Consider the following 144,179-nt stretch of genomic DNA (forward strand, 5'->3'; position numbering starts at 1 on the left):
AAAAATGAAAAATATTTGATATCAGAAAGACATTCTTCGTATTCAGAATGCAATTCGATATGTGCTCTCATTTCGGCTAATTAATTATGCTAATTAGCTAATTAATATTCATAATATTCCCGCGAAATCAAAAACATACGGCAGGAATTTCTCAGTGGCTGCACCAAGACTTTGGAACCGGCTTCCTCTTGCCATTCGCAATTCGCAGACAACAACTCAATTCAAATCGCGTTTAAAAACACACCTTTTTAACGAAGCATTTAACAACTGAGCGTTCTCATGTTCCGTTTCTGTACATTTGCTCATCGGAATTTTAAACTGTTTTATCTGACATTGATTGCTTATACTATTTTGTCAATTTTACCTTGTATGATATGTAGTTGTATAATAGGGTCTTTTTAGCTTGTGTTCATTTCATATTTTGCTTTTGCAGGCTTGCTGTATGGTTTTTAATGTATGAATGTGCTTATATGTAATTTGTAAGTTATAAGATGTTGTTAATGTCATTTAGATTTTAATGTGTAAAGCGCATTGATGCCATGCTTTATGCGCTATATAAATTCTTGTTATTATTATTATTATTATTATAATTTTTGTACAGATTAGATTTCATCATAGTATAAAGTTAATGTGATTGGCAATAACAAAATAAGTCAATCTCTGGGATACCACCGGGGGTGAAGTGACGGTATATGTATATAGGCCCCCTTTTTTGAAGTCGCATTATATATTACCCCATTTTTAAAAGTCATACCCAATTACCCCCTTTTTTTTCAAACCCCCTTTTGCTAAAATTCTATATCAAAACAAAATAATGCGGAAACTTTCAAATTCTCTTACTTCAGCACATTTATCGGCAATGGGATATTTGTACATGTAACAAGAAATTGAATTTTGCTCAGTTTTTTCAAAAATTTCTACCCGATTACCCTTTTTTGAAATTTTCACAATATTATATACCCAATGACTCCCTTTTTCATTTTGTTTGTACTCTATGTCCCCCCGCCCTTTTTTTTATTTAAAAAAAACCAACGTTTTGTACGGATATACGTCGCGACACCCGTCACTTCTAAGTTGAACTTGGCCGCTCCATCAGAGGGCCGGATTTATCTTTTTGGAGGCCCTGATGGGCCCCAAACTCACCGTGAGGAAGGCATGTACACTCGAAGTTTGTTTAATTAGCCTATAAGCAAAGTATGGGATACGAGCAGAGGCCTTTTGCGCAAAGCGCTTAAAAATACTAAATTTAGACTAATTTAATAATAATATAATAATAATAAAGAGAGATTTAATATAGCGCCCAACGCAAATAGCCTCTGGGCGCTTTACAAACATGAAACCTAGGGAACAAAATTTTAAAAACAATATTTATTTTAGCCTAACTTAATCCCAAATGAAGATGAATTTTGCTGTACAAAGAGTCAGTGCCGGGGGGGGGGTTCTTCCTAGTTGAAAGTATACGGGGATGTGCCACGGTTTGGTACCTTTTCAGCGATTTTGGTATATCGATGGGTGGGTTTTCAGTGGATACCAATGCGCCCAATTGGGCGCATTTGGGCAAAAATGCCATTAAAGCGCCCAATTATGGCAAATTTGGGTGCTTTTTGGGTGCTTTTTCTTGAAAATTGGTATACTGATGGGTAGCAAAAACAGCAAAAAGTAGGTATAGAGAAAGTCAGCATCCGAAAGTCTGCGTGGCACACCCCCGTACAAATTTTTTCGAATAGCCCCCCTGGGGTCACGGTGCGCGCGAAGCGCGCAAAATTGTGCAATTTTACCCTAAGTTGGCTCAAAACAAGGCCCATCTGGCCCAATGGTAAATCCGGCCTGGGCCGCTTTTAGTTTACCGGGGGGTGCTAAATTTTGCCGCCCCCGTGCAGCAACACTGCCCGAAAAGGTTGACCCAATATTTTTTCCAGCCAGGATGGCGCTCGAGAATCTAAAAAGTGGTGTGTGTATGTGTGTGGGGGGGGGACTATGGAAAACTAATGTAGGTTAAATTTGTTAAACTCCCCAGACACACTATTGATTAAAAAGCATAATTCATCCCAAATAGGGGTAACCTTAACACATTCACAAAATAAGTGTTTCAGGCTACGGTTGCAAAAATAACAGTTTGGCGAATCAGCTCTACCGATATGAAGAAATTTGTTAGTACAGATTGCCCTATGAAATAATTTAAAACAAAAGGACCTCAACTGAGTTTCAATAGTGCAATTAAAATTAGCACTCTGAATATCATTCCATTCCACTTCATCCAACTCCAAAATATCCAAAAAATCCACCCATTTATTTTCAACCACCTGTGCAGCACATTTCCTCATAATACTACTATTATGTTTGGGAACTTTGGCCTCACCCACAAGACCAGCAGAGATTTAGTAAAAACATCTTCCTGAATATTCTTGGAATTCTGAAACCAGTTCAAATAAATCCCATTCATGAAAGCGGAAAGCCGATTTAAATTTAATCCCCGGCGGGGATCGATACATGACATTCACTTGAAGGATACCGTTATATTCACGGCGGGGATTTCCCAGTACATGATACAGCGATTGCTACCAGCTGTTTAGTAAAAAGAACTGGCAACCCTTTCATTGTCATAATAAAAACACCAGAAATAAATCATTTGGTAGCTGCGCCGGTGTGTGTCTCTGTATCACAGGAAACTGTAAAGAATAGTGGTTTTTGGTTAAATTTCCCCTTTTATTCCATTCAAATGCATTCCAATTTGTTATTCATTGTATCAATGAGCAACTCACGATGATCAAATCGAAGAAAAAATGTGCCGAAACGAAACAGTAAGGATTTAGAAGAAGAGGAGGAAAAACGGAACAGCTATCTGGATAAACGCAGTCAAATTATCAACCCAGGAGTGGGTCACCGGCTAAATCAGTGGAAATGGATATTGAACAAGTCCCGGAGCCACCGACCCGGAAAGAGTCCAGGGCCCCCCCGGATCCGGGCGAATAGTAATCCGGACCAGACTCATGCAGCAGGGCGAGTTGTGGAGGAAGAAGAATCGGATCATATTGGAATTAGAAAATTATCTGAGGTAAGCTTTCAAATTTATTTCAAGTTTAAAATTCGGCATTCCTTTCCTTTAGGCCTTAGGTTTTTATGTTTACATGTAATATCTGCCTTCTGGGCGGGTTAGGGTTAGGGATATAACACTGTACTTCCACAAGGCAGCTATAACATGTAAGAATAAAAACCCCTAAAGTAAAGAAATGCCTAAAATTCAGCCTAAAATTTTAAGGTGGGTCGGAGCCTCGGATGACTGGAGATGACTATGTTTTCCAAGGTTCCTTTGACAGCGTTAACCATCGCGTATACGTGCGCGACGTCAAGCGTGTGCATTGGACCTTGTGCAAAATAATACACGCTGGACGGGTAGCAGTACGCTTAATTTGTAATTGGAAATCTCAATAACAGTAACACAGTATTTATGCAAGTCAAGTGTCTTTGTGACAAAAAGCTCAAAATTTACACACCTGCACCAAATATGTTACTTTTATTTATAAAATATAAGTCTTAGGCCAAATAAAAAGATAAACATGTTTCACATCCCCTCCCGCTTCATTTTTTGAGGTTTCTTCAATTTTATGTTTATTTTTTGAAATTCAATTAAAATATGTCTAAGAAGTAGAGATGCTCTCTATAGCCTTGATAATAATTATACAAGAAACATGTTTATAAGGTTTTGTGATAGTTAGAGGGGCCTATCTCTCAGAACAACAAATAAAAAGAGGCCTCCTCCTTTTTCCAGGCATTATTGTATACACTAAACATGCTAAAACAGCTCTAATATATATAGGCCTATGTGAAACATGAAACGTGAAACATGTTTTTTATTTTACTTGGCCTTATCTTCATAGGAACTAGGAATGGTAGACCGTTAAGTGGTATTTTTGTGAATAAGTTGTATTTTACATGTACGTGTACCCTAGGCCTGGTGGACAGGACTAAGGCAAAAATAGGGGGAAATTTGCCAATGATCTCTCGGCCGGACCGGTGCAGTGTCAACTCAAGGTGCTGAAAATCGAAACTCAGGAGATGGGTGCCATCAAACAGGTACACAGGAAAACGTGCTGGTCACCCAGGCTGGTGTGGATGCTGTGCTGCTATGATGCTGGGTGGTGGACGCATCTCCCTAAGAACTGGGAGTGCTGCCGACCGGTTAACTGCAACTGACGGAAGTCTGTTCCAGATTCAGACTGGGTGTCCGTGGATAAAAGGTGTGACTACATTTGAACTTGGTTGTTGGTATTTGAAGTTGTGTTTATTACGGCTTGAAAAAGTTGAAAGTTGGAGATATGGCGGAAGGGGATGCTCTTCCACTAGGAATGCTTCAGTCCACCAGTTCACTAGGCAGTGGCAGCAACCAGCAATGTGGAGTTTAATTGGTCGACGGGCGACAGCTCCTTCACTATTGAATATTTGGCATCTTGGTACTACATGTACCTCTTCCTGCAGTTGAGGAAGAAGCTTGGTGTCGATTTTCCTTGAGATGATGTCATTGGACCATAAAAGGTCTATGACTTGACTATAGTATTTTGTAAGGTCCTTCAGCGGTGTCTTACTGCACTACCTGATTATCGCATATAAAGAAAATAGGCCGTGCGCTTCTGTGCAGCTTGATTGGAGAATGAGGTGCCAATCTGGTGATAACGTTATTCAATTAGCCAATCAGAGCCCCACTGCTGTGTTTATGCTGTACATGTAAATAGTGCCAAATCGGCAGACCGCTGAAGACCCTTGCTGAAAACTAAAAGTGTTTTAATGTAGGAGGGGAGTATGTTGAAAATAATTTATGTGTTTGATTTTCTAAAGTGACTGACTCCTTCTGGCGATATACCAATAGGTCCTTGGTAAAACCTCTTGGCTCAGCGCTTGGCTCGCACCATCTCATACCAGTTACCAAGTTCTTGTCATATAAATTGCACTTGTAAGCACACGCACAAAGCCATGAAAGACTAACTCTGGCCAGCCCTCGAATTAACCCATGGCACCCATGGCATTTTGCCGTGGGTGCCCAACCCCACTGCCGTAATGCCCTCAAAATATGTCCTTTACCCAAGGCAGTCACTTGCCGTGCCCTCTAATGAAGTTGCTGTCGGTGCCCCAGCCCTGCCCCTTCATTATAAAATCATATCTATGTTTGTGTGTGTTTTTCTTCAATTTTGAGAAATTGCCTTGGTGCCCATCTCAAATTTTCAACAGTTGCCATAATGCCCTCTTGAAATATTACAAACTGCTGTGCTGCCTTGCCTTTTCAGTGAAAATTCAAGGCAATTATCAACTTGCCCTAAAAAAGTTGCTGTGCCCCTTCAGATCCTTAATTCGAGGGCTGACTCCGGCAATCAAGGATTAGACCATCTAACAAGACACATGTATCTGTTGCAAGTTTTTTGCTTACTCTGGTCTGGATGTAGGCTTGCAAGTGTGTGTCCTCGAGATGTTAAAAACCAGGGTACACACATATCCCCCAGACTACCAGACAAAATACAATGGATTACCCCACACCAGCCATGATCAGGAATCAGGATTTATCCCCCAGTCCCCACACCCCAACACCATGCATACATCAACCCACCTATAGGTAAGGCATAACAAAATGATGAAGTCTCAGGAAGAATGCAACACAGGGACATATGTTGGAAATTGTGGATCCCTTCCTTTTTTTGGAGGGGACAGTGGCATAGAGCAAGGGGAGAAAGTTTCCCCTCCCTGTGTGAAATAGGCCTATTGCTTTTTCTCCCCATGGGTTGCTGGTCATCCTGAAGATTTTGGGGCTTTTTGGTTCTTTTCAGGGTCAGAATTTCTGCGAGAATCAATTCTCCCAAAGATTCTCATAAACAGATTTGCGTGAATCCTACATGTAGTTGATTCTCGCCAACTTTTGTAATTTATATAGAAGTTGATTTGCAAGAATCAAATGATTCCCGCAAATTTATGCTGCATGAATCAAGATTGATTCTCGAATAAAGATTGATTCTCGCACTGCAAAACAAAATTTTTACCCTGCTTTTTAGCCTACCGGTATGTTTGATCAATTTCAATAAAGTTATTGCTCCCCTTTCTCCCTTACCCCATTCCCCCTGGAAAAGTCTGGAAAAGTCCTGTCTATACCATTGGGGAGGACCTGGACCACCCCCCTGTGGATAAAGTTGCACAGCATAATAATGATCATAATCTCATCTCCAGTCAAAACAACCATTTTACTCGACTTGGCTGCCTATAATTGGGAATACCCCTTTTGTATTGGTGACTTATTTAATATGGGTGATCAAACATGAATCAATACTAACAGGCTGGGCCTTGATGAAGTCTTTGTTCAATTTTGCTGTGTCAGTAGTGTCACACAGACCATGTGCAAACTCAACTTCAAATCCATTGTATTCTAATGGCAACCATTGTTGTGTGTGTGCATTTGGCAGTCAAAATAAACTCAGTGTAAAGGTTAATATTTTGCTTGTTACCAACATAAATTAGGGTGAAATACAATATTGTGCATTATACTTAGTGCAATTAATGCCATTTCATTTCAACTTTCAACCAATATTTTAACTCTTCCCATCTAGAGTTTTGCCTTAATTACTAGCAATTAAAAGGGCATTTTGTGATCCACAGCCTCATGATCTCATCCCCCCACTTTTCTCAAAAAAAGTTAAAATTTTTATACCACTGGAAACCTCTGGCTACATAATGTTTATGTACCAAAACTTTCTTGCAGATTAATTCGTTTAGCAAAAATATCGTCAAATTTGAATTTCGTATACCAGAACGAAATTACAACAGTGGCTTATGGAGCAGTGTAATACACATAATCATGCATAACTCGCAAACGCAAAATCGGAAGCAACTGAAATTTTGGGAATAAGCTTTTTTCGTGGATATCTACTGAAAAATATCATAAAAAGAGGATGCTAGGATCACGAAATACTCCTTTAATTATTTGCTGAAGATGTAACTCCTGTAATTGATCCCGGACTATAAGGCGCGTGAAAGTCGATTACAAGTTTATCGTCCCCGCCCGCGTCACTTTTTAGAAACCAAAAATATTTTTTTCAAAAATGCCAAAATAATTCATTATTTTCAAAGTACATGTATCAGTATTTTCACCAGTTTTAGCAACTGGAAACATATATTTTTGTTTGTAACACAAAAATTCATAGCTTGGAAGCAAAACCAGGCTCTTTTCTTTAGAACCTTTGTAGTCCCTACCCGTATAAAAAACATGTTTACAAATGAGTTTGGCTTTAAATCAACACGCATTTTAGGTCAATAATGAAATCTGAAGAAATAATGAAAAATGAAAAAGTCACCTCACCAACCTGGAAAAAAAAGTGATGATAAACTCGGAATTGACTTTCATGGGCCTAAAAGCACCCTATCCGCTAGATTACGAAGAGGTGTGTGAAACCTTTAAAATTAGGTTGCAATAACAGTGCACCGTACCATATATTTTTTTTTACCATAAATGCTATAAAAATAGAGCTGACCTAGGGTGGCATGTCACAGTTAGATGATTTCACAGAGTGAGGGAAAATGCATTTTGCATTGGATTTTATAGCATTCACAACCTTTAATATGTGCATTTTTTGCCTTATTTCAGTGATCTCATCATCAGATTTGAACTGAGTGTGGCACCAAAACCATTGAACAGAAACCAGTGACAGTGTGTTGTCTATAATATTATAATACTCTTTGTAGTTTGCATTTCCAAGTTGCTGTTGGGCTGTTTACTGAACTTGTGTAAAATGTACATGGCTTTTAACAACAACAATAAAATGAACTCTACACAGACATTCAAACATTTCACAGAATTTTAAAAAGTTTTGCTTACTTTTTAATGGAGACTTTAATTGATCGTGCCGGAGAAAAGCAGGCAGTGGCAGGAACATCAAGGTTGACCGAAATTGCCCATATTTGGTGTAGTAGGGGTGTTTGATGAAACATTCTCACTGAAACTTTTTCAGGATTCTGACCCCTCTTGTTAAGGGTTTATAGCCCTTATTTGTTTTGGTACAATCTATCCCCTTAAAAATTGATGAATTTTTCCTGAATTTAGGACAATTTTGTATTCTCATTTTTTCACAAGTGGTTGAAGTTATTTAGGTAAATTAAGTATGTGTAGGAAACAGCTACCCCGGGCATTACAGGGAACAATTTACATTCAACCAACCCCTATCATTTGGCTCTGGGGGGTGTCTAAACATACCCCCCTCAAAATGTCTTAAAAAATTGAAATTTTAGTCGATGAATTCAAATGCAAATATAAAAAATATACATCAAAATTTTGAATTTTTTTGTGTGTCATTAGAGTGACCCAACATGTGGCTGTGGGAAACAAATTAGAATATCTTGGGGCGGTGTTGCATTTTTCAGAAAATACAGTGTTTCTATATGGTATTTAACCAATATTACAAAGCTGAAAATATTGTAATATTAATGCAATACGTGATTATTTCAACTACATACTTTATTTAGAGCTGGTTATTAAGTTGAGTAAGGTTTTAAACTTTAATAACATAGATAACAAAAGCAAAATGTTACTAAGATTTAAGTGTTTCTAGATTTTATTCGACCTAAAATGAGAAAAACCTAAAATACTTGGTCAAACACTCAGGAATTTTAAGGTTTTTAAAGAACAGTTTGATTGAACAAACCGCTTATGAACAGATTCAAACAAAAGTAATAAATCAACAATTATTTGGTAAGCAGCACTCCTTGGGATTTAAATCATGATCATACAACATTATTTAGCATTAACATATAAATATGAGTTATTATAGACCTAGCAATTCAGTTGTTTATTAGTGCATAATCATGATAACACTTTGCATCTTACCGTTCTTTTCAACGCCTAATTGTACTAGCTGAGGACAGGCAAGTGTCAAAATGATATTCAAGCTTACACATAAGAAATTGTATGGAACTGAAAGTGCAATGTTTACATTGCTTTGAGGAATCACTACAATAAGATCCATTTTTTTCACACTGCTTTTGGAAATTTTCATAACGATCAGAGCCTTCTCAAATTGTCACAACGTATACCATGCCCTTATTTGCTTTGTTTTGAACGATTGTAATATACAATATAATTGTAATACAAAAAGTATTACCTCATTATACCTCATACATTCTAGTGAACATTATAGTTAACAAATAATAGTTCAAGCAACCCCTATCATTTGTCCTCCCTCAGAACTTCTTTAAAATTTTCATTAAATTAAGGGATCTAAAATGGCGTTTATTGCGTTTCGACAGTATTTTTGTGGGACATGAGAGCACCTCAGACCTATCGAATTGCATTCTGAATACTGAAGCATGTCTTTCTGATATCAAATAATTTTCATTTTTGAAAATCACAATATAATAAAAATTTTATGACAAATTATACAAATTTGATATTTTTCAAATTTTTGATATATAACAGTCCTCGAAGTAAATTATATAAATCTAATGACATATTCTGAAAGTGTATGTAGCATGGAGGAAAAGCCGACGGTCAATTGAAAATTTTGACCTTTCGTATTGAAGATATGGATTTTTTTCCAAAAAGACCTAATTTTTTTTGGTGTTTTGGGGAAAAAATCCATATCTTCAATCTGAAAAGGTCAAAATTTTCAATTGATCGTCGGCTTTTCATCCCACCTACATACACTTTAAGTATAAATCATCAGATTTATAAAGTTTACTTCAAGTACTGTTAAATATCAAAAATATCAATTTTAATCATTTGCCATAAAATGTGTATTAAATTGCGAATTTCAAAAATCAAAATTATTTGATATCAGAATGACATTCTTCGTATTCAGAATGCAATTGATATGTCTGATGTGCTCTAATGTCCCACAATAAATACTGTCCAAACGTTCATACCCCAGCCCTTAATTCACAAGCATATAGAATATGCATCCAAATTTTGTTTTGTTTTCATCTTCCTCCAAATGAACCAACCTTACGCTGTAAGCCTAGACTGTGGGAAACAAATCAGATTATCTTTGGACAGTGTTGCTTGGTTTAATTCAGTGTTTCTATACACGAAACTGAAAATCTCCGTTAAAGAAGCATGTGTCTTTTAAGGCATTTCTTCATTATAAAGTTGACTAAACTTACCTAGCTGATAATAAATGGAAAAATACTAAACTTTAAAATGGAGATATTTCTATATCTTATTCCCTCCAAAATGAGTAAAACAAAATTATTGTATTTTAATCAAATACTGAAGACTATTAAAGAACATTTGATTAAACCATCAAAAAGCTGAAATATATCGTGTGTCTTTCATGCATAATGCCATGTTGCACGTATACTAAAATCAAATGAGCATGTATGCAAGAATAGTATCATAAGAAAAATATTCTTATGTAGATTGTGAGGTTCATTTGCTTCAGCAACAAGTGTCAACATTATTTTCAAGTTGACTTGACATCTGAAGATCTTGTTTGGAGTTGAAAGTGTAAAGTTACATTCCTCTAAGCCATCTACAAATTGTCACACCCTAGGGTGGATGTGCCCTTATTTACTTTGTTTTAAAATATCACAATCAGCCTATAGATAATATAGCAGGATAAAGCAGGATACTCGCAATATTTGGGTATCTCAAATGGAAATCTGTCACTTTTTCAAAAATTCGGACGTGAAACATGTTTTTTATTTTACTTGGCCTTAATGAACCCGACTATGTAAAGTACCGGCAATAGTATGATAGGCGCTAGCAGAAATGCAGAGAATAACGGGTTTAACTAACAAGAGATGTACCATGTTTCTTCCCGGGTCCGCATTCATTGGTATCAATTAAAAATAACAACAATTGAATAAAAATCCTGGTTTGATTTAGTGAATACTTCAGTATTTATAAGGCAGTTGCAGTTCAAGCATGCAGTATAGCATGAAATTGAAGATCATAATTTAGCTAGGCCTACTGGAGCCACATCTTATGGCTACGATTCTTGGGCACTTGCAGCATAGTGTTTCTAGAATAATTATTTGTGAATGTAAACTGTGATCCAATTTATTTGTACTGATTAACTTACTCCTTTATAAAACTCCTTGTGATTTATGTTAGTTATTAGCTAGTAGCCAACTAATATCCTAGTTCCAGTGGCGTGCGCAAGGGGGGGCAGGGGGCCACGGTCTCCCACTTTTGTTGGTGATTCGGGGAAATCAGTAATTTCCCGAAATGACTGATTTCACCCACCTTACACTCCTAATTCATTTGGGGAACTGAACAACCTCCCCCTCCATTTTCAATGTGCAATTTCTTACTCATAACATTGAGGGCTTTTAGGCATAATTTTTATTAATATATAAAAACAATATATATGATATCATTTAAAAAATGCAGACACAATAGGCCTACATAATGGACCTACATTTATATTGATATTTTGTTCATCATGGTTTATCACACTTTTACAAGGTAGTCTTGTATTCAGTATTTCTGTTTTATGTTTTACTCGGATAGCTAAATATGAATTATTTTGTGTTTAGAAACACTTCTGCAGACTTGACCTGATTCTGTATAGAAAATTCTAAAACAATGTCACCATATGAAAACATTTTAGGCATTTTAAGACTTAAAATAGAATTGTCACATTCAGTTTCCTCCAATGTTTATACTCACAATATCATTTTCAAGAAATTTATTAGGCGAAAATACTGTCTAGAAACACCAATTTTATGCAAATTTGTTACACCGCCCAAATCTACCATTTATTGTTTGGAGTAGACAAATATAGCCTCAAAATGTAGAAAAAAAAAAAAATCAATATTTAAGATGTATATTTTTATAAAAGGGCTTTAAAAACTGCCCTTTTTTTAAATTTTTTAAAAATGCTAAAGAGGGGTAACATTGATGACCCCCTCCTGAAAACCCAAGACCCCAATCATTGCAATTTCAAGTTCTATATTACAAATAAACTATGCTCTTGACAAATATTTCAAAATAAAATCCAATCGAGAAGTTGCTGATAGAAAAATAACTTCATAAACTTTGCCATTTTTCCACTGTTGTCACAGCAATTTTCGTGTGTCAAAAGCCCCAAATTAGGGGGTACCCATATCTCCCTACCCAGGGGGGTCAGGTGGGTCTAGTCTGGCATGTGAAAATATGTCATCCAGTACATCAATCTTACAAAGTATGAACCGATTTGGCCAACCTTCATGTTCCCAGATTTTGTCATATTGCCTGCATCTCTCTGGCATGGACAATAGTTAGTATCTTTGAATAGTTTTTAGTTTTGCAATAATTTATTTTTAAAACTGTTCAGTGTATCTTTAATACAACAAGGTCTCATTTTCATCAAATCGATCTTGAAAGTACCAATCATATCCTCTTCACATGTCAGAAATTAAATCACATAAGAAACAAAGAATATAATAAACTTAAAAATGAACTGAGCACGAACAACTTTTCTTCTTTCTGGCAATGGTTCTACTTTCAAAGTACGGTAATGATAATTACGATGTTAAATATTTTCTAATGATGGAAATATATATTATTGATAGAACGTTAGGTTACATTGTACATTTTTGATAAATTCAGTAAAAGTTATATCAAGTGTGCTTGGAAATTAAGAACAGAAATAATTAACTCAAGCAAGTAATCTCTATGAAGTTGACACTTATTCATGAATGGCCTAAATGTACATAAATATGACATGTTTTATTTAATATCTGTAAATATATTTCTTATGTTTTTGATGGAGACTTTGTACGGTACTTCCATTTAGTTTGTGATGGTTATTATCTTTTATATGTTTAAACTTTTTATGTACTAGAAGTAAAAAGATTAAAACTTTCAACTGCACTCACCAGGTTATTTTCCCAAATATTTCAGAACCAACTGGTTCCTTCCTCAGTGGGTGATGGTGTGTGAGATGTTGCTGAAATCAGTGTTTCTAGAAGATCTTCTACTAGAGTTGCCAGTTAGTTTCACTGATTTCAGCAAGCTGTTGTAAACTGGAGATAGTTCATACCCCTGCGAGGTGTTGATTTTGATTTTTTATGTACTGTAATATTGATGTGGACGCACCATCGGGTACAGATGAGTGCCACTGTTGTAAAAGTGAAGATTCCCAATAAATCTATCTATTGATATAATTTTGGTGTTAGTTTTCAGAAAATCCACATGAAGCTTTGAGATATTGACAATTTCAAATGTGGAAGTGGAGGTGAAACCACTGTGTTGCTAGGTTTTACAGTGTAGCCAAAATTAGTTAAAGTTTAAAAGGTGAAATCAATTTGTTAATTTTATTTTCAGCATTTATATTTGTGATTCATGCTCATTTAGTTTTGGTTTCTATGATCATAAAATGTGCAGCATTTGACAGTGATTTGCCTGACTCATATTATATTCATAAGCATTCATGTGTTTAGCAACACAGAGAAATAATTATTTTCAAAATCTGACATAAAAAAAAAGGTTTCTAGCAATGAACTCAAATTTAAAAACTACATATGTTCAAATTTACACTAATACATGTACTGTAGTTGAAGTCCTAAGTGGCACTTCCCTGGTTTGTGGGAGACTTCATTGAGAATTATGATGATATGTTAAAATTGTTAGTTGACCTGACAAACACAAGCAAATTTGACTGAAGTTGGGACATATTTTGATGATGCCAAAATATCAGGTTTGAAAAATGGATTTAAGGTGAAGAGCTGTGAAGGATAGTCATTAGAATTGTCATTGGGTTTTTTTTCAAAAGAAAAATATTGGCAAAAGGAGGAAAATGACAGTGTTGATTTTCTGATTTTGCAAAACTTTGAGAGCTGTCTATAAACTGTGTATGGTATTCAACCTAATTAGCACCCCTCCCCTAATAAGTAAGGACTGTCAATATATCAATAATAATCATCCAATGATATCGATATTGTGGAGATCACTTTCTGAAGAAAGGCGATGAAAAAAGTATTGAAAAATCTGGAAAAAAGGACTAAAGGGCTATTTCATTATAAATGACAACATTGAGTCCCAAAAGGGGTCAAAATTCAAACTCATTTATTTCATGCAAATTCATTATCATTTCAAAGTTCAGATGGTGTGTCAATAATTCTCAAAATATTAGAGCGTCAAACCCTCAGGAACCATTAAAAAGTTAAATTGAATTTTGCTGTGTAAAACATAGCTGCCGTCTGGAGGGACATTTTTTAAACAATTTAATACACAACTTTGAAAGAGTATATGTAACCAACATTGGGTTCATACTTATTCATATTTAGTCTGTAATAATTGTTGTATGTTCCTTTACACTTCAGTGTCTTAAATATGCCAGTTTCAATATAAAACAATTAGTAAATTGATACTAATCCAGATAAATGGTGCAAAATTACTACATATTTTAAGGATAAACTTTATCTTCACATGAAAAATTCATGAAATAGTCATTTTGTCCTGCCCAATAGCTACACTGATGCATAAGTGAGTATTCTGCGTCAATCTGTTGTACTAGTCATGGAAAACCTAAAATAAAAGACCCCTCCTGTGTCATTTGTTCTGGATAGGACACATTTTTTAACACATAATAAAGCATACTTTAACTTTAGAAATAGCTGCATCAATATTATTGCATCAATATTATTGCATAAAAGATCCCCAGCATTTAAAATCCACTACAAACAGGGTTAATATTCTGGTTAAATTAGGAATATTGCAATTTTTAGCTAACCGAAGTTCAATGCAGAATAATATCATATATGTGTTCTCAACAACTGGACAATAATTTGAACACTAAAGTGGTTTGTAAGCATAATTTGCAATAAAATGCAAAAATTTCTTGTGGGTTTGGCTCTTTGAAATTTTTATTTTTAGTTTGTTTACCAATTCATGGAAATGACATAATTGTGCTGGAGAGGACATTTGTTAAATTGCAAACAGAATCGTGGATACAGGCTTGCAAAATGCAACAAATACCAAATCATGTGCCACCTTGGTAGAAGGAAGACCACTCTTCCTCTACAAATTTCACATTCTATGATATAATCCTTCTTATTTCAACAATTAGTAATTAACTTCAGTTCTGGAGAGGACAAATTTTTAACGCGGAACTGTGGTATCAAGAACAAGTGGTCTACTGTATGTAAAATAAATGAATTCCTCAATCAGTGCCCTGTCCCATCAATTGGTAATATAACACAGATTATACAGGTAGGGTAAGGGTTTATATTTCCTCTTTAATGTTAACAAAATGGAGGCATGAATTGGAGAGGACACTCATTTTTTTATTTAACATAAAATGCCAATTTTGCAAGAATCTACGGAATTTTAACATTTTTGCACCAATTTTCACCATTCAACTTGCATGATGTTCCACACATATCATATTTTCATTGCAACAAGCACATTGCCATAGAATGTACCTAATTTTTCAAAGAATTAATTCAGAATACATGGGCAAAATGAAATGGGACTCCAAAATTGGGTTAAAATGTACCTTTTGGCAATTTTTTATACAAAAAATAGACAGAATTCTGTAAAAATGCTCATGTAGCTTGTAGTTTGTGGCATACTTAGAATTAAGTTAATAACACTGCATTATCACCCTAATTATATCAACCAGATATGATACAAGCCATTTTTGTGAACGTGTCATTTATAATGAAATAGCCCTAAAATTGAGCAATTGTCCTAGATCATGTGATGATATCATACTACTACTGGGCCGGTCCTAAGGATAAAGGTTTTCCATGCCAGCAACAAACGGAAAGATGAACTAATAGCAGATGGTTATCATGTATGGATGAATGTAGAAGATACTTGAGTAAAATTGGGAGGAAAATCGATTTATCAATTTTTATCGATATTGAGTGGCAGTATATCAATTTTTTTAAATCCTGACATTGACAGTCCTTACTAATAAGTACCTCTACATAATTTTTCAAGTGTACTCCAAGCACCTGTGCAACTAAATTCAATTGAATAGATCTAAATGAAATTAGCATCTAAACCTTTCTGAAATGTGGTAAAATTGCAACCAAAAGCAAAAAGTGTACAGCTAACAGTAACAATAGTTGTCTTTAGCTTTTTAAAAAAGTAAATTCAAAATAAAGTCTTACAATCAGTCATCCCAGAACTAACCCCATTCGCAAACCACTGCATCCCTCAAATAGCGAGCGAAGCCACAGTGTGAGAGCTTACTATCCCCATTTGCAAACCGCAACGCCCCTCACATACTAGCAAGCGGAAAATATTAGATCATCATGCAGGTATCAGAGTCCGCTCCTGTTCTTCGTATTCAGTCATCCACAATATGTCAGCTCCCATAGAGAACATGGACATGCATGTACTTATATAGGCATAGATAAATTCCCCCCCCAATATTTTTGTAGGGGGGATTATCCATACAATTATTCCCCCCCCCCCCCACCCCACCCCATGTTGATGCCTATATGTTTGTTTCTGACCAAGTTAATCTCATATTTGGTCATTTTAACCTATAAAAAGTGACAAATTAATGTTTTACACTTTTGTAACAATGTTTTTGTGCGATAAGCTTATTTTGTCGCCAAATAGTGCTGGATTCACTATACCGGTACTTCAAGAAAAAATTCTAACCCCATCCCCCATGTCAAAAAGAAATCTACGCCACTGATGTAATACAAACAGTGTTTTCTGTTTCAGAAATTGATCGGTAGTGTCCTGTAACAGATACAGGAAGCTGAACGAAATTGATCTCTGGAGAGTATTAATTTCACATTATAGCAGCTGTGGGGTAAATAGAAGGGGTAAAGGAACACCCCAAAAGGAGGGGCCAAGCAAATTATTGGCAGAGTTTTGCACAGAGGCAGGTGCACATCACGGTGTGGTATTTTATTATGTATTACATTAAATGTATGGTATGTCAAAATTTTGACAGAATTCTTGTGTATTACATTTCGGATTAATTTTGTCCTTTCCAAAAATGTATTTTTTTGCGTTGAAAATCTCATGCAATGTATGCAACATTCCAATTACACAGACTTGATTCCTCGATGTACAGTTATGACTTTAATTAAACCATATTCCCTGTGGAGTACCCCTGCCTTTACTGTATTCTAGTATAACAGACGACATTTTGTTGTTGATGTTGATGCTTCATAAATAATAAACGAAGTATTTACTGTGATGCATGTCACCCACAAACCTCATTGATATGCGTAACAAAATAACCACATTATAATCTGTATCTTGTTTGCTGGTGTACTTATTATGCACACCCCCTGTGGAAGGTGAATGTAAATTCATGTTGGGAAAAATATGGAAATTGCAATGTCTTGAATTACAGCAACAAAAACCCTCATGTTTCTTTGGATTTGGTGAAATCTGCTCACTTTGTTTCACCCTGAGTTTAGAAGTGATCAACATAAATGCATATTTCATCCATTGCAATGTTGAATTGCGCACACTAGCCTAATCCCACAGAGTGTACATACATGTACACACGTGTACAAGTAAGGCCGTGTAAAATTAATATTTTGGTTCTCGCCCCTCCCTCCTCAATTTCTGGGATTTGTCAGATTTTTTTTTTTTTTTTTTAGAATTTTTCAATTTTTTTAGACTTTGGAATGATTTATGAAATCTTCATACATATAAATAAGTTTATTAGAGAACAAGCATCACTTCCAAGTCTTTTTATGGTACTCTAGGGGTTTATCCCTCAGAATCTCTAATTTGAAAAAAAAAAAAAAAAGTCCTCGAGCACTGTTGGAGAAGACCGAAAACTACTGACAATGCTAATTTTACATTGAAAAAAAAAAAAAAAAAAAAAACCCTCCCTCCCTCATCAATTCATGAAAATCCTCTGGACGAGAACCAAAACATTAATTTTATACGGCCTAAGGGCTGGTTTGATGTCGTTACATTTGCCAGTGCTTGTGTTGCAACCATGTTCCAGGTGGTGGTCAGTACAAATGACCATACCGAGGATGTGCCACAAACATATGGGTTACGTTTTCGGCCTTTGTTAATATATCAATGACCTCTTTTTCTAGGCCAATATTGGTGTATGGATGGTCATATTTTCAAAAGGCTCTGATTTTTTCAGTAAATAGCTGAACTTTTTCTCACTGTCAACCAAAATTGTCAAAATCTACCAAAAATTTTAGCTGAAAATTGTAATTTTCACACTTTTTGTGGTTTAATAATTTTAGAACCACAAATCTAAAGCCTACAAAAGTATTTTCCGTATTGGCGTAAATGTGTAATTGTTCACTACTGCAAAACGCTCAGAACAGTTGAAATCAAGAAACATTAAAATGAATATATATCACGCTTTACATTACTACATGAGCTTACATGGCTGATTATTTGCGATTTACAGTTAATTTGAGCAGGGTAATAATCCATTTTAAAGGGTCTACAAATTTCAGTGCCTTTCACAGGGCAGGGTTTAATTCCAGTTGTGAGCTATCGTGCACATTCATGGCTTTCTGTGTAAAGGAGGGGGCATAGGTTTGACATAGAATAGCACATTTTTCATCACAGCACAACATTTAACCACATCACCAGACTTGTGATCAATTTTAGGCTACTGACTGAGGCAGGCAGACTGCTATAGCGATGGTAGAGAGACAAATTTATGCAACCTTCTATGACATAGCCATAGTATTCATCACGTTAATGTTACTATCACAGTTTACTTGCATCTCTCTGCAGACTACAATGTAGCTCTCATGAACGTAATCAGCCTGTACTATTCTATACTAATGCAAATATGGTATAGGCTGAGCAGAACTTATTAGACAGACTCAAATTATGAGCAAAGCTTCTCCACACAGGTGTTAACTGCAGACGACAGTACAATTTTTCTTCAATATTCAAAAATTTCAGAATTGTTCATTTTCATGACTATATTTGGAAGCAGCATTAAATATGTATTAAAATGAGTACAAACAAGCCTAGTATTGGTTCAGTGGTTCTTGAGATAGCTCTTGATATTGTGAGACAATATCTCAAAACTTGGGACTTTTTATGTTGAAGCATGGTCAGATTGACACAAATACTCACACCCCCATATGTTTGCCTTCAAACGAGGACCATGCTCATTTTAATGCAGTTTCGCATGAAAACGTACAATTCTGAATTTTGTGAATATTTAAAGAATTTTTTAAACTTGTGTCATCTGCAGTTGACACTGTTTGGGGAGGGTTAAGTCGGGAATATTTATTTATTTATTTATTTATTTATTTATTCTTTCTTTAACCAGGGTAGCCCCTTCAGTAACTGGTACTGATCTCCAAGGGGGCCCTGAGTGACAATTTACAGCACACAATATAATAAAAGATGTTGATAACAATTAAAAGCAATGCATGGAAGCCAAAGTTACTTAAATTACAGTATTTACATTGTACATCAGGTCAAGTAATAATTACATTATACAGTAATAGAATAACATTGTACAAGTTTTACAATCAAATAGGGAGTAAAATACAAAAAATTATATAAATGTGTGGAATTCATAAATCAAAGAATTAAGTCAAATCACAATTTGAAATACAGTTTTTAAAAGTATGAACGGTCATAGAATCAAAGTTTCCACAGATGTCTTGGGGGAGTCTATTCCAAGCATAACATGATCTGTAGTGAAAAGTTCTCTTACCAGGATTTATGTTCCATTTTGGAATGACAAGAGAATTGAAAGTTTGGCTTCTAGTGGCATGAGTATGAAGAGATTGCATATAAGAAAAATAGTAAAACAAAAGAACACAATGAATGTTGATCAGGAAGATGCTAACAGGAAAATAGGAAATGATAGAGATAAACATGGCTAGCCTTTCCACCATAGTGTGATGCCTTCATGATTGCCAAACATGGCATTTGGTAGCCCAATTGGGTGACCTTTTGACGACTTTCCCTGCGACTTTTGAACATTTCCTGTCCCATAGAAACCAGTGGTTAAGAAAAAAAATTGGACGATTTCTCAACATTGTAGCATAATCTGCATATCCTGTAAAGTTCTGTAGTTTCCTGTTGATAGAAACCAGTGGTTGAGAGAATAAGTGGGAGACTTTTCGATGATTTGACCCACGATTTGGGCTGAAAATGTAACAACCCAGGATGCCTTGCACTGCCACTTGATATCCAAATCTAAACCATAAACATGTACAATTCAATACTTCCCTTTTGAACATGTAGTATACATATCGGACGGACATTTTAGGGCAAGAAAGCCCTATCTGTAGACTGTAATAGCTGCCTATAGACATTTGTCAGCTGTTGCAGAAAGGACGTCTTGCTGGCCCTAATTCCCGTATACTATGCAATCCCCTTGCCTTGTTGTACACTGTAATCACTGCGCATTATCAGTGCTTGAGGCTTCTATAATTGTCATTGATAGATATTTGACTCTGTGGAACGGATTGAAAATAAAATGAAAAACGGATTGATACCTATTCAAACTGTAAAAATCGAAGAGATCAGACCCAAAAGAGTATCGACTCAAAATTGACTTGTGCGTAATTAATGCTGTTGTAAATCTGCCATTTTTGTTTGTCGTTCCTGGAGGTCAAAAAGTGTACCTCCAGCATTTATCAGTAATAGAGCTGGAGTTATCAAATCTTTCAAAGACCCCCTTTGCAATGATTTTTCATCAAATTTACCCCCCTTTTTCATGCAAAATTTGGGAAAAAACAACCCCTTTTCAATGACACTAAATATTGACATAAGAATGATAAAATTACCGGATTTTCCCAAGTACCCCTTTATCCATATTTCGCGGACAGTGCAAATTAAATACCCCCTATTTTGCCAATTTCGCGGTCCTCGCTACTGGTAAAAAAATTACCCCTTTTCCTCGCTATTTGGTAACTCTCATGGTTGCCAACTTTTGTGTTGAGTTGGGGGCCGGGATTGAGTGTTAATTTGCGAGTTTTAAGGTTTATGCATGCAGCGTGTAGCACACATTTCTGGCACAATATGCTACATACAGAAAGCAAATTATGAGGCGAAATAATCCGCAATAGAGGTGTACTATTTGTCAGAGTCAGCTAGTACTCTTTTCTACCTCATTGGTAATAAATACAACTGAATTACAAAAGCAAATGATGACCAATATTAAATAATTAATTAATGACTAAATATTTCCATCATGGCTTTTAATTACTCAAGTCACTGTGGTCACAGTAAAGTCAGGCCATTGACCCAGCCAGCTGCCGCCATTTTGAGTCAGTCTGCCAACATAAACGCTGTGATATGCATTATCATTGCTACGCCAATGGTAATTATGAATGTGGATGCATTTCGCGAAATGGTCAAATGAAAACCTTTTAACTAATGAAAAAGAAAAATTCTCCATGTACAGACATAACTACTTTAGACTAGCACTTGTTCAGTGCCTAGTATATCAGTATATGGGACCATGACAACCCCTCTCTGACCATGCTCTGACATTACAAAATCCCCCAGTCATATACGGCACTGGCGCACCTCCCCTCCCTCGAGGAACTAGATCTGGTTGGCGCGCCTCACACCCCTCCCTCGAGGAACTAGATCTAGTTCTACTTTAGACCTGTGAGGTGTGTGTCTATTTGCTGGCAAACGAGGATGCACTAAATGACAACACTGCACATTTAAACTGGTACCTCTCTTTAACGAGGAATGTCCTCGGTTCATGGAGGTCTGCAAATAAATGTACACAATCGGATGTATTTTATACATTTGTGAGATATGTCCTCTATCATTGTTAGATCAACCGTCCACAGTAAAATTTCATATTTGTACACATACAAAATGGTTGAAATCATCCTCAGTTTAACAAGTTGATTGAGTATGGATTCATGCAGACATTGGCATTTTGCATGCATGAAATCCTAAACTGCATCTACATTCGGAGGTGATTAGAATATGTTTAGTAAATTGCAGATTTAAATAATATAGTCACAGTTGTTATTTTCAAGAAACAACCATGCTACTTTTCTTGGGAACATATTGCTGTTTAAATAAGAGCCAAACATTTGTAGAAAAAAAATTGACCAAATGACAAAGCACTCACTTTGCTTCATTCTATCGCATATACAATGTATATTGCATTAATGAACCCAAATAAAAATAACATCACATGTCATGCCAAGTTCAGTACCCTTCATTCAGTATTGATAGCCTAAAAATTGATATCACATTGTGGAGATGAGTTTTTGTACCCAATTCAGTCAAGGTCATTCTATGAGTGTGTAATTATGTGGGGTGTTAAGGAACTGTGTCCTGACTATTGTGAGCTTTTAGTGATATTGTATTGTAAAATTAATGCAGATATAGTAATGTATAATTGTAGCAATCAATTAAAATTTAATTAACTCATATTCACAAACTATATAACCAAGGTGTGATACTGTAGATGAAGATATTGCATATTGCACATGTATATATATGGAACATCACACATGATGGAATATGCCTCCAGTCAGTGTCTAAATCAGACGTGTGTTCTCACATGAATTCTCCATTTCTGATGTCACAGATAAAAATGACTTGCATTGATGAGTACTGTACGTAATAGCGGGATATTAGCATTAAGTATTTCAGTTCTAAGTAGCTTTGCGGATTGTTTTATTTAGGTTTTTGAAGACTTGCACATTAAGCCCTTTGTCAGAAATATTTTTTGTGGGCTTTTAAATATGCGGTCTGAAATTAAAGGCATTTCATGACCAACCTTATTCCCCACTTTTGTAAAAAAAGTGGCTATGTAATGTTTGTGTACAAAATATTTCTAACAGATTGCTTCTCTTGGCAAAAAATATCGTCAAATTTGTATTTATGTAAAACAGGATGAATTCATTTGCTCAATTCTGGCATTTTGTGTGTGCAATGTGCTACAAAAACAATGAAGAATCCTCACTTCTTTTGAGAAAATATGGAAAAAACACCCTATCTCTGAACAAATTCACTAAAAATTTTGACCCAAAGGTATACCAAAAAGCCTAAAAATGCATGCACCCCAAATATGCCACACATCTCTATTGGGCGACTATCACTTTTTTCCTAGTCGACTAGTCGGCAGCAAATAGTCACGACTACGACTATAGTCGCGACTATCTGTGGTCAAGATTGGACCGAAAATTCTGGTGAAAGATTGATGCAAATTTACGATAACAAGTCAACAACACCAATTTAATGATGATTTATGGACTTTATGATTATTTGTTGGTTAGACAACGATTAAAGTTTTCATCAATTTTTTGCAGTTTATATGTTAGTATTACAAATGTAGGTTGGTTTTGGTGTGGATATCTGGCACTTTTAACATGATATTTAAACATAAAAATATAGTTGTGTCAGTCGACTTTTGGTTTTCAATAGTCGTAGTCGCGACTAATGGTTATTGGCGACTTAGTCGCCCAAGCCTACACATCTCTGTACCCTCTTTTCCACCGAGATCCTCCCTCGGAATGTATAAGCCAACTTGCTTTTGTAAACGGCCATATCCCATACTCGGTATTTTAAAACTCGACTTCCATGCATGAGTATGCCTACTATTATCTCAGTCCAACAGCCCTATCCAACAAGATGATTTTAAATCCTGTCTTTTCCGCATCTTTGCCTCCCATCAAAATTTTATATATAGGTTGTTAAGAAGGGCATGTACTCAGGGCAGAATTATTCAGCTGGCTATTTCATCATATATCACTGAATTCTAATGTAATCAATATAAGCGACGACGACAGTCGACGAGACAGTGCATATCTTGAGGTTGTATGTATAAGGTTATCTTTGTGGGATATTATATCACACGTTTATACAAATCAATTTTTGTCTGCTGTAATGACAGTAATGTAATGCTAATAAGTAATGATAATAATGTTACTATACTGGATTATGGTTAAGGGAAAGGTCAAACCGAAACAGTCCAAAATAAAGCATATGGGCCATAGACTCGAGTATAACTTATATGGGTGGGGATTGCTGCTCCTCACACACACCTAATCTATTCGAAGCCAAAAAGGGGGGGGGGGGGCAAGCAATTTTTGGCACACATTCATGGGGCGCCTTTTAAATAAAACGCGCTAAAAAGGCTTAGGAAAACAGAACAGAAACGCTTATATATACAAATTTTCCTGCTCGCTGCGCTCACAACATATATCAAGACCATTTAAGGTTGGTAAATTGGGATCCCAAAAATAATAATTGCACAGCCCCTAACTGCCCACCACTATACAGAGATACCCATAATATACCTGGGTGGAGAGGGACAATACAATAGCACCACTGGGGTTTGAACCCACAACATTCTGATCAGGGAATATATATGTGTTACAAGCTCATGAGCTATATGTTATTTAAAAAAAATAATTACACCCAAACCAAGCTTGGTAGGTTTTAAAAGTTAATAGACGCTGTTTGATTGTAAATTTAGTACATAACAAGACCTGTAGATGAAGGTTGCATGCTAGCTCTTCAAATTTAGGTCTTGTGAATGAATAGATGAATCATTTTAAATCTACTACTGAAATAAAAATAGTGAGAAAAAATAGACAATATCTACTTAAAAATATCTGATTGGACATTTCAACTTCAAGCCTCAACAATGTGTACCTCCAATGAGGTCATCTAGATATTTTTGTCATTGAAACCACAAAACATAAATGTGACACTCTTTGTATAGCTCATATTACTATTGAAATTAAAGCGCCTCGATAAATTAAAGCAACTCGACTTGATTCCCATGTTCACATAGGCATTGTATCCTATAATGATAGCTAGACATTATATAAACAGAAAGGGTAAAACCGGTTAGCTTGCCCAGGCCTGCACCGAGTATGCTTGAATTAATTGATTGTTATATTCCAAGCAAAGTCATCCTAAAGGGATGCAGTCAAGGAATTCAAACTCTGGATTTTAAAAGTTTTGTTCTATAATTTCTTATTCATCCTGGGTGAATCATTCAATTATCAGACCCTGTTCGCCTACAATTCCCAGCCTAATCCTATGGCAGGTGTCAGCCAGGCATTCCTGCCCCACTATTCAAAGGCAATACAAATGTAGAGAGTGGATAATAATTTTGTGATATTTGCTTCCATCTGGAATTGAACTTGGGACCTGTTGCGCCAAATTCAAAGACCGCTGTGTCATGCTGCTCTTTGGGAATTTAAATATAATACTTGTTGCAGGTGGGTTGGTATTGTGGTTCATTGATCACGCGATGAAAATTGCAATGTAACATTTTTGCTGTATTTAAAAAATGGGGGAGCTAGGGGTTGTATACTCGGTACAAATGATCATTTTTTTCACATTTTCCAAAAAAAATACCCCATTGTTACTAGAACTGGAGCCCAATATCATTTTTGTTTTTAAAGTTTGAAATTGGGTAAAATTTGACGCAAAATCGGGGCCTTGGATATTGGGTCAAATTTTCTTTGGAAATTGGTTTAAACATGGGTCTACTTTCCGATTTTTTGAGGCACATCCCATCCCAATCCAAACTTGACCTACCCAGGGAGTGCTATCCACAGCTTTGTCTGGCCCATATCGCTTTCACCTTTGCCATTTACTCAATTCATTAGCTAGATATTTGATCGCTTACCTGTTTCATGAACGCAAAAACTAAATTTTAGGGTGTTCAGGTCCCTAGGTCTTGCAAACCATAGATTATCCCAGGTATGTCATTGTGTCCCTCAAAATCAATGCACCAGGCTGATCAGATGTGCCTGTGAACTCCAGTGAAGTTAACATTTATCTGATTTGCTGAAAAGAGTTTTTTTCTCACTAAAATATGCATATAGCTGTATTATTGTTTGTTACAATTTTCATACATCCTTCCCAGAATACAGATTTTGTAAGTGACCCAGCTACAATGTATATTTATGGATAAAACAAACATGAAAGCACTGACTTTCAATGTTTGGTGTAAAACAGATTGAGCGAAAAAAATATAAACTTTTTTTTTTTGATGCAATGGATAATTGGTTGGGACAACCTGTTTATAAGTGCTCATCGTGATTATAATATGGCTGTGTGTTCTCATAATTAGCAGCAATCACACAACTGATATGGGCGTCAGTCTGTTAAGGGTCATGCCTCAACAATCTGATGATGCATTTAGCTGTCAGTTCAAATACAGTGTTGCAGACTGCATTAAAATACTAAGTGTTTTTCAACCATATGTGGTGCCATTTGATTCGAGTATTCCAGTTAAAATACATACACCCGCTGTAGATGGCATGACCTTTGTCTTTCACACGGGTGTAGACATAAATGGAGTCATCCTTTTAGGTATCTCGATTTAAAAATACATACTCCCTGGACCCTGCGTGAAAGATTAAGGTCAAGTCTTCCATTGGGGGTGTATAGATTTCAAATGGAACAGCCCTATATTTATAAGTGCAATGAGTCTGCTGTTGGGAAATACGAAGGGGGGGGGGGGTGATCTCCCTGTTTTGTGCCAATTGTGGGATATGTATGGGTATGTGCCTCAGTTTTTTGAGTGCATTTACAGAATTTGTTGGTGCAGTGTTGCCCCCCCCCCATGCCCGTGTTTGGTGGGTATTAGCAGAGACGCATTGCACCCATATCACATAAATCAAGCATGATATTCCAAAAACCAACCCCAAAAATAAATAGGGCCTACATGAGACCCCAAAATATCCAGGTAATAATAATATAAAGTTCTGGATTTAAAAAGAGGCTTTGTGTTCAAAAATGAAGCTAATTTAGCAAACACATGGAACAATTTTTTAGGGGAAGAACATTTGCTACGGGAATCTTGTATATCAAATTGGTTTGTGCCAATTGTTTGTGACACTTAATAACTAGATTTAAAATGATGCACATATATGCATGATAAGGCCCCTAACAGTCAATTTTGAGTTTCCCGTCACATAATTTCTGAAAACAAGTGAGGTAACTTTTTCATTATTCATTATTTGTCTGCCTTTCATTATATGACCAACACGCATGTAAAATGTGTTGTTATTTGCTGCTCACTCACTTGAAAATGGATGTTTAGCCCAAATAAAATTCAAAAGTATATCACAAAGAGTCTGTAAGGTTGACAGCAAAATGTATGTTTTGATTTTGATTTTCCACAAAAAATAAAGGGATATTCATAATTTTTTTTGCAAATATAACCAGTTTCCATTGGTATTTTTTGGAAAATCACAATAATGAATTCAAGTGATGGTCAGAAAATGAAGTGAGGGCGGGTGACGAGAAACTCAAAATTGACTTTCCTTGGCCTAAGGTGTTACATTGTAGGTAAGAAAATATTTGGTCATACATGTGTATCATACTGATTGCTATATCCATCCGCAATATGTTACATGCATCGCGTATTAAATGCACCACTTCATGTGTAGCTAGTCATATAATTAAATCTTTTGTTGTTGTTGATTTAATCAAATGTAAGATCAGAGAACATGTAATAATTTGGGTTAGTTTTCAATGTTACATTATTATGGATCCACATTGACATGTAGACTTGCCAGCAGCTTATATTCCACTATCTGTATCGTGCTCATAGACAGAATTGTGCATGCTCTACCTAAAGCACATTTAGTTAATAACCACCTGGTTACATCCCGTGTGTACTGTACATGTATGCTATATAGAGTACGGTTGTAAAAAATTATGCTTCATAAGAGCTACATTTTTTCCACAAAATAATTTTAAAATAAATACAAATTAGTACTAGTTACATTTTCAAATATATGAGTATTTTAAAAGTAACTTGTTCTGACAAAAACCTGATCAGAATTAAATTCCAATAGTCAACACAATTACAGATCTTATTGTAAGCAACTAATTATTGTTTGATTTAAATAATTCAGATATAATAAAAAATTTCAATTTTCATGGGGAGCACCAGAAAGCTGTATACAAAAAATACAAGTTTTATGCATACAAGAAAATGGGCCACATCTTGTACTATTTTTCATCTTGGCATGGCACTGAGGTATACCAGACCTTAGTGCAAGAAATCCATGCTAATTAATTAGTAACACAATTTGGTCAAATTTGGTTGGGTACAAAATGTGACCCAACATTTTCTGTATTCATGAAATATTGGTTTAACTTGGTAAAAAATTAATATTCATAATAAACATCAGGCACCTCATATGAAATGTTTCAATGTATTGCAAGCTAAATAGTTACTTTTGTTTTGTATATAAACTAACAAACATGCAATCTGATATTAGTGATGATATAATTCTATGTAATTTTTGTTGTTTGTTTTATTTCAGTATATTGGTACATTTTCCGTTGCTCATCTACAGCCCAGTACAAGAGCTGAATTTGTCAGACTACAACTACAGGGAATGCAGGTAAGTGACATTCAATCAGCCAGGAAATAAATCGCTAATCAATCACAAATAAATCAATAGCCGATCAACCAATCAATCAATAAATTGCTAAACTAATAAATCACAGGTCTATAGGAGAATTATGACCAACCAATCAATTGATCACTGATCAATAATCAACTAATTTATCAATTGGTCAATAACTTTGATTCATCAATCATTTGAGCAATCAAAAAATCGGTCAAAAATACAAAAGAAAACAAAATCAAATGCCCAAAACACAAGTTTCAGGTCAATCGGACCAGTACTTCCATGATAGAACAGAGTTAGTTTTTTTGCCACCTAAGGTGTTAGGCTCCTGTTGGTGTACTGCTAACATCAGCATCACCTGATTTTCATGGTACCACTACTTCATGGTGCCACTGTGCCATAAGAGTTCAGTTTTGCAAACCTTTGCAAAGACAAATGGTATAGAGATTGTTTAAATAATATTTGATTTGTGCACACTTGCAATAATTGGTGCCATGTTGTTTCAGACATGGTAAGAATTAGGGCACACAGAAACGAGCGTAATGAGTAGGAATGCTACTGCTAGGGGAATTTAGCATGTATTGTGTATAGCTGAAATAATTAGTCCATGATTGAGCAAAACGCGTCAGAAATGACTGATTAAAAAATGAAAATATTTCAAGGAAATGTACAATATTTTAAAAGCATGAAAATATTGTAGTGTTCATATGGTGGAGATTTAGTTATTATGAACTTTTTATCATCATACTAAATTGCTGGAGCTTAAAAATAAAAATTTGTACTTTTAAAGTTGGAAAAAATCAACGTTAACCACTCCAGAAAACGATGCTGGTAGGGATGAGAACCAATAAATCCATCTTATTATAGGCCTATAGCCTATTGAACAACGAACAGTGCTTTCAGTTTCTAGTTTCATATCTCCTTTTGTAAAGTTTCATATTTCACATTATACAGATGAAACAACAGAAATACTTAACTACATTTTTGAAGTTGAAGACAAATTTGTTTGAATAGTATGTAGTTTGTGATGCTACTGAGCTAGTACATATTGTTTGTGAGGCCTAATTAACTTCATATTCCAGTCAAAAACATGTGGTATTGAAGTAATTATTTCATGCATGTATTCACAAAGATAAAATAGTCTGCATTTGACAAAGGAAATGGAATAATTCCTATTCCATTCAACAAGTCTTGTGGTTCTTGAGGTATTCAAATCCTTTGATTTTGAGACATTTTTTGCTTCAGTAATAGTATCCAAAAAGTGTTCCCAACTTTGGCATGGTATAAATATGATGCTTGCAACATTTTATTTTTGTAACCAAAATTTTTCATATTTTGCTGGAGTTGCAGAACTTAAAGCTTTAAAGAATTTGTTATAATGGTCACTTGAAAAGATTTTCATACATACTTGTTATCTAACTGCCCTTGTGATTGGTCAAGAGCTGGACATAAACAATGTTGATACCGGGCTGCATTAGCATGGCGGTTTGTTGTCAGTCAGAAAAATCACAAATTAAAGAATGTTACATCATATTTTATGATACATCTTTTTTGTTATTATCAGATGAAATACAATCATTGAATGTTGGTGAATATATATGAACAGTATTAATTAATAGAATTGATGGCATAAACATTGTTTATGCCATCAATTCTATTAATGAACCCCTAAATATTTCATCATTTTGATAATAAAAGATCTTGTTAGAATTTGTTCTGTAATAATTTGTGTGTCATTTTATTTTGACTGTTGCAGGATCCAAAGAAATCACGTCCAGTGATGCTGTTCATCTCACTGTCTGGTATCAAAGTATGCGACCCTGAAGATGACAATGTAAGAAAAAAATATACTCTTTGTAAGAAATGATACTTGATTATGTGATTTTCCTCTCCCTTGAAGTGGTATTAGATGGGAAGGGGTGATGGAGAGGGGAAATGAAAGAAAGCTCATCAGTGTTTTTATTCATCATGATCATGTAATAAATTGATATCAAATGAAAGGTGATTTTTCTCATTAACATACTGAAATTAAGAGTTCCAAATTGGTGTATTTCCGAAGATATTTTTGATGATTTCTTCATTAATATACCGATTTGGAACGCCTAATTTCAATGAGAAAAATATGAGCTTTCACCTGATACCTTTAAATTAAGGGCAGCCTAGATACAAGTAGTCATAATAAACGCCTGTGTATTCAAGCAAAACACAAACCTCCGGGATTTATATAATCCGCTTGTGCTTTGCTTGAATGTACAAATTATTATGATAAATATTTTTCATCAAAATAAATTTTATTTGTCATTTCATAAAAATGTAAAAGAGGGTGCAATATGGTTTATTCTTTAGGGACACCCTGTAGTGTATGTAGACACTAGACGGGCTGAGCACCATTAGTCCCCTAAGATAGGATGGGATCACAGAGACACAACCCAATGTATGATGTATGCGGGAGATAACAGGTTATTACATTTGAAATATGATGGGGAAAAATGAAAAATGAATAACTATATTAATCACAAGTGCCTAAGAAATTTGAACTCTGTGGTATTTATAGTACAAACATATTAGATCTCTATTGCTCAGCTCATTAATTATTGTGACAAAGTCAAATCTCTAATATAGAAAAAACTGTTTTTGCAACTTGCATGGCTATGCTGCATAGTGTAGAGCATATCGGTGAGTCTTCACCAATGAGGTAGAAATTTACTTTGCATTAATTCCAACACATTGATCGCTAGTGAGCTGCATGCATAACGTACATCTCCGTAGTACGTCTCAATCAAGCACTAGTGTGTATACATATCCACAAGATGCCTACTTGATGAGTGTCCATTGGGGCTGCTAGTGCATGCCATACTGGAATAGACGATATACAGGATATACCTTACAATATTACTGAGTGCAAGAAGTAAATACTTTGGCTACCCCAGGGGGCTCGGATATGTGCCAAAAATAAGCAGATTTTGCATGATTTTTCAGAAAAGATTGGGGGGACCTGAAGTCTCTAAAGCCGTGATTCTGTCATGGATAAATGAATATTTTTGAGAATAAAATAAAATAATGAATCCAGTCACATAAATTGCAAGGGTAGCAAATGTATGTATAATTTTGATACTTGAATGTAAAAATCGGGAACAAAATCATTCTCTGACATACAGTCACATTTTCCCCAGTTTGTATCATCACTATCATGGATTGAATAACCTGCATGGTAGTATTATCAGCTCCCAATCCTCCCATTATCAGATCTAAAATATTTGTAGCTATATACCAGTAACTAAATCTGGGCTTTTCTGAGAGTGAGACTTACATGTACTTTGTTATTTTTGGTTTCACAGGCCGCAACTTCCCTGAAGCAATTTCATTTTAATCAGAGAATATCCTATAATGGTATTGACTTTGGCTTGCAGTTTTAAGGGATGCACTAAAATTGGGCTATTCGATTTGAAATCGACACTTCCCCTGTGGAAGATTTTATGCTTTTCAGATGGAATTGGCTAGGTTAACTATTCAGAATCCCATACTCTGTAAAAAAAAAAAGCTTTTCTATCTTCCACAATTGGAGTATTTCAAATGAAAGTTACCCTAATTGTCTATTCTTTTTGAAACCCCTACTTTCTCTGTGGAAGACTTTTCTTAAATCTTAAGACTGGTTTAGGTAGGGAGATGCTGTTTGCAATGAAAGTGCCCATCACTATACCAATTTTTAAAGAAATTTGGACCAAAAGTTAAAACTTTCAGCCAAATTTAACACAAATTGTCAGAGTTTTTACAACTTTTCCCCAAATAGTTGGTAAATTTAAACAATTTTGGCCACAGTGGGGTAAAATTAGACTATTTGTTTGAAAAAATTAAGAAATTTTGAAAAAATGACCCATCCAATTACCAAAATTGTAGAAAAAGGAGTCATTGGTATAGGAAAAGGCCAAAAATGCAACACGTGTTTGCAGTACATCCCCGTATGGTCATTTGTAGTGAGTACCCCCTCCCCACCCCAGGGAACAGACTATACCCTGGACCAGTCACCTGATTCACATCCAATATTGTACTCACAAGTTGGGAACTGCGAGTGTCATGGGCGTTAATCGCGGGAAGGGGGACGTGCCCCCTCTGCAAAATGACCCATTTTTGTTCTTTTCAGCCACTTTTTGACAATTCAGGCCGATTGTCCCCCTCACATTTCAAGTCAGATTGGCGCTAATGGCGAGTCTGCAAATTACCAGTGCATTCTCATTTCAAATTAAGTGTTGTACTCCATTGAATCATAGACTGTAGACAGTAGAGAGTCTGTCTATGATTGAATGCGAGTCTCTAAAATCACAATAGTAGTGCATTGCCCTGTGTGTTTGTGTTTTCCTATTATGGTTTCCTGTGTGGTTGGTAACTTGCACCAATTTTTATCTGCGGAGTTCCTTTTAGGTAGATAACAGTAGCCTTGCTGCTACATAAATAGGACTACAGTGGTTGAAATAGACATGTAGCATAAAGAAATTACTGGAATAATAATGGGAATCAGAACTGGCTGGTGAAATGTAGGTGAAATTATCTTAAATTTGAGCGAAAATTGTGATCTTCCAATTCTGTTAATTTGGAATATATTCATTTTAATTCTCAGTGACGTAGCATCATAGAGGCACGGGGGTGCATGTGCCCCCCCCCTCCCCAATCGATCTGAAATTTTAAAAATCCCATAGGAAAAGTGCGGAAAATGACTTGTGCCCCCCAATCAGACCGGTGGCCCCCAAATCAGACCCGGTGCCCCCCAATCATGGTCGATGCCCCCACCTCCCCCAATGTGATGACCCACGCTACGCCACTGTTAATTCTGACATAGTTACTTTGGCACAATATTCAAACGCATGCTCAAATTGTCTAATCCGACAATGTAAACAAAAATGTTTGTAAAAATATGTTTTGTAAGCATTTGTTGGAACAACTGCATGATAAAACACTTTAATTTAGTGAGAAAAATTCATTATGTGCATGAAAATGTAGGTTTTGATGGCTTCATGTATCTCAAGCTTTGATATTTTGACTCAGAATGACTAAGGAGGGGGGGTGGCTCACATTCATCATTGGACAGAAAATGGTGGTCTATGTCATTTTCCAACAGCCAATATTGTATAAAGCAAGATGGATATTGTGATATGGCAAAACTGCCTGGACAATGAACACACTATTTTTCTTGTCCATGTGCATTTTTGGCTCTTATGTAGTATTGTTACAGCAAAGAATGGCATGAAATATATTTTCCAGTGCAATAGGCATATAAACATTTTCACATGAAATTAAACAATTTCATGTGTAAAATGGATAAAAACAAAACCAAAAACATATAGTCCCTTTCTAAGAACAGGGTTATCTTGCCAAACTTTGCACAGCAATGTAATTCTAGTCTATATATCATAACATAAATTATTGTATAGTTACGTGCAATCTTGGTCAGCCCCCCCCCCCCTTGTCATTAGATTTGAAATCTTTGCAGGCTCAGAGAAATACTTTTTTCACCTGAAAGTCTCTTTTTTTACCTGAAAGTCCTCAAGCAGGAAGTAGTAGAATTTAAAATTTGTTACAGGTACCGTATTTAGTCAAATAAACGCCCCCAGGGGCGTTACATTTTCCCAAGGGGGGGGGGGGGGGCGTTTATTAGAGGTCATTTGTAGCACGACAAATCCCGTTAAAATCATTAGGTAAGCTTAAAAGTCACGCTAAAATGACAAACTATGACCTTTTGACACTGACTTTTGGTTCACTTCCGGGTTTCGGATGCAGATTTTTGCCATTTATTGACGCTATTATCATCAACCATGTGAGCAACTTGGTAAGCTTACTACACAAGATAGCATGGAAATATCGGAATTTTGAAACATCTTGGTTGAAAAAAAGTGGTGGGGGCGTTTATTTGAGGGGGCGACTATTTGACGAAATACGGTATGTACCTTATTATTTTCATTTGAAAACAGGAGTGAGTCCCTTTTAAGGGATTTTAACATGCACAAAAGGAAATTGTATTACTCAATTATTATTGTGCAGCCGCAGCATGAGAGGTACCTTCTGGTGCCTAAAAGGAAGTTTGTTTGCTGCCCTCATTTTGTGAAGCACCACCATGTTATGTCCAGTGGTGATAGTTAGCTTTTAAGCTACTAAACTTGTTCTTGATGAATAACAGCTTGATGAAAATATGATTATTTCCAGACTTTTTTTTCAATTTCAATCATTCAACTTGAACTTGTAAAGAATTGCCTTAAAAACACTTATATTAGTGCCAAAAAGATCAGATAATGAACAAGAAAGAATGTGGTATAAGATGCTGTAAGTCAAAAGATAAAAAAAAAAAGAAGCTGTAAGACCGTGTCTGCTGTATCCCTTGATTCACTGGCAAAGAATACTGCCCTCTGTAAGTCAATGGACTATTCCAGAAAATAGATGCACACCCCCTGGGTGTCTAAAATACAACAAAATACAAAAATATCCAGCAAATAATAGTTCACAATCAAAAATCCTACGTTTTTCATTACACGATGGTGCAAAAATCATTACGATTTACCAGTTTTCTTTACTTTTCTTTTCTTTTGTGCAGATTGTTCTGATGGCTCATGCTTTGAAGAGAATATCATACGCAACATGTGACCCTGACTTTGGTCAATTCGCATTCCTCGCTCGCAATCCAAAGGGACCAGTTGGTGTACAGTACTGTCATGTCTTCCTTACTGCTGTACATAGAGAGGTGAGTTTTCCCCAGGGTAGGGATGGGTGCCCCTGAGGGTGGAGATGGGTACCCCCAGGGGACGATATGTGCCCCAGACTATTGGCAGCTTGAATTCCCCGCTCGCAACCCAAAGGGACCAGTCAGTGTACAGCTGGCATGTCTTCTTCAAGTTACTGCTGTGTGAGGTGAGTTATTCCCCAGGGTAGGGATGAGTGCGTTACACTTTGTAAAATGTCAAATTTGAGGACTTTCGACAACTTTTATAAAAGTGGACATAAAAGATTCAGAAAATTGACCAAGAACAACTCTCAAACTTCTTTTTTGTCTGATGAAACCAGTACTAGTGGTGAAACGTTACAAACGTTAAATGTGAGTAAATCACCTTTGTTTTTTAGTTGGAAATGTTCATATAACGAACAAATTTCACAGCTCTCAAACCTTTTGTGGCTCTTTACATGGCAATGTTTTTAGAGGCTTTTTGACCAGTTGGGGCCCAAACTATAATGTTGTCTGGTAAATTATGAGCTCTAAAATTGGTAAATATTTCGCAATTCAAAAAGATATTTCCTTCAATTGCTTACTCAATATCACTTTAATACATAAGGCCGTATAAAATTAATGTTTTGGTTCTCGTCCAGAGGATTTTCATGAATTGATGAGGGAGGGAGGTTTTTTTTTTTTTTTTTTTTTTCAATGTAAAATTAGCATTGTCAGTAGTTTTCGGTCTTCTCCAACAGTGCTCGAGGAAGCGATGAGGCCCTTTTTTTTTTTTTTTTTCAAATGTGAGATTCTGAGGATAAACCCCTAGAGTACCACAAAAAGACTTGGAAGTGATGCTTGTTCTCTAATAAACTTATTTATATGTATGAAGATTTCATAAATCATTCCAAAGTCTAAAAAATTGAAAAATCTAAAAAAAAAAAAAAAAAATCTGACAAATCCAGAAATTGAGGAGGGAGGGGCGAGAACCAAAATATTAATTTTACACGGCCTAAGATTCCTGCAGCAGTGCCAAATACCATACATACAGAGATCACGTAGACAATTTAGCCAAGTTGTAAACTAGTACAAGTGTCACAGTCACCTAGCTCACTAGTATAGATATGACAGACTGAAATCAGAAACATTACCCGAGGTTGTCAACAGGATAAATAGCTGCTGCATTGAACACACTGTCTGTTGGACAGAAAATAATGCTGCAGGTATTCATCATTCTTGGATTTTTATAGACCTACTTTACAAGAGAAGTAGGATTAGATTTCTGTAGGTGTAGGGGGTGGGGGTGTGTGTGTGTGGGGGGGGGTGGTGCATTTGTAATCATCAAATGGGGAGGTAAGTGTGATTCCAACCGTGGACCTCTTGGGAACCATGCAGGGACAGTTTCTGTTTTATAAATTATGTGCTTAAAATAAATTACGGGCTGAAAATATTGGAATAGGCTGCAAATAACAGAAATACAAATTTGAGAGCGTATTCTCTATTGGTGATGAAAAATATGTCCTTGATTGATAGCAATTGTCTAATAATATGCGTAATGTCCCCATTTAGTAATATCCATGTTTGTATATAGTCCTAAATAGCATCCGGGGAGTATGATTTCACGTAGGGGTGTGTATGCAATATATGCTTACTTGGAACATCACTGAATTTAATAGCAAAGGGTTTTACATCCTATCTTCGATCGATAGCAGGGAAGATAGTAGGCAGCTACTAGTAGAAATATGCTATGGGATACTTGTTCTGATTGGGAGTGATGATATTCACATAAATGCCATCAGTCAAATGACAGTAAACAAGACTCAATGAAAGAAAATTACTCTGGCACCTTACAGTGTTGCTGCAAGATGGCATTATACACACAATTGGGCTACATTCAGTGTCTCACTGTGCCATGCTTCAAAAAATACCATCCTGGTAACCTAAATTGGTCATCTTTCGCAAGTGATAGGGCACATAATTCCAAGATAATTGTAATAATTTACCCCCCCCCCCTCCCAATTTTTGCTTGCCTTTGAGTCTCTCATAATATGCAAAACTTATTTAGTTTTTGTGATTAACTTCTTCTTATTTCTCACAAACTATGTTTGCTTAATGAGAGGAAGCTTTCCTCCAGAATTCTCTTGGACGTCGTCAGCCCCAATAACTGGCACGTGGGGGCGCTGTTGGCTATTCTGAGCCATTGTGCCAGACAGCTCAGAAGAGAGAGTAATTTGGTTTTGTTGGTGCTAACTTTAGGTCATGTAAATAATGTAAAAGTACATTTTGCATCTAGGTACTGTGCCTAACTGCATTATGCATCATTCTATATCAATTAATTAGCCGAGCTGAAAGAAGAATAGTGCTTATGATCACGAATATGTTTTAGTCACACATTTTGTGGTTTCCTACCCAATGGGTTGATTTTTTGATAGATTCCAACTTGGGCTACTTTTATGCCACCTGCAAAACACATGATGCGAAATTCGCTATGCCGTAGGTCTGATATACAGTGGCAACTCTATTTTAGCATCTCACATACACGTACAGTCTTGCATTGCCAAAGACAGCTGAATGATGTGGCAGCCAGATTTGTTCTGTAATTTGTAGATGAGCATTAGCAAGTAATGAATAGACAGCACTGTAACACGGCACAAATACTGTGATCATTTTCACTTTTGGACCAAAGTGGATTGGAAAGACCTATTGTCGCAAATTCAGAGAATTGCCAACACCTAGTGTCAATAGCTTTCTTCTCTAATGTCTAGACGTTTCAGGTTTTACAGGTCTCGGATAAATGTCAGTGTGGGTTGGATTTTTAAGGATTCTGTCTTTTTTCTGCAATATTTCTACAGAAATGGACTTCTGAAGGGGATTGTGATATCAATATTCGCACAAGATGAAGATGACCTTTGACATGCAAAGGCATAGGAGATATATTGTGAGGATTGATTATCCAGGATCAAATTTGTTTGTAATTTTGTTGTGTTGTGTTGTGTAAACATATTGGAAGTCTTCTCTAATTAAAGTGGTCATCTAAGTTCAATGGAGACCTATTTTCTGGAATATACCGGCTAACAGGTTAATTTTGACCAATTAGAAACGGATGTTCCCCACCATATATGCGGGCGAGAGTCTTTGACGAAGAAATTTACCATCTTGCATCAATGGAAACTTGCGGTTACGCCTGATTGCACATGCCAGGGATCATGAATTGGAAATTGCTATTTATTATATAAATTATAATGTATAGTACTCCGGTGCATGTGACCTTTAGCCAACAAACTCATTATGGCATGATGAGGGGGTCATTATGATCTGGTAGTTTCAGGGACTGTCTTTTGAGGAGAGCGAAAGCAAATGCTCTCTACTGCTCTCCTTAAATCTAATATAAGAGAGTGATTTTTAGCTCTCCTTAGTTGACCATTCTTACATCCTGTTGTAAATTATGCTCTAAACGGCTCTCCTTGAAGGCTATTTAATGCTCTCCTGCAAATTCCAAAAGACAGTCCCTGTAGTTTTCAGATAAAAAAAATCTAGATATTTCAAATTCACCGCTATTAGTTGGCTAATGATTTTTCCAGAAAAATTCTGGATGCTTGGCACGCTATTAGATGATGATGCAGGAGGAGCAGTAACTAGATGACTTTCACTGTGAGTTTGATGACATCAGACGTAATGAGGTCTAGAGTCAATAGGTAGTGAACATGTGGAGCAGTAATTGCATGACATTTTATTAGAGAGGCACTTGTGAATATCTTCAGCATCAAAGAAAGAGCAAAGAAAATTGGCTGGAGCCAGAAATGTTGAATTTATTTGCAGACTGCTGTTTGGTAATCGACTTATCGTATCTTTGGAAATATTAAAGTAACCAATCCTTGATGTTGATTTGGATGTTGATTTATTTTGGTTACATCAGTAGGACTGGTTTGAGATGGACGCAATTTAGAAATATTATCATACCAAATTTTTTTCTTTGATCTGAAGTACTGATTTCAATGTTTTTACTGAAAAAACACCAGACCTTTTGTGAATATTTTCCTTTCAAAAAAGGGTTGATTTTCAATGTTTTACAACAGATTATTAAAATAAAGCAGATTTTTGTTTGGATAGGAATTGCACCCCTGCATCCCTCTGGCAACAGCTCTTGTTCGCACATCAAAAGGAAGGATCTGATTGGCTATTTATTTATAGATATTGTGAACATTGATGAATGAATTGACTTAATTATGGTTTAGGATTAGGTTAGGATTGGGATTGCTGGGGTAGGATAAAGGATAGACCTTTATTCAAAGATAATCGTTCCAAGATTCTATTTCAAAAATACCAAGATTTTGTCAGACTCCCCCCTTCCATGTTTCTACAGGTTAATTGTGATTTGTGGGTCGTGTATGTTATTCAAATAGAGTTCCATGTTATACTTTAATTGTCAGGAGTTACTAGGCTTTTATTACTACACCTAAAAGTTGACCCACGTTAAGAAGGCTATTATTGATCTGCCTGGTCTATATTTTGCGTGTTAAAGAAAGTAGACAAAGTGTAGGACTTCAAATAATAATTTGTAATACTTCCGGCGAGATGTCACAAGACAATTCTCCAAATGAAATATATTGATATTAATCTGTGATGTTATAAGGCACGCCAATTACGAGCTGATTAAACTGTAGAATGATTATGGAGTAAAGGTTAGGATTTAATTAGGCTTTAGGGTTAGGTTAAAACAGTTGATCATCAATTCAGCAATACTGAATTCCATAGGCTGAGGCTGCTGTACCTGACCATGTAGGTTATAAGAGGTCATTACGACAGATGATTGAATTTATCTATCTCTCAGCATGTGAGTTTGATTCCCTATGATACCTCACACCTCCGACTTATCAATATGCAGACCCATAACACAACTGGTAAACTTTGTCATATGCACATATGATGAAAATGGCAATGATTTTTGATGCATTACAATTTTTACGTTCAGGTACGATTTCAGGTTTTCGAGGAATGATTAGATTTAGATTTAAGTTTTGTTGATTCTCTTCTCTTGTGTAGTTGTGAGTGAGATGGACTTTATTAAAGTGGATTAATTTACATTTCTTCAGCCAAATTGTAAAATGACTCAAAATGAGCATTATGTAATGACAAGGAAAAGTTCTAGTTTTGTAGGAAGCATCTGTTGATAAAATTTTGATATGGGTCGGGCTATTCCATTTGAAGTCCCTGTTTGAAGTCTACCATACCCATGTGGAAGATTTAAGTCAAGTCTTCCACAGAGGGAGTATGTTATCAAATGGAATTGAATTGGCTATTATTTGTTATTTTGAAACCCACTCTCTCTCTCTATGGAAGACACAATCGTAATCATCCACACAGGGAGTGTGAATTTCAAATGGGGTTACCTGTATGGGTGATTCCATTTAAAATTCACACCTCTGTGTGGGAGATAAAGGTCATGTCTTCCATAGGAGTATATGGATTTCAACTGGAATAGCCCAATTTAAAATTGGAACATTTGATAATAATGACATGATTGCAGATTTTGATGCATTTCATTATAACAAATTTGTGAAGTTTAATTGCTAGCTTGATAGCTTCTTTTTAAAATTTTAGAACTATATAAATATAGCATTTGCATCTATTTTTGAAATTTTGTTTTAAACTGACTACACTACATTGAAGATGAAAGATATTAAACATACTCTAGAGTTTAGACAGTCAGGTGCATTCGAGTGGGAGATGTGTGGATATATGAATATAAAGTATAAGAAATCAGTACCGAGCCAAAGTACACTTAATTTATCGTCAAAACAACTTATCAGCTGGGAGCGCGGTGTAAGTATATCTTTGCGTTGGCCGTCATAAGTGCAAGGTGCATAGACTTCAATTTCTCTTGATGGCTGCTGCTGTTGTTGTTGTTGATTTGAAAATATTAAATTTCTAGATGACTTTGTCTGTGAAATTTTACTGTGTTGTGATGGAGGAAAAGTGAGGCTCAGTGTAATGCTTGGACTGTTTAGAAGTATGGGGAGCAATGGTAACATGAATTTACTGTTTATGTTTGGGTTTGAAATACTAATGGAAATATTGACATGGAACATTGCTGTGATATATGGACATCATGCTGTCTAACGGAATATGATCATAGGCCTACCTAGCGTACTTTTTCATGTGATGTTTAATGCTGCTGTGATTTCCTCGAGCCAGGTTTGTTATATACCTACTGTAAACATGAATTGAGAATAAGGAGCCAGTTCATATAGTGCTCAGCATGCTCAGTGCTCATTATTCATTAAAGAATGATGCTAATTGCTGTTGCCTATAAAGACACAACATAAACCATCATCTGGGAAATAGCACAATGTCTGCGTATCATGCAAGTCTTAAACATCAGCATCTGAGAGCGGCGATGCGGCAAACTTTACTAGAAGAAGCCGCTGAAAGGAATGCTTGCTTACGAGCTGCAACGGAGCATTCGCCATGGTTCCAACAAGATGAACAGGAGCAAGTAGCTGATGAACAGGAAAAAGAAGAGGAGGAGGAGGAGGAGGAACAGGATGAAGAAGACAAGGAGGAGGAGGATGAAGAGGACAAAGATGATGAAGCTAAATGTCCTACCACTCCAAGGAGAGCTAGATGGAAAACAAGAGTAAGATATTTATAAATAAAACAGGTGTATTGCAGTGGTATATCCAGGCATTTTTCCAGAGATAGGCAAGGGGGTGTCAAATGAGTTGTTTTACTTTAAAATAATATAGTGAACAATCTCCATTGGACTATTTCAGAAAATAAGTACACACCCCCTATAAATTATAGAGGAGTAACTTTTCAATAAAAGAAATCTCTGGATTTCCAAGTTTGCTTTCTGAAATGACTATACAGTTTGGACTATGAATGAGTTCTAACAAAAATTTATAAAAAAAAAGGTTTTTCCACCCTCCCGTACATACCCCAGAAACGTTGTTGCGAGCAGCCAAACAATATTTTTTTGTGAACTTATCAGAGGTTCCGAGTTCAAATCCAGTCATGGCTGGTGAATGAATGAATGACCATGAGTTTCTAAATAAATAATATTTTCAAGTATTAATTTTCATGTCATTTCTAACATCATAATGGTTCTTAACCATGCTTTTTCGCCAGCCCATTCGGGCTGGTACCTGTTTCAGGTTTGGGGTCAGTTTACTCAAGAGATTATATTTTAGTGGTATTGGAATGATTTTTTTTTTTTTACTTTTTGTGGTTAAATTTTTTTTAAATATTTTAATTCGATTTGTTAGGAAAAGTAAGTATGTTTTGCCGTTTCAACGAGCTAAAAGCAGTGAGTATTACCAAAGTTATGTTTGAACTAATTAATTATGACTTTAAAAGTTTAAAGGCCTAAATGTAACAATAATAGTTAATATATATAGCATCATATGGTCAGCAGAAGAAAATCTGACATCACCTATGATGTCATATCAGTGTCCTTGACCGGGGGTCCTTACTCCTTGACCACTGAACAGCGTGATATCATGTTGATAACAGATCTATAGAATCAAAATCTTCATCATATCCCCGGATCATATCACAGATCCTCAACAATCTGTGATCATATGGACCATATTGATGTGAAAGTAGTTATCTATCATATCCTGTGTCGTTTTATGGATAAAAATGACTCAAAATGTTATTGATGAAATGGTTGCTATCATAAACATCAGTTTTGTCTTTTCAACGGGAAAAATCCGATGCAAAATAAAGTTTTTAGGGCCTAGCTATAATATGGGCATAATTTATGCATATAGTATTGAACAATGTACCCCATTTGACATGCACTTATAGATAAATAAATTGTCTTACTTTATTAATTTAATAACTTCTTTATTATAAATAAAATGACACATAACTATTTGATTCATAAAATTACATTCAACAAAATGATTGAAGAGAAAACACACAAGGCACTAGGCAGACTGTTATAGAATGGAGTATGTAAGATGCCATGTCCATAGCTTCGCAGAGGAGTTTCCGACTAGCAATCAACATGATCAGCACATTCAGAAAAACACAGTTTAAGAGTGAAGATTGTAGTGAGTAACCAGTCCTTTATAAATGTGCTGGCCACTATCTATTATAATATAGTAGGCTTAAACTATACATTGTAATTAATTAAGTTATTTTAAAATAAAATGTACATGTAAGTTAACTCAAACCGGCAGTGTATATATCGAAAGCAGTGAAATCGGACATTCCTAAGCGAAGATATTGAGTTCGTAAGTTCTGGTATTACAAAATTGGAAATTGAGATATCGTGGGTAAAAAGCTGAAAAGACAAAAAAACCAACGACAACAACAACAACAACAACAACAAAACAAACAGACCAGAACAATTTGGAGTACATGTAATGAATTAAAAGAGTTGACATGAGATTAGGAATTAATGTTTTCTGCTGTTTCAGTGTGCATGTTCTCATCGTTGATGGTTTGGTGGACTGTCATGTAGATGTAAGCGTGATCCTAAAAATGCCTTTCACATTGACCAAAACTAATTACAAGACCTCTTCTACATTGAGGCTGGCTTTCCCTTTTAAAGGGAATTTTTATTCTGTTTATTTTTGTGAGGATTATCCAATTCTGCATGACCCAAAAAATATTTGTTGTTGTTGTTGCAGATTTGGTGCCCAATTTCTTGCTCCCCAAAAGCACAGAATGAACATTACACATTTTGTACAATGAATAAATAGATGAATGAATGAATATTATGTTCACAAGTGCTGTAGTGAAAGGAGTCATGCTTGATATTTTTACAGAGGTTTAGGCTAACTGAGCCATGAAAACATTGCTTAGGATTATTTTGTTGTGTAAAAATACACAATTTTTCATATTAATCCAAATGTCAAAATGAATTTTATGAAGACACAATGATGTCATTGTCCTACTTAGTGAAGTCATCTGTTTTTGTAAAGGCCGGGTGTAAAGGTAGACATGACTCATGATATAATCTCAATATTCCACACTTATACCTGCTTATTGTTTTCTTATATTTTTTCTTATTCATTCATATTTATTCTGTCCCTGGATGATTTGTGTTTGAATTGTGGTTTAATGCTTAGGAAGTTTTCTATCATTATGTTAAATAATAGAAAACCACAAAATCTTGTCAAAATAAATTGTAATGATTATCAAAAATTAAAACCAGTGAGCTGTTTAGTTTTCAGAGTGGTAAATACTGAAATGTATTATAGAGCATTCAACTTCATTTTGGCACCAAACTTTGAGAACTGATTTCCAGGCAAATATCAGGGCTTCTATTCTGAACTGAAATTTTATGTTTTTTTGAGTCTAGCAAAATTAGGCCAAATTATAGGTTGTAGAGCTCAGTATGAATATAAAACATTCAATGGTTTGGCTAAAGAGCTACAATTTTGGGAGTTTCACTCAATTGGAGGCTTTGGAGCTGGAGCCTCAGGAGGCTTGAAAAAGGGACCATAGACCACTGCACATACCTGCACCCCCACCCTCCATCAGAGCATTTACTGACTTTCCGGACGTTTGGAAAAGTTCAAAACAGTTTTCTGTCTCTTGAAATCAATAAATATAATTCTTGGAAGACTGTCAGATTTAAACAAATAATTCAACCACATTGGTCATGATAACTGATAAAGTGGGTACCTTATGTAAATAAATGACAATTAACTGGTAAAATAAACTCTTGGGTTTTAGCATGTTTAGTATGGCATCAAAAGATACACTGCCTTCACAAGTATTTCATCACTTTACCAAAATGAACATAAAAGTATTCGCATTTAAGAAAGGAGTTTGTTTTACACTGACAAGTAGGTATATATCAGAGTTGAAATAATAATATTTTTTGTTAGAAATTATTCATTTGCTTTGAAATTTTACATAAAAATTGTAGAGTGGGGTATGTTGAACCCATTTAGTATGTGTATTAATTTGAACCATTGGGGCATTTAAATTGTGGCATCACATGGTTCATTAAATTATTCAGTGAAAAAAAAAACTGTCCAAAGTTTGGACATGTAAATTGTAATTTTATTAGTTAGTTACTGTTGAATACAAACTTACAAAGTAAAGCTTATAAAGGGTTAGAGTATTTTCATTGGTTTTGAGTAGATGTGTACACACAGTAGAAATTGATGCCATCCCATGATGCTTTGTGCAAATTAAGCTACGAGTCACATGGACCCACGCACAATCTTTGCTTTACTTTTAAAAGCAACTTTAAGCATGCATTGTTGACATGGTACAAAAAATGTACCTTCAGGGAAGAAAGTTTTCTATAGTACTATTAGGCGATGGGTGGATGGACTTTTCAAGTTGGGTCGACGGTTGGTCTGGATTTTTCTCTGGAGGCTAAAATGACCCTAAAATATCACCACAAACTTGAAAATTTGATGATTTTTTGCAAACATATTTTGAAAAATATTCTGCATTTTTTTCCAAAAGATTTAGCCAAAAGCAATAAATTTTGGCCGAACAACAGCTGATTTGATATGATTTTGGCAAAACTTAAAACAATTCTCCCAAAATGCAAAATCTGGTTTTTTTCGCTGCCTTATTTATATATAAGACCTATTAAACTTTCAAAACTTTTTGTATGTTTGAAGATGTTAAATTAACCATAAACGCACTGTTTTACTGCTGTATACAGAAATTTTAATCATCACAAACAAATAGTTTCTTGATCGACAGATGATGTCAGAAGCAAACTTTTAAATTCAGTCTCAGACTCTGTCAAAGCAATGCATGATGGGATTAAATGATTTTCTGGTTGGGTGTGTGCATAAGGGTTTATGACTACATCTATTGAAGTGATCAATAAGACTGGACCACAAACACTCAGTGCTGATCTTGTATCGGTTTTGTGTGGATGTTGTTTTGAAAGGAGCACTGTATTGTGTGAATTTGTGTCATGTACATGTATTTTTTTGTAAAATCGGACAACTTTTAGTAGAAGGACTGTGTGAAGCAGAACATGTGTCATGGCAGGTAAGAGTCACAATGAGTAAAATTGGGAATAGCATTTTTTGTGAAATATTTTGATCGCTTGTTGACGTTTATAGTGTTTCATGGATGTCATTAACACAGTTGATGTTAGGATTTCCTATCTCTTGACCCAACGGCTGACAGTAAACATTTGCCTTCAGGTTCTGGTGTATGCACTGGTAAGGGGTGACAATGTGGGAAATGGACTATCCAATTTTGATACCTGTATAGCTAGTGTAGCATTAGGCTATTGAAACTTGATGTTGAGTTTAGCGTCCCATTTTTTTCAGCTCATAATGAGGCAACTATTTCATTATTCATTATTCATTATTCATTATTTTCAAGGGTTCATTTTCAGCGGCCTTTTACCAATGCTTATGCGCTTTTGTTCATTCTAATTGGGTATCGCCAGTCGCAATATAATGTCACAAACACACATAAACATTTATAAAAGTATAATTATCTTGCTTTTTGTTTTTCAAGTTTTAAAACAAACTAAATGTATTCCGAAGTATACCATGCCAGTCTTTTTCACTCCAATTTGTACTAACCTCTCCGTATACATTTGAGGATAGGGGAAATGGGGGGGGGGGTTGACTCATTAAATACAAAAATAACAATCATGCAGAACATCATGAAATTAATTTTTGGCACCAATTTGTCAAAACTACATGTAGGTCTTTCCTAGTTAAATTATTTACAACATCAACAATCTGGTAAAAACATTTTGACTAGGTTGATTTCTCTTCTAGCTTCTAGTCTACCCTGGTATCCCAAAGGTATAATTGAAATAATTGGATAGAGCAAGGGTCAAAAACCTGTATATTTTTAATGCTAAAATATTTAGATGAATTCATCTAATAGTTCTCAAGGCTTTCTATAGTTTTTGAAGGGTTCAAATACAAAAAAAAGGGGTTTAAAAATTGTGCAGAACAAATTTTCTTTCTGGTTTAGAAGTAATTTGCAAAATAATGAATTATTTTCAGATTTTACATCTCAAACGCGGCACAAAACTCATAACGCCGGCGGTGGACGCTAAACTCAGAATCAAGTTTCAAGTGCCTTAACCAAAATTTAATTGGCAACTCCATCAGAAATGTAACACATGCGCAAATCATGCTACCCAAAAAATGCAAAATGTTTTCAAATGGGTTGTATTTTGGGTTTGGGTTTTAATCAAAACATTTTCATTATATGTCAGGTTTTAATAAAAAAGGTCATGAAAACTTTTTTAAACGTTTTGTATGAAAATACACTACAACAACATTTTTAAAATGTCAAAATGTTCTTTCAAAATATTTTTTGCCAAATATTTTGTCAACACTTGCATGTTAGAATATTTTACAGTACATGTACCGGTAATAAGTTTTCAAGAAATGTTTTTGAATGTTATGAAAATGTTTTATACCCTTTATACATGTGTCTACCCTTTATAACGTTTTCTGGAAACATTTCCTAACCTGTTGCGAATAATGCCAAAAACGTTAAATTGTGTTTGCAGGGAAGGAGCATTGAGACGCTTCCCTGCACATTCACAACACATCGTTGGGATGGTAAAACAGTGGCGGGTGATGGTAAAAATATCAAATGGTAAATCGACCAATGGACTGTAGAATAATATTCTTAGAATATAATAATATTATGTACATATATTAGGGATATAATGTTAAATGGCTATTGTGTTGTAAACGGTTTAAGTTGAATCTCATCTTAATGCATGAATTCATAACAAAAATGTTGAGAGTTTATGACAATAATCCATATCATTAAATAGAAAATGAGTTTTCCTCAATATTGAATTTTACAATGTGTGCACAGGGTCTCACTCTGCAACATTATTTTGTAAAACAAAATCTCTAAATTTCCTTTAGAATACCCTACCACTATGTTAAGTTCTTAGAATTTTTCGAACATTTTTCAACAAATTAAAAACATTTAGCTACAAGGAGGTAAAATTGGGCTATTTGTTTGAAAAGTTGAGAACATTTTGAAAAACAGACCCATCCAGTAGACCAAAATTGGACTAGAAAAAGGGGTCATTGTTTTTAATACCAAATGACCGAAAATGAGACTCATGTTTGCAGCATATCCCCTTATAATGGCCGCTTCTACATAGAGGACCCCCAGTCATAAGGCCAAGTAAAATAAAAAAACATGTTTCACGTTCGGGTTTTTGAAAAAAAGGAGGAGGGGGCTTTTTATTTATTATTTTTTATCGCAAAATCTGTGTACATGTAAATACCCATAAATAGAGCTGTTATAGCGTACACAATAATGCCTGGAAAAAGGAGGAGGCTTCTTTTTATTTGTTGTTCTGAGAGGTAGGCCCCTAAATTATCTCAAAACTTTCCAAAAGTGTTTCTTGTACATGTATACTAGCAAGGCTATAGCAAGCAAGCATCTCTACTTCCTAGACATATTTTTTGAAAAGTTATAACTGAATTCAAAAAAATAAAAATATAATTGAAGAAACCTCAAAAAAGGAAGCGGGAGGGGACGTGAAACATGTTTATTTTTTTTATTTGGCCTAACGCTAAATGTTGTTCTGTGAAATTCACAAAGAATTGTGAAAATGAAACAGAAAACCAGTGCTCTGTCTCACTCTGTTAATATTTAAAGTAAAGTAATTAGTTTATTTTTGAAAGGCCAATCTAAAACAAACCCACTTTATTGATTTAAGAAAAGTAAACTGGTACTTCAAACACCTATGGTACTTGAAAGATAGGCTTGTTCAAATAAATTAAAACACATGCAGGGTTTCCGGTGTCATGGCACCTTGTGAATGCATTATTTAACTTACACTGGAGTAAAAGGACAATTTATGCAAATGCCTACCATAGCAGCTTTTTTTGACAAAATTAAACAAAAAGTAACACAATATGAAATCTCAACTATTTGCATTTACATAAAAGACACAAAAAATGAGAGAGAGAGAGACAAAGAAATAAAGTGACAGGATAATATTGAAAGAATTCACTCAAATACTTTGGACAAATTAGATTTTAAACAACTTTGTATGGTCCTGTTGAATATGTATATGCTTTGAAACAGGCCTGTCAGAACAATTTAAACTTGTACTTGTAGTGATACAGTGAGGGGGTTGAAGGGGGCACAAAGTGCCCTTGAAGCTGGAGCACTTTTGAAATGAAAATAAATCTAAAATAAAATTTTAATGATAATTATTAGCGCTAAAATGCAATCGAATCATCAATCATTTGAATGAGAGGTTTTTCACAAATTACTTTGGTGATTTTTTAAAAGAATTTTTAAAGGCTAAAAAGTGGTACGCCAGTTGCCGTACTTGCCGTAGCGGTTCCGACAGGCCAGTATCTAAGCTAATTAAACTGTGGAGCGAAGTGCTTATCATATTTATTGCTGGGTTTTATGACTTGGTTATGGAAACATGTGATTTCTTGGTTTAGGAATTGTTGATAATAATCCTTATGAAGTGTATTTGTGCAAACATTACACAGCAATTAAAATGTATGCAGAACTGAGCCTGGTCAAGGTTTGAGGTGGACTATATCATCACTGCATGGAAATGATCAGTGTATTCGCAAATTTAATTTGAAACAACAAATCAGGCAAATGTATAAACTATCAGGCATAAATGCTGTCCGTGATCTGTATGAAACCAACAAACGTCCATTTAATATTTTCTCACTTTAGAGTTTTGCAATCAGTTGGAAATACATTGTATATTATAATCCTACGTCAAAATCAAATTATACATGAATTATTTCAGTTAAAATTAGATTTCAACTGGACTAACCCATTGTATGCATTGGCTTTCAATAATATCCAAACATCTTTGTTGTTTGTTTGTTTCTAGGCTGAGGAAATTAATGCCCTTGTTGCAAGAGCATTCAAAGTAGCATATGCCAGTCTACGCAGTAAGAATCAATTCTATCAACTCGTCCAAGAATTGAATCAAGAACAAGAGGCATACTTCAAGGAGCTGACAGAAGCAGCCGAGTCAGGAAGGAGGCTAAGACCAGAAGATTTATTGGATAAACAGCCTCTTACTTCCCCTGATAGAGTACGGGATTTGTCGTTGGTCAGGGGAGAGTCTGGGTAAGTTTTGTCATAGTAATTCTAATGTAAGCCGGTTTGGTTTGGGTGGGGAAGTGCGGCTGGAACTTGAAAAAACTAAAACCAAATTTATCGAAAAACAATCCGAAATTATGCTAATTACATGTGTTTGTGAAAAATGTTAGCAAGTTTTGCTAAAAAACTATTAAAAAAATTCACTTTTTCAAGAAAAAGTTGAAAAACTCTCTTTCTTAAACCAAATTGTTATGAAATTGAGGGCCATCAAAAACCAAAATGGCAAAAAGTGCACGCCGAGTCTAAACTAAATGGCTGAGAATGCACCACGTATCTGCCGCACATCCCCATACCCTCATTTCCACCATTAAAGAACCCCCTCTTAATACTAGAAATTGATCTATTGTCAAGACTTTATCTAAAGCTGTATAATCTCCCGGGCTAATCTCTGTCTAGGCTAAGGCTTACATGTAGATGAAGGTAGTACCAAAGGTTGGGGTGATTGACACTTTGGTTTTTATACTTTCAAAAATTGAAGTTGAGGCCACAACTTCTCACTTTGCGTGTCAGGTTTTGTAGTTGGCATTTCTGTGCAAGACTTAGGCGGGGACTTGGTAGGATGGCCAGGGCAGATATGTAACTAACAGAAGCAGGAGGGTACCACCTGATGCCTCCTGATATGAGTTGCAGAGTGTGTGTAGTGCCCTCTATCAGTGAAATATGATGATATCTAATTGGCACATAATGCACATTGAGGGCTCACTATGTTAATCACTTGGTAGAAAACCAGCCCAATCTCCCTTCTTAATAATTTGTGATGTTATATATCACAATTGACTAATTTTGAATATTATCACAATTTATTCTATTATAGTGTTCTCCATATTCGATCCAAGTAGCGACCAAGGTGCTCAAGTTGGTCATTTTCAGAGAGTGCTTATGAACGTTATGAAATGAAAGTTATATTTTTCAAATTCAGTCCAATTTGACCAAAATTTGGGCCTCTGGTATAAAAATGGGTCTTGGAAAATTGGTATAGATATAGGTTGATTTTCAGATTCTCAGGGACACATAGTCACATATCCCTACCAAACCAAACTTGAGTACCCTACCCCCTGGGCCCTGGACCCTGGACATATACTAGAAGTACCTGGCTGTTCAAATCATAATTCGTAATTCTTCTAATTAGCAGATTTTATTCTTCTTCAGGCCAAACAAGAAGACGGCAAAATTCAACACAAATTACCGCACAAAATCACAGGTGGTGAACCTACCGTCAATCAACAGTACCGCCCAAACTCTGTGGCAGTCACGTCTCCTGTAGCGCCCTCGACTAGCTCCTCATCAGAACCTGGCACTCTGTCATCCACTGATCCCGAAGAAGAGTGGAGTGGTTCATTACCTCAAGAAGAAGCGCAACAGACAATAGATGGTTTATCTATTGGAAAAGTTTCAACAGAGGGTGGTGGTGAAGGGGAAGCAGCCATTACACCAACAGCGCCCCCTATGACTCCTGGAGAAATAAGTGGACAGCAAGAACTGGTATGTACTTTTACAAATAAAAGTTAATTTGATTTTGTTTGCTTGTTGTAAGCACTAATATGTGGAGTTCTGCATGGCTCAAATTTAAGTCCGTAATTATCTGGTCATCATCTTGGAGTTCCTTAGGGTTCAATTTTAGGTCCATAATTTGTTGGGTGTATTACATAGTGACAGATCTGCACTTTACGGTAAAATCCATAGTGATGGATGTTGAGTTCTCAAAAAAAATGTGCAAGACATACTGACGGATAACTTTGGCAATCTATGACATACATGAGATGTACGATTTTACTACATTTTAACATTTTGAAAATATCTTTCAAGTGTCTACTTTTAATAACCACATGAATTGCTGAACATTAATGGGAAGTTTATAATCTATGGCCAATACAATTTACCTACTCTGCGTTTTCCCGATGCCCATTTTTTGATAAATTTGCGATCAACATCCGTCACTATGTAATACACCCTGGGCTTAATATCTGTCTCTATGTAATGCACCCGACGAATTATCTGTTCATTGTCTTGGAGTTCCTCAGGGTTCAGTTTTAGGTCTGTAATTATCCTAATAGTTTATACAACTTAAGTAAAGTATGGTGTACTGATATATTAGCAGGCAGCATGAGCCGAGATACTTTGCAATATTTTACTATATTACAACTCCAACTTCAGTGAAACCACTTGTAGAGTAGTATTTTGGAGGATTAAGAACTAAGCGAAACGTAGTCACAAAATAGTGCTGTTTAAGCGTTAAATCTTTTAATTTACTAAGTAAAATTGATCTCTTTCTTTTCTCACGCACTTCACACAAAGATTTCATCAAATATCAAAATATGTCGTTATGTCAAAGTAAGTAACTTAGTGTGTGTAAGGTTGGGTCATATGTAAGGTTTGAGGCTAAAATAATGAAATGGTTCCAAAATATGGATTGAGAATGCAGGGTCAGTCCAGGCTACTTATTGTATATTTACACACTCATTTATTATGTTATGCAATTTAAATTTGTAACCTACCACAATTGGCTATTCCAGTTGAAATACATACTCCCTGTATGGAAGACATATAATGATCTCCCACACAGGGAGTGTAGATTTCAAATGGTGTCATCAATTCAGGTAACTCCATTTGAAAGATGAAGGTGATGTCTTCCATAGGGGGTGTATGGATTTCAACTGGAATAGCGCAATTTGCATGGTAACTATGTGCTTTCTATTAATATGATGGCAGACAATTAACTCCCAGTTACCACTTGCTATTCCATTTAATCCACACAACCCCTGTCAAAGATGTTAGTCATATTGTGCACAGGAGAAGTATGAATTACAAATGGAATGAACACATCAGGCAGCTCCATTTGAATTTCAAAGACCCTCTGAGAAAGATTCAACCTGAATCTTCCACAGAGGGAGGACGAGTTTCAAATAGAGTTGCTTCATGTACCAGTCATGTATCCCAATTCCCTATGAACCATAATGATCTCAATCTTAGATGGTGAAGTTCAATAACCCTCATTTAAACAACCATCGCATACAATTTGACCTCAAGTTGTGGAGTATGTTTTTGTACCCAAGACACTGATAGATGAGTTTGTTTGATATCTTGGTGATAGTTTACTCAATTTGGGATGTTTTGGTATCAATGCAATTCTATTTTGTCAATGTTATTCTGTCGGTGGGGCATCCAGGCTTTTACTCCATCTACCACTCCCTGGACTTAGAGTGCTGCTGGAGTAAAAGGGATTACCATTTTTCTCTAGCAAAAATTGAAAGAATAGCAAACTTGATAATAATACGTAACAGCAACCTTTCACTCCAGTACCAGTGGGAGGTTGAGGAATAGTTAGGAATAGGCATGGAATGGCCAAGTTATGTGCAGCACTCCAACCGACAGAATTGTGTTTGTGTTCTATGCTCCAATTTGACATTTTATGTGTTTTATAAGCATGACATTTTTAATACATTCTCTAATTGTTTGTCATGTCTGGAAAAGGTGGGGAATAAGAGAAACTCCTCAGAAAGGTTTGGTCAGGAAGTTATGCCTTTGTTTCATCTACACTTCTACTACAGTTCTGGTCATCAAGACACAAAGTAATGTTATTCATATTGTTGTGATTTACACATACTGATAAATGCCCTATTACTAGAAAGCATCCCTATACATGTGATATGAGTATATACTTCTGTATATAGAGAGAGTAAGTTTTCTCGAGTCAACGTGGCACATCTTGCTCAAGACACCCCCCCCCCCCCAGCACAATTCACCAAGTGAAGGCAACAGCAATGACAACTTTTTGCATTTATAATGTTGCCGTCTATAAGAGTGATTAAGGTTGTCCTCTATCATTCATTATGAAACAAAAGGACCGGTTTATAGATATTTAATTATTTATGACATTCGGCCGAAGCCAGGCAAAGCCCATTAGTGCTCTGAGGCTACTAAATTAAAGGGATGCCAACAGAATATACCAGGACCAGGATATGGGAAGTGGTCCGATTTTAGAATCATGAGGAAAACCGGAGCACCCAGAGAAAAACCTGCGAAGACGAGCATGGATCGGCAATCAAACTCACATGTAGCAACGCAAGGAATTGAACCCAGGCTGCAGTAGCGAGTAAGAAGACCACTACACTAACCCATCCTCCCAATCAGGGAGGGATACCAGGTATTTATCAGTATGTGATGATCACAACAATATAGGGCGAATACTTTCCCAGATGACTGAAATTATACAGTTGAATAGATAAGGTACATGTAGTTAATATCAATTGGTTTAGGGGAACTTATGATGCTTGCTTTCTTTAGGAGAGAGTTGAAAACTTTTCCAGGTCTGATCATCTTTTGTTGCTCTCTAACACTTCCTCTGGCCAAGTTATATTTTTGCAAATCCTACTCTGTACACACGACACAGTAATGCAATCTGGCACAAGCCTATGACGGCCATCTTGGATTATTGTATGTGCAGGGGAGGTGAATTTGAGATGTATATGAAGCAATTGTCATATGTTTTCTCTTAACCACGTATCCAAGATGGCCGCAATTAACTTACGTGCATGTATGGAGTGTTTTAATCAGATAATAATTTTTGCATTAAAATTTACTAGCTTTTTGTATGGTTTATACTATTTATTGTTCTCTTTAAGATCACTTCATAACATTGTTGTACACAAAGTAGATGTAATGTATGCAGGGCCAGATTTACCTGAGGGCCAAGATCCAGGGGGCCCAGATTTGGGAGGATAAAACAAAGAAAATTGACCCCCACTCCAAAAGAAGAAATAGGTAACAGGGATGTGATGGTAGGGGTGTCACACATGGATCCAGATAGCCAGGGGGCCCTGAAGTTCAGGCAGGGCCCAGGGCCTTGAAAAGGGTAAATCCGGCCCTGAATGTATAGAGTCGTTGAAGTAGCCATCTTATCAGTGAAAGTATCATATTGTCTACTTTGCAATATGTTTTCTCATTGTTTGTTATTATTGTATTGGTCCGAGTATAGTCCCACCCGTTTTTTAGGTGAAAATTTTTCACAATTGGGGGGTGGGATTATACTCGAAAAATCCATACTCGAATGCATTTTGAGATCATTAATAATTTTTTTAGGTCAACCATGAATGATCCTAGCATCTAGGTCTAGGTCCAGGGACACTCCAAAACCAAAAAAAACTTTAAAAAAAAAAAAAAATAATGTTTTTATTTATTTATATTTTTTTACAATTTCTGGAATTTTTCGAAAAAAGGGGGGGTGGGACTATACTCGAACGTGGGGCTATACTCGGACGAATACGATAATTGTAATTAATGTTATGATTGATTATAAGGTGTTAGAAAAAATATCTGATTATGCACTCTTTATACATGTACATATTTATTGTCTTTGAATTGGGGTATGTTATTATTTTTTTTGTATTTCATTTGCATTACAAGTTGAGTTTGGGAATCATTAAGTTCAGTTAAAACATATCACATACACTTACCAAGATCATAGTTGTTCATAGAAGTAGAACTAGCCCTGTTCCACAATCCGTGACGCTTCTAGAATAGCGAGCGGAGCGAGCACCGGGCGTAGCGATGGAAAATCATCATACAGGTATCAGAGTACAGCACAGAAGCCAGTGCTACATAGAAGTACTGTACGTCTGACCATGATGTTATGACATATGTCCATTGAGCAAAGGGCTGGCAGGTGACAAATGTTGGTATTTATACAGAGCCTCTCACATGTATCAAAGCACTTTACATTTATGCTGCTGTTGTAAGAATATGTCAGCTGTCATACAATCATGCCCAAGGCATGCTAGTACCTTTGGACGGTGCTCAATCTGCCCTTTGCACGGACCTGCCATCTTGCTAATAAATCGGGGTTTCCCTTCAAACGCAATGCGCAAAAAGTGCATTTTTATTTCTCACGCTTTCCTAGCATCGCGCCAGAAGGCTTTTGCAAAGAGTACGCAGTAATTGAAGCACATCTTTGAACCTTTTGGACATTTTTGCCCTGTTTCCCCCTGAAAAGTGGACTTTTATTCCAGAGGTACCGGTAGGCATGATCACATTCTAACATGTGAGGGCGGGCTTCATTAAGCTTCTTTTGATCCAAGATTCTGTCTTAACTATGTAATCCAATAGGAAAATGAAGAAAATTTGGATTTTGACCCTCAAAACTCCAACCTGCATTAATTTTAGTAAAAATGCATTTGAATAATATTTAATACTATCAAATAGTGAAAGCCATAAAATACATACACACACATGTTAAAAGATAGGAAGCCATTGATAATGCTGGGACACCAAATTTGGGACATTCAGGCGAGCATACTTTTCCTCATAACATTGCCAATTATAGGCCTACATACATGATTGACCCCTCATTTTTTAAGTTAAATGATTCTCTTTTTAATGAAAGCAATTTTAGATGAATTTATTAAATTTATTAATTTTATGAACATGCCTACCAGAGGGCCTTTGGGTGGGGGCTGCTTATCTGTCAACATCATTCAAAGTATATGTACACAGGTTTGTCTTCTTTCTCTCAACAAGTACAATGTATAATGTGCAGCTTTTTAGTTTTGAATGTGATGCTACTTGTACACTTTTGATGAACTTTCTATAGGACCTAAGCGCTTCATATTTTCTTTAACATTTTCTACTAAGCCACTCAAATCCCTTTGCAATAATTATGAACTTCCCAGCCACCCATTTCTTGCCCCCATGCATCCAATATGAGCCGCAGTGATATCAGTCCCATTGGCATAGCTCAATGAACTTGATCAATGCTCTGCATGCTAGCCATAGGCTTCAACATAAACATTCCGAAGTCTGAGATATTTTCTCAAAATATCAAGTGCTATCCACTGAACCAATACTAGGCTTGTTTGTACTTATTTGAATGCATTTTTCATGCTGATTCCAAATATGGTCATTAACATTAACATTTATAATTCTGAAAGTTTTGAATTTTTTAAACAAATTTGAAATTTTTCACCTCAAGTTATGGAGTATGAGTTTTTGTACCTAACATACTCAAAGGTCATCCTATGCATGTAGAAGCCTATCAGGGTTAAAGACCTGGGTACTGACAGATGAGCATGATTGAGATGCTAGCCATGCGACACCGCCTACATGTACAACTAGGGAAGTCTGAAGGAGCCCCATATTTCCCTTACACTTACCCTGTAGAAAAACATTCAGGCTATATATAAACACCTCACAAAAACAGAGCCCCCACTTGTTGGAGTGGTCATAATGTTTAATGCAACTTGGTTAGCTCTGTGTAGTATGCAAGGGCTAATGCAGCCAGCTGAATACATGTATGTACACACCCAGTTTTTGCCCACATGGCCTATTCTCTGTACACAAATCTTTAATTTAAACACCCAAGTTTTTGAATTTACACACCCAAACCTTCAAATCCTACCTAGAAGACCTTGCCAGTATGATACCAAACTTAAGATATCCGCATACTATGTGTGATGACTACTCACAAGAATACACATGTCGCACGGTTCTATTAGTCCGTATGCCTCGCTCGATCGAACCCTAACCCAACTAGGACTCACTAAAGCTCCCTATTAAAACCACTCTGCGTGCATTCATTCCATGTGACTTGATGATGCAATCATATACCAACGGAATCGTTGGCCGGGCCAACATCACCTGTGTGGCTACATGCTGGGGATCTTCTGCGTGGCATGCGAGGAGTCCCAGGCTCGAATCCTGGGGATGCCAAGTGACTTTTCTCCTCATCTTCCCTCCTTTTTCGTTTCTTCTTTCCTTTCCGATAGCAAAAAAACCACGGGTAGGGTTAGGGTTAATATGCATGTTTTTCCTAGACTTAGGCCTCCTTAACCCTAACCCAACTAGGACTCACTAAAGCTCACTATTAAACCACTCTGCGTGCATGCATTCCACGTGACTTGATGATGCAATCAGCCCAAGTCATATATGCCCATGTGATCGTTGTCCGGGCCTACGTCCCCTGTGTGGCTACATGCTGGGGATCTTCTGCGTGGCATGCGAGGGGTCCCAGGCTCGAATCCCGGGGTGCCAAGTGACTTTTCTCCTCATCTTCCCTCCTTTTTCGTTTCTTCTTTCCCTTCCGATAGCAAAAAAACCATGGGTAGGGTTAGGGTTAAGATATTGTTTTTTATTGAATCTTTAAATGTAATAATGGTTAGTACATAAAAGTAAACATTTTCAGAAAGGAAATGATGCAAGGAATCCAACTAGCATAACAGATTCTTGTAAAAATAAGTAGTTTGTTGAGAAAATCATAAAATTCAATTTTACTTTACTGCCTCGAGGAAGGCATGTAGAATATAGCGATCATGCAAGCTGGTATTTTTCACACAGCATATAATCTGTTTCAACTTGCAACTTTGCAAGTTATCATTCAATCATTTTAAAATTTCTTGATCATTAAGGGCTGGGGTATGAACGTTTGGACAGTATTTATTTTGGGACATTAGAGCACATCAGATATATCGAATTGCATTGTGAATCTGAAGAATGTCATTCTGATATCAAATAATTTTGATTTTTGAAATTGCAATTTGATACACATTTTATGGCAAATCATTAAAAATTGATATTTTTGATATTTAACAGTACTTGAAGTAAACTTTATAAATCTGATGATTTATACTTAAAGTGTATGTAGGTGGGATGAAAAGCCGACGATCAATTGAAAATTTTGACCTTTCGTATTGAAGATATAGATTTTTTTTCCCAAAACACCAAAAAAAATTAGGTCTTTTTGGGAAAAAAAATCCATATCTTCAATATGAAAGGTCAAAATTTTCAATTGACCGTCGGGCTTTTCCTCCCTGCTACATACACTTTAAGAATATATCATTAGATTTATATAATTTACCGAGGACTGTTATATATCAAAATTTGAAAAATATCAAATTTTTATAATTTGTCATAAAATTTGAATTATATTGTGATTTAAAAAAATGAAAATTATTTGATATCAGAAAGACATGCTTCAGTATTCAGAATGCAATTCGATAGGTCTGAGGTGCTCTCATGTCCCACAAAAAATACTGTCGAAACGCAATAAACGCTCAATTTGGATCCCTTAAGCCTTTCTTTTTGGAAAAAAAAAAGATCAAGGTACACCACGGTGGGGAAACAAGTAAAATACAGACTATATAGTACGCAGGGGGTGGGACAAAAACAGCAAATGTAGGCCAAAATTACCAGTTCCAAGGCTCACAGAAGTGCTGGACCTGCAAAAGCAACTTCGATGCAAATATTTCTTTTTGCACAAATGCAATATATCATACTGCAACTTACTAAATTTTCCCTACGTTAGCTGTTTTACAAATTTTAAATTTGTTAAAATTTGTGATCTCCCCTCAGACAAGTGGGTTATTTGTTATTGTGCAGTGTATACTTTATCGCCATGCCGATCTTATTTCTGTGTACCGGGAAGGAAAAGATGGAGGATTTTGTTTTTGAAGGAAAGCATTAATTAATTACTTCTTAAAAACAAGTCCAGTTGAAACACTTTCTTTTGTAGAAGTTTAAAAGTTCATAGTTTCATTCTTTTAGTTCATTGTTCTGATACAAAGTATGTATGGAAAAGAAAAACTATTTGTTAATATGATAATAAGCTAATTTGCATTTTTAAAGAAATTGTAATATTTTTACAACAACATGCATCAACATGGAGGCATTGTGGTGGACGCTTTGCATCAAAAAGCACCCAGATTTGCAGTGCTTTTAGGGCTCATATTGAAATTCCCTTACACAGGAAGGTGTGCGCCATCCTGCAGCCTTCCTGTGCTAGCCTTCTTTGGTTAAAATCCTGGGCAGGGTGTATCACTGATGCATATAATCCATCCGTTTTATGACCGAGCTTTCCTGAGGCGCGCGCTTAGCGAGGGGAATCCTGCCTTCTTTCTGTGTGAAAACGTGGTAGGGTATTTCAATATGAGCCCTTAGGAGCACTTGCACCCAAATGCACCCAATTAGGCACATTGGTCTCCACTAAAAACCCCCTGTAAAAACCCACCCATCAATATACCAAAAAAACTGAAAAGGTACTTCAACCAGGGATACCCTCCCCCAGGTCGGTCTTCATATTTGAAAATTTAGTGCAAAATACAGCAAAGTACATAAGCTGGCTGAAAATAGTGGTCTTATTAGTGTTTAGAGGAACCTGATAAAGGGGGTTGTTACTTTGACACAGCACACACCCGGCCACCCCCGGTCCCCGCACTCCGTGCATCCGCGGGTATTCATGCTTGTCGGTGAACTTTAAAAACGCCCCTTTGCATCTCATTTCGCGAAGTTTTAGGGGAAACGCCCTTTTTTAGCGATTTTCGCGAATTATTTGCCCTTCGACAATTCCCCTATTTTCGCTAAAACGCGAACGATATTTCTAATATACCCTTTTCTGGCAGAAACGCGTAGGCTGCTCGATGAAAATACCCTTTTTTTTCAATTTCGCGAACATGTGGTTTGAAAAAACACCCTTTTTGTGTGTTTCGCGAATTTTATTCATCTGAAAACACCCCTTATTTCGCGAAATTTTCGACGAGCATGAATACCCATGGATGCACGGAGTGCGGGGACCGGGCGACCACCCAACAATGGCAGTGTCCCCTTGGATAAATTGTATATATAAGAGGGACACATAATGCTCATGATAACATATGCATGATTTATGCAAATTTTACATATAGCCACAGGGAACAATGATTCACAAATTGCTTATAAATATCCAACAAAGCAATCCTTGAGGACAAAGTTAATTATCCTTTGTATAGAATTTAGAAACCAATGTCAACATAAATTTGTGATTTTTTTTGAAATTGTGGGTACCCATCATCAATGCAATATTTAACAAAATTGCAAGCAAATTTAGTATCTCTACGTCACCCCATATGCTTGGTTGCTAAATGGGTATACACATACATGTGTCATTAAATTAGCATTGAAATAATGATATTTCTTGCAAGTGGCTGTAAGTTCTTTGAGATATCATGTCACAAGTGCAGCTCATGTGACATTGTTAAAGCCTGGAACCATTTATATAGATGGATGTAGTCCTCATTGGTATACGTTATAATATCTTCATCATCTACTTGGCCATCGATTATGATTATGTATATGTATGGTGCACCATATTATTTTAAGAATTACTACCCAGTTAGAACAATCTGTCATTCACATATGAATATGAATGAATATGAATCTGTTAGAATATTTTTTCATAAAAATATACTTTGATTCATTGGTATTTTGTATTCATTTATAACAGATTTGAGAAAATGCACATCAAAGATGGTTATTCTCAGTCAAAATGTCAAGATTCTGAATTTGGTTTGACTTGGAAAAGCAATAGATGAGCTTTCATGTATAATTATGCTTGATCGAACCACCCCTGTGGATTGAATCTAAAATATAAATTTCCCAACCAGTGGTAATCGGAATTTTGGTATAAATTTGAAATTCCACTTTCCTCCTTGGAAAACTTCCAACTTGGTGCGTTAATTTCAAGAAAGGCCATGGTAGATGCTATCACAATGAATGTAATGATTAGGCTATAATTGACTTATTTATTCCAATTTAGTGATGACTATTAGTGGACTACCATTCCCCATATAATTGATTAATCAATACGGACTATTGTATAATATACATTAATTTTCAAAAATATTCGCTTCATTGTAATTTTCACACTTTCCTCAAGTTCTTGTAACCAAAGGTTATTAAATGACAGAAACCTATGGAAATATTTTGACTGATCAGTTTTGGATTAGAACAAACTATTATTAATATTATTGTTAAATATCAGGAATCATAGAAATTGCACAAGAAATACTTTGCATGCTGGTCATAGGTTTCAACCTAAAAGTGTAAGTTTTAAAACATTTTCTGAAAATATCAAGAGCTATCTCAAGAACACTCCAACCAATACTAGGCTTGTTTGTACTCATTTTAATGCATTTGTCATGCTGATGCCAATTATGGTTATGAAAAATGTACAATGCTGAAATATTTCAATTTAAAAAAAATGGAACTTATCGTCTGCAGTCAACCCATGTGGGGAGGTTCAAGACAGTAAAATATGCCTGTCTCTATCAGGCTGTGTGTACGACAATGATGTTTCCTCTCAGTCACTGTCTCTTGTGTGTGTTGGATGATAGTGCTCATTGTGTGTCTATACGGTACGTACATGCTTGTCTCCCATATATACCAACGTCAGGCTTTCTGGCACTCAGCTGGCAGGGATGATTGTGCCCGTCTTTTTCACTGTACACACTGTACAATGTATATACAGAGCAACACTTTCTGTCTTTGATGAGTCGCGTCAGTGATGGTGATAGTTGGTTAGGGCTTTTGTGTCTTCACTAGATAATTACTCTGAGGTCAGGTTGATTGGCCGTTCAGCATTGCAGCGATTTGAAGTGTTTGCTTATGATGAAGTAGTTGTCGTTTTCATTGCATGCATTGTATACATGTACGCAATATTTCCTCTGTCTCTAGTGTGTGCACGATTTAACGTGGCTGCACTCACTATTTCTTTAATGCTTTACGCGCTAGGCTACAACATACAAAGTTATGAGATATTTTTGTCAAAATATCAAGAGCTATCTCAAGAACACCAATACTGGGCTTGTTTCAAAAATGTACAGTTCTGAAATTCTCAACATTTGGCACTTGTCGTCTGCAGTCGACACCTGTGTGAGAGGCTGAGGTTGATACCATTCAGCATCTATAGGATCAGAGCATCTAGTGTGAATCTGAGTATTGTGATGTGGATATTTACATACACTGTGAGCTACGAATGAGATTTATATGCCTGCTCCTACTACATGTACAACAGATTCACTTGGTGCGTGGGACACAATACTAATTAAAGCGCAATGATTTGTTTGATAAATGGGATTGATGGATGAATGTCGCATAAATACTGTGTAGATAAGGAATTTGCAACTACATGCTTGTATGTAAATGCACACTACCATTGCATTTCATCAAGTACTTCAGGGCTATGGACACAAAACATTGATTGGACATTTGAGTAGTTACAGAATGAACATATTACATTACCGGTAGGAATATTCATGAGCCTTGAGACTAAAGGATTCAGCAAAAACGCTAATTTTAAAATATGAACTAACCAAGGAGGAAAAAGAGGAGTAAGTACTTCTTAATTTGAACTGACCAAGTATGGATCTTAATATTTGCAGTTTACAAATTGGGTGAATTATTGTGAAGCAGGTCTTCTCAATTTCAACATAACATCAAAGTCACCAAAATTATCATTTTGATCAATTAAAGAGGACCAAGCTCTTTTGCGAAGATTGGTGATTCCATTTGTAAGATGAATTTATTTTGATGTTTTTGGCTTTTTGATTTAAATTTCTTTTGGTGCTGCATTTGGGACTTCAGTGGCTTAATACCCATATTCCCCATTTAATTTGAGCCACAGGCCTCAAAATAGTTTCCTTTCAGGGTTTACTTCCTATTTAAAATTTCCCCCATAATTTAATTTTGAGGGTTAATCACTCTAAGCCCTTTTTATTTTGAGCCCTTGTCTGGAAGCTAAATATCTGCTTAGTAATATATGCAAAATGAAAACAGCAAAAATGCATGCCTTTTTTGTGTAATTTTTAATTTTTTAATTTTTGGAATTACGGTACGTGGAAAGATAAAAGTAGGCATTAAAATGCTAAATTTAATAAATTACACTTAAGAATATAATTATGTACCTTTTAATATTTTTACACTTATAGAAACTGATATTTCCTTAGTTCTGTTGTCTATTTAGATCCCATGAGCATGATGAGAGTGATTTAATAACCTCCTTTCCTTTGGATACGCCCATTGTATCTGTACCCATCACTAGGTGGTACACATGAAGCTTTGACTTAATTGAAATGAGACTTGTCATATCAAATTTAATGGTTTGATTTGATTCAATTAATGTGCAATAATAAAAGGTGCACCACTTATGCTATATACTGGGAAATGTACCGTTTTATTCTGTTATATAATAAAATTATGATGATTGATTCACCTTAGCTGAGCGTAAGACAATGTGGCACATAATAACAAGCAAGAATTAAGAAAGAGAAGAAAAATTTAGAAAAAAAGGACAAATTATGTTTATTTTATATAATTCCCGTCAATCATGCCACTGTTTTTCCAAGCAAGAATTAAAGTAATTTTGGTTAATAAAATGATAGGAACAATATTCTATAAATGATAAGAATTGAGGAAAGAGATACATTAATATATTAGGATTGTAATATTCATTTTTTTTTTCTGGTTTGTTAGTAAACTGATAAAGACAAGATTCCCAGAAATAAGGATAGAGGAAAAAGAAATTAATTTATAAGGACTGTGGAATCAATCAATTAGCAAGTGTCTATATGGTCCATGGTTCACTCTTCACTGGGAAATGTACTATTTTTTTCCTGGTAATATAAAACAAACAGACAAAAACAATATTTTCGTAAGCATATAATATGGATCTATTAGAGGAAAATTAAATTCATTTTTTAATCAGGAATATGGAATAAATAAGTGATACGAAAAAACATATGCATCTGCCAGCACAATGATGAATTTGCATTTCAAGGTTCAGTTGCAAATCTGTTGTATAAGATGATGCAGTAATTACCATGAATATCACAAACAAAGCTTAAAATTGCTGGTTATATAAAAGGCATTGGGCGTGGTTGGGTGTGTAGCTTTTAATGCAATTAGCTCTACCATGATGATATTAAAGGTGGGTGCTCAGATTTGTTCATATTGTGTTTTGTACCTCACATTGAGGCATGTACCAAAATAATCTGATTTTCCAAGTTTTGAGTTAAATTGCCCTAACAGTTTTGTTTTTGGAATGAAAAACATGTTTCACAATAGCCCATAGAATAGTATACTATAGCATGTAGAACATGGCTATCACTAGTATAACAACTAAATGGAACACATATAATGCCTAAAATTTCATGAGATTATGGAATAAGAGCTTTCTACAGGTGCCATAACCTCCATTATATGTGATGCGATCAAGCAAAATCAGTTGGAACTCGGCAATATTAAAGTTTCAGGATAGTAAAAAGCATTTACATGTACAGGGGAAAGAAGAATTACGCATCGCACACTAGCACAATTAAACATGAATTTACAAATGGAAACATAACATGCATAGGCAGATATACCAGAGTAAAAACTCGGACATACCTGCCTGTGAGGGACTCGAACCAACCCCAGACCTCTCGCTTGTCGGGCTGAGCGCTCTACCACTGATTTACATGTACTAGCTAGATTTTGCAGAAAAATCCCATTGAAATTGAACAACCAGTTCCAAAGATATGAGCAATTAAAGAGTTTTCAAAACAAGAGGAAACAAAAGGAAAAATTTCCTTTGTTTGGCTATATCTCAAAATCAATATTTCTGAGTTCCGACTGATTTGGCTTGATCGCATCACATATTATGATAGGATAAAGTAAGGGGATGAGCCCGGGGATAGGCAAGAGGGTGTCACTTGAGATGGTTATTTTGAAACCTTGGTGGGTTTGTTAAGAGTGTGCCTTTATACTGCAATTGGATATAATGTATAGCTATTTAATAGGGATGGGGGAGGAGGGGTCACTTGGGATGGATAGTTTTTGTCTCGCCTGAATGTTCAGGGAGAGACTTAGTAATCACTATGGTGTGTGTGTGTCCGTGTGTGTGTGTGTGTGGGGGTGCGTGTGTGCGTGTGTGTGTTGGAAAAAGCTTGTGAACGCGTTATCTTGAGAACCGTAAGTGCTATGATGATGAAACTTTATAGGGGGTAGCATGACCAGAGGGTGTCGACCTGATTAGATTTTGAGCGCAAAATATGGTAATTAAGTACCTAATTTGCATAATTTATGCGTAATAAGCAAAATACCTTGTGAACAGATTATCTGGAGATCCGTATGGGGTACAGTGGCGTAACTTGGTGGGGAGTAAGCGTGGCCAGATGTTCTCGACCTGATTAGATTTACAGCGCAAAATATGCCAATTAAGTACCTAATTTGCATAATTTATGCGTATTTGATGCGTATCAAGCAAAAAAAAAACCTTGTGAACAGCTTATCTGGAGATCCGTATGGGGTACAGTGGCGTAACTTGGTGGGGAGTAAGCGTGGCCAGATGTTCTCGACCTGATTAGATTTTCAGCGCAAAATATGCTAATTAAGTACCTAATTTGCATAATTTATGCGTATTTGATGCGTATCAAGCAAAAAAAACCTTGTGAACAGCTTATCTGGAGATCCGTATGGGGTACAGTGGCGTAACTTGGTGGGGAGTAAGCGTGGCCAGATGTTCTCGACCTGATTAGATTTTCAGCGCAAAATATGCTAATTAAGTACCTAATTTGCATAATTTATGCGTATTTGATGCGTATCAAGCAAAAAACCTTGTGAACAGCTTATCTGGAGATCCGTATGGGGTACAGTGGCGTAACTTGATGAGGAGTAAGCGGGGCCAGAGGTTCTCGACCTGATTAGATTTTGAGCGTAAAATATGGTAATTAAGTACCTAATTTGCATAATATATGCGTAATAAGCAAAATACCTTGTGAACAGATTATCTGGAGATCCGTATGGGGTACAGTGGCGTAACTTGGTGGGGAGTTGCGTGGCCAGAGGTACTCGACCTGATTAGATTTTCATGAGGTCAAAGGTCACATACAAGGTCAAAGGTCAACTGAGGGCACCAAATCTTTTAATAATTAATTTTCAACTGTGCATCACATATCCCAATAACAGCTTGATCGGTTATGTAATTAAGGAAATATGACGACTTGAAGATAGTCGCTTTCTTTGTAAAGTTTAGCAAAGTAGCACTTTCAATGAGTGATAACTCGTAAAGGAAGCATCTTTCTGTTTTGATTTATTTGATGAAATAGTTCTTTGGTATTGCCAAATTTGATTTTTCAGGGCAACATACTTTTTCCAAGTTTGTGACGTCAAAGGTCACATACAAGGTCAAAGGTCAACTGAGGTCACCAAATCTTTTAATAATTAATTTTCAACTGTGCATCACATATCCCAATAACAGCTTGATCGGTCATGTAATTAAGGAAATATGGCGACTTTAAGATAGTCGCTTTCCATGTAAAGTATAGCAAAGTAGCACTTTCAATGAGTGATAACTCGTAAAGGAAGCATCTTTCTGTTTTGATTTATTACTTTGATGAAATAGTTCTTTGGTTTTGCCAAATTTTGGAAGGTCATTACGGGGTCATCCGAGGTCACTCAGGGGTCATCTGAGGTCAAGTTATTAAAACTTCGTATTGGCATGAAACTTGGTGGGTACAGTCATCATTTAAAGCCAAATTTTGGAAGGTCATTTTGGGGTCACCAGGGGTCATCTGAGGTCAAATTAGTAAAACTGTCGTATGGACATGAAACTTGGTGGGTACAGTCAACATTTAAAGCCAAATTTTTGGAAGGTCATTTTGGGGTCACCAGGGGTCATCTGAGGTCAAATTAGTAAAACTGTCGTATGGACATGAAACTTGGTGGGTACAGTCAACATTTCAAGCCAAATTTTTGGAAGGTAATTTTGGGGTCACCAGGGGTCATCTGAGGTCAAATTAGTAAAAACTGTTGGATGGACATGGAACTTGGTGGGTACAGTCAATATTTAAAGTCCAAATATTTGGAAGGTAATTTCATCGTCACCAGGGGTCATCTGAGGACAAATTAGTAAAAACTCGTATGGGCATGAAACTTGATGGGTACAGTCAACATTTCAAGCCAAATTTTTGGAAGGTCATTTCGAGGGCCACCAGGGGTCATCTGAGGTCAAATTAGTAAAAACTGTCGTATGGGCATGAAACTTAGCACGAGGGGTACAGTCCACATTTAGAGCCAAAATTTTAGAAGGTCATTTCAGGGCCACCAAGGGCCATCTGAGGTCATATTAGTAAAAACTGTTGCATGGGCATGAAACTTGGTGGGTACAGTTACCATCGGCCAGATAATCGTGCCCAGCCGATAACCGCCAAATTCATTTACCTCTCTACCAACAGTTATCGCAAAAGCAGGCGGTCACAAAAGCAGGCGAGACTCGTGGTTCGAGAACCGCCTTGTTTCCCTTAGGTGACAAAAAAACCCTTTTGAAATCCACACTCCCCCTGTGGAAGGTTTAACTAAATCTTCCACAGAGGGAGCATGGATTTCAAATGGATTTGCAAAATGCTCAAAATATCAACATTATATAGAATTTGGTTGAAATCCACACTCCCCTTGTGGAAGGTTTAACTAAATCTTCCACAGGGGGAGCATGGATTTCAAATGGAATTGCAAAATGCTCAAAACATCAACATTATATAGAATTTGGTTGAAATCCACACTCCCCTTGTGGAAGGTTTAACTAAATCTTCCACTGAGGGAGCATGGATTTCAAATTTAGTTGCAAAATGCTCAAAACATCAACATTATATAGAATTTGGTTGAAATCCACACTCCCTCTGTGGAAGGTTTAACTAAATCTTCCACAGGGGAGCATGGATTTCAAATGGAGTTGCAAAATGCTCAAAACATCAACAATATATAGAATTTGGTTGGAAATGAGAAGCATTTTGGCTACACGTGATATTAGCTCAATTTATGCCCTGCTTGCTGCAGACATTTTTTTAAGGAAACCATTTTTCCTTCCCTGGCAGTGCATCTGGATGTCAGCTGATTTGTGTCAAGTTTGGCATGCGCGTGTATCCTAACACGTACATGTTTGCAAACATCCACCCACACCAGGCAATTAGTGATGAAAGCTGCATTGTAGAATATTTTGAAGACACTGGGAATATCTTTAGAAAACTGATGAAAACCTCAGAGGCACTACTGGCTGAATTATTGGCCTCTAACAAATATTTTGATTGGTTACAAAGAGGGTATAGTAATGTATTGAGCCAATCAGAGATATGGTAAGGAAAGTCAGTAAAGCTAAGGTTTTTAAAAGCTTAAGTTGCTAAGAGATCTAAAAGCTCTATTATGATTGGTTACTCAAATGATTAAATTGTGTAATTAGCCAATCACAATCTGCAAGAAAGGTAGTAGTGTCCTTGGGATCAACTGCAGTCCATGATAAAATCATACTTACGTTAATTTGGTTCATTTTGAAATGACAAAATTAATCTTTCAAGGATGCTCATGAAAACTTGTAGTCATTAAAAGCAAATTAAGTATGCAAATTACATGAAAGGTGAAAAGGCGCAGGTCTGCGCTTCAAAATAAAAATGTTGAGAACAAACTGATTGAAAATACCTGCCCCCAAATTAAACCCAGGGATGAGATTCATAAAATTTATCTGAAACTGGCTGAAATTAACATTAATCCATAAAAATACTTTAAAATAGTGCTGCATTTTGCAGAAATCAGGAGTAGATTGAGTCTAAATGTGTCAAAAATAATAAACAACTAACAAACAAACAAGCAAATCTTATTTCAATGAAGGTTTTGAAGCAGAATTGGTATCTGTAATAAAGCTTGATTAATTGAATATCTGAGTGGAAGAAGGGCCCAACTCCATCAAAACTGTTTTTGAGATATTAAGAAAAAACTTAATATTTGGAAAAGTTTTATAGACAGAACGTTTTCATCTTCAGGGGACCTTTAATACATGAACATACAATAGTACATACATTGAAATTATATTTGATGTTTCCATGGCAGCGGTACAGGTCTTAATACGAGTTGGAGTTGGGCCCTTCTTCCACTAATATACTGCAAGTGCCAGTTCTGTGTTATAAATAGCTACAGAAATTATGTAATCACCATTAATTGCACAAGTAGAACTCATGTAATATGTTAGCAAGATAATTTATTGCAGTGAAAAGCAGATTTCATGGATGAACAAAATTCCTCTTTAACCCTATATTTGTGGAAGAAGGGCCCAACTCCATGGAGTTGGGCCTTTCTTCCATGAAAACCATGATTAAATGTATGTGAAAGACTATTTAGGGAGTGGATTTTGGCTCATCTTTCACACACAAGGAAGATCAGTCTGCTGGCAATAAAATGCTGGGTCTAACTCATTTTTGTAAAAAATTGGAGTTGGGCCCTTCTTCCACTCAGGTATTCAATTCTATAACACCATTGCTTTATGTACTCAAATTAATACATGTATCCATGATTACAATTGATTCTGTATTATGATGTTAATACTTGAGTTTAATTAACACAAAATCAATGAGGTATTAAATTAATTACAGCTGATAACCTTTGTAGGGAAACGTGACTTCAATAATCCGAGATGATTTAATCAGTCAGCAAGATTATACAATAATGTAAGCACTGGAGGAAACCGTGATCGCAGTGGCAGTATTTCTCTGGTTCCAACCTTTTTTAGGGTCTATAACTTCTTTTAAAAAAGAATTTGTGTGTGTTTTTTTCTTTTTTTTTTTGGGGGAATCATGTCTTTTGCGTGGTTTTTAAATCGTGGTGCATTTTTTGGCTTCCCAAATCGCGTTTTTCTTTGGTGCTTACAATAATGGCTGCCACTCTAAGGGATAGATTCTACGATGTGGGTGGTTCTTAGTGGAAAGGTGTGTATGGGGATGTGCGGCAGATTTGGGGTAAATTTGCAAGCTTTTTGATATAACTTTGAGTCGCAAGTTCTGGTGTAGAGATAGGGTGTGTGTCAAACTTTTCTCCAAAAATCTGGAAAAAGTGCAGATCCTTCATTGCTTTTACTTAGCAAAATTCATTCCAATGAAATCCAAAATCAAGACCCCCCTACTGGGTTGTAGGGTTGGGCTCTAGAGAGATGATATTACTAGCAGATAAATTATCTTTTAGTTTCATAAATTTATTTATAAAATATCTTTATAACCATGTAATATGGAAAAAGGGTTCATTACTTTTGGGCTCTTGTCACAAAATCTGGCAACACGCTTGACAGCCATGTGATCGAGGGCAGGATGCATTCTATTTTGAACTTCCCTCTGGCCATTATAAAATTAAATTATGTTGATTGGTTTCAAACATCTTCATCCAATTGATTCATAATTATTATTGTCCTATATCTATTTTGTGTGTTTTCCTGTTTCATAATATTGACCATTCATGAATATTCACATACTATTTATGAATATTTATATCATGCATGTTGTGGTTGCATGTTCTCAAGACAAGACAACTTTTTGGCAGTTGTCTATGCAACATACGTAACTTTTTAATTAGACTCTCCTGGCACGCAGGAAGTAGCAAATTTTGCACAATCCTTCCACTTACTTAAGCTTAGTTAATGCATGCAGTGTTTTCTTACCCCATTAAATGGGCTATTCCAGTTGAAATCCATACACCTCATATAGAAGACATGAAATAATCTTCTACACAGGGGGTGTAGATTTCAAATGGAGTCACCCATTTCAACTGGAATAGTAAAATCACTTTGAAGTCATTTCACTGCTTGCTGTACGTAGTTGTTACCATTTTCAATGTTCAGTCAGTTTGTGATGTCAGGTTTCAGCAACTATGTTTCCACAATTCCAACTAACGGTATGCATTTTAATTATTGTTTTCAAGTCTGGTGTTTATTGTGATGGGATTTTGTGGGATATAATGTCTAGAAACACTTGTTAATGACAGGATTTACGTCTTGGTATATTTTTAAATGTCCTTCATAACAATTATATTACAAACTACCGTTGCAGGTCACAAAACAGGCGCTTGAGAAGTGTCGCCCACTACCCCCGCCACCGTATTACTCCATAGAACGGGCAGATGAATGGTCCGTCAATAGTTTAACAGCAACGACATCGCCGCTGCGAGTGATTCCGGAAGCAGACGCCAACGGCTGCCACATATTATTACAGGTCTGTAACTTTTTTCAGTAATTAATAGGAAATTTAATATAGAGATTGCTGTATGAAAGACTATATAGTAAGAAGCATTGACTATGTAATGTCATTTGGGGGAAGAACATTTTCTAAAATTCAGTGGCACATTTGGAAAACTGTTCTATTCAATCTAATCAGGGGCTTGTGTGCTTGATTATAAGTTAGGTCAAGGGGGCATTTAATATATCTACTGTATCATGATATTTTTAGACTTTGCATGCTGGCCATGGGCTTCAACATAAAAAGTTCAAAATTTTTGAGATATTTTCTTGAAATTTTAAGAGCCATCTCAAGAACCTCTGAACCAATATTGGGCTTGTTTGTACTCATTTATAATGCATTTTTCATGCTGATTCCAAATATTGTGGGAATTTTTCTCCCACTACTTCAATTAGACAATGAGCTAAAAACATGCAAATTTTGAGTATAGGTTTAGAAAATAAAGCCACAAGTTAAAATATTTTGACCACATTTCACTGGTACATAAAATGTAGAGTGACTTGGTGGTGCGCCCTCTTAAATTGTGTCCAATAATTTTGCCCGTTGATATATATATATATGCTAATGCTACATATGCAGCGTTGTAACTGAAATATTTTGTTGTTTGTTGTTTACAGGACGAAACGGCGCCTCCCGGGCTTCGAGAAAAGATGGCAGCAGCAGAATTGCAGCATTCAAGTCCTGGCCAAATCTTGCTGCAAGATTCATCAGTACCGCCACCGTTTGTGTATGGTGGTGGACGCGAAAGTGACGATGGTGTACCTGATGGTACAGATGGATATACATGGAATGGTTATGATGATAACGAATTGAATTGTGACACATATAGAGATAGTGAATATTCCGAGAGAGATTCTTTTGATTATAGTAGAAGTTATGCAATATTGGAACAATTTATTAATGCTACGGTTGAAAGCGCCACCATCGATGAGTGGATGGATCCCGATTTGAGATTGTCGCCGACAGAACGGGATGCACCCAGTGAGTTGTTTGAAGCAGATGCATCGTCGGTAATATCAAACGGAGATAATAATGAGGATAGTGATACTATAAAAGCACAAAAGGATAATGACACTCTCAAAGAGAACAAAGAAGACAATAATGACGAAGATAATGATACACTAACAACACCAAAAAATGAGGACCCTCCTAAATCAAGGCCTCAACCTGCACCGAGGAAAAACATCCCAAATCAAAGGTTAAAGGTCAACAGCGACGACGATAGTAGTAGCATCAAATCGGACAGTAACCAAAGTGATGAGGGTGAAGTAAAAGTATTACGCCCTCTACCAGCGCCAAGACAACTCAAAAGTGGACAAAGATCGCCGACGTTATCAACGTCGTCGTCATCATCATTGACAGATAGTGCAACACAAACAAGTCTCAAATTAAATGGAGAACTTGTACCACCCAAAAATTTTGATGGTCAGTTACCACCTGAACCTGTTATGCCACAAAGGCCTAATAATATGAAAGGTTTAAACTCGCCTGTTAAAGAGAACAAAGTGGACAATAAATTGGTCAGTCCGAGGGCGCCGGGACATAAAGGTCATAAGGTCGAAATTGAAATCGGCAAATTTAGATGCAAGAGAAGTCCAAGTCATGGAGCTGCACCACCTCTGCCACCAAGGTAAGGATGTTGCCATGGTAACATAATCACATGGTGACATTATAAAAACTGCATGTTCATACAGAATGAAGCAAGTTTTGGCAGACTTGCAAAATTTGGATTATTTGGTTAAATTCCAATTGCTTGTTCTGGAAATTGCTTTATTATTGAACACCCGGCAATCTTGATTCTGAGGTTTGTGTTTTTTGTGTTTTTCTTGGCTTCCCTCCCCCAAATTCATAATACAGGGGACTTCATAAACTCAAAACTCCTTTCAGCCAATTTCCAGACATTTTATTGAGTTTATCAGTGTTTAACATCGCTTTTATAGTAACAATCACTAAAGGACCACTTAACCCCAGTGTGTTTTAGTCAGCATAATCTAACCATGCATGAGTTCATGGATAGTTAGTAGAAATGGGATATTCTTGTTTTAAAAGGGTGAAAATAATGTCATTTTTCTACCAAAATTAACCTGAAAGGGGCCATTGTTATTCCAGAGGCCAGAAAAAATGGGATCCATTATCTGCAGCACATTACCTCCCCAATCAATGCACATTGAAGAACTGGTCAGTTTTCTATTCCTGCAAAATTTATCTAATATTATCCTTTCTCTGAAATGACAAATTCCAGTTAAAACCAGTTGTTACTATTCTATGGCAGACAACTGCAAACATGAGATTTTCCTGGCACAGAGTCAATGAGATATTCCAGTTGAATTCCATTCACCTAAAACATTTTTAACCTTATACCTTTACCTACTAGGTTTATATTTTCCATTCTTTTCCAGCAAATTCTATCTCTCTTCTTTTGCTCTTCTTTAAAACAAATTCAAACCTTATACCTATAGATTTATATCTTCTGTTCTTCTCCAGCGTGCCTCTGTGGCTCAGTTGGTTAGAGCGTCGTGCTAGTATTATGGAGGTCGCCGGTTCAAATCCGGTCAGATGCATTGTTTTGGGTGGGGTTTTTTTTCAACGTTTATGTGCACTGGCTACTCTGGGGGAAGAATCAAATTTGTTCGTCCTATTAACCCAAAGAACTAAGTATAACAACTTTCAATCCATATGGAAGGGATATATTGCAGTTCAATACCGATACAAAAATGTTCCTGCTACAATCAAACTGATTTCTATATCAAATGTTGAAGAACATTGGGTGTTTTCAAGAATGAATTTATAAAAAAAGCCTTCAGCTGTTGTAGTTTTGATTTCAAATGGAAACACCATTCAGGAGATCGCATTTGATATTCACACTCCCTGTGTAAAATATTAAGGCCATGTCCACAGGTTGGTTTGGCTTTACACAGAAGTGCAATTCTGAGAGCATTACTTTGACATTTTGCTTTTGATAAAGAATCTGCTAAGATCAAGTGCTCCATGTATGGTACTAATGAACTTTCCCTTTTTATTTATATTCCAGGTCAACATCACTTCATGGAGATAATCGCAGTGCACCAGTAAAAGATATCAAAGATATCAAAGAAATCAAAGATATCAAAGATATCAAGGATATTAGTCAAGCCACATGGTATAAAGATATCAGTCAAGCATCATGGTTCAAAGCAGCAATACCAAGGTAAATTAATGGGCTATTCCATTTAAAATCCACACTGCCCCTGTGGAAGATTTTGGAAATATCTTCCATAGGGGAGTAGGAATTTCAAATGGAATAAACACATTAGGCAGCTCGTTTGAATTTCATACACCCTGTGAGAATGATTCAAATTGAATCTTCCACAGAGGAAGGGTTAGTTTTGGCTAATGTTGGCTAATTCCATTTGAAATTCATACTCCCCCACAGAAGACATTTCCAACATGTAAATGGTCCAATTTAAAGCTTGATAAGGAGAGCAATGTATAACTCTTCATGATGAGTCTATAATGCTGGTTACACACTTACACTAAGGAAGCAGTCCATCTGTTCTGTTGAGTACCATTAAATACTTTTTTGTATTTAATAGCAGTAAAAAAAAAGAAAGGTAAGAGGCTGGATCTACTATGTTATTTACCAACGATTTTCACGGCATGAAATTCTGCGACGCTTTGCGCAATAAGATTTTGTCTCCACAATTGGACTTTTTCTGTGCAATCCACCAAATTTATCAAAATGTAGGGTTTTTTCCTTCTTGTTTTCTGCCATTTTGCTCACAAAAATGATCTGACCCACTTGATGTAAACCTTGTACACACACTGCTCTTCAAACTTGTGATGTTATCAAAACTCTGTGTAATTCCCCACAAAATTTGCCATTTATCACAAAATTCCTCACAAAATTTGCAAGTTTCAATGCAATGTGCTATATTCTGTGCAATTTCTTGCAAAATTGGATATTTTTCACTGTGCAATTCCATGCGATTTACCTTTTTTCATGCAATTTGCCAATTTTTTCCACAAATCGTTGGGGTTTGCTTATAAATATATGCATTTCACTTTGGAAGAACAAAGATGCTTGCATGCTGGTTAGGCTTCAACATAAAAAGTCAAAGATATTTTCTCAAAATATCAAGAGCTATCTCTTGAACCACTCAACCAATAGTAGGCTTGTTTGTATTAATTTTAATACAATTTTGAATTGTTTAAGAAAATTTAAGACTTGTCGTCTGCAGTTGCACCTGTATGGAGAGAATTATACATTTCTAGTCAAAATCTACTTTCTTGATGTTGGTGTTTTTATTGGCAAATATAGTGTTGACCTACTGACATTTTGTCACTTTATTCAGAGGATTATTTTATTTCTGGTGGGAAATCCCTAGTATAGAATCGACCATGTGTTAAGGGGTGGGGTATGAACGTTTGGACAGTATTTATTTTGGGACTTTAGAGCACATCAGACATATCGAATTGCATTCTGAATCGAAGAATGTCCTTCTGATATCAAATAATTTTGATTATTTGAAATTCGCAATTTAATACACATTTTATGGCAAATCATTAAAAATTGATATTTTTGATATTTAACAGTACTCAGAAGTAAACTTTACAAATCTGATGATTTATACTTAAAGTGTATGTAGGTGGGATGAAAAGCCGACGAACAATTGAAAATTTTGAACTTTCGTATTGAAGATATGGATTTTTTTCAAAAAACACACAAAAAAATTAGGTCTTTTTGGGAAAAAATCCATATCTTCAATATGAAAGGTCAAAATTTTCAATTGACCGTCGGCTTTTCCTCCCAGCTACATACACTTTAAGAATATATCATTAGATTTATATAATTTACTTGAGGACTGTTATATATCAAAAATTTGAAAAATATCAATTTTTATAATTTGTCATAAAATTTGTATTATATTGTGATTTTCAAAAATGAAAATTATTTGATATCAGAAAGACATGCTTCAGTATTCAGAATGCAATTCGACAGGTCTGAGGTGCTCTCATGTCCCACAAAAAATACTGTCGAAACATAATAAACGCTCATTCTAGATCCCTTAATCCTGTGGATGCAAGAAGAGAAAGTTCTTTGGGAAATTATTAATTTGATGTGTAAATACTTAGTCTTAGTAATTAAAGTGGGAGAAGAAACATACATCACGTACTGGTAAGCCTACGTACTAGTCTAGAACAAATGAAACATTGAATTACAAACTCGCATAACATGCACAAGTGAATAGTATCATGGACAAAATTCTCGGATGCCCAACCATGCGGGATTGGAACCTGGGACTCTGTTCGTGCAGGTCACATGCTGTAACCACCGAGCTATATGTGAATCCTCAAATACAGGACTTCAAACCTATTTGTGTAAACAGCAGCTCAATGTGGAGACACACTTGGGTCCTGATGGGACCAGGCACTATTAAAATTAATGCCCAAGCCAGACTAAAAAGCCTATAGCATGCTAGCTTTTTGGAAAGGAAATAACGAAACAGGGTTGAAGACAAAGAACAAGGAAAAGAAGACCACTCCCAACAAATCATGTGAAATATTTTACTGTCAGCCGTAGGATAGGCCGACATTATACTTACATGGCAAATGGATTTTCAAATAAAAATCACGGTCTATTATTTATCAATAATCCAATTGACCTATTTCTGCTCATTGATCTTTATGACACAGTTAGTGCTAGGATCTCTCTCAAACATGCTCATCTGTCAGTACACAGTTCTGTAATCCTAATAGGTTTCTATATGCATAGAACGAACTGTGAGTGTGTTGGGTACGCAAACTCATACTCCAACTTGAGATCAACTTTTGAGCTACACTTGTTGATTGGAGGATATTGAACTTTGCCTTTGGAGATGATATTTTGGCTGATAGCGTGGGCAAACAATTGTGTACTATATATATATATCTATATATCTCTTGCATACATGTCCCTGCAGGGGAGGGCAAGGGCCATGTAAGGATAATTGTAGGAAGGAAGTTGTTGTGAATGAAATTAACCCCAACCAATTATCAAATTATACATTAGTTGGTTATATGCGTTGTGGCTGCATGCCCACTGATTACACAAAGTGTTGTTTAAGGGATCTAGAATGAGCGTTTATACCTCAGACGTATCGAATTGCATTCTGAATACGAAGCATGTCGTTCTGATATCAAATAATTTTCATTTTTTGAAATTCACGATATAATACAAATTTTATGACAAATTATTAAAATTTGATATTTTGATATATAACAGTCCTCGAAATAAATTTTATAAATCTAATGATATATTCTTAAAGTGTATGTAGCTGGGAGGAAAAGACGACGATCAATTGAAAATTTTGACCTTTCATATGATTTGAAGATATGGATTTTTTCCCCAAAAGACCTATTTTTTTTTGTGTTTTGGGAAAAAATCCATATCTTCAAAATTTTCAATTGATCGTCGGCTTTTCATCCCACCTACATACACTTTAAGTATAAATCATCAGATTTATAAAGTTTACTTCAAGTACTGTTAAATATCAAAAATATCAATATTTATTGATTTGCCATAAAATGTGTATTACATTGCTGTAATTTCAAAAATCAAAATTATTTGATATCAGAAGGACATTCTTCGTATTCAGAATGCAATTCGATATGTCTGATGTGCTCTAATGTCCCACAATAAATACTGTCCAACGTTCATACCCCATCCTTAATATCAGAGTCAGTTATGGAAGCACAATGCCGAATCATTCTACATGTAGGATTTTATGTTGTGATTTTTTAATCATATTAGAATAACAGGTACATGTATCATGTGTATAGCACTAAGTGACCCAAGATATGGGGATTTGGAGGCTTAGATTGTTTTTCTTATTATAAGTTGAGGATTAAGTGAAGGTTATAGGAATTAGATTTAAGACTCAGGTGTGAGACATAAGACCAGGGCAGTTTGTTGAGACAGACATCATGTGCCTGTACCTCCTTTTTATCAGGGTACATTCATTTGCATGTAAGTGCATTATATGTGTATGTGGGTGGGAAAATAGGTCCTGTGTGAAAGTTTTACAGAGTTAAGCTGTATTTTAAGGCAAATCACTTTTTTTACTTCCATTTGGCTGAGGATTTTCATCAATAATCACTAATTTACATTCAATACCTATATTCCCAGTGATCATCATTGTTGACAACATTCTGATCTCCGCTAAAGACAGTTACAGAGGTTGCAGTGCACTTATTTTGTTAAATAGCCTATATGATCAAATTGGACTGATCATGCTAATAATTGAAATATGTAGATACTCTTCTTCTATGCACCTTTTAAAGTTCAATGCAATATATAGTTTGTTATATCCTAGCTCCTGTCAAAAAAAGGAAGTTATAAATCAATGCATTAAAGTGAACCTCCCTAGTTTATTTAATAGCATGTTAACTCTTTTTCTGCCAGACGGCTTCTTTTAGCTCCCTACTCGTTTATATGCCAGCCAGAGGGTCTCAACTTTAATTTGTTTGGGGTTTTCAAACAAGTTGTGAGTGAACATGGGGATTTACAAATTTGTTTGGAATTTTAGTGTCCAACAGATTAGGAAGGAACAACACACTTGTGATTGTATCTTGTGATTTTTGGCAGCAGTGTAGATTTGTTTTTGACATTTCGTCGTCCGTATTCCATAGTGGCGTATAGTGGGGCGCCGCGAATAAACAACTTTTCGAGAAAATCGGGTTTGAAGAAATGCCAATTTAAAATCGAGTTGTGTAAATCAGACATTCATTATATTTTGTAAATAATGTGGAATTTCTGTAGTAAACTAAATAAATTTTATTGTTATATATTTTTCAAAAGAAATAAATACATACTATTGCTGGCAAACTGAAAATAAAACTATACGTCACTATGGAAAACAAACAAAACGCAATACCCTAACCTAACGTTAACCGTACGCCACCTCGGTCGCCGTGTAATCCCGATGGCGTTACTTTTTGTCGTTCGTATTCCATAGTGGCGTAGAGGTCCGATACGCGGACGCCACTATGACATACGATGTTTTTCATTTTTGCCGATATTTCATAATTATAAAATGTGTATAAAAAGTGGCGTATGGTCGATACGCCACTATGGAATACAAAAAATGTCACTTTGTAACTATACGCCACATTTAATTAATTAATTACTAATTAATTAGCTAATTATGACTGATGAGACTAAGAAAAAATGAAAGAGAGCATCATTAAAAACATATGTTCCAATTTTCAAAAAAATGACCAAAAATCACTATACGCCACTATGGAATACAGCCGACGATTTGGGTGATTGAGGTTGATGTAAAATCCATGAAGCAGAATGAACTTTTGCCCAGAATAAATTTCCTGGAAAAAATGTGGATGAAGCGTGCAAAAATTGGCAATATTAAAAGCTAGTGGTAAAAAAATGAGGTTAATTAATTTGGTCAAACACATACATGTACGCACACCCGTGCATCTATGTTTGTGCAAAATCACCATCCATATTGACAGTGGGGAGAGTGTTGAATTATGGATATGAAATGTTCCCATGGCGATATGAGTTTGTTTACCAGGTGTGGCGGAAGAGGGTGTGTCAGTAACAGCCACCTACAGGATGCAAGGACAGCAGAGAAATGTGCTTCCCAGCATGCATCATTCCAGTGTTTCTATAAACCGGCGCATAGCATTAAATGGTGAAAAATTAAGAAAATTGACCTTTTCGGTAAATCACATAATTCCATGCGTTAGACACCAGATGTCGTTATTTGACGTCATGCTAATGCGCACATCGTTTAACGAACATCGCTACTGTGCTTTACAAGACAGCATGACATCAAATGTTGACATCTGGGACTTGCGCAAGGAATTATGGGATTTACCTAAAAGGTCAATTTCTTTGAGAGATTTTTGTTTTGAGAGATATTTTTAGATAATCGCAATTGACTTTGATGAAGTTCCATGACAACTACCATCCTATTCGCAACTTGCATGGTTCCGCCATTATACACTATGTGCGGAAGAGCCTCGAACTGGCACCAAATGTGAATTGAACCAGTCATAACATTCTGTGTAAGGTTACGTAATTCTTCCTTTCACATTATGCTGCCAGTTCGAGGCTCTCCCCGCACATAGTGCATAATGGCGAAACCATGCAAGTAGCGAATAGAGCAAAGTATAGCACGGTTCCATGACTGATTTGGTGTAATTTCACAAATGCATCATGGGAAGGCATGATATTGTGCTACAGGATGCAAGTGTGTTGAAATGTTGCCTTTAAAATAGGTCTAGCCAGAGTTGCCAACCCCTCTATTTGGTGGCCCAATTGGAAGAATTTTAAAGATATTTGCCATGACCTTTAACCATTCCTTGACCCATAGCAATCACTGGTTAAGAAAATATTGGGCATCTTTTTTAATTGGCTCCAGTGATTCTGGTAATGCCATGTCTCATAGAAGGCAATGGTTAAGAGAAACAATAGGAGACTTTATAGGGATTTGACCCGGGATTTAGGTTGAAAATGTTCAGCAATCCTGGGTGTAGCTATGGTTTGTAGAAGTAAAATTAAAAAAAAAAACACAAGGGAGGGGGAGAAAGCTAACGGAAGCATCTGCTAGTCTCCTTCCCCCACATGCATCCCTCTAGGAAGCACTACACTATATCAGTTGCATGTTGCCAGAATGGGCTGTTCCAATTGAAATCTGCTATCCCCTGTAGAAGATACTATACAAGTCTACCTCAGAAGGAGTGTGTTTTTCAAATGGAATTGGCTAGGGTTAATTATTTTGAAACCCACGCTCCTCCTGTACTATGGCTTAAACAATATCTTCCACAACTGTAGCGAGTGGTTTAAAATGGAAGATACCCAATTGTGTACTCTATCTAAAACCCATAGATGTAACCTAAATCTTCCACAGTACAGGGGGAGAGTGGATTTTAAATGGAACACAATAATGAATTCAGGCTAAAAACAAAAACTGGGTTTACTCCTTTATTTGAGACACAGGCTCCTTTGAGGTTTCATAATCAAAGAGATTTGTATGCTGTGGTTCGAATGAAAGCTTTAGGCTTTTGCATAGTATTATAGGCAGTGTTAGACATAAGCCACAATATGCTGTATAGACCCTATGCAACAAACCAACTGAAACGGTATAACAATGGAAATGACAGCCATGTTGAAGGACAGTTCTCAAATGACAGAGGGACAGGTCCCTAGATCGATTCCTCATTCATTCATACCTACTGCATGTTTTATGGTATTATCATGTGCACATCCGCAAGAATTTTATTTAAATGACGATGAGTCTGTCATGAGTGACATCATATTGCATTCCCTTTATTTCTTATCCCTTTATTATTATCGCTAATCATATATGATGCAATCAAGCCAAATGAGTGGTTTGTTGGACATTGATTTCTAGCTATTATGACGTGATCTTAATCTCCCACGCAGGAAGTGTGAATTTCAAACAGGGTTATCTGAATGGGTACTCCATTTGAAATCTACACCGGCCTGTGTGGAAGATTAAGGTCATGTCTTCCATTAGGAAGTATATGGATTTCAACTATAGCAAACTGGTGCAAAGAGTTCAAATGGAGCAAAGAAAAAAACCATGTGATTTTGATGGTTTTATTTTATGTATAGCACCCCCTTTAGTCCTTACATTTTGAGGTCATGGTTCACTGTGTTGTAGCTCTTCGTGTCTGGTGCCGGGTCTGGTGCTATTTTATCCAAATATATGAGGAAGAAAAGAAGGAAGCCGCCTACTAGACAGGCTTTCCAGCCACTTTCCTTTCAATGAACTATTCCAATTGAAATCCTACACCCCTTATGACTTCCACACAAGGACCGTGAGTTTACAGGATTACCTGAATGGGTGGCTCCATTTTAAACCTACAAGATTAAGGTCATGTCTTCCATAGGGGGTGTATCATGGGTTTCAACTGAAATAGCCTAGTATTGAGGGTCATATTGTTTTATGTATGTAGGTCACGACTCATCAGAAGTTAAATTTCTTATTTTCCTTTTTTTGTCATTTTGTCAATTTTGTGATTATTTTTCTAAGTGTAAGGATACTTACCTGGAGCAGTATACTTAATTATATTGATTTACTCACAAGGTGGCTGAAAATGACATCACACTGACTGACAACATTAATATTGTATAGAACAATTCTTACTTTTCAAAACAGCTAATTTAAACTCGCCTGTGGGTACTTACTGTTAATATTGTTGTTAATATTGTCTTATTCTGTATGTGTATATACAGGGAGATAGCAGTAGAAATCTTGCAGCAAGAAGAGAAAGGTGCATTTATTGTGAGAGAGAGTAAGAGTCATCCAGGATGCTTTGCTCTATCTATGAAAGTGGACAAAGACTTTAACGAATCACAGATTGCCAACTACTTAGTGGTCAGAACCAAAAATGGAGGCTATACTATCAAAGTAAGTACTGAAGAGAGTGAAAATATAAGAGTTGGGACTCTGCCATGTTTGTGTGTCGCTCATGCAGAACAAAATTGTGCACCGACAGTTTATTTCACCAAGCGTCCAGCAATTTTGATTTAAATTACATGTTTGCTATGCATTATGTGCATAATGCTTTCCACTGGGAACCACTACATGGTAACACTCAAGCTTAAAGTTGACATCTATCTTCTGATTTTGGTCTTTTGCCGATAAATACCAGAAGTACACTATTTCGGTCAACATGTGTGACATTCCAATATGGTGGATTTACTGTTGAATTATGCACTTTCCAATTTGGAATCTTTAAGTCTCATCTGTTAGGTTCATAAGCAAAACATGCTGTACTCAAAGGCTGCCCTGTCTTTGTGAAAATTATGTTATTTTGTGAAAAAGAGATGGCTATGTAATGTCTAATTATGGAGAGACACTAAATGGGGTATTCCAGTTGAAATTCACACACATCTTATGGAAGACATGACCTTAATCTTCCACACAGGGAGTGTGAATTTCAAATGAGATTACCTGAATTTTGGAATACTAAACAAAATTGTCTAATTTTAGGCTAACTTGTGCAAAATTGAACTTGATTTGATAAATTACAACAATATTCAGCTGAAATTTACTTAAGGGCTGGGGTATGAGCGTTTGGACAGTATTTATTGTGGGACATTAGAGCACATCAGACATATCAATTGCATTCTGAATACGAAGAATGTCATTCTGATATCAAATAATTTTGATTTTTGAAATTCGCAATTTAATACACATTTTATGGCAAATCATTAAAATTGATATTTTTGATATTTAACAGTACTTGAAGTAAACTTTATAAAGCTGATGATTTATACTTAAAGTGTATGTAGGTGGGATAAAAAGCCGACGATCAATTGAAAATTCTGACCTTTCGTATTGAAGATATGGATTTTTTTTCCCAAAACGCCAGAAAAAATTAGGTCTTTTGGGAAAAAATCCATATCTTCAATATGAAAGGTCAAAATTTTCAATTGACCGTCGACTTTTTCCTCCCTGCTACATACACTTTAAGAATATGTCATTAGATTTATATAATTTACTTCGAGGACTGTTACATATCAAAATTTGAAAAATATCAAATTTTTATAATTTGTCATAAAATTTGTATTATATTGTGATTTTCAAAAATGAAAATTATTTGATATCAGAAAGACATGCTTCAGTATTCAGAATGCAATTCGATAGGTCTGAGGTGCTCTCATGTCCCACAAAAAATACTGTCGAAAACACAATAAACGCTCATTTTAGATCCCTTAATGCTATCAACATTTTCCAGCTAGATTAATCATAAGGTGCAAGTGGAATAGGCATGGTAGTGTAATCTTCCATAGTGGGTGTGTGGATTTTAAATGGTATTGCCAATTGCCAAACTGTTTTTTGGCAGAGCAAAATTTCACACAAAGGGTTGAATTATCAAGAGTTGAAGTTGATGTCAGTGTTTTTACTTGGTTGCGCTATAGGCGTGCCGACAACCATCCATGTACATGTATGTATATGCCCTGTGTGATAAGGTTAGTACGTACAATATAATACTGCGACAAGTGAAATATACACATACGTCACCCTCATCTCTGATCAGACAAAGTATATATATCAACTGCTTGGAGCGCACAAAAGCTAACTGCATGGCATGCCTGGAGCACAAAAGAGTTAACTGCCTGTACTATATAGTTAGCAATTAACCTTTTTGTGAACTAGGCAGTTGGCCTTTGTGTGTTCCAAGTACATGTAGTCATATAAGTGTTATGCTGAGCATGTACATTTACATCTTTGTGTGTTTTCCTCCACCTAATTTACAGGGTTTTGGGCGTGACTTTCCAGACCTTCCACGTCTTATCCATCACTACTCGCTGCAACAAGAACAACTTCCATGCTGCCTAGTGCTATCCAGGAGGAACCCCATATATGAGCAGGAAGAGACTGAAGGACCTGCAGAGGACTATGAGGATGATGAGGACCTGGACTATATGAGCTTGACAGATTTCACTTCTGTAATGGATGGCATGAAGTAATGTCCCACTTTACCATAAATTCAGGCTAACTTAGCATGATCTTAGCCTGAATGCTAACAGATTAACAAATAGGCTTGAATCTTCCCGTGTTATGGCTGAGCATCATGACTTTCTACATCTCATCTGTTTTTGAGGCCTGTTTGTCTGAAATTCAGGCCAAGGAATCATGCTATTATAATAACGAGGATGAGGATCTGGACTTCTGCAATGGATGGCATGAAGGGATGTTTTGCTTTAGTAATTATGGCCCTTCACACTTGATTCTGAGGTGCCCACCCACCCGCAATTGAAATTCAAGCTGGTGTTTGAATTCATTATCACAATTAAGATTCTAAAATGTGATTTGCGGTAAACAAAAACCCTTAAATACATGCCCTTTTTTTACTAGGAACGCAATCTGAATTTGCTTCATGTAGTTTCATGTACTACACCTGCTGGAGCGAGCCTAAGTAAATCCTTCCAATTCTTCAATACATAAGCTTGGGTATTTAATTTTGCATTTTGACTGATTGTGAAACTTGGAAAATTATGACAAAGTTACTGTGTTTGTTTTTGAAAATATATGAGAGGAAACTCAGAATCAAGTGTAAAGGGCTAACCTGTAATGAATTTGAATTCTGACAAAGTGTTTCCAAGACAAACTGTGTTCGGCCTAATGGCAGGCCATGCTATTCACAGAAATCACCTCAGAAATATCAACATTCATAAAGATAATCATCATTTTATTGCCAAAACAATATTTATGGTCTACAATGTTAAATAGAAAAGGTTTCCTCAGCACAGTGACAGTGTCAGTGTACAAGTTTACAAACCCCAAGATTGAAAAAGCCAAGGATTTTGATGCTTAGTTTACTGAAGTGCATCATAGGTGCATTGTGGTTGGCTATTAATAGGTCACCCAACAAAGAGACTGGCTGTGTATGAACTTTGCAAAATAGGTGGCCTAAAGGTACACATTGGGTACCTGAGGTTCATCATATGTGCCCTGTGGGTAGCTATAGGTAACCCATCAAGGAGACTGGTTGCGTATGAACATGTGTCATAAATAATTCATCTTTTTTAGATTTTTATGATTATTTGGAGAAAAAAATCTTTCACATATAAGTTTATATGTAGATCTATATCATACTGGTCGTTGGTGTCTTAAATTCGCTATAGTTAAGCTAACTGTAGAGTGTAATTTTGTGAAATAACAATGATTAGCAAACAATCTATTTTGTCAACCAATTGTCCATGGGTTTGTAAAAACGTTTAATTTCAAGAAAATTCATGTTTTTTACCTTTGCTGTACTGTTTTATGAGATTAAAACAGTATAATTAATAAAATGATAATTGATCAAGTATACCGAGTCCCAATTCTAATAATATAAACAAATAAACAGCTGTAAATGGGGAGTATGTAGGAATACTCCGTGACATGATCTGATCCAATCAGACCGAAGTCAGCAATAACAAAATTGAAATATAGGTAAAAATAAGTGTACGCAGAGTCTATATCAAGCATGTATCCAACTTGAAATATCTGGGATCGAATGATGGCTTCTAGTACCAGTGATCTAACAAGGCAGAAAGCACTTGCTTGGACTGCATTTTGGAAATTAAGAGCACCTCTGGAGAAGGCAGTCAATCTCCATCAGAATCCATCAGCAATGCCCAGATCTAGGCCTATGCTTTGAGTGGCACCCAGCCTCTCATTGACCTAGTAAGGCAGTGGCAGCTTCCTTGAATACATCCTGAGGATGCCGGCGGAGGAGCCTTGTAGAAGATATGCTCTTTATGTTCCATTACATGGCAAAAGAAGACAAGGGTGTCAAAGGGCAAGCTGTTGGGGGACACCAATAATGATTTATAACCAGCCAGATTTATATTGCCTCACTAGCTATGGTTTGTGGTGCCTGGTGAAACTTTGTAGTCCCCTTCCCTCTCATTGACCTAGTAAGGCAGTGGCAGCTTCCTTGAATACATCCTGAGGATGCCGGCGGAGGAGCCTTGTAGAAGATATGCTCTTTATGTTCCATTACATGGCAAAAGAAGACAAGGGTGTCAAAGGGCAAGCTGTTGGGGGACACCAATAATGATTTATAACCAGCCAGATTTATATTGCCTCACTAGCTATGGTTTGTGGTGCCTGGTGAAACTTTGTAGTCCCCTTCCCTCTCATTGACCTAGTAAGGCAGTGGCAGCTTCCTTGAATACATCCTGAGGATGCCGGCGGAGGAGCCTTGTAGAAGATATACTCTTTATGTTCCATTACATGGCAAAAGGAGACAAGGGCACCAAACGGCAAGCTATCCGACTTATACACAGAAACTAAATTGTCAAAATTTCAGACTTTGGTCTTAGTACAGATCGTGTCACATGATATACTGCATCAAAGTTACAGGCTCACATTTTGTGACTGTGAAGAAAGGTGAATATCGCCCTCTCATGTCTTCTTATAGTCAACTCTCATTATCAGTGTTCATAGTTCACTTGCTACTGCTCATGGGGTGATGCAGGATAGTGTTCAGACATTAGTCTGAGTGGATGAGGTTTTATTGCTTATTATTATTGTAGAAATAAGTCTTTTATTTATTGCTATTTCTTGCTCTACAAATATACTTTTGTTAGTGACATTAATTATCGATGCGTATAATTGCTCCATTGGACTCAACCTATTGTGGACAGACTAAATTATGGGTATTGCTTTGATGTAAGAGAAGCTTAATTGGGCTATTCCAGTTGAAATCCATACAACCCCCCCCCCCCTATGGAAGACATGCTTTAATCTTCCGCATATTGGGTGTAGATTACAAATGGAGTCAACCATTCAGGTAACCCCATTTGAAATTCACACTCCCTGTGTGTAAGATTAAGGTCATGTCCTCTATAGCAGGTATATGGATTTCAACTTGAATAGCCCATTATATAATTGTGTTAATTAGTACTCGTCATTTTAACCCCACATTTAAAATGATATCTTGAACTATAGATTCCATATTATACTGGAGCCTTGGGAATAGGTTCAAGGGCATTGGACCTCAACCATTGCTGGAATAAGAACGAATTCAATAACAATACCGTAAAAACTTGATAGTTAGCATATGTGCTTACTATCGAGTGCTTTTGAAAACATGAAATTGTACCAAGTCTGGCACTTTACCAACTGAACTAAAGGGGTTGAGACACAAATTTGCAGGTTTACTTGTTCATACATAACTATGTGTATCGATGATTTGCTCAAACCCCTTTACACTTTTGTAAATGGGGCTCTTTATGTTTGCATGTTTCAAAAGCACTCAATAGTAAGCACATATGCTAACTATCGAGTTTTTACGGTAGTATTATTAATCACTCCACATCATGCAGAACTACTGCTCAATGTAGAGTTATAGAACACCTCACTTGAAAATGTAACCTGTACAAAAGTAATGGTTACTCCAAATGAATGTGGAATGTATTATTAGAGTATTTTCCATACTTAAAAATTGAATTGGATGAATTAAAAACTTTTGATCCAAAAACACAAAAAGCAATTTTATTATATTATTACCAATGAGGATAAATGAATATTTACTTCAAAATGATGGCTCCTCATTTGCATACATCTATATTCTTCTCACATCAAAGCAGTACCAAATTATGGATGGTAATTTTAAGTTTAGTATCAAGATTAATGTACATTGTACATGCTGTACATCCACTTCCAAGAGTTTTACAACACAGTATCTCGTGTATTTTTTACTCCCAGATATTACATTTTTTATTTTGCAGCAGACTGACTCCATAATTACAAAATTATTTTGCCTCCTAAGTACAAAATGCAGTATATGCTTTTATATTGGGCTATTCCACTTGAAATCCACATACCCCCTGTGGAAGATTTAGCTAAAGTATTTCACAGAGGAGTATTGGTTTCAAATAGAATAGACAATTTGGGTAACTTCCATGTGATGTGAAATACCCGCTCCATTTGTGAAAGGTGTAGTAAAGCCATATACAAGGGGAGTATGTGTTTCAAAATAACTAACCCTAGCCAATTCCATTTGAAAAACATACTCCCTCTGTGGAAGACTGTTTTGAATCTTCCACAGGGTATGGCAGATTCAAGTGGAATAGTCCATTTGTATACAGACTGTGTTTTTATATTGTTTACATGTACATGTATGAAAAGAAAGCCACATGCAGTTGTATAATGCAGAATATATATTTATAAATTGTACTTAAAACTTGATCACATGTAAAATGAGTTTGTGTATAATTCTAACTATGGTTTGAGATCGGTGTTGGTTTGTGATCGCGGGAAAAAAGCAAAATGCTGGACCATTTTGTACAAAAATCATAGGTGAATGAAAAACATTTGGATATGGTCTGCTGGTTTGGGTCAGAATTCAATCAAAGATTACGCCAGGTTTCAAGCTGGTATTGAACTGTGGCCACCTATCCCTATTAACCCCAAGCAATCTATCAATTTTCAATAACCTGTGCAATTTTCTGTTGTGACAAACACATTGTTTTCAGATCTCAGCTTGGATTTGTAGTCTTCCATGATTCTTGGTTCAAATGATAGCTTTGTTTGGGGATGTGGTTTTCTTCTTTGAAGTTTTGTGACAGATGTGCAATTGCCACTGTTTGTCATTTAAGTGATATATATATTCTGACCTCAAAAGAAAATACAAACCACCAGAATATTGTATAATCATTAACTTATTTTATTATGTAACTATGATTTATGTTATTATTTATTAGTTTTCTTTAATTTATTAGTGTAAGTACAACTCAGCAACAATGCAATGGATTAGTAACCCCTAACTCCATGGGTACTACTGCCTTACTTACAAAGTACCTGATTGGTTAATTGCAATGGTATAGTCATCTGAGTAACCAATCAAAATGGAACTAGCAATTTTAAGCTTAACCCCCTTTGGCCCTACTGACTATTCTTACCATATCTCTGATTGGCTCAATACATGATATACCTCCTCGTTTTAACCAATCAGAATAATCAGAAGGCTGATAATTTGGGCGGTAGCTCCCATGGGGTTAATTGATAGGGTCAGACCATGGAAGAAAAACATCTCTCTTTCTTCCATGGTCACTGGTCAGAGAATGCATTGTTGTCAACTCAACTCCTATAGCCATTCCTATTGAACTTTTATTGCCAATTAGAATTAACTAAATGATTATGAATTAGCTCTATTTCATTTGCCAAAATAGGATAATATTTGTTTTAATCCCCAAAGATTTGTGCTGTATGTTCTGGAATCAGGAGTAACCAACCATTTGTGCACATTTTTAATATTTAGCCACAAATATTTGAAATAGCCTAAAAATTTGCATTTTAAAAGTAATGCATAAATGCTATGTATACGATTGGCTACCTATTGTTGTTTTTTTCAATATTACATTAATATTTGTTATTTTATACTGTAGTGTGCTTATTTATTTCTTTAAGTGGGCTTTTAATACCATATTAAAGATTTAGTCCAAAGTCCAATTTAAGCATATCATTATGGTCCACCATTTAAGCATGACCTTTGACATGGCCTCTAACAGGTGGGTATGTTCCATGTTTGAAAGTTTCATCAAAGAGAAATGGAGAATCATTGGTTTTGCTGATATTTGAAGGGAGTGTGTGTTTCAAATAGAGATGGTAAATGTGCTAATTCCATTTGAAATCCATACTCCCTGTGGAAGATATTTCCAAAATCTTCCACAATGAGAGTCTGGCTTTTAAATAGGTTAGTCCAATAGTAATTCCATAGATTAAAGAGGTACAGATAGCACACCAAAAGATAAAGTCCCTGTGCTTTGTATGCAAAGAGAACCTCACATATATTCCTTCTATATGCCAGGGTCTAACAAATCACGTATGCCGCACCTGCCTATCATAGAGCTGTATAAAGGGTTTATATACAGTTCTATGATGCCTATGTACTTTGAAAAATGATGCTGGACTTTGCCACTTGGTGAATTGTCTGTAGTTTATTATATTTATGTTAATCTATGAGAACATACACAATAGCACAAGGCAGCCATTTGAATATATCATATTTTCATAATCACCTTAAGTCTTCACCAGGAATGCTAGTAGCCCACTTAACTTTCACAGAATTTATGCAAAATGTGATTTCAACCTTCGAATTTTCAATCTTTTTGTATTTCATATCTTAGATAGTACACAATACAGGGTATATAGAGTTATATTTCTGCTCTTGTAATCTATCTAGAGAATTTAAATTCGATGTATGTAGACAAGTATTTTTGTAAGTTTACATAACAACGAATGCAAGTTGTAATTTCTGTTTATTCTATTATCTGAATGACATTGTATCCTTAGATGCAACATTTGATGAATAGCGATTTACTGGTATGCCTGTGTGACCTGTACCATAACATTTCTATCAGTCGGGACATGGGATAGTAATTGCGAAATTAAAATAATTACGCTAAGGAGGCAAAATATCTGGTCTCACTGAATGTTAGAAATGCAATGCATTTTTATTCAATTATCATTTTTGGAGTTCTTGATGATTTTGCTGCATAATTTCTTTTAAAATAACAAGGAAAAAATTGATTTTCTGCACGATTTTTTAGACGCGCATGGGCGACCAGAGACAAACCTTTTTTTGACGTAGATGCAAGCAGTATTGAAAATCGCTATGTATTATCATCTCTTCTCCTTTCTAATAGAACAGGGTTTTGTAATATGATGCTTACAATTGGCTGTTACAGTTGAATCTACACACCCCCTATGAAAGACAGGGAGTGTAAATTTCAAATGGGGATAGCTGAATATGTGACTCCATTTGAAATGTACACCCCTTTGGTTATATGTCTTCAATAGCGAGTGTATGAATTTCAATTGGTATAACCCAATAGTTACTGTTGATATGTTTCTTCTTAACCTAACCAATGAAAAGAAAAAAGTGAGGCTAGCCTGCATTCTCTAAATTGACGTAGCGCAGTATGTTAATATAGTGTGTCTCGTCTCAAGTTGAGAGTAATGTCATGTTGGATTTTGCAGTGGCAAATTTAAATCGCACATGCTAACCTAACCCCAGGGGCATATACACACTTGTAGAAGAGCGCCTTGTTCATACGTTGGCAACGCAACTATGTAAACACACTAATTCAAATCTGCCCCCTTAAAATCCAACATGACGTTATTTTCAAGTTGAGATGAGACACACTTTAGTATGTTTGCAGCGGGGGCACAGTAGTATTCTATTGATGTACAGCTCAGAAATTTCTCTTCTGTTTTAAAAGGAACGATGCCTCGCAAATCTTGGAAATTCTAGGCCTGCATTCTCAAAACTGACATTAGCATGATTAAAGGGTATGATGTGAGCTATTATCTCTATCTATTGTTATAAGCCAGTGAAATTATGTAATTTCCAATATGTTTAACATGAAAGATACCCTCAAAGTTTCCATTTGTTATCAGGTCCCTATTTAGGCCAGTAAATTGTCAGACGCTTTTGTGTATATTAATTTGTCAGTTGTGACAAAAGCTACATTTTCCATTGGGATGTTACATTGAAAACCATACACCCCTATGGAAGATATGACAGGGAGAATAGATTTCAAATGAAGTCACCCATTCAGGTTATCGCATTTGAAATTTACACTTGGAAGATTAAGGTCATGTCTTCCATAAGGGGGTGTATGGATTTCAACTGGAATAGCCCATCAACTGTTTGTTTGGAGCTTTTGATGACCTGTTTTGTTGGCTCATTTTTGCTGCAGAGTTTTCTGCTGCGACAAAATTGCTGCAGAGTTTGTCATTGTACACTAAGGACCTCGCAAAAAGTGGCTCAGCTGTAACTTTAAAACTATTAATCACATATTGGTATTTGAAAACACAAGAAGAAGAAAAAAGCTTATTTATGGTAATTTGACACCGCATTTCTTACAATTGAGAACTCTGTAAAAGTTTGAAGGTGACAAAAGCCTACGGTATTTGTTTTTATTTTACAGTAAGTTGCATTGATTTGAATTCAGCACAAATATCATGGCGGGTTTTACACGCCACAATGTTTGTGTTTCAACAACCATTGATCGCTGTAAATGCAAATTTAAATATTGTCTTTTTTCTTTAAAAACACTGCTGTGTTGCTATTATGTTGAACAAAATTGAGTGTACGATTAATAGTTTTGAAGCTATGGGCCGGGCATATTTATAATGACCGAGGTCTTTAGACACTAGTATGAGGTAAACATAGGATGGGGGAAGTACCTTAGATTGAATGCTCCATCAATTCATACTATAGATTTATGCTATCCATGATTTGCATGGACCTACTTGCCTAACCATGTGAATTGGTTAGTAGAATATCAACATGTATTTTTGTCATGTGTTAATAAAATGACATCACGTCTCCTTCATATTATTATTATCATCTTTGTGAAAACTCATTGGTGTGTCCCCACAGCAGCTAAATGAAGTATCCCATCATGCATTGCAATGTATCTGCTTGTGCCGTAGTAAATGTAGACAAAAAATAAGTATGAGCCACTTAAATATTGATAGCTATCGATTCTTAATACTTTAGGGGTGATATTTTTTCAAACAAAAGTCTAAGCATCCCTAATGTAAGTAAGTAATTGAAAGTTGAAGTGAGGGATTTTTTGTACATTTTCTATGGCACCTGCAATTCTATTATGGTACCAAAAAGCATAATGGGATAGGTCTTTCAGCTGCTGTGGATTGTCCCAAAGAAATTAGGCCAGAATTTCATAGTTGAAGAATTGAAATGTAACACTGATAAATGCCACTATCAACATCTGCCCTATTGTGGTATTGGCTTTTAGATTGACACCCAGTTTGTTTTAATTAAACCCCATGAGAACTACCTGCCGATTGGTCAAAATGATTATTGTGTCTAATTTTGAACCAATCAAGGAGGGTATTAATAAGATACTCTGCAAATGCAAGTTTGACCATAAATAGATTAAAGCCTAGTCATAATAGGCAATTGAAATGAGCATTTCAAGTTATCAACCAATCAGAAATGCTGTTAGATGACCAGTAGTGTCCAGGGGTTAAATATGATCAAAAGCAAGACATATTTTAAAAAAAATCTTTTCCACAAGGCACAAAGTGCCCTGTGTTTTTATTTTCATTTTTTTTCCAAATCACAAGAATAAAAAAAAGTCACCCAAAACAAAATCACAAAAGCAGCACCAAAGTAATAGTTTTCTTTATAAAGGGTTCACAAGTTCTCAAGATAAGTTTGTTATGAAGCGAAATTTTTTATAAACTATTGGTAGCCCATTTTGTTTTATGCACCTCCAATTTACAGTGTAACAATGGCTCATTACACAAGAAATTGTTGCACCGGGCCAGCGCAACCTATGCGACAGGTCAGGTGATCGCCGCACCAGTTTTGAGCAAAGCGGAAAAAAGTATTTAATAGAAGAAAGTATTATTTCTAGTATTTAGAAAAAAGCAATTAAATAAAATGAACACTAATATCAAAAATACTGTTGTAGTGTTTTTGCATATACAACATGTTAAAAATGTTTTCATGGGTTTCTGAGGCATATAAACCCTAGAATATTTTGTTTAAAAACAATAGGAAATGGCCTCAAAGCACATCCAGGAAACAAAAATATTAGTATCTTTGAAAAGAGCAGTATTGTATTCAATCTTTGATTGCAGACATACACATGCGATGAGTGCAACCTGCTTGTAGTGCAGGGCGATAAAGTCAAAATTGTATTCATCTATTGCTATGGTAGTTAATCCGATTTATTACATCACTTCTACAGCGAATTGGATCATATATTTTTCGAGCGCTGCACCACTTTTAAATTCCTTGCACTTTGGTCTATGAGAGTTTAGTGAACTTATCGGTTAAGGAGTGGAGTTCAATTAATATGCTAAAGTGATAGACCCAGGGTAAAGGTCATTCATTGACGTCATTACCAGGGCATCAACAAGAGAAAGTTGACCTGGGAAAGATTGGGATATTCCAGTTGAAATTCATACTCCCCTATGTAAGATGACATCTTCCACAAGGAGTGTGAATATCAAATGTTTCAAATGGGGTTACCTGAATCGATGCCTCCATTTGAAATCTATACCAACTGTGTAGAAGATTAAGGACATGACTGTCTTCCATAGGGGGTGTGTGGATTTCAACTTAAATTGCCCATTTCAAATCAAGCTGATAACAAAACAAAATTCGGCTTTCCAATTGGATAAGAGAGGAAAGTGTACCAACCTTATTTATTTACTGTTTGTAATATTTCCCACAATCGGAAAAACGGATTATTGGCTGTCCTGCTTTATGTAGAACCCTCATGATAAAAAAGGACTCAAGAAAAAGTGGTTCTTAGTTCTTTCTGGCTTTTGCAGATCTTTTAGAGCCATGCATTCAAGATCTACTAACACCTGAAGAACCTTTTTAAGTATTAAAAAATTTCGATACCAGTTCAACTCAAAATTTCATCTATCTGTGACTTTCCTTCAGAAGAAATGTTTTAAAGATAAGCACAGAATCGCCAAACGACCCTTGATTTTTAATCAAAATGCAGAGTTTTGCCAATTTATGAAACAGTTTTACTCTTTTAAAGACACTCTCTAATTTCCATTTTTGAAAAATTTTCCAAGAAAAAACGTGTGTACAATATATTTATGTTTTGAATATCTTAAATATGCGCATATTATACATATAAATTCAAAAATACCCGTTTATATTTAGGTATAAATCTGTAAACCCACTCACAAAAGAGATATCTGATCCTTTGCTTAACTTCAAAGCAGGCCTGTTCGCAGAGGGGATGCGAAAAAGGGGGATGGAAAGAAAAGGTGACAGCAGAGAGTCCACATTTTAGTGATAAAGCATTCAAAACGAGCACAATTAAGAGGTTTAGGTCCATTTTTACCCCCCCCCAAAAGAAGTCCCACTTTTGGAAGTCCCCCAGTGGCGTAACTCCTATGGGCTCTGGGGCCGCGCCCCCGGGCTAAGGGGGCACCCAAGCCTGGATAGCTTTTGACACGATAATACTTTGTTATAGGAAAGAAGTGGAAACCTTTATCCACCATGCATAGAATTACTCTTCATTTGGGTGCCCCTTTCACACAAATTACCTAAATTCAACTTGATTAAATGCCAAATTAGTGGTATTTATGCACATTTATGCACATTTTCGCCCGCCCGCACGCAATTGTTTTAGGAATAGGGGATATTTTGTATTCTTGCCCTTGGGCACCACAATCACTAGCTACGTCACTGCAGCTAGTGACGGTCTATTGCCATTTCGTCTAATACCATTTCGTGTAATTCCCGTTTAGTCTATATTCAATTGGTCTATTACCAGAAAGGCTAATTGCCACTTAGTCTAATAATCATATAGTCTAATGTCCATTTAGTCTAATATTGTTTGGTCTAATAACCGGTATGTCTACTAACCATATAGTCTAATAACCATTTGGTCTAATATTTCTTTAATAACCATTTGGTCTAATAACCGTTTGGTCTAATAATCGTTAGGTCTAATACTCGTATGGTCTAATAACCAGTTAGTCTAATACCATTTCGTCTATTTATTAATAAACTAAATGCCTGTAAGACAAAATGGTGTGTAGACCAAATGGGTATTAGACCAAATGGCTATTAGACCTATTGGTTATAGACCAAATGAGTATTAGACTAAATGGTTGTTAGACTAAATGGTTTTAGACTTATTGGTTATTAGACTAAATGGTTATCGGACCAAATGGTTATCGGACCAAATGGTTAAAGGATCAAATGATTATTAGACGTAGTGGATATAGACCTAATGGGTTTAGACGAAATGGATGTAGACGAAATGGATATTAGACCAAATGGTATTAGACCAAAAGGCAAATCCCCCTAGTGACGAGTCTTCAAAAGTAAAGACATTGGAGAATATGAAAATATTTTGTTTTATTAACATGAACTGCATTGAAACATGAAATAAATTTAATCTGAAACACTTTTTGTAAGTTATTCGGTAGGTCTATATGGCTTTCAATACCAAAATTGATTAGCTCTGCACCATGCACACCCTTGGTCACGTCAGGGGCACCCGAACTATTTCCCCCCCCCCCCGGGCACCCTGACCCAAAGTTACGCCACTGGTCCCCCCTCCTCAATAAATCCTGCGTGTGTGTATGCGAGGGTACGACACCACTGGCGATCCATATAAAGGGGAAAGAAATAGAAATGGAGAGTGAAGGGAAACGAGAGATTGGAGGAGAGAGATAATGACTCGAGAGAGGGAGAGAGAAGGGGTTTTATAAGACTGACAAATCTGCAGTAGCAAAGCCAGGATTTGCAAATTTTCGTTCGCTTTTTTTTTATGGTCCCATTTTTAGTCTTAAGGGCACTTTACTAGTGCCGTCCTTATATATCCCTGAAATTTTTTTTTGGGGGGGGAAGTTTGACCCTGGCAACGCCCCTGCAAATATGTGTGCGGCTAAGTTGTCCACGTCCAACTTAGTTTCGTCAGCACAGACATCAACTGATAGGCCTACTGACATTTTTTAACGGAACACGCGAGATAGACACCCATTATGATAAGGATGATGGGAACTTACCACAATGCCCACGGACCTGCCCAGACTACTCCATTGGTGCTGATGAAGGATTCGGTTCGGAGCCGCACTAGTGAGAAACATCCCACCGTCGCGTCCTTTATCATAATGGGTGTCTCAGCGGCGTAGCTGGGATTTTTCCAGGGGGGGGCAGGCCTGTATGGGGCGGGGCCAAATCCACCAAATTTCCCTGCACTTGGGGGGGGGGGGCGTGGGCCCAAATAGACAATTTATGCCAGGCTTATTGATAATAATCGTATGGTATTGCATATCGTATGGATTCCCCATCTCTCTGCTCCTCCTCTCCCCTCTCTCCTCTCTTTTCCTCTCTCTCCTCCTTTTCCCCTTTTTCCTTACACTAGGGGTGGGGGCCCAAATAGGCAATTTTGCCAGGGAAATTGCCCCCCCCGCGCCTCCCCGGCATCTACGCCACTGGGGTGTCTATCTCGTGTGTTCCGTTAAAAAAATGTAGGATTTTGTGCTGACGAAACTAAGTTGGATAATGGGTGGACAATTTGGCCGCACACATATTGCCATGATCCCTGCAGGGTCCAGGTTCTGAGCGTTGAGCGTCTTGCCTCCCTTTTTTGGTATCCTTCTCTAAGTTGTTCTGATTTGTTTAATTTTCTCCTTTCAGAATTATCCCTCCCCCATATTTCTCAGGCCTACCTGTCTATATATTATAAATTCAAGACTGCATCAAATAGAGAGATAGGGTATAAAAATAATAGACTGGTAACTGGTTCTATTTTGGAAAAATCGCGTTCATGGTGGCAAGTTTGCGTAAAAGTTGGCAACCAGCTTATTTTTGTTAATTTGCTTATGCTGAACTCGAATTATGTTGTCTGCCAAGCAATATTCCTTGGTTAGAAACCAGCTTCACGTCATTTGTCCAAGATGTTGGTGAACGTCCTCTTCCTCGTCGGCCTTCCATAGCCCCTTGTAATTTTTTTTCTACACCTCCATGTTTCCTGACAATATGGCCAAAGTACTTCAGCTTTCTCTCCATTATGCCGTTTCTGGTGGTCAGACTTGTACCAATCTTGTCGAGGATCCAGGAATTTGTTCTCCTGTCTTTCCATGTCACTTAGCTTCACTTGTAGAAGCCTCCTGTAACACCACACATCAAAAGCATCTACTCTTTACCAATCATTCTTGGTCATAACCCAAGACTCGCATCCGTAAGTACACTCATAGAAATGACTTGTTCGCCTTGTTGGCGCAATTCAAAAGGAGTAAGTTTGGACAACTCAAAACTAGTGTAAAAGTTGCCAAAACAAAATTCATTTTAGTTATCCGAACTTAAAAATGCTGGAAAAGCTCAAAAGTTCCGTCAACTAATCAACTTTGTTGACATTACTTAAAAAGTTGATGTAAGTCGTTGCGTCAACTTTTTAAGTAATGCCAACTTTTGAATTCAAGTTCAGGGAACTTAGAAAAATAAACAAGGTTCAAAGACCCAATTAGTTGAGTTATTCTAACTCAACATGTAAGTTGATGTAACTCATTCATATTAAGTTACTGGTACTTATTGTTATTCCAATTTGGTACTTTGTTACTTAATGCACGTAATTGGATCATTTTCTGCACAATTAGCAGTATTCAAATATTTATTTTTGTAATCGGTGCAAAATTTTGTATACTATAGCACACCTCTAGAAAATTATGCTAACCTAGGCTAGTTTCATTTTCTGAGTTGTAACAACTCAATAAAGTAAGTGCAATTGAGTGCGACCAACATAATGATATCGAGTCAGCGTTACTCAAAATTGTACGCGTTGGCATTACTCGGAAAGTTGACGCAACGACTTACATCAACTTACTGAGTAATGCCAACGAACAATTTCTATGAGTGTAGCAATAGAAAACACAGTTGCACGAAATAAAAATTCCTTTAAAAGGAAAAGGGTGGGCAAATGAAAAATTGTCAAGAGAAATGAAAGAATGAGTAAGTCAAGTTCACAATTAAAAACAGGGAAAATATGACACAATCACACAACATCGATTTCCAATAGGGGAATAACACAAAACGTATAAACAAAGTTAAAAGAGTTTTTAACTTTATACGTTTATACGTTTGTTATTCCCCCATTGGAGGTTGTGTCATATTTTCCCTGATTTTAATCTGATCTATTGCTTATCCTTTGTTCTCTGCTGGTCAGTTGGAACAGATTTTCCCCGGGAGATTTTCCCTGTTTTTATATTAACCCTTCACATCATAACACAAGACGTTTTATGTTAACATTTTATATAAAACATGGTTATAAAACTTTTGTAGATAATAGTTATTTAAAACATTTTCGTAATCATACCTAGAGTTTTTTTTATCATCAGATAGAAAGACTTCTGCTCATCTTCTCTGGTGAGACAACAGGACTGGGGTATCTTTCCATATCAAAGTTTAAAAATCTGTCATATCAATTTCCTCAATATGTTGTATTGCAACTTATGAGGGGAAATGTTTGATTTTACAATATTTCGATATTATTTTTTAACTTTATTATGATTAACATAACTGTATTTCAAAGCATCAAACTATATCATTATTTTGTCCCAACAAAAATAATCCAGGGAATAAAATATTCATTCATATGTTTATTTATTTTATTCAACCCGGGCCATTTCTACTGGTGCACATGCATTTTAATAATTTGTCTATAATACCTTATACAAGCACTATTTGTCACAAGATTTGAAAAGTAAATAGCCTATGTACACACTGAACATAATGCACATACAAGCTGTATTTAAGTATAGTCCTCTTGCTCTATGAAAAAGGGATGTTTATCCAGGACCAATTACTAGATAAATGTAATTATCCCCTTCAGCCAAATTCACTCCAGGCTAGACTAGGGCACCCCAATGATAAACCACAGTAGACAAGCCAAAAGATAGAAAATTGTTATGTAATAATGGTATTATGGGATATTTTTACACCATTTTGATAGCTCTATAATTGGGCATCAGCAGGGGTAATTGGATAAATTTGTGGGTTTGATAGTAATTCCTTTTTGGTAGAGCAACCAGAGTATAGGCCTACATGCCGAAGCTGTCAGTATAAAATGATATATATGACCTTCACGATGCTATTAATTTAGCCCAAAGATTAGGAAAACTAGCAAAACTGGTGAACTGGTACTGTTCAAATAAAACATCTGCAAATCTTGCTGCAATTTCCAAATAGTATTTCTATTACTTAAATAATTATTTTTGTTATTTCTTTTAATACAAACACATTACTGCCTATGACGACTTTATCGTATTACTTACATATCAAAATCAAGTAATAATTACAAAACTCGCCGTAAACTATCACCTCTGTGGGTGTTTGGGATATAACCGGCACGAATATTTTCTCAACACTGCGGCATGTGAAAAAGTAGGTCAATAGTCAGAGAATACAGGGTGGGTGCGGCACGCCGCACCCACCCAAAAAGGTGACTATGAATACGTAATTTTATTAATGAGCTGGCCCCTTAACATGCGCAGTTGCGCTGACAAAATAGTGATTCTTGTAAGCAGACGCCGCCGCAATAACAACTCTTTATTTTTTCTGAAGTTCTAAGTAAGTATCTTTTTCATAGATTGTTTAATTACCTTTTAAAAACAACACGTGTGGTAGAGTTACCTATTTAGAATAATTATACCAAATCATATGCGCTAAACTTCAAATAGTGTAGCCAATTTATCGGTCATGAATTGATTCAAAAATGTAAAGCGGTTTACGCTAAATACATGTATGGCAACGGTTTACAGATATTAAAATAATATGTAATTGGTAATATTAATTTTAACTTTATCAATAACTGTAGTTATAGCAATTCTCGCTATTCACAATAAGGGCGCCGCCCGCGGTTTGCGATGTAATCGTGATGTATCATGGGAAAAGGTCGACATCCAAGTCCGCGCAATACGAATACTACCATGCTATTACATAGGAACACGTGACAATATTTTTTAGTTTGTCAATATAACGGTATTACACGTAAATCGATAGAGAAAAAATTAATTGTGCACATTTCAAATCACATTATTAAGTATTATTGAGTATCGATTCGCGATCTCGTGTAACACCTTTATTTTGACAAACTAAAAAATATTGTCACGTGTTCCTATGTAATAGCATGGTAATATTCGTATTGCGCGGACTTGGATGTCGACCTTTTCCCATGATACATCACGATTACATCGCAAACTGCGCTAATCTGCTGGCGGCGCCCTTATTGTGAATAGCGAGAATTCTCATTTACCAGCCATAGTCTGTGATAACTCCTTGAAAGTCAACAAATGTGTTTTACTATAAACCGGAGCTCTTTTAAAATTGATTTACACAAGACCGTATTTATGTCAATGATTTTAAGTTCTCGTAACAGTTGATACATTGGTCTTGTTGATGGCTAGCTTGGCTAATCACGAGGCTCCCGGTTCGATCCACGGCGGAGGATTTTTAGAGCGTTCAGGTGCAATTGTTAGTATTTTGTCAATAATGCTTTTGTTCAGTGTGAATGAAACTTAAGTCACGTCAACCAGTTAATTGGTGAAAGAAATCATACCATAATAGCCGGCCGACGGATCTCACAGTTTCCCGGGGAAAGACACTCTGAATACACGAAGAGAAATAGACAGATACCAGTTTTCGGTTTTTTCTAGCTACATTGGCCTTGTCTGCTATTGAACTTTTTACACGAAATATGCTGAATTAACTATTTCATGCTGATGTTGATAATTATATCAATCAATATTTTATTAACATTCACCAAACAAACTGGTATAGTTAATATTAAAGATATAGGCCTACAAGTACAAATGATTACGATTATAAAAGAAAGATAAATTAGTCTTAATAACTTAGTAAACAATATTGATGGCGGCGCCCAGGTACGGTGCATAGAGCCCTGGAATCAAATATATATATATTTATGTTTTTATGGACAAATATTGCATGTATACATGTAGCTATATATCCAAACTGGACTTTTACCAAAATTGAGGGCGCTTTTTTATGAAATCTTTTATGCAATCTTTAATATTGTGTTGAATAACTGATTAAATTTAATATTAACGGTTGTTTAGCCGACAACCCGTATAAATATTCACTTGAATATAAGCTAAATGATAGTAATAAGAGGTATTTCAATATACGAAATAGAAGTATGATTTTACAAAACATTAAAACAAGGCGTCCCGCACCTATGATGTCACCGACACGCACATAACATAAAACGTTAACAAAAAGACATAAACAACTGTCTATAAATATTTGATTATTATACAATACAGCGAACTTTTCCTGTTGAAATCCATACACCCTCTATGGTAGACATGACCTTAATCCACACAGGAGTGTGAATTTCAAACGGAGTCACCCATTCAGACTGAGACTATTATACCTAGGCATACTAATCTTAGCATTCAGGTAACCCCATTTGAAATTCACACTCCCTGTGTGGCAGATTAAGTCGCGATACAAATATTTTTTGTACTATAAAATTACCTTACATTACAACATAATAATATCTAAAACTGACATTCAGCACAAAAATCCAACTAACCTTGAATTTTCGATGTGTGACACACATCTTCATCAGAAGAAGTCCTAGAATGTTGTAATGGTTACATTTTGTTACACAAAGTTACACTTTGAAGATTTGATTTCTTCGTCAAGCACGCTTCAAAATAACCACAATATCCATCACAACATCCTAGGACTTCTTCTGATGAAGATGTGTGTCACACATCGAAAATTCAAGGTTAGTTGGATTTTTGTGCTGAATGTCAGTTTACACTTTTAGAAATTGTTTATCACCAGCACGTCTGAACTTACATTCGAACATAATAATAATAATGATCATTTCTAACGCGCACAAATCTACAAAAAAAGCACTCATGGCGCAAGAAGAGCTCGGGCAAAGAGTAACGAAACAAACAACATTATGAAAACAAGATATAGATAAACAAGAACTTAATCATAAGCAATATTCATAAGGTGTCGGAGGTGTAAGACATTTAAATGATTCAATAGAAGAACAAGCACAGATATGATGAGGTAGAGAGTTCCACAGACGAGGAGCTGCCACAGCAAAAAATCTGCCCCCCCTCCATGACCGGGCTGTTTTTGTTCAACAAGAAGATTTTTGTTAGCTGAGCTCAAGTAACTAACCCCCCTTAAATAATGGCCATTATTCAAAAAGCGGCTGCTGTATTTCAAATCTGTAAAATGCATTTTGACACCTCATTTGATACGATACGATAGCCGGGACGATAGCCCAGAAAACAATAAAACACCGGTCAATTTAATGTAGTGAGGTCCAGATTTGAAAGTTGCACTTTCATACAATACAAAAACATTCAGATATCATTACACATATTTCCTTCCATTATACTGAATACAAAATCAATACAATTTACTGCAACTTTCAAATCTTGAGTTGGATTGATTTTAGATGAACGCTGTGATGTCAATATTTAGTCAATTGCTACAAATGAGGTGTCAAAATGTGCAAAACAAATTCTGCTACCAACGTATTTTACAGATTTGTAATACAATTGCCCGTTTTTGAATAATGGTCATTATTTAAGGGGGTTAGTTACTTTTTTGAGATGTTTATGATGGTGCAATTCCATTAACAGCGCGATATTGATATGTAAAAAGAAGGAGCTTATATATATTGGAGTCTCAAATGAACTGACAAGTGTGTTTTGAATCTACTGCAACGATGAATTTGTTCTTTTGGGAGTACAAGAAGTAAAGAATTACCAATGTCCGAACGAGAAGTGATAAATTAATGTATGCACTAATTACTCAGTAGCCTGTTCAGTAAAGAATTTGCGAATTTTAAAGAAGTTTCTGATATGATATGAAGCAGATTTAACAACAGAATATTTGTGCGATGTAAGAGTCATTTGTGCATCCAAGATCACACCCAGATTGCGAACTTGTTTTCAGCTATTTTCAGCTACGTTCTGTGATGCATCAAATGAAAAACATAGTTTTATACATAAACAACAACAATCAATAATTACACTTTGAAGATTTGATTTCTTCGTCAAGCACGCTTCAAAATAACCACAATGCAGAGGCCATTCCTATTCACAGGCTACCACAATGCGACCAATTCACAACAGCTAGCTAACTACTCTGACACATTCAACTTTGTCAAGAACGCTGCTTTCCTCGTTTTTTGCTAAAGTTTCATTGCAAAAATACCTAATGACAATTTAAATAATTTATTTCTCACTTTGAAGCGATTTATATACAATTTTATCATTTTATACTTTCGCTAGGATCACCATGATCACTGTTCCTATGCAATGGGTATCCTTATAATTTTGTTGCAATGAGGTAAAGCATTAGCATGCGCTTGATTGTTAACACTGCGTTACTTGACATGGGTCTGAACAAGTGTCATCGGAAATCTGAGATACTGCATCAATATCACAGCATTTATCTGTTCTTTCCAATTCCGTTTCATAACAGTCACCATTTGTAATATCTACAGTTATGTCAGCAATGAAGACATCGTCATTGTCTTCATCAGACTGCTCAAGATCTCCCTCGATTTCTTGCGCGGGAACTTCAGGCGTCATAGAAACCGAATCGTCCCTTTCAACTTGATCGAGAATTGACGATAATCTGCTCTCTACAATTGCGGCCGTCGATGAAACCAACGACATAGCCGATGACCCGGATGAACTATTACTTGATCCGGTAAGGGCTATGTGATTTCTTAAAGTTCGTGCTCTTGCTCTGGCGCGAACTCGCTTTTTACAAAATTGTTTTTCGTACAAATGAAACACTCTCTTATTCAATACAAATGTAAATGATATAAACGCTCCTTGCAAACTATTGAATATTATGAAAAAATACCAAAGAAGTGTTCCTGGGAGGAATATGGCTACTGCGCAAAAGAACCAGCTGAAGCCCATTACCGTGGACATCTTAACCGCAAGAGTTAAGTCACTTTGGGAGTTCTGATTCACACCTTCTCGCGCGAATTCCACCGCTTCACGAGATTTGCGCATAACGCAAACTGTCCGAAGAAACATTACGATGTTAGTACCTAGAGTAAAAGCAAGCGGGATACCAAACATAGCGATATATGCACCTGGGTACGAGATTGTACAACTAAATTGCTCTCCGTATCCAATTTGAAAGCTAGATGAGTCGCAAAAGTTGATAACGAGGCTAATAAATACAATGATAATCGGACAGCCCCAGGCGTAAATTGAGTATAGGAGGTATTGGCGAAATGGCGAAATTTTGTTTTTGAGTGCGTTTTTCAAAGTTCTCTTCCTTCCAAATGTTTTGTACACATCGTATGTCATGACATTCATCCAAAAGAATCCAGAGAGATTAGAAAAATGCGCGAGAATCGCAATAGACGTACAAAGATTTGCGTTTTCCGTTTCTTTAATTCCAGTGAGTAAGAGTAAATCATTGATGAATAGAATGACAGTAAGCGTCATGAGATTGAGGCCTGGTAGTGTGCGAAGTTCACTAAACAAAATATACGTAATGAAAGTAATTAGCAACCCTAGCATCGAGACTGCACTTCCTATGTTGATTAGAATCCACTGTGCTTTAGAGAATTGGAACTTAACGACATAAATATCCCGAATAAATGATGTAAGAGTAGTGCAGATTTCTATGACGTCACCGATGACGAGATACTCTTTAGGACCAAACATTTCACCAGAACTTTTGACAATGACAGTACCATTGTCAAAAAGTGTGTATTCTGATGCATTCAAACGAATGCGAACGCATGATGCATCTATTGTCGGCATTCCTTCACAAGTTATAATGCTAAAATTCTGATTGTTTATATCAATTCCAGGATCATAATTCAATAACAGCATTTCACGACAGTTGTAAGATGTGTTTATTTCTTCTACGTGCATAACAGGGCAGTCACCTGCCTCTGTGAACGTCACCTCATCCGAAAGATACAAAGTTGCATTGCCGCTTTTACACGCCGTGAAAAACAATTTTAACGGGATTAGATTACCACTAAGCGATTCCACAAACCGGTTAAAGTCATTCCAATCCACTACAAGTGGAACACCGTCGATAGTAACATGCGCTTTCATAATGTTAAACTGGACTAAATCTCCTGTAAACCGGGTTAAGTTGAAAATAGTGGTATTGAGTTGGTCCATGATCAGGGTGAATTTCAAAAAGTTTAATCCATTGGAGGTTAGGTTAGCTTCAGCGACCGTCCAGAAACTCATATTGAAGGCGATGGGCTCTCCAGGTTGCGTATAATTCCAGTGTGATATGTTTAACCAACCAGCTATCAAATCAATCAACGCGTCTTTGTCCTCAGGAGATGGTGTCGTATCAGAACCAAGTATTATAGACACAGATATTGATATGGTTATGGTAAGTTCGTCATCCCTTGTATCGTTTTTCGGGCCGTCATAGTCGGTTGGTAGTGGCGGTCTTACACATTGATTCCCTACTAGAGTGAATCCTTCTGCGCAATAGATCCTGCGGCATTCGCCTAGGTAAGGATCAAACACCGTACCATTCTCGCAGTGTTGAGGAATTGGAATCACATTTCCGCTTTGTGTGTCCACGATTATGGTACTTTCAACACCACCTTCATTATAATTGGTAATCACTGCATATGGAAAGATAGTGTTATGTTTGGTACCGCCAGGAAGTTTGAGATACACTGGTTCCGTCATATGGTCCTCATCATATAAGGGGACTGATTCTATCGCGTCTTCAGGGTGGATCTCGTGCAATTGAAACCGTGGATAAGCACAATCTACTCTCTTCGTACTAATCCCATTACACTGAGCGCAATTTACATTTTTGAACACATAATCATCGGTTTTCATTTTAGTACCCATTACCAGTGATTGGTATCCTTCATAACATCCACGCGCCCATTTTATATAATCAACATGATTAGCATACCGCTGGTCACATGTATCAATTGACGGCACACAGTTACGCGGAGGAGTGGTATGTTCAGGTAGTTGAAACACGGTCGTACAATCCTTATTTAAATAATGCGCCAGTGTGTCTGGATCGGTAGTTACATTACTTGGTGGGGCTTGAACGCACGCTGACACCGAAATCCAATAAGTTACGAATGCGGCAGCTTTGTTGCATTGCGCACAATACAGGTTTCTATAAGTCAAACCATCATTCCCTTGTACCGGTAATTTAGATAGAATACCTTTCATTCGCGTTGCTTGACACATTGTTGCAATATCTTTTCTTTTCCATTTAGAATCGCAACGTGTTCGCGCCCAAACAGATCCTTGTGGAAACTCTTCCATATTAACGCATTCAAATGCGTCCTCTTCTGGTGCAGTGGAAGAAACAGTTGGCACAGGTGTTGTTGGAGGCTTGCTAGACGTTGTTTCAGCGGGAGGATTGCCATCAAATGGAATAAATATATTCAGGAAAAAGTCATCTACGGGTGGATCATCTTCTTCTTCAAGTGCTCTTGGTTTTAAACAGAAATGTTTGTAATCAGCGCAACAATCGCGGTAGACTTCGCACAGTTGATCGCAATTGCACACATATCCTATAATAGGTCCAGTTTCAGTATCATCATCACATCTGGATGCACATGAGTCATATGGGAAGCAGGTAAGGGAAGACTCTGTTGGTTTGGATGTCAGAGTGCTACTGTTAGGTGTCGTCATTGTTTTATTGGGACACGGTGAGCCTCCACAACCCCATTGATGCGAATTGTCGTCCTCTGGTTTCAATACGTTGCCTCTGTTGGCTGGTTGCGTTGTACCTGAATCTTGACGTTTTGCGCGGCGGACGGGAGTGTGTTTGTCATCGATGACAAAAGCATGTGGTTCTTGAAAAGTTTTCACGCGTTGCCTGAAGCTATCAACATTTTCGCGTTTCAATAGGTTTCTTTTATCTTTTGGTAACATTTTCTGCGCGGTCATATCCGAGTTCTGCCCTGCTAGTCGAGCCTGACGAACTTTTGAGGTATCTTTATTCACATTGTGACGGTCCTGAAAAGTGACAGTTTTTCCACGCTCACGATATTGTCCTGCGGATGCCAGTACTTTCTCCGGAACCCATTGGCAAGACACAGCCAACAAGACACTGGAACACAGCACCAAGAGAAATAATTGACCTCCCATCTTTGTTGGTAAATTTCACTGCTACTTTTACATTAACAAGTTGTTGAGATAAATACACTTGTTACTTTGATAAGGCGTTGTCTGCCTTTCTTTGGATGAAATCGTAATGACGAATTGTTAATTTCACCAGCTGTCATTGTATTTAGATAACAAGCCTTGATCAAACAAACCTGGCTGGGTTGTTTCATTTTATTTTCAAAGGGATGTTCTAGCATCCAAGTATTGATTGAAATACATACTTTCATATTTTTTATCAGTTCTTGAATATTGCTCTTAGTCATGTTAGTTAACACTCTCCTGTTAACATAAATTCTTATAGTTGTTAATTGGTTTTTGCAATGCAACAGAATGGATTCTCGTTTAAATATTTATTTTTTAAAGAGTAATTCATGGGGTAACCCGGTATGATAGGCGTATGTGTGCAATTTACTTCATTTGATTTTGCTGTTAATTTTGCGGCCTAAAGGTTCTTAATTGTTTAAGTTGTTTGATAAAAAAGAAAACCTGGATAACGCAAGAAAGCTTCCAAAGGTTTATTTATTTCTTATATGTCCTTGCCAACTTAAGATATCAGAATCCAGATCAGACGGGTATTCCAGCTAAATTCAATACACGCTTATGGAAGATATGACCTTAATCTCCCATACAGGTGGTGTAGATTTCAAATGGAGTCACCCGTTCAGGTAATCCAATTTGAAATTGTCTTCCATAGGGGGTGTATGAATTTCAACGTGAATAGTTCTATGCGCTTATTTCCCAATCTATTAAACACTCAAGGAGAAGTCAGTTACCATTATATCTAACAGGATTTCGTGAGTTCCGATTAAACAAACTGATGCACAAAGAGAATGACTTATTAAATAAATGAGCTGTGCTCAAAGGTGTGCTAATTGATTTACTTTGCATTGAAAGCGACGGAGTGACAGCATATCGTGAACACATTTAATCTCTCCGTATGTAATTGTTTAATTTTAAAAAGAGACAGCGACATAGGTTCTCGTACATAGGGGTGTGTATGGATTTCAACTGGAATATAATCAGAACAGTGGTTAAAAACCCTTCGCTGGCTGGAAGTTTGGTTTCCTCACTCCTTATCGTCGTCTTGAAGGCGACTAAGGATGAGACGGAGGATGGATCTACCTGGAGGTTGTTCCAATCACGATCTGTTCTAGGGAAGAAGGAAGGAGGATGCTGTAGGCTATTGGTCATGATTTTGCAGTATAAGAAGAAAGATGGTTTGATGGTGTGACGTTGATGTCTACCAATCCAGATCTGATGCGGTGCATCATGGCAGATCGAGCTTGCAATCTTCTCCTCTCAAAATGGTCAAGGCTGAGCCAACTCCTGCAACATGAATTCTTGGGAAATATCCAGAAACATCATACCGTACCGTCACTACCGTGGACATCTGCGCTGAACCAGTTGGACTTTGTGATATGGTGTGTGTGTTTCATGCATGTTGTTGTAGCATTTTTCACGATGGGACAGATGAATGTATGAGCTTATATGACAAAAATCCCGTCGGAAAAATGCCGAAAATGGCTTGTACCCCCAATCAGGTCCGGTGCTCCCAATTATAGACGGTGCCCCAGGATGACTCACGCTATGCCACTGATGAGACCTCCTTGATCTTGCTATTAAACCTGCTCAGATTTCTGCTTGTGTTATTTGCCTTATGGTGTTATTTGCTTTCTTGGCTACAATATCTATGTGGGCATTCAAGTGATGTTCAGCTTAGCCTTTGTCCAATATTACTCTCAAGTACTTGGCCCTGGGGAATTTCTTTCTGCAATCATAATGGGCCGCTGCAACCGTGGCCGCAACTTATGTAATTCTGTGGCCGCAAATAACCTAACCTTGAGGATTAGGGGTTAGTAGGGTTAGCGTATTGCGGCACATTCCCGCACGCGTAATTTCTTTTTGCAACCATTATGTAAATACGTGATATTATGTAATATAAAAGGTAGGTCTACTTTCCCCGGGGGTACTTTTATCTCAATTTTGCCACGTTATATGTCCTGACGGGAACTTGACTACCGGTGTTCATATTGCACTGCGGGTTGTGACGTTTGGTCCGACAGATATGCATTAATGACCGGATTTAATGACCTTTTGCAATATGGCCATATCTTATAAGAAGCTTATTATTAATGTTTTGATGGATGTCAATTCTTATTGTGTTTTAAACAGACGGGTATTTATCATGTTTATAATATACCAGGTCCACACAACTCATTTTCGGTAAAAAGGCATTACGCATTTTCTCTATATTTTAATTGGTTAAACCTTTCAATACAATTATTAATGTGATCGCTGGTATGAGTTGTACTCATTCTTGCACAGGAGAATATTAACATAATTCAATACATACATTTATATTGTTGTATCAGACGACTTTATGACGACCTTTGCAATCTACCCGCCTTTGTGATCATCGCGTGTCCAGCAATGACAAGTTGTTTCTTATCATTATCAATATTATTACTAGTGATAAATCTAAATATACACGATTGTATTCAACAGACGTGCTTGCTCCCATAATGTGAGCATAATATAGATACTGTAGCTAGGGTGATAATGCAGGACGCGTGATTCCCTGATATGTGAAAGTGGTTTGCTGTCTGTGAAGAGTTTGAACAAGAGTTCGAGGGTCCATCACGGTGGCCTAGTTGCTATAGGCAAATCAAATCAAACCTGTCCTAACCATAAAAGAGCTCATAAAGCTAACCCGTACATAAAACTAACCCTATAGTACCTATCAGGACTTTAACTGTGCTAACTCTAATGATAACCTTATCCCATTAGCCTTGGCCATATCCTAACCCTAACCAAAAGATCACAGAACATTCGTTGGCAAATAGGTATTTAATTTAGATTTGTAACTTTGTCTTTGAAAAACTTGGAAAAAAAATTATCACACAACCAGGGGCTGTATTTTGACCTCGATGGTGGTTTACTTCAAGATGATTTTCCTGTCTCAAATCACATAATAAAATTACTGCAATGCAATTGAGATTCTTTATCTGTCACTGAGGAAGGTGATCAGATGACCAGTTTGTTATATACAAGACCGCAAAACAATTAAGTTATATTTTACCCCTGTATCCTAAACGAAGACAGGTATTTTGTAATTAGAACCAGAAGCCAAAAGGTGCACCTTTTTGCTCGGATTTAAAATGTCATTCGTTGAAATCGTTCCGGAAACAAAGACACGATGATTCAAAAACCCAAGGAATATGCAAATTCAAAAGTTGCAGTTGCATGCGCTATTGTACAAAGCGTTCTCGAACAAGAGAACTAGCGCCGTCCTTGCCATTCGGTATTTTCAAATATTGAGTTTTCAGAAACCAAAAATTAGGAGATTAAAAAGTGGAGCAGAACTGGTCTGCAATCATAACACTTTTGTGCTGGGAGGACACATATAAGTATATAATGGTTTATTGGGCTAAGCATAATTATTATCGGCTATCTATCACCGCGGGCGGTAGTTGATGCTCAAATCTGATTTAGTCTTACTTCAGAGATGCTTTTAACGAAGTCTGTCGTAGGTGGCCTACTTTCATGTCACCGTATAATTACACCCTGAGATCTACGGACGACGAGGGCTTGAAATCAAGCACGAATATATGGGGGGGGGGGGGCTTTGTTTATTTGTATGAAACAAATGATGCATGATGATGGAAATGATATGATTATGAATTAGTTCATTGTCCCGGTAAGCACAACCCGCACTTCTTACCTAGGGTCCCCTCTACCGCACCTATACAACCTCCTCTTCTCTCTCCCAAATGTCTCGTTCTCCCCCGTATATTAGATATTTCCTCTACCCTAAACACTATTCCAATCTTGAGCTCTCCTCACCTCCTTCAACTTCCAATGCTCTCTCCCATCTGTTTCTCGTTTACCACCCCCTCCCCCCACACTCTTCCCCTGCCTCTTCTCTCCTCTCTCACTTTCTCATTTCTTCGAGCAATAAATAAATAACTTGAATAAAGTCTATACTGTCTTCAATCGATCCCCGTGTATGCGATATGCACATGAATAGACACACAAGTAGGCTTCAAGTGGCTATTCTTTCATAAACTCGGTTGAAATATTTCGATGGTCTATATTTGTTCACTGCGAAATAAGCTAAGGCTATTAAATTTGGAAATCGAATACACGCTTTCAAACGTAGAATGACTCTGCTCGTGAATATTGCACTGCGAAATTTAAAAACTTCTTTTGTAAACTTTGATAAAGATTTCTTCAAACTTGCGGTTTTTCGTAGAGTTCTCCGTAGTCCACTTGCCATTGTGCATACTCAGAATTACCTTTGCATTTAAAACTCCGATTGCGTGCACAATTGATAGATTTTCAGTCTATTCAGTCACCGTACGCCCTCTGAATAGCTTGATACCCAAGTGGATTTTTCGTGAGTAACGTGAGCAATTCTCCAAAATAAAACAGACTGCTAGAAAATCACTGGTAGGCATGAAGGAGCCCTCTTTCAAAAAATATTAAAAACACAATATTGTTTAAAGTAAGGCAGGACACAAATCACTTAGAATGCCTACATCTAGATTTGTTTATAGACTATTTATTACATTATAATATCGAGATTGATAACATAGGCACATTTCTAAATTTCTCAAAATTCGACTATGGCATAGTCTAGGTTTTTCGATATGTAACGAACTGAAATGAAAACCGAAAATGCTTCCTACAAATTTTAAGTTTCTAACAAAGAGTACAAAGATATCGATAATGATGTCAGTCAAGAGCTTAGGCAGGATAATAGGAAACTAAAACTCAATATTTGAAATGACCGATATTTTAGCAAATTAAATTTAGCGCTGTGCTTTCCATTAAAAGTACAACGATTTTGTTCCTTCCTTATATTTTAAATCACCGTTTTTTTAATTCTCAATAATTTCAACAAATGAGCCCAGATCAGAGCTAAAGGACAAAGGTGCTCGCTGCTTGTATTAATTCTGACATATTTTTCTTTGTTTAGGATATTTAGGGGTGAACATAACTGGTACCTTAATTCTTTGGCGGTCTGTATATAGCCAGGGGACGTATGGCAGATAGGGAATGAGTTACCGGTACATAAACTGGATTCCTTATCTATCACTGAGATGACTTGATGACCAGTTTGTTATATAACAAGGGGCAGCCGACAATTGCGGAATGAGTTACCGGTGCATAGATTTGATCCTTTGTCACCGAGGTGACAAGAAAACCAGTTTTTCATGTAGCCAAGGGGAGTATTTAATGGCGAATGAGTTACATAAAATCTTACAAGTTCTGTACTTGAAATTCTTTCTGATTTCTCTTAACAATATTACCACATTCAACCCAATTAGGGCCCCAGGTACTTTGACTAAAAATAAGTTGTACATAAAAGACAAAGTTGTATGATTATAATTTATTAATTAATAAAAATATGTATTTCATGATTGCAACATTTCAATTGTATTATATACATATAGGTTTAAATTATTAGGGGCAATCGAGAAATATACTTCAAACATCATAACATATCTGACAAAAAAGGGTTTTTGTATGACCAGGCAAAGTAATTGGGCCATTCCACTTGAAATCCATACACCCCCTATGGAAGATATGACCAGCGTTCGAAATAGGGCCGGTCAGCCGGCCATTGGCCTGTAACTTTTTGGATTGGCCGGTAACTTTTCTGACTGGCATCTCAGTTGTTGGTCCGGCTGGCCGGTAACTTTTTAAGGTCAAGCCCGGCTGGCCTGTAACTTTTGGAAGCATATTTCGAACACTGGATATGACATTAATCTCCCACACAGAGGATGTAGACTGCAAATGGAGTCACCCATTCAGGTAGTCCCATTTCAAATTCACACTCCCTGTGTGGGAGATTAAGGTGATGTCTTCCATAGGGGGTGTATGGATTGGAATAGTCCTATGTATATTACATGATTGGAAAAACAAACAAAGAAACCAATTTTCAAGAATACCAGTGCTCATTTCTGTTATACCTATTACAATATTTTTTCTAAATATTGTAAATTAAATCTAAGAAGGGGGAGAGTGATCTTGGATCTTTAGATTAAGGATCTTGCAATAGCTTCTGGAGAAAAATTGGTACTCTTGTTTGAGTACTTTCAGTAAATAAGTTGTAGGGGTATTGTGAAAATATTTGGTCATGGGTCAGGTGTGTAAACCAATACTTGAGTGCCCCTACTGTTTATTATTGTTTTTAGCAAGCAGCCAAATCCAGATTTGCCTTTTTACTAAATTCATGTTATGCATTAATTATTTTGAATTAGAGAACAAGGGATTATTGCTATAGCTCTAGAGGGCAGCATATCAATTTTTTAATGGTGATTAGCTTGATAAGTAAGCATAAGAGGGTGGCATACAGGGTTAGCTAATGGTGCAGTGCAGCATAGCTGACACTGATCATATCACTGTTAAAAAAATGATATTTGAAATCAGCACAAAAATGAGTACAAACAAGTCCAGTATTGGTTTAGGCACTTAGTACTTAATACACATCAGTCAGTTAGGGATGACTCCAAAACACTGGCAGAACTGACAATTTATTGATGTTCTATAAATCCAAATAATAAAAACTACTGCCAGGGTGCCAGCAGTCGACTGTTGCTAGAGTTTTGAAGTCATCCCTTGGTATTATCCCTAGTAATTTCTAGCAATGTACATGTTATAACATGGAAATATTACATGCATGGGTATTGTTTCTTACATACTGATATTAAAATTGCACATATACTAGAACTTTGACATGATCTTATCAAACAGGTGAAAGGAGACAATAATTATCATCATTAACTTGCAAAGTAACCAAGTAAACATCTCTGGCATACTTTGAGCTTTTAAAATCCCAATTTTCTAACGTATTTTTTTTTTCATTGCTTCATTTTTTGCCTGTACCTCAATTTTATAAATGCTGCTTTTGGACTGATAAGATCAGATTGTGTTATATTTTGGCTCTTTAGGCTGACTTGATCAGATGTATCATACTTTGAACATTTCATAAAGATCACGGTCACTACTGTATTGCAGGTATCAGAATCAGGATACTTCCTCCATGACTGGAGCCACAGCATAGGCCTAAATCCTGGGGCGTGATATTTTGATGAGGGGGAGGTCCATACAATCATCCCCAAATGTTGATGCCTATGTGTGTGTATTTGACCAAATTGAGCTCATATTTGGCCATTTTAGCTGTAAATGTGCCAATTTTCATGCGCTTTACATGAATTTATTCCAAATTTGCACCATATTTGACCATTTTGACTAAAATTGCAGACATTGTTAGCACATTTCATGTGCTTTTCTGCTGTAGGTGCTGGATTCTATCTATTTCAGGAACTTATCACCAGTCCCATCCCCCATCAATGTCATGTCAGAAAATTTATGCCACTACCTGTGGCACAAATCATGTGAATCAAATGTGAACTTAACCTGTATAAACAGGTCGACAGTCTACAGGTACAAAAATATCAAGAAGTAGAGATCTATGTATAAATGCTATCATGTTTCAAAACAATTTGAACAATAGTACTATACAAAATACATCTATTTCACAATTGGAGTATTTCAAAATTTTCATTTCAATAATTTTATATAAGATATATTTTCTCTATAAATCTACTTTAAATGTCATGTTCATACTTCCATGATATGAATGGTATAGACACAGAATATCAAAAGTACAGATCTTAATCATACAAATTCTCTATTTCATTTTTTGTGGTTTTCTTTTTAGACAAATTCAGACTACCATTTCTGAACAAATATTTTCTGGTAAATTTGTCTGAATGAAAGTTAATATCAAATCAGCCTATTTATTATCATGTTTGTCCTCCATCCGAGACAAATTCCTCAGGAATTGGGTTTTTGTAGTATGGTCACCTTCAGAATGACAAAGCTAGTTATATTCAGCTGCTTCTAAAATGAACACTTCAATTAAAAAATAAATAAATATGCAGGAAAACCTGCAAACTTAACATTTTAATTACTTTATTTAACCTCATTTCACCCAATAAAATATAGGCGAAACCTTTCACAGAATTTTGGAAATTTCAAAAAAAATTATAAAATTCTGAAAATGACAAAAAATTTATTTGAGTGCACAAGATCTTTCCTTCCGGGTAAGAATTTATTTTTGCATGCAGCAGCTTTTTTCTTGCAGGTTAGAAATTTGATAAATTGGCCACTATATACAAAATTCATGCATGGACCATTTTATCAAATTTCTAACCTGCAAGAAAAAAGCTGTTGCATGCAGGAAAAAATTCTATCCCAGTAGAAAAAAGCTTGTACACTCAAGATTTGTTTTCCATTTTCAAAATTTTAGATTTTTTTTTGAAATTTCCAAAATTCTGTGGAAGGGTTTGCCTTTATTGTAATAGCAATAAAAATGGCAATTTTGATGAAATGAGGCAGAATTAAGTCATTAAACGTATGAAGTAACATGTTCATGGATAATAGTAACACTAAAAATAGGTCAGACTGCTGGAGTTGACTTATGGGAAATAAAGTCCAACCTCTTTTAACTGACCAAGATGGGACCAAACATTGGTCCCATGGGGTAATAACATTGAAAGATGGGACAGCTGTATGCACCATAGATCTCATTCTGAATGCTTCAGAGCATGAAATTCAGGTGTCAAAGCATTGGAAATATGTTTTCCTGTGACATTCACACATCCAGATTTAACAGAGAGATCCATATAAAAGAGTTCAAGATGAGGTTAGATTGCATATGTCTGTCTCAACTCTCAAAAACATTGAGACTATGATAACATCAGATGGGAAATTGCCCAATGAGCACACATTTTGAGAATGATGTGAGCTCCTAATTGAATTGGGTGCATTTTGTCAGAAGCAGATTTATACTATGCTCCATTCTATATTTATGAATAATTAAAATTCTTGTGCATTGCTACATCAAATACAATAATTCAAGTTGTGATCAATGAAAACTTTCATTTTGTTAACAAGTCCCAGTAAAAATATAAAACATGGGTAGGAAAATGCAATTTACTTTAAGATTTTCAAAAATAAGTCTGAGTGCATTACTATAAACTTGACAAATTTTGACTTTATTGTACATCTGTTCCCATAAATCAAATGGTATTTGCTGACATCAGCCTGATATGCTTGAGTTGAGTCATAGTGGCATAAAAGTTTCAATTAGCTCAGAATTCAAAAGTGTATTCATGCTTACATATTTGTAAAAAGTTGGAATTTCTGTACACCTTGCATATATCTAATTACATAAACATTGATCTATAAATATAAATGTCAACTTGGAATGCACAAATGGGAATCTACAATCATTTTTCATTACATTTAAAGACCCATTCAGTGATCCCAGCGCAAGTGTAAAAAAAAAATTAAAATTGTTTATAAATTGCTTTAAAGAATTTTGATGATTTTTACGATTGTACGGATGAGCAAATCACTGAATGGGCTTTTAATAAAAATTAAATAAAAATTAAAAACAAAACTAGTTTCTGTTGCGTTGCATGACTTTGCCTTGCCAAAAAGGGCTAATCCAGTTGAAATAAATACACCACCTATGGAAAACACGACCTTAATCTTCCACACAGGGGGTGTAGATTTCAAATGGAATCACCCATTCAGGTAACCCCATAAATTAACACTCCCTGTGTGGGAGATTAAGGTCATGTGTTCCACAGGGGATGTATGGATTTCAACTGTTATTGCCACAATCACTGGGCCCTGCTTGCAAATATACATACAGGGTGTCCCAGAAAAAATTACCGGGCGAATGAATTTAGACGTAAGTCGAGAAATAGACATCAGAATCCAAAACTCTAAACATCAGCGTGTAGCTCATCTTATTCTGCATCTTATACGCTAATTTTACTGGAATCGGTTGACTGATTGCGAAGAAATGAGCGATTACATAACGCATGCCTCAATTCACTTCATTCCAAGTTTGAAAGAGAGATCATTCAACACAATGCACACTAGTGGTTAACACTGTCATTTGGGCTTCATATTTTGTTCGATGAAATCCTTTTCGTTCTTTTTAAACAATCTGTTTCTTTCAAAACATCTGATTAGGTTTTGTTCAAATTTGAAAACCTGCACGATATTGAAAATGAAAGCTTGCATGTAACATGATGCTCGGTACTTGTATATATTTTTTTCTCGTTAATGTTGATATAAATGTTGCATAAAGAATTATTGTAAAAAGAATTCCAGCTGGCTTAAAAAAATTCTCACACACATTAATGTTTTTGGAATATTTCCAAGAAATTGTAATGCAAAACATTAATGTTGTATAGTTTAAAAAATCACACGTAAAACTGTAAGCAGTTGATTATTGTCATTCTTGGCTCAAATGTTCTTTGAAAAGTTAAAATATAACATATTTGCACAACATAAAGAATTGAAGATGGAAAGCTTACAATTGCAGAAATCGAAGTTTTCTCGGACAAACTGTTATTTATCTTCAGTGAAGCATGGAAAACATAACACCATTGGATTATAAAATAGATAATGTGGACTAAATTTAATGAGATACACAAAACTTTAGGAAGTGGTGAGCGAGTATGAAAAAGCGCTTGTTGATCAAACTTGGAATGAACTGCATTGATTCGCGCATTATGTAATCGTTAATTTCTTCGCAACCAGTCAACTGAATCAAATAAAATTTTCGTATGTGATGCACAATAAAATAGGCTATGCGCCACATTTTGAAGTTTTTGATTCTGATGTGTATTTCTCGACTTACACTCAATTTTATTCACTCGGTAATTTTTTCTGGGACACCCTGTATACGAATATGTTACCACATACAAATCATAGAATACATTTACTATACCTCATAAATATTTATTAGGTTATCCAGACATTTAATTGGTTAATTACGCCAGCATCTGAGTACGGTATTTTAACTACTTCTCTGCGCCTGTGCAATTACGCGCACGCGGGGAAGTATTAAAAATTTCCACTCCCCTACTACCACACGGTGTGTGACTTTTGCTCACAATTTTACTGTGATAGTGAAAATATTTATGAGGTATAGTAAAACAAATACATGTTCCATTTTGTGGAAGTAGTTAAAACTACTGGCCCCTCGGTGTTGGATGATTTGACTACTTCTCTCCGCCGACGCGTCGGGAAATAGTCAAATCATCCAACACCTCGGGACCAGTAGTTTTGACTACTTCCTCTCAAAACCATGTTGTATTTGTGTAATACAGTACAAATCATACTCATTATAGGCATGAGAGTGATTTCAAGTACATTGATCTATGGGAAAAAAGAATACTTTAACACGATGTTAATGACAAAAAATGATGAAAACATGATCCATTTTAATAATATGTTTGGATGCATTGTGCTATTCCATGTGAAATCCACACTCCATCTGTGTTTTTTAGCTGAAGTCTTCTGCAGAGGGAGTACGGGTTTCAAATAGAAAAGATAATGCTACTGGTAAATAGCCACATTTTGGCTACAGTGAAGCAAAATTCGAAATTTTAGCAAAAATTTGGGTAACAACTGTTTGACAATTTGTATTTAAGTTTTAACTTTTAGTAAATCAACGGGTCCAAATTACATGAAAAATTGGTAGAGCTTTGGGTCCACTTTCAAATTCTCTACAGCACCTCACTACCCAAACCAAACATGCGCACCCCCTGGGTATGGCCCTGGGCATGACACCAAAATAATAGCCAAGTATTATTGTTTAGATGCAGGCTTGCACACTGGTATAGTCTTGTAAGGATTAAGGATACATTTTGGATCCATCTTTGCTTTCATCAATGCCATCAATTCTACTGCAGCATCAGACTTACTATAATAAATATAGTTCCTCTTATTAAAGCCAAGTCCGTGTTCAGCACTAATGCTTCCTTTATGCTTGGCTGTCCACTCATACACAAAGGGCTCCAGTAAATCGGATACGGTTTTATTGAGTGTAGGCGCTACAGCATTTAGATGCAAATTACCGTCTCCAATATGTCCATAACCGACAACTCCTAAAACATTGTCACCAAGACGTTGTCGAGTTTCTATGACGACATCATAGTAGACGTCAAGCGGGAGAGAGATGTCATATTTGTAGACCACTCCGGACTTCATCATCGATTCATTGATTCGTTCCCGGAGTTGCCATAAAGCCTGTAGTGTTCAAAATAAGAAAACAGTTAGGTTTTAACACCTCTTCTCTCATATGAGGCTGGTTTTAACCCTCGAAATATACTGCACCAAAAAAGTATCTTTACACTTGGAAAAATAATCACAATTTCAATACTGAACCATATTGGGGTAAATTTGTTTTTGTAATAGATGCACTATCTAGTCCTGCACATTATTACACCACATTGAATCCAATGTGACCTCAAGAAGTAAAGTTACAAGCAATTGAATAGAAGAAGGTCCAGTTTTAAAAGTGACAAACTGGCCTATACAAGGCGCAAAAAGATTTCAACAAGCGCAACAAAAAGACAACACAGTTTCTTCAATGAAGCTTTATTTAAAGCAGTATTTATTTCAGTTTTTAATTTATTTCAGTTTTGAATAGGCCAGTTTGTCACTTTTAAAACTAGATCTTCGTCTAATCAAATACTTGTAACTTTGCTTCTTGAACTCACATTGAATTCAATGGGGTGTCATAATGTGGCGGATTAGACGGAGCATCTATTGAAAAATGAATTTAACCCAATATGGTTCAGTTTTGAAATTGTGATATAACTGCTAAATTCTAGAAATTTTGGTGAAAATCATGCTTTTTTAAAAACAAATTTGAGCATTTTTCAACCACATTTCATGAATTGGTTAACATTGCTTCCTAGATATCTATTTTTCTTGTTTTTGAAAATTAGAACAAACATTTACTGAACAATTTTTTTGTTTAGCTTCTACCCCCAAATGTTTTTTTTTTAGCATTTTTTCCAAAACTGAGCATTTTTACCAATATTTGACGTCACAGATTGATCCGTCAAGTGTTTGCCATTCTAAATACCTTTATACACGGGCTTCCCAAACTTTTGTTTCCCCGTGACCCAAATTTCATAAAGAAAATTTGGCGCGACCTACAGCACAGGCTTCCCGTTAGTGTGCGTCATTGCGTCCAGACGCGTATTTTACAAATTTGGACGCAAATTCACATGGCTAATCAAGTATTTTGCGTCCATGTCACATGCATTTGGACGCTTGAGACAAAACTTCAAATTTTATCATTAATTGATGATAAAAATAAGAAATTTTATTCTTTTATATTTTTAAGATAATAAAAGCCCCAAAATTTTGACCCACCTGCTGAGAATTGAAGTAAATTCTGCAATATTTGTAAATGCAACGTCAGGAAATCGTGCACTTTTTGCATGCTTTCCGAATGATCGCTGTACAGCTGTTTGATCACATGGCCTGGGGAAGTCCCGATTGATTTGTTTACAAGCAAGCACATGCCGCTAACGTGCGGTGTTTATTTAATTATTTATCACAACCTGACAATATTCAATTTTTAATATTTTAAGTTTATTTTCTCATAAATAATCTAGGTTTCCTTTATTAGTATTCTTGTTACGATGAATAAAAGCAATTTTAAAGACAAAATCCAAATGATAACCCTTTTTCGTATTATTTGTGGCAGCGCGTGTTTTGGTTTTTGTAGCATCAACAACACGTTAATTTAAAAACAGAAATGCGGAAGTGAAAGTACAAACGAAAATTGCTCAAGATTGACAGACTTTGCTCATGTTTTTGCACCTGTTTTTGACCATGTTTCGGACCAAAACTGACACAGAAATGAGAAAAATTATCATAGCGAATGGAGATGGAATATCACGGCGAAAATGCACTTTTTTTTTATTTTAACAATCAACATTTGATGAGGTGTAGACCCGGGGTACGTGTGTATCATCATAATCGTGAATTTCAGATGGACGCACAAAAATCTGTCTGGACGCAAGTTTTTGCAACCTCGTCAGCAAACTTGCGTCATTACGGACGCACATTTTAAAACCTTAACGGGAACCCTGCTACAGCATAATACAAATGCTGTTAGTGTTACTTACTGAAACTTATCAGTGGCTTACAACATGTACCTAAAAATGTCCAAAGCGCATTTGTATTATGCTGTGGGTCGCGCCAAGTTGTTCCGATGACCAGCTCCTAGAATGACTTTACAGGGACAAAATTGGCAATTCCATAACATATTGCTGTTCCAATACTATCTGTAAGAATTTGCTGAATTTTCCTATATTACATTGAGGCTGTACATAAATACCTACCTGTCAATAGTGATGGATACTCAACCCCACCATCCTTCCCTCCCAAAAATCACCCAACAGGGCCCCTAAGATAGCACTGTAATGAACTGGATACCCTGTATAATGATAGCCGTATAATTAAAGACAGAGATAAAAAGAATTTATCGCGTCTGATGTCACTGTCAATTACGATCCTTGATTGGTTTACACAGGTTAATAGATCGATCTATATGGTGCTGATCGGAGAAAAGGAATAGCAGCAAATGGCGAAAAATTATGTACTTTTACAAGGCAAAAAGCAGCTTTTCTAGGCATTGTTGACATGGTGCCTTCACGACAGAAAATTTCCTACTATAAAGACCTAACTTTTGAGATGGTTTGCATGTTTGAAGGTGCAAAATTAACAATAAGACGCGTTCAGCAAGTCATCATCACGACACTTGTAAACAAACCGTGCTCGAGTTAGATTGACAGATGACGTCAGACGCGTAAATTCTTTTTATCTCTGTCTTTAATTATAATAAATCAACCTCACGTATATCTTGGATGGTTCTGTAGCAATAGTACCATCCATAACATATTGCTGTTCCATTACAACTTCCAAGAATTTGTTGAGTTTCTCTTCGTCATGTTGAGCATCTGATCCTGACGTTTCCACGACAACATAAAATGGACATTCACCAAGTGGGTTGCTCAAACCTAGATTAGTTGTAACAAACTGCAGAAAGAAGAAAAAATGGAAAGGTTGATACTGCTTAATAGGCTTCAACATAAAAGATCCAAGTTTTGAAATGTTTTCTCAATATATCAATATAAATTGAGGTTGAGATTGTGTACTTTTTTTAAATGACTTTAGCTTCATCGATGTTCAACTAATCTCACTTCATTCACAATCAACCTATCAATCAATCATTCAATCAATTGGGAGAGCAATTTGGCGCAGCGGTTGTTCCCTCGCCTTGCACCACTGAGGTCCCAGGTTCAAGCCTCGACCGTGCCCAAGGACTGTATATTCTCTTGGTTTATCCCGATCCATGCTCGCTCTCGCAGGTTTTTTCCAGGATCTCCGGTTTCCTCCTGCTTTCAAAAATCATTGATTAGTTGTTGGTTATCAAAAATTTTCTTCACCCAATGGAATTTGGGGAGCTGCACAGATAAATTGTGGATGTTACAATCTAAGTCCAGATAGATCTGCACCGGGTTCGGCGGCAACCGGCCTAGTTGATGAGATCTTATTGTGATGATTCACCATAGTAGCGAAATTTACAGCAGCACTTTGAATCCTCCAAGATCTAAAATAGGCACTATACAAAATCCGATTTTTAAAATCAATCAATCAATCAATCAATCAATCAATCAATCAATCAATATCTTACCTTCATTGATTGCAAATCCATCATTTCAAATGCTGAGAGGATTTCTGCACAGTTGTTTTTACACTCAGAGTAAGTCGCTAGGACATTCTCATAACTGCTGCAACCTGGGTTGGATTTAAAAAAACAATTGCAAAAATAAATACTAAGTTTACTATGAATTATTGTGACAAGGTTTTAACATTTGGAGGGTAATTTTTGCTAAACTATGTACAGAAATATGCAAAATATTGGATATTAACATAAGTGTGAAGACTAGAACTTAATCTCCCACATGTAGATTTCATATGGAGTCCCCCATTCAGGTAACCCCATTTGAAATCACACTCCTTAGGTTTTGATGGGTATTGTATTAAAACTGCAGTGACTGCAGTGTTTACATCAATTACTTACCCAAGAAAGCCAAATTGACAGCCTTAGGTTTTGGTGGGCATTGAATTGATACTGCAGTGACTACTCCAAGTGTTCCTTCTGATCCTATGAAGAGATTTTTCAAGTCATAACCAGTGTTGTCTTTACGTAGTGTTGATAAACAATCAATAATAGTCCCATCTGCTAGAACCTGTTGTTATAAAGATATTGTTAAGGTAGGAGCATCGGATAATAGACCCATGCAGGAAAATAGCCACTATTTCAAATCAGAATTATGTATCCATTTCAAATATGTAACCAATTGAAGATAAGTCTTTACTCCACTGATTTTTAATGTTTCATGAAAATTTAAACAATTCTTATGTTTTTCTTTATTTTTTGAAAATTCCCTAATTTTTTCTACTAATAATTATTGCTAGCCTAGAGGGAATGTGATATGGTCTCCATAGTTTGTGGGGTGGTTAATAAGCCTAATATCTAAATTCTCTCGCCAGATTTTTTGGATAAAGTGTTTATTTTTGAGAAAAATCATTTTTTCTATTTTTAAATTAGGGAAATCTAGAAACACCCATAACTTAAAATAGAAACACTTTATTAAAAAAAGCTGGCGAGAAAAGTTTCTAAATTTAATAACCTTTCATATGACACCTTGTTTGTTATAATTGGCCCTATGGTTAGCTCAGACAATAATTATGAAATTGGGTCATTCAGTGTTTCTAGATCAAATCAAGAAAATTTGAGCAAGTACTAACATTACCTTCAAATATCCCCTATATTACTGACAATATATTGAAAAAAAGTCACTAATATTATTTGGTAACATTTTTGTAATAAAAAGATCCAAAAAGCAGTTCTATAAATGGGATAGAAAGGAGAAAAAATAATATTTAAACATAGTATCCATTTTCAAACTTTTACCAATTTTAGTGAACGAGGCTTAGTGTCAAAACCACTTTATGTGCAAAGTCAATGGGGCTTTCTAATGATAAAAAATGGCATAACTCAAAAACGCTTTGTTGGCAAAAATTAAAACTTGGCAGGCACGTTTTTCTCACCCAATTACACATCCTGTATCATTTTAAACCAAATCTGTGCATGACACCGTAGCCGATGTTTCTACCTTAAGATGTCATTTATGTGCATCTTTCTATTAGGGTTGTACTACTTCACCTTTTTAGTAGTCAGTTAGTCATACCAAATAGTCATTACTAACATGACTCATGATGGCTAAATTGGCGGTCAAAAAGCCTAGTCCACAAAATACACTATAATCCAAAATTGAATTAAAAAGACTAGTTTGCATCTTACATCACTGTCAACCATACTCCTCATAATTGGTTAGTGATGTGTAAAAGGAAGGCTGATCCAACTGGTGCCTTCATCAGAGAAAATAAACAGCAGAAACAGGTGAAAAATTATAGCACTTTTACAGGAAAAAAAACAACTTGTCTAGGCATTGTTCAGATGTTGCCTTCAGGAAAGAAAGTTTAAAGTTGCCAAGACTTAACTTTTGAGATGGTTTGTATGTTTGAAGGTGCAAAATTAATCGTAGGGCATGCATGCTGTTTTATCACTGCATTCAGAAATTTCAATCATCACTACATATCTGTATTTGATTGATAGGAGATGTCACACATAAACCAGTATTTTTATCTCTGGCTCTGATAATAATACGCAATTTACAGTATGTATATATTGCAAGCAATACATTATACAAGTACCCAAAACACATAAAAATTTGATTCAAAACAATTCATTCTGCTCACAAATAAACCTGTTCTCTGTTGACAAGGGGCAGTCATCAGTAAAGGGCACTTTTCAGAGTCACCACTACCTTCCTCTGCTGACAGTGAAGACTGCTCCTTTTCATTCCCTTTTTTGAAAATGTATACTTTTATATACTTATCATCATTACATTTAGAGAAACAAAAAAAAACAATATCTAAATTACTGCCTCGAGGAAGGTATACAGACTATAGTGTAGACTGCTCTTAATGGGCTATTCCAGTTGAAATCCATATACCCACTATAACAGACATGACCTTAATCTTCCACACAGGGAGTATATATTTTAAATTGAGTTACCTGAATGGGGTACTCCTTATAGTCTACACTTCTTGTGTGAAAGATTAAGGTCATGTCTTCCATAGGGGATGTATGGAATTCAAATAGAATAGTCGAATTATCTTTTCCATGTTTGTAAAATCCACCCCCCCCCCCATCTTCATGGCTACATTGATCATGTGACTTACAGCTTCAATTCCTAGTACATTGCCACGTAGTGAGCCATATCTCAAGAGTCGCAGGCCACCGGCATTAGTAGAGATGTTACCCCCTATCTGACAGCTTCCTTTGGCTCCTAGATCTAGTGGCATTATTAAGTCATGATCTTCAAGGTAGGTGCTAAGGCTTTCTAGAATACATCCTGCTTGGCAGACTAAGATACCTAGAAAAATAAAAAACAAATGTTAGCCTTTTGTAAAACAGTTAGATTATGGTGGTATTTCATGCATTTTTTGGAAATCATGGAATGATTTGAGCATGTTTTAAACTGATGAATTGAGTAGGGTAAGGTACGCTTATCACTATGCCTTTTGGGGGCTATCATTTTCTTCGGAAGCGGGGTCCCAAATTTACAAAAAGATGGCGTCAATAAAATTGCAACCCCCTGTTTCGGCAACAAAAATTTTATGACACCACCCCCACCACTGATACACCTTACTCCCTAAACAGGCTAAAATTGTATTGAAATCAATCTTTTTGAATAAAATAAACACTCTATCTGTGGTCATCTTGTGACTCCATACATTTTAATCATCAAAAATTTTATGACCCCCCATTCTTCTTTCCAAAAGTGTATGACCCCCAGTATATTTGGGACCCCCCTTCCAAAGAAAATGATAGCCCATTGTTTGAAGCAAATTAGACATGCAGTTTTAATAAATACATTAATTTAAATTTTCTTTTCATTTTATTCTTTTTATCAATAATCAATTCAGTTAATGAGCTAAAATGACTAAAAAGGCTCATTAAATATGTAATTTTTGCCATTGTTTTGCTAAAATTCAATGCATAATGTTCTATATTTAGATTCAATTTAACCATTTAAAAAAAGTCATACAAGTTATTTCAGTATGTTCGCAAAAAGTGTTCCCCCCCCTCACTGTTTTTGTGTGTGTCATGCATGTGTACAGTGTACTTTTCAAGTCACTGTGGCTCCCAGGGTTATAGGTAAATATACCAAGTCAAAATAACATCATTAGTGAAGTTGAATATATTATAGTATTATGGTTTAACCAAGGCTGGAACAATTCCCAAAGCAAGCTTAAGACTTTATCACTACTATGTAAGCCTGGTACAATTCCCTGAGCAAGCTTAAGACTTTATGATTACCATAAGATTAGCACAATTCTCTAAGCCAGCTGAGGACTAGTTTATGACTATCATAACCTAGTGGATGTAAGCCCAGAGAAGATTTATAAGCAGTCCCATGATATAACTGAAACATCCGGGTACTTGAGAACCAGTCTACTAGAAATTTCAATTGAATGAATACAGCTGTCAAAAGCTTGATGATTCTCTGCGTACACTGTGTGATGAGCGCCCGTGTGTGCGTAACGCGAAGTGAATCCAACCTTGCCAACTCACTCATGATTGGTTAGTATTTTCATTATTGTATCCATGGTCGTGCGTTCGCGTTGTACTTTGAAATACGAGACATACGAAATCAGTCGCATCGCGTACAGCTGTTGGCAGCTGTGTCCATTAAATTGAATTTTTTCTTTTAGTATACCGATTTCTTGTACTTTCAGACTTTTATTCCTCATTCAAATGTGGGTCGATAGTGACAAAAAAGAGCTCATTTGAACTGGGTACCAATGTTCTTTTCAGGGATCATCTCAAAACGCTTATCGACAGTTTTGGACATATTTTGAGTGTTTGAAAATCGCGTCTTTGGAACGGGAATCAACAGTGAGCAATTGTGTGAAACTCTGTGATTACTAGGCTGGTTCTCAAGTACCCGGATGTTTCAGTCTGTTGTATCATGGGATTGCTTATAAATCTTCTCTGATGTAAGCCCATATTCAGCCATAAGCCCACCCCTTATATTTCAAAACATTCTGGAAACAAGGGTGCACTCAGGTATAAGCCCACTAGTAATTTTGGCCAAGTTCTTAATTCAAATCAATGCTTTGCTATCACAAGTACAGATATCAAAAAATATTAGTTCAAAATTGACATTCCATACTTATAACATTGGCATAGATAATAGAAATTACTGGTACATCAGGCATGAATATTAAAATGAATTGGAATGCTTGCATTTTAGAGGGTATGCTTAAACCTGAGTAGTTACAGTATAATGAATGAACAGACTATTTTTTAGCCTTACCTGAGGCTTTGTCAAGATGAATGATGTCATTCATTAGTGATGTTGACAGTACAATTTCATCAAAGACAGGGACACTTCCTCCTACCAGGCCTGTGTTACCTCCTTGTGGCGTCACAGCTAGACATCGAGAGTTGCAGTATGCCAGGATCTCTGACACTTCTTGAGTTGTTTTTGGTTTCAGCATCAACTTGGATGAACCTGTGAGATCAACCAATAAGATATCTGTTCCAAATTTTCTTTTAAAATGCAAACATTTCAGAATTGCACAAATTTGCAACCTTCAGAAATCAACTTCTAATGATGACTAAGAGCAACTTTTGCCTAATTAGAAGTTGACTTCATAATGGTTATTTGAAGCAAGAGTAAGTGATGGCATATAAGTCAAATTCACAATTTGAAGTCAACTACCATGCGAACACCCTGTCAACAAATAATTAATCCTTGCAATCTGAATTCGATGTCACTTCTCTGTGTAAACGGTGTCTTTGTCAGCCTCATTCAGTCTCCCATAGGAGTCAATAGGGCTTACCTCTAGCTAGATACATCCAGTCAGTATTAGCTCCTTCTAGTTCATCCTCATCTGACACCACCCTCCCTGGTAATAGCTTCTTAAAGTACTCTATATCAGCCTCATTCAGTCTCCCATAGGAGTCAATAGGGCTTACCTCTAGCTAGATACATCCAGTCAGTATTAGCTCCTTCTAGTTCATCCTCATCTGACACCACCCTCCTGGTAATAGCTTCTTAAAGTACTCTATATCAGCCTCATTCAGTCTCCCATAGGAGTCAATAGGGCTTACCTCTAACTAGATACATCCAGTCAGTATTAGCTCCTTCTAGTTCATCCTCATCTGACACTACCCTCCCTGGTAATAGCTTCTTAAAGTACTCTATATCAGCCTCATTCAGTCTCCCATAGGAGTCAATAGGGCTTACCTCTAGCTAGATACATCCAGTCAGTATTAGCTCCTTCTAGTTCATCCTCATCTGACACTACCCTCCCTGGTAATAGCTTCTTAAAGTACTCTATATCAGCCTCATTCAGTCTCCCATAGGAGTCAATAGGGCTTACCTCTAGCTAGATACATCCAGTCAGTATTAGCTCCTTCTAGTTCATCCTCATCTGACACCACCCTCCCTGGTAATAGCTTCTTAAAGTACTCCATATCAGCCTCATTCAGTCTCCCATAGGAGTCAATAGGGCTTACCTCTAGCTAGATACATCCAGTCAGTATTAGCTCCTTCTAGTTCATCCTCATCTGACACCACCCTCCCTGGTAATAGCTTCTTAAAGTACTCTATATCAGCCTCATTCAGTTTCCCATAGGAGTCAATAGGGCTTACCTCTAGCTAGATACATCCAGTCAGTATTAGCTCCTTCTAGTTCATCCTCATCTGACACTACCCTCCCTGGTAATAGCTTCTTAAAGTACTCTATATCAGCCTCATTCAGTCTCCCATAGGAGTCAATAGGGCTTACCTCTAGCTAGATACATCCAGTCAGTATTAGCTCCTTCTAGTTCATCCTCATCTGACACCACCCTCCCTGGTAATAGCTTCTTAAAGTACTCTATATCAGCCTCATTCAGTTTCCCATAGGAGTCAATAGGGCTTACCTCTAGCTAGATACATCCAGTCAGTATTAGCTCCTTCTAGTTCATCTTCATCTGACACTACTCTCCCTGGTAATAGCTTCTTAAAGTACTCTATATCAGCCTCATTCAGTCTCCCATAGGAGTCAATAGGGCTTACCTCTAGCTAGATACATCCAGTCAGTATTAGCTCCTTCTAGTTCATCCTCATCTGACACTACCCTCCCTGGTAATAGCTTCTTAAAGTACTCCATATCAGCCTCATTCAGTCTCCCATAGGAGTCAATAGGGCTTACCTCTAGCTAGATACATCCGGTCAGTATTAGCTCCTTCTAGTTCATCCTCATCTGACACCACCCTCCCTGGTAATAGCTTCTTAAAGTACTCTATATCAGCCTCATTCAGTCTCCCATAGGAGCCAATAGGGCTTACCTCTAGCTAGATACATCCAGTCAGTATAAGCTCCTTCTAGTTCATCCTCATCTGACACCACCCTCCCTGGTAATAGCTTCTTAAAGTACTCTATATCAGCCTCATTCAGTCTCCCATAGGAGTCAATAGGGCTTACCTCTAGCTAGATACATCCAGTCAGTATTAGCTCCTTCTAGTTCATCCTCATCTGACACCACCCTCCCTGGTAATAGCTTCTTAAAGTACTCTATATCAGCCTCATTCAGTCTCCCATAGGAGTCAATAGGGCTTACCTCTAGCTAGATACATCCAGTCAGTATTAGCTCCTTCTAGTTCATCCTCATCTGACACTACCCTCCCTGGTAATAGCTTCTTAAAGTACTCCATATCAGCCTCATTCAGTCTCCCATAGGAGTCAATAGGGCTTACCTCTAGCTAGATACATCCAGTCAGTATTAGCTCCTTCTAGTTCATCCTCATCTGACACTACTCTCCCTGGTAATAGCTTCTTAAAGTACTCTATATCAGCCTCATTCAGTCTCCCATAGGAGTCAATAGGGCTTACCTCTAGCTAGATACATCCAGTCAGTATTAGCTCCTTCTAGTTCATCCTCATCTGACACCACCCTCCCTGGTAAAAGCTTTTCAAAGTACTCTATATCAGCCTCATTCAGTCTCCCATAGGAGTCAATAGGGCTTACCTCTAGCTAGATACATCCAGTCAGTATTAGCTCCTTCTAGTTCATCCTCATCTGACACCACCCTCCCTGGTAATAGCTTCTTAAAGTACTCTATATCAGCCTCATTCAGTCTCCCATAGGAGTCAATAGGGCTTACCTCTAGCTAGATACATCCAGTCAGTATTAGCTCCTTCTAGTTCATCCTCATCTGACACTACCCTCCCTGGTAATAGCTTCTTAAAGTACTCCATATCAGCCTCATTCAGTCTCCCATAGGAGTCAATAGGGCTTACCTCTAGCTAGATACATCCAGTCAGTATTAGCTCCTTCTAGTTCATCCTCATCTGACACCACCCTCCCTGGTAATAGCTTCTTAAAGTACTCCTATATCAGCCTCATTCAGTCTCCCATAGGAGTCAATAGGGCTTACCTCTAGCTAGATACATCCAGTCAGTATTAGCTCCTTCTAGTTCCTCCTCATCTGACACCACCCTCCCTGGTAATAGCTTCTTAAAGTACTCTATATCAGCCTCATTCAGTCTCCCATAGGAGTCAATAGGGCTTACCTCTAGCTAGATACATCCAGTCAGTATTAGCTCCTTCTAGTTCATCCTCATCTGACACTACCTCCCTGGTAATAGCTTCTTAAAGTACTCCATATCAGCCTCATTCAGTCTCCCATAGGAGTCAATAGGGCTTACCTCTAGCTAGATACATCCAGTCAGTATTAGCTCCTTCTAGTTCATCCTCATCTGACACTACTCTCCCTGGTAATAGCTTCTTAAAGTACTCTATATCAGCCTCATTCAGTCTCCCATAGGAGTCAATAGGGCTTACCTCTAGCTAGATACATCCAGTCAGTATTAGCTCCTTCTAGTTCATCCTCATCTGACACCACCCTCCCTGGTAAAAGCTTTTCAAAGTACTCTATATCAGCCTCATTCAGTCTCCCATAGGAGTCAATAGGGCTTACCTCTAGCTAGATACATCCAGTCAGTATTAGCTCCTTCTAGTTCATCCTCATCTGACACCACCCTCCCTGGTAATAGCTTCTTAAAGTACTCTATATCAGCCTCATTCAGTCTCCCATAGGAGTCAATAGGGCTTACCTCTAGCTAGATACATCCAGTCAGTATTAGCTCCTTCTAGTTCATCCTCATCTGACACTACCCTCCCTGGTAATAGCTTCTTAAAGTACTCCATATCAGCCTCATTCAGTCTCCCATAGGAGTCAATAGGGCTTACCTCTAGCTAGATACATCCAGTCAGTATTAGCTCCTTCTAGTTCATCCTCATCTGACACCACCCTCCCTGGTAATAGCTTCTTAAAGTACTCTATATCAGCCTCATTCAGTCTCCCATAGGAGTCAATTGGGCTTACCTCTAGCTAGATACATCCAGTCAGTATTAGCTCCTTCTAGTTCATCCTAATCTGACACCACCCTCCCTGGTAATAGCTTCTTAAAGTACTCCATATCAGCCTCATTCAGTCTCCCATAGGAGTCAATAGGGCTTACCTCTAGCTAGATACATCCAGTCAGTATTAGCTCCTTCTAGTTCATCCTCATCTGACACTACCCTCCCTGGTAATAGCTTCTTAAAGTACTTTATATCAGCCTCATTCAGTCTCCCATAGGAGTCAATAGGGCTTACCTCTAGCTAGATACATCCAGTCAGTATTAGCTCCTTCTAGTTCATCCTCATCTGACACCACTCTCCCTGGTAATAGCTTCTTAAAGTACTCTATATCAGCCTCATTCAGTCTCCCATAGGAGTCAATAGGGCTTACCTCTAGCTAGATACATCCAGTCAGTATTAGCTCCTTCTAGTTCATCCTCATCTGACACCACCTCCCTGGTAATAGCTTCTTAAAGTACTCCATATCAGCCTCATTCAGTCTCCCATAGGAGTCAATAGGGCTTACCTCTAGCTAGATACATCCAGTCAGTATTAGCTCCTTCTAGTTCCTCCTCATCTGACACCACCCTCCCTGGTAATAGCTTCTTAAAGTACTCCATATCAGCCTCATTCAGTCTCCCATAGGAGTCAATAGGGCTTACCTCTAGCTAGATACATCCAGTCAGTATTAGCTCCTTCTAGTTCATCCTCATCTGACACCACCCTCCCTGGTAATAGCTTTTCAAAATACTCTATATCAGCCTCATTCAGTCTCCCATAGGAGTCAATAGGGCTTACCTCTAGCTAGATACATCCAGTCAGTATTAGCTCCTTCTAGTTCATCCTCATCTGACACCACCCTCCCTGGTAAAAGCTTTTCAAAGTACTCTATATCAGCCTCATTCAGTCTCCCATAGGAGCCAATAGGGCTTACCTCTAGCTAGATACATCCAGTCAGTATTAGCTCCTTCTAGTTCATCCTCATCTGACACCACCCTCCCTGGTAAAAGCTTTACAAAGTACTCTATATCAGCCTCATTCAGTCTCCCATATGAATCATTTCTCTTCAGTTGTGGAAACCTTTCACTCGTCAGCTGTACTTTGTGTGTGTCACTTGAGGCCTTTGAAAGAAAAAAAAGTGCAGTGATTTATAGTGCCATCAACCCACAAGCTCTCAGCACACTTAAGGGGTACTACACCCCTGGATAATTTATGTATATTTTGCATTTTTCTCAAAACTAATAACACAGTGGTAAAAAGTTATGTATATTATAGGGGCAAGGAATCCAATTACAACACTGGAATTTCAGTGACCCAAGACAAGCGGTTCATTATTTATGATAAGAAATAAGGTACAGCTAGGATGTACCTCATTTTCTACCATAGATACTGAACCACTTGTCTTGAGTCACTGAAATTTCAGCGTAGTAATTGGATTCCTTGCCCCAATAATATACATAACTTTTTTTACTAGTGTGTTATCATTTTTGAGAAAATGCAAAAATAGTCTAAATTTACCACAGGGGTGTAGTACCCCTTAACAGATTTGTTGAACACTCTAGTCAATGACACAATGTTTATATACGAACCATTTAGCAACCGTTTAGCACCCTCAGCACCTGACTGCCCTACATGTACCATAACAATAGGAAGTAATGGACAATTTTATGTTATTGAGATATGGGACAAAAACCCCAAAAGAAGTTTAGTTCATTTGTTGTCCTATAGATGTGTTGAGTAGGTACTACACTGTGAGTTAAAAAAACATCTTTTTAATAGAATTCAATGGGATTTGCTATAGCTCAGGGGGCAGCTGATATCTTGGTGGTAACAGTTTTGCAATAGAATATGGGATGTTAAAATCATCCTCTGGATTTTGCCTATCGGGCCAATGGCTTGAACCAATGTGTCACCTTATTGCTATCATTTTGTTCAAGTTGAAATCCATACACCCTCTATGGAAGACATGTCCTTAATAATCTTCCACACAGAGAGTGTGAAATCCAAATGGGTTTACTTGAATAAGTGACTCTATTCACACCCGTTGCACGAGAGATGTCTTCCATAAGGCAAAAAAAAAAGATTGTTTGCTTGTCCTCCATCGACCAACCCTATTCTGGAAATTTTTTGTTTTTGTTTGCAAATGAATACCGATTACCGACCCTACCTTTGGAATTCCAGGAAAAGTTTTTTTCTTTCAACATTTTTGACATCCTGAAAAGTTTTAAAGTCATTTTTTTACAGTTTCTGCATACTTCCAAACTGTTTTAAAGACATGAATAAGTATAGAGTACAGGGGCAGATTCTATTTTCAATAGGACGGGGCACCATATTGGCGGGCATATGCTTTTGTGGGCGCCAAGCCAAGGCGGCTCGGTGCCCACACAAAGACAGGCGCAACTCTGCACCCCCCCTAAATCCGCCTCTGCAGTAGAGAAATATCCCAATTCATAACTATTTGGGCTATTTCTTTTAAGCTAATTAAAGCCTTTAAACAGTCATATTTTGGCTATGACCTTTAAAAAATAAAATATATAAAAAAATAATCCTGACCAACCGACCCAATTCTAAAAAAGTTGGGAGGACAAGGAAACTTTTCTTGGCCTAATGGGGTTTATGCATTTCAATTGAAATAGCCCATTCAAGATAGCCATGTGCCATGTGATAGGCCTACAAATGTACATATTTTATCAGTTTGTCAATACAAGGTCTGTAATCCTTGTACATTTGTAAACACTGGTTGAACTTTGGATACATCCAGGAGGAAAAAAGTCCAATATAGCTGCCCTATAGAGATTTGGACTGATTTCTGTATTCTATATTGTGCACATCCAAAACTATGACATCTGGCAGCTATTGCAGAGAGGGCGTTCTTGCCCTAAACCATTAACATGTATCTAAGAATACCCCACAGTACAATAGATGCCTAATCTCATCATAGACTAATGGTAATGAATCATTAGTTTTCAACTGTCACCCATATCATATTCATTTTTGGCAAATTTGTCATTATTTTGAATAAGATGCACTTTTTTTACATAATGATTGGTGACATTGTAAATTGAACCAGGTGTGTAAAACAAAATAAGCTACCAATAACTTTTTTAATAAAGTAAATTTTGATTTTAATTTGTCAACAACATATTATTTTTAAATGTCTCAGGGACAACTTAGAATAACTGTGAACCCTTAAAAAGCCTTTTTTGCCAAATATTATAAAATATTATTAGTAACAACAGGAAAGTTTTCTAGTCATTTTAAGCCAAACTTATGAGGTCAAATGAAAGAAAACTCACTTACTGCATGTATCTTAGCTGCTTAACTGTAGTGTTTTAAGGATTTAAGGTTAGCAACTATTTTAAACTGTTGCGTAATGGTAGTGAGCTTTGGCAAAATTGCATTGATCATTTCATAGTTTAGTGTGTAGAAGAAATCAAATATCACAGATATACTTTTGTAGGTCCTGTGGTTCTTGAGTTATATTGTAAAGAGGGTTGAAACAACAACACTTTGGTAAAACGTACATAACTCAATAACAACAATAAATCAAGCAAGTTTTCAAAGTATTATATGTGATTTTGAATGAACTTTTGCAAAACATTATAATATATTGATTTAGACAATGAAAATCAATTTTTTGATTGCTTAGACCAAGAAAAGACCATGTTGCCCTAAAGTCACAATTATGATTTTAATTCAAAATTGCTCTGTGTCCTAAAAATACAATGGATTTGTCTGAATCTAATTAGGCATCAGTTGAGACATGTCTAAAAATTAAAAATACGCCAATAAATCAGGTTTGAAAAAAAATGACCAAACTCATTTTAAAAGATTGTATATTTAATTATGATCATTTACCTCTCGTACCCGAGTACCATCATGGCAAGGTCAGGAACAAATATATCAATCCTAAATGCTATCTCTCTGGAGTGGTAAATACATAAATGTACATCCTTGTATGCCCCATGTGAGTCCCATCCTGCAAAACTACCCCCTTTTTATTAACCCTACCCGTGACACTGCTCCTGCTTTAATATGGTACGTCAGGCCTTATATTAAGTATGCCTGGACCAGGAGCTAAAATGAGCTCTACGTCCCGAAGATGTCTCCTGGTCCTATAGTTTGTAGTGTAAAATGTTGGATACACCAGGATCCAAAACTGGCCAATCATGGGGTGAAAAAAAACCTGGGTGCCTGCTTAATATAAGCCTTGGTGCTACAGGTTTTGGATAACATGCTAAAGGTGCATTACTTACCTCATTTGAATTATGCCTTGTGGTACAGGAATTGATTGGGGAAACATATCTGTGTCCATGTAAGGTGGATAATAATGAGGCACTAGCTCCCTTCTGACAAAATTGGGGCAGTGCAGAGCTATGGATCCTGTGCCTATATGCCTGCTGCGATACACAGTTGGTAAGTGAGCTAAGTATTGGCGCATTCTTGGCAAACCTAGAGAGTAGCAGTTTGCAGCACAAAGGATGGTGGAAGACATGTGACATCTGCATTTTGTTGATCTGCAACAAACAAATAATACTCTGTCAGTAAATAATTAGTTGTACAATTGTACAAAATATACATTTTGATACCGTACCGGCCTAAAATTTTGTGCGCAAATAAAAAACCACATACTGCCATATAGGGATGTATACATGGCATACAATTGATTCACAGTAAGAATTGTTTCAATTGAATGAACACGGCTTTATCAGGGCTGTCAACTTTTTGGAATTGCTTGTCGTGAGACAGAGGCGTACCGGGATTTGCCGACTCCCATGTTCATTTTGTACCATGATTAGTTGAGCCACGGCGCTCAAGAATGTGAAAAGCGGGGAGGGTAGGAGCAACAAATTATTCATGATGATGCGTGAGATTTTACTCATTTTCCAGCTTTTTGTGTGAGATTTACTACCTAGGCGTGAGATTATACTACCTTGGCGTGAGACCGTGAGAAAGTGACCCAATCGTGAGACTCACGGCCAATGCGTGAGAGTTGACAGCCCTGGGCTTTATACAGCTGTACTAAACCCAACCACAATCGTATATTGTGTATTTAAAACTACAAAGCGAACGCTGGATCTTACCTTTTTTTTGACACTAGCCAGTAGGGCATGTAACTATAAAAAGTTACACGCCTGACATAAATTATACCGAAAATATTGTAATAATAAGTGTGAAAAAGAAGATGATAGACAACAGTCTAGTAAGTTTAATACTCGGCAGTCCACACTTTTTAAAGCGTGCCACTTTGCAATTCAGAAAATCAATAAAAGCGTGGGGGTTTAAACTTTGTGGGTAAAAAGCGTGGAATGATATAAATCGTGGGATTAAAATAAAAAGCGTGGGGATTGTTCCACTTACACTATATTTTTATTGAATGATAAAATAATCATAGTTTCCAAGAAAAATCGTCAAACTTGCACACCATATTGCAAGATAGAATTCCATTTGATACCTGCGCTTATTGTACAAAATATCCTCCCAAAGCCCTGCCAAAACTCATACATGTAATACGCAAATGTCCAATTTTCTATGACATGTTACGATGTGTGTTAGTTTATTCTTTACATCGATCGTATATTAATGAGTGACATCATTAATCATGCATCTACGATTGAGCGAAGAAGAGTAGGATATAGTGTTTCACTGAACACAGCGATCGAGATGAGATCAGTTTCATGACAAGAACAACCATGGAACGCCAAAAAAAAAAAAAAAAAGTACAGTTAATAATAATGTTTATTATATACAGTACAGTATGTACCGTAGTAGTTTTTCACAATTTGCATTGTTCACGTAATGTATCAACTTAATGGAGAGAAAAACATCAGACTTTTACACAAGTATGGGAACAGAATTCGGCATACTTGATCTATGGTACCGGTACATGTACTTAAAACCAAAATGTGTAATTATACAAAACGGGAAATACCCTGAAATTTATGAATGGAAATAGGTCTTGGCAGCGTCTTCGTACAATTGGAAATTCCGATCTTTCTTCAAGATGGCGTGGCCCTTGGAAGATGACAGGGCCGACTGTATTAAATCAATCACCATTAATGAAAGGAATTGATGAGTGCAAAATATGTTATTTTTGTTCCATTTCATGAGTTTCTTTGTGGATTTAAAGCCTCTGGACATCTTTTAATGAGTGATTTGACACCAGACATGGTATAATAAATCGCGAGTATTTCAATTTTTATAGCATATGGTCTTGAATTTTCAGATCATGAAAATTGTGAGGAAAATCGATTTATCAATTTTTATAGATAGGCCTATTGAGTGGCCAATATATCGATTTTTTAAAATCTTGACATCAACGGTCCCTACTATGTCAGCAGGCTGTGTTCAATTGAAATTTCTACTGTACAGTGTACATGTAGTCATGGTTATGATATTTCCTGTTGCAACGTTCCTTTTTGTGCATTAATCATCGTGTATATGCGCGCGTTGTCAAGCTTGTGCATGCCATATAGGACCCCGTGGAAAATAATACGCACTGGACGGCTGACAGTACGCTTAATTTGTAAAAGGAAATCAAACTGCATCATTTTATATATCAAATTAAAGCCCTAGAGTAAAGAAAGCCAAAACTGAAAACCTTTTTGTCATAGCACTTTCCGTAGCAAAGTTACATCTTGTCAAAGATTAACTTTCATCAAAAAGATTCAGCTAACACAACAGCTGTTAGAGGTAGTCACAGTCGTTGTATTGATGGACCCTGCGCCACTTGTAGGCTGCAAAACGTGGTTCCGACATATTCTAATGACGGCGGAATAAATGTAAAGCACTTTGAGGCTGTTTACGGCATAAAGCGCTATATAAATATCTACATTTATTTATTTTATTTTTTTGTTTCTAGATCTTTCTTAGTCTCATGATAGCAGCTTTTCTATGTGGAACTGCTATCAAAATCCCTCTAAAATTCCATGTGTGCGAGTGTCTCATCACCATAAAAAATCATATATTTGGGTCAAGTGAAGTATAGACAACATGTTTATGTAGGTTTCCTTGACCTGCCTGTTCTTTTAAATTTCTATATGTAAATATGTATTGTCAACTTATTTATATTGTATTCTCTAGGCGAATTTCAATTTGGCTGACGAGCAAATGTGTTAACAAGGTTTGCCTGGCATACCTATGTATTGTTAGTCATGTTAGTAATGAAAATGTAGGTAACCCAGGCAAACCTTAGTGAACACATTTGCTAGTCAGTCAAATTCGCCGACAATGTCAATGCATTTTTACATAGAAATTTAAAACAAGTGCCCGAAGAAAGAAACCTACATAAATATGTTTTCTATACTTCACTTGACCCAAATATGTGATTTTTTATAGTGATAAGTCACCCGCACATGGAATTTTAGAGGATTTGGATAGCAGTTCCATTAAAAAAAAGCTGCTATCATAATGAGACTTAAGATCTAGAAACACCCCGAAATGCCCTTTTGGGGAATTTTGCTAGCTGAAACTTTTTGATGAAAGTCAATCTTTGACAAGATGTAACTTTGCTACGGAAAGTGCTATGAAAAAATGGTTTTCAGTTTAGGCTTTGTTTACAAGGGCTTTAATTTGATATATGAAATGATGCAGTTTGATGGCAAATTTGAATTCACCTAGGATACCTAGAAAATGAATGAAATGAAAAAGCATGCTTATAAAGCGCATTTCGTCAAATGACCCCATGCGCTGTAACAAAATCTTACACTGACACTCACTTAAAACTGTGTGTAAGTAAGCTTACACGGACGTACACATAGACATCAAGTTTAAATGAGTTCCATCCATAAACTGACACCGACAAATCTCTTTACAATAAATAACTTATCTTTACTACAAACACAAAAGATCCTACCTGTTCACAATATTAGCTTGACGTGATAATTTGACATTCTATTGGGCAAAAACCTGGGCAAAAAAATACATACTTTCCTCTTTTCGCAAACGAAACGGGCTGTGATTAATTTTGGTTATTATTTGCAGCGCGTAGGATAAAAGAGGGCGCGCACTCAAAAAATTACATCAGACCATCAGACCCTGATCAGACTACCACTGAATTACTGGAATTACATCCTTGGTTTGATTTTGCTTATGCTCCCGTGATATGGAGAATACTTTCAGCCAAATTGGGCGAAGTTTGAAATTTTCACCCCAGATGACCTTTGACCTCGGATGACCTTGATGTAATTTTTTCTTAAACACCTCATACGAAGTTTGAGCCCGATAGGACAAAGTTTGAAATCCATGACCTTTGACTTCGGATGACCTCCATATGTTTTTCATGCTCCCCTCATACGAAGGATTCCACCCACCAAGTTTGACCCCCGATCGGACAAAGTTTGAAATTTGACCCTTCCGTAATGACCTTTGACCTCGGTTGACCTTGATTTCATTTCGCGCATATATTTCCCTCGTATCAAGGATTCCACTCACCAAGTTTGAGCCCGATTGGACAAAGTTTGAAATTTTGACCTTTGACCTCCGATGACCGTTAAACCCGCCCGGTCAACATGTTTTTTCCCGGTACCGATCCATATCCAAAATATTGCATCGATGCGGTGAAGCGCGGTGGAACGCATAGCCGGACACACAGACAGGCACCGCGTATAGGCCTAGGCCTATCGCGAATTTCAGTCACAAAATCAAAATGATTTGATATCAGAAGGACATTCCCTGTATTCAGAATGTAATTTGGTGCATGTCTGATGGTCCCACCCACAGGTCTATCAAAATACTGTGCAAACGTCGCTATCCGATCCCTTAACCCTAGAACTACTGAGCCATATAACACGGACTACGAAGGGGGGAGGGGGGAGGTTGTTGAAACCCCCTAATTTTCAATTATAAACGTCGCTATGACGTCATAATGTGAGGGTGCCCATGCAAATTTGGGAAATTCTGGCTATGTACAAAAATATAGGCAAAATTGTAAAAAGTAAAAAGTCAGTAGCTCTTGGAATAATTTCATACGAGTGAAATGAAAATCATTGGGGCCTCACCAACCGCCCCTCTATGGTCATTTTTGATAGCCGGTCCTACCCCCGGGTAAGGTGCTGGGGTAAAAAGTTTATCACTAAAATGAGCGCAAAGGATGGATCTACGATTAGCTTAGGTCGTTTGGGCGTAAGCGCGTGCGTTTTTTTTATGACGGATAAAAAATCTTGGGGGGGGGGGTTACAAACCACCTTCTTAGTTCTAACGAAAATGAAATTATTCAGATTTGTTTGTCGTTTTCATTAAGGGATCTAGAATGAGCGTTTATTGCGTTTCGACAGTATTTTTTGTAGGACATGAGAGCACCTCAGACGTATCGAATTGCATTCTGAATACGAAGCATGTCTTTCTGATATCAAATAATTTTAATTTTTGACATTCACGATATAATACAAATTTTATGGCAAATTATTAAAATTTGATATTTTTCAAATTTTTGATATATAACAGTCCTCGAAATAAATTTTATAAATCTAATGATATATTTTAAAGTGTATGTAGCTGGGAGGAAAAGCCGACGATCAATTGAAAATTTTGACCTTTTATATTGAAGATATGGATTTTTTCCCAAAAAGACCTATTTATTTTTGGTGTTTTGGGAAAAAATCCATATCTTCAATACGAAAGGTCAAAATTTTCAATTGATCGTCGGCTTTTCATCCCACCTACATACACTTTTAAGTATAAATCATTAGATTTATAAAGTTTACTTCAAGTACTGTTAAATATCAATAATATCAATTTTAATGATTTGCCATAAAATGTGTATTACATTGCGAATTTCAAAAATCAAAATTATTTGATATCAGAAGGACATTCTTCGTATTCAGAATGCAATTCGATATGTCTGATGTGCTCTAATGTCCCACAATAAATACTGTCCAAACGTTCATACCCCTTCCTTAAGAGTGTACCTAAGTAAAGCGTCGTCTTAAATGTTTACTTAGCTTTACTTATAAACTCTTTTATAATTAAAACATATTCCGAAAGGAATAACTGTGCTCATATTTTTAAATACTCTCCATTTTCATCACTGAACCTTTCAGGTCTGAACTGATCTGGTTCTGGAAACGTAACCGGGTCTCTCATCACGGCGTAAGCATTTGAAACGATTGTCGCCAGGGCCGGATTTACCATAGGGCCAGATGGGTCCAGGGCCCCCAAATTTGGGGGCCCCTAAAAATTGCCCTGTGCAATATGCATCTTCCATTTTAGCCGAGAAACGTTATGTTTTGGGCCAAAATAGTCGCTCTCGCACGCACTGGCCTAGTAAAATCTAAAAACTTGGCCACTTGAGTGCACATGCCTTCCTCACGGTGCGTTTGGGGGCCTCCAAATTTTTGCCTGCGCCAGGGCCCCCAAAAAGGTAAATCCCAGTGGCGTAGCTGCCGGGTGAGGGGGGCAGGGGGGCAATTGCCCCCCTGGCAAAATTTGCCTATTTGGGCCCCCGCCCCTAGTGCAAGGAAAAAAGAGGAAAAGGAGGGAGAAAGAGAGGAGAGAGAGAGGGAGAAGAGGGGCAGAGAGATGGAGAATCCATACGATATGCAATATCATACGATTATTATCAATAAGCATGGCAAAATTGTCTATTTGGGCCCCTGCCCCTCTCCCCCAAGTGCAGGGAAATTTGGTGGATTTGGGCCCCGCCCCATACAGGCTTGCCCCCTTGAAAAAAATCCCAGCTACGCCGCTGGTAAATCCGGCCCTGATTGTCGCGCCTTTTGGAAT

The 144,179-nt window shown here is 36.5% G+C and overlaps 2 protein-coding genes across 3 annotated transcripts; one reads left to right on the top strand and one right to left on the bottom strand.

The window, feature by feature from the left end:
• Window positions 1–3,003: 3,003 nt before the first annotated feature.
• On the top strand, window positions 3,004–93,702 carry LOC140156479 (uncharacterized). The gene is given in 13 exon segments (XM_072179422.1): window positions 3,004–3,055; window positions 28,162–28,242; window positions 30,008–30,085; window positions 34,832–34,978; window positions 49,749–49,956; window positions 49,959–49,990; window positions 51,173–51,505; window positions 52,319–52,389; window positions 71,637–71,820; window positions 72,462–73,474; window positions 74,876–75,031; window positions 83,087–83,261; window positions 85,118–93,702. Coding segments are annotated over 12 exon segments (2,616 nt in total). The 5' UTR covers window positions 3,004–3,055; window positions 28,162–28,236; the 3' UTR covers window positions 85,331–93,702.
• Window positions 93,703–120,513: 26,811 nt separating this feature from the next.
• Window positions 120,514–141,403, bottom strand: LOC140156841 (D-2-hydroxyglutarate dehydrogenase, mitochondrial-like). Of its 2 annotated transcripts, XM_072179839.1 has the most exons (9): window positions 141,313–141,403; window positions 137,714–137,974; window positions 134,392–134,578; window positions 129,377–129,574; window positions 127,236–127,429; window positions 125,005–125,173; window positions 124,615–124,718; window positions 123,774–123,956; window positions 120,515–121,145 (listed from the first exon to the last, which is right to left on the bottom strand). In XM_072179839.1, exons 2-9 carry the CDS (start codon window positions 137,963–137,965, stop codon window positions 120,705–120,707), a joined length of 1,728 nt encoding a protein of 575 aa, XP_072035940.1. In that variant the 5' UTR covers window positions 137,966–137,974; window positions 141,313–141,403; the 3' UTR covers window positions 120,515–120,704. The 2 variants fall into 2 exon arrangements, with proteins under 2 accessions (XP_072035938.1, XP_072035940.1); XM_072179837.1 differs by lacking the exons at window positions 134,392–134,578; window positions 137,714–137,974; window positions 141,313–141,403 and adding an exon at window positions 129,906–129,998 and having other exon boundaries at window positions 120,514–121,145.
• Between the last annotated feature and the right edge of the window lie 2,776 nt (window positions 141,404–144,179).

Source organism: Amphiura filiformis, chromosome 7 (assembly GCF_039555335.1).
Source record: "Amphiura filiformis chromosome 7, Afil_fr2py, whole genome shotgun sequence".
Taxonomy (NCBI): domain Eukaryota; kingdom Metazoa; phylum Echinodermata; class Ophiuroidea; order Amphilepidida; family Amphiuridae; genus Amphiura; species Amphiura filiformis.

What these genes read in the sequence shown, in the direction of transcription:
- LOC140156841 (XM_072179839.1), bottom strand. Translation starts at nt 137,965, where the DNA reads ATGCAGATGTCACATGTCTTCCACCATCCTTTGTGCTGCAAACTGCTA. An exon ending in TCATCTTGACAAAGCCTCAG is followed by an intron (nt 127,430 to 129,376) that starts GTAAGGCTAAAA and finishes TTATTTTTCTAG; the next exon opens with GTATCTTAGTCTGCCAAGCA. An exon ending in TGTCAATTTGGCTTTCTTGG is followed by an intron (nt 124,719 to 125,004) that starts GTAAGTAATTGA and finishes AATCCAACCCAG; the next exon opens with GTTGCAGCAGTTATGAGAAT.